This window comes from Ascaphus truei, chromosome 3 (assembly GCF_040206685.1).
Source record: "Ascaphus truei isolate aAscTru1 chromosome 3, aAscTru1.hap1, whole genome shotgun sequence".
In the NCBI taxonomy this organism is placed as follows: Eukaryota; Metazoa; Chordata; class Amphibia; order Anura; family Ascaphidae; genus Ascaphus; species Ascaphus truei.
Genome location: NC_134485.1, coordinates 428,093,300 through 428,237,478, shown reverse-complemented (window position 1 = coordinate 428,237,478; position 144,179 = coordinate 428,093,300). Strand labels below are relative to the sequence as shown.

General features: G+C 48.1%; 2 protein-coding genes across 4 annotated transcripts in view; both read right to left on the bottom strand.

Annotated features, from left to right (window-relative positions):
* CFAP44 (cilia and flagella associated protein 44) overlaps window positions 1–69,300 on the bottom strand; it is a 131,836-nt gene extending 62,536 nt beyond the window's left edge. The window contains exons 1-23 of one of the 2 annotated variants that reach the window (XM_075592860.1): window positions 69,197–69,300; window positions 61,012–61,110; window positions 59,300–59,446; window positions 58,988–59,165; window positions 56,004–56,166; window positions 53,352–53,454; window positions 47,909–48,125; window positions 46,960–47,074; window positions 33,580–33,744; window positions 30,976–31,131; window positions 30,591–30,638; window positions 26,002–26,101; window positions 23,323–23,417; window positions 21,549–21,758; window positions 19,690–19,800; window positions 17,596–17,748; window positions 14,981–15,211; window positions 13,253–13,401; window positions 9,806–10,079; window positions 6,941–6,996; window positions 4,294–4,456; window positions 3,032–3,162; window positions 35–228 (exon numbers count right to left, since the gene is read on the bottom strand). In XM_075592860.1, coding sequence (XP_075448975.1) covers window positions 35–228; window positions 3,032–3,162; window positions 4,294–4,456; window positions 6,941–6,996; window positions 9,806–10,079; window positions 13,253–13,401; window positions 14,981–15,211; window positions 17,596–17,748; window positions 19,690–19,800; window positions 21,549–21,758; window positions 23,323–23,417; window positions 26,002–26,101; window positions 30,591–30,638; window positions 30,976–31,131; window positions 33,580–33,744; window positions 46,960–47,074; window positions 47,909–48,125; window positions 53,352–53,454; window positions 56,004–56,166; window positions 58,988–59,165; window positions 59,300–59,446; window positions 61,012–61,110; window positions 69,197–69,251 — 3,313 coding nt within the window. In that variant the 5' untranslated portion in view covers window positions 69,252–69,300. Of the gene's footprint in view, window positions 1–34; window positions 229–3,031; window positions 3,163–4,293; window positions 4,457–6,940; window positions 6,997–9,805; window positions 10,080–13,252; window positions 13,402–14,980; window positions 15,212–17,595; window positions 17,749–19,689; window positions 19,801–21,548; window positions 21,759–23,322; window positions 23,418–26,001; window positions 26,102–30,590; window positions 30,639–30,975; window positions 31,132–33,579; window positions 33,745–46,959; window positions 47,075–47,908; window positions 48,126–53,351; window positions 53,455–56,003; window positions 56,167–58,987; window positions 59,166–59,299; window positions 59,447–61,011; window positions 61,111–61,472; window positions 61,681–69,196 lie in introns of those variants that run through there. The other variant, XM_075592859.1, reaches the window with a different exon arrangement.
* Window positions 69,301–80,988: 11,688 nt separating this feature from the next.
* SPICE1 (spindle and centriole associated protein 1) lies at window positions 80,989–137,645 on the bottom strand. 2 transcript variants are annotated; one of them, XM_075592857.1, is made up of 18 exons: window positions 137,517–137,645; window positions 135,826–135,924; window positions 129,884–129,931; window positions 127,217–127,363; window positions 115,743–115,845; window positions 114,900–115,021; window positions 112,630–112,727; window positions 110,214–110,344; window positions 107,596–107,736; window positions 105,006–105,271; window positions 103,369–103,500; window positions 102,340–102,481; window positions 99,641–99,838; window positions 96,817–97,322; window positions 96,027–96,195; window positions 94,374–94,476; window positions 85,881–85,965; window positions 80,989–81,173 (listed from the first exon to the last, which is right to left on the bottom strand). In XM_075592857.1, the coding sequence occupies exons 2-18, from the start codon at window positions 135,922–135,924 to the stop codon at window positions 81,120–81,122; spliced, it is 2,544 nt and encodes an 847-aa protein (XP_075448972.1). In that variant the 5' UTR covers window positions 137,517–137,645; the 3' UTR covers window positions 80,989–81,119. The 2 variants fall into 2 exon arrangements, with proteins under 2 accessions (XP_075448972.1, XP_075448973.1); XM_075592858.1 differs by lacking the exon at window positions 137,517–137,645 and adding an exon at window positions 137,424–137,448.
* Between the last annotated feature and the right edge of the window lie 6,534 nt (window positions 137,646–144,179).

Here is a 144,179-nt window from a genome sequence, read left to right as displayed (position 1 = left end):
ACCAGCATTAGCTGCTGGGCATTGTTCTGCTCACCTGTATCACGGTTCTCTTTGACTGCCTCCATATCTTTCAGGCGCAGTTCATGGCGGGTGAGCCGCCTCTTCCCAAACGCCGCTTTCACCTTGAAGTACTTCTCAGAGAAAGCCAACAGCCGGAATGTCGACACCTGGTGGTCACTGTTGATGGCGTGAATTGTGACGGTGTCAAATTCAACCCTGTCCCGAAACCTGGTGTATGACAGAGAGGAAGGACATTGTCACAAACAGCACCGTATGCAGAGAAGCTCCCCGGATCCCGGGTATTCCTCTTTGGTTAACCCCCTCACCGTCAGAGAGGCCAGCAACACATTATATGCATCTTAAATCCAAGGGTATAAAATGGCTAAGAAATAATTAAAAGAAAAAAATATAAGAAAAACATAAAAGAGAAAGAATAAAATCAAAGATAGTTAGTATACCCAAGGGAAATGTTAGTAATTAGTTGCGCACACAAGGGTCGTTAGTAGCAGTCCTACATGTATCCTCCTCTTCAGAGATCCTTTGTATCGTTCAGTGTCTCCCAAAAACCCAAACCATAGTTCAATACCAGAGTGTATTTGTATAAAAATGTCACTCTCAATTTCTCTTAAACACTACAGCCAAAGTAGTGATTTTGCCAGAGCTGCCCTGAAAGATTTCCCCGTCGGTGCTTGCCGGCATCTCCCTGCGACCCCAACTACTTCTAGTCCAGCCACAGCAATGGAAACTTCCAGTCATCTCCGCCGGCAACATTCTCCTACCGTGAACACTTCAATTCCATCCAACGCGTTTCGTGGATCTATTATCCACTCTACAACAATATTACTAAACACCCGTAATTAAAATAGAATCTGAACAGCAAAAGGTGTTAAGTTTTCTCCTTTAAACCATAATTAGGACAATTATTATAATTCCTACTTTGATTGTATGAAATTTTATTCCTGAAAATACCAATCCATAATAATGTAATATATTCACTAGGAATTATAAATGAAAGGGAGTAAACCCAGTGTATACAGAAGGAAGGAAGGGATATAGATATATACAAAAAGAACTTTAATTTAAAAAAAATGCAAATGTATATAATAATTTTAAATATATGGGGGGGGGGGCGGAGGTGTGAACAGGAGGGGGGGGGCAGCTGTGAACGGGGGGGAACAGAGCTGTAAACAGGGGGGAATGGAGCTGTGAATGGGGGGGGGACGGAGTTGTGAACATGGGGGGGGGGGGACCGGAGCTGTGAAGGGAGAGGGGGCCGCATTCATGTGCAGGGGGGGACCGGATTGCTGTGAACGGGGGAGAAAGAGAGAGGGGGGCAGAGAGGGGAAGTGGGAGAGAGAGGTGAATGGGGAGAGAGAGGGGGAGCGGGAAAATTACATACCGGGCAACGCCGGGTATATCAGCTAGTAGTTTATAAAAGAATGTTTTCAAATAAAGACTTCATATAGAATAAGTCTTCAGATAAATAGTGTTACATATACACTGTACCTCCTATTTGTATACAGGTATATATAATACATGATATAACATTCGAAATGCATACCAATAATAAGAAAATGTGAATATAAAATATTATTAGAATAACTGGAGATGGACATTTAAGGGTTATTATTTGAACAGCACTAGTAAGCCTATAAAAGGAAAGACTCTATAAAGTGAATGGCAACCCATGGTAAAGTGGACAGCAGACCCAGGAAACGCGTTGGGTGGTCCTGGGTTTTGCACTATGGTTTGTTTTCTTCTTTTATTGATCGATCAAAGGGAGACGGACTGAATGGTACGAAGGATCTCGGAAGACCTGTGACCTTATTGTTTTATCATTTTTTTTATCTACAGATGTAGCAAGACTCATCTGTCCCGGGCGCTGCGGTCAAGGAAGCAAGAGTGCGCGGCGCCCGCAGACCGCGTCTCCCGCGACCGAGCTGCTTCCTAATGTTTCTGCACCAAAGTTTCTCCAGAATATAAACTAAACAAAAACGATTCGATGATTTTGATATATGACACATAACTTGGAGAAAAAAAACCCTTTCTTTTTTTTTGTAACCGGCTTCCTGCGACCTTTTCAGGAATATTGTATGTTACAACATAGACAGAGCAGAAAATGGTAACCTGAGTTACAGTAAATGTAGCCGTGCTTCCTATTTTATTTAACAAGCTTGGGTTATAGGGAGTTTTGGGGCATAGGTAGGCAAGCACCAGTTTTTCCTCTACAAGTCCCATGGTCATGGAGATGTCATTATTATTCCAATTGTGATTCGTCAAATTGGCCACATGTTACTTGCTTCCCGGGAAACTACGCCATTAGAGGAAGACACTGTATGTATCAGCTGTGATTGTAAAAAAAGACTTTGGGCCTCATGCAGAGAGCAGCGCTATTTAGAATTGGAGAGGGGGAAAAAATTTAGCTTTTTTTGGAGAGTTTTTTTCTCCATATGCAGAAAGGGCATAAAACTGCATTTACAATCCTTTCTGCATATGGAGAGTTTCAACCAGCGCTATGAGCGCTATGAGCGCTGTTGAAACTACTGGGGAAAAAATTGCGTTTTTTTTTTTTCCCCCTCCACCGGCCGCGGAGCGCCAGCTGCTTGGTGGAGAGGAAAAATGTTGAAAATCGCGCCATTTTTTTGGCGCGAACAGCCACTAGATGGCGATCGCGGCTCTCTGCATATGGCAGGAAAAAAAACTGGAGAGATTAGAAACTCTCCAGCCGCGCGGCGAATTTCAAGCAACAAAAAAAAAAATGGCGCTTTTTTTTAAACTTGCCTTTTACGGCGGTTTAAAGCTCCATTTTCGCCGGCAAATGGCGAGATTCCTTTTTGCGCTGCTCTCTGCATGAGGCCCTTAATCTCTTAGCCTTTGTCAATGCCACTCAGTTGCTGCACATACTTTATTTATGCTAATAACAGGATCAGTACGTTTGGTAAGAAAGACTCCAATGAAGCCAATGATGCAGTAAATGAGTGATGCGGCTTCAGTTCCAGTGGAGATACGTTGACATCGTCTTATCACTTACCGGTCCTCAAGTTTCTGCAGTCCAATCTTGTGTTTCTCCTGCTCCCAAGCCAGCTCTTTCAGAACAGTGCGGATCCTCTCTGATGTCTGCCTCTCCATCTCCTCCCGGATTCTGCGATCCATCTCAAACTCCTACAATGGGAAGGACCACATGGATATAGGACATTTGAAATCCCGCCCTGACACGGACATGATTTCATTCATTCCACCAGGAGTAAACAAAACGACTGCCCTTAAACTGGACACCAGTGCGGCCGCTGTCTAGCGGTGTCATTTAATTTTAGCTACAGTAGTTACTTAATGGCCCTGCTCTTCTTCCATGTGATATTGTTACAATGTGCTGGAAAAACCGTACAATTGTAAGCAGGATGTTACTTGCACGGGGTATTGAAGAAGATGTTTGCCGTTTGGGTATCATTTTATATCCTAAGAACATCTCTCCCTTGAATGTAGAGATATGTAAAATGTTTGCTGAAATTTGGGAACCAGGCGAAATTTGCCCTTTTTCCCCCACAAAAATGAAGCCGTAAAAGTCAATATGCCGCTGACCTGATCCTAAATTCCGCCATATTCCCTAAAAGCGGCACATTTCTGGCTAAGTGGGCAGACATTTTGAGTACTCTCACCCTTTTTGAAAATGTGAAATACAAAAGAAACATGGCACAAAGCGCATTGTAAAACATTCGTACATCTCTACATCGAAAGGCCAAGAAATAAAACAGAGGTTCAACAAGTCCATTGTGCTGAAGTAAGAAGGTGTGAAGAGTATATCACCAGGACCTTCCACACTTCAGACACCAACGCCCCAATCCCTTATGCTGTGAAGTCACCTTCCCCATGCTCAGAAAGATTTAAGCTCCATTCTAATGAAAGGAGCTGCCATCTTCCGGAGCAAGGGGAAGTCAGCTTCACAGCGTATGGAATTGGGGCTCAAGTTGGCTTTAGGAGAGGGGTGCTCAATTCCAGACCTCAAGCCCCCCCCTCTCCCCCAACAGGTCAGGTTTTCAAGATATCCCTGCTTCAACAAAGGTGGCTCAATCAGTCCCTGCTTCAAGACAGGTTGTTCAATCAATCCCAGCTTCAGCACAGGTGGTTTAATCAGTCACTGCTTCAACACAGGTGGCTCAATCAGTCACTGCTTCAACACAGGTGGCTCAATCCATCCCAGCTTCATCACCTGTTCAGAAGCTGGGATATCCTGAAAACCTGACCTGTTGGGGGCTTGAGGACTGGAGTTGAGCCCCGCTGGTGTAGGACACTCACTGCTCTCCCCAGCTGCATGTGAGATGGCAGCTCCGTATTCTTGATCAGCAGCAGCCGGAACTGGTTCCTCAGCAGCGCCAGCTCCTTCCTCTTGCTGGCCTTCTTTTCCTCCGCTTGCCTGAGCATCAGGTCGTATTGCAGTTTCTGCTTGGCATTCTCAATGCTGCCGAGCAAAATGCAAAGAGTCAATCAAAAGAAGAAGAAGCATTTCATGGAATGTCCCAGGATCTGTTACCGGAGGTGACACATTATTGGATCCCCATAAGAATGCTTGTTACAGGTTACTAAATGATACCAGCTTGGAAGATCACAAACGTCTCTTCTGTGACGCCAGTCCACGGCTCACGAGGAGCTCTCTTGGTGAATTTCACAGCATCATTTTCAATAGCCGAGAGCCTGGACATATTGCCGTATCTTGCCATTCATGATAGTCATCCAAGCTGTCGCTTACATTTATATCCTTTTATTATTAAAGTCATTCTAAAGGCATCATACTGCATGTAGAGCAATAGTTTTACTAGGTTCCTCCCCTGTTTCTTGTCAGTTCATCAGTGGTCCATCCCCTCAACGGAGGTGACAATCAGGGCCGCCGACATGGGGTCCAGAAGGTACAGGTGTCCCGGGCCCGCTAGCTGGGGGGGCCCAGCGGCTGGCGGCGCAAGTTGGCCCCGATCTCTGTCCAAGCCCGGCTGCCGGTCCTCTCGCACCCGGCTCTCTCTCAGATGCCTGCAGGTCTCTATCACTGTCCCACGCCGACGGGCCTCTGTGATGTCAGCGCGCCGGAAGTAGGCTTGGCCCAGCATCCGGCGCGCGACGTCATGGAGGAAGGTCCGGCGGAGGAAGCCTGCTGTGAGTGAGAGCCGGGGCCCGGCCGCGAGAGACCCAGAGGTCGGGCCTGGCCAGAAGTCGGGCCCAACTTGCAGTGCCGGCTGGATGGGCCCCTGCAGACCATCCACAAGGTAAGTCTCTTTTTTTTTAAATATGTATTGGGCATCTTGTTTATATGTATTAGAGGGTGATTCTTTTTTTAAATATTTATTGGGGGTGTAGGGGTCTTTTTAAAATGTATTGGGTGGGGGTCTTTTGAAGTGAAACTTCTTTAGCGGCACCTATTACATGAGAAAAATTCTATAGCAGTAAATGGACTGCATGGTGACGGAAGTGGTGTCACTGCTGGCAGAAGAGACCATCAGCGACATCAGCTTCCAACACCAGCAGTCACCGGAGAGGAGGAAGGCAGCGCGCGGGGGGAGAGGAGAGGAGGAAGGCAGCGCGCGGGGGGAGAGGAGAGGAGGAAGGCAGCGCGCAGGGGGAGAGGAGAGGAGGAAGGCAGCGCTCGGGGGAGAGGAGAGGAGAGGAGGAAGGCAGCGCGGGGGGAGAGGAGAGGAGGAAGGCAGCGCTCGGGGGAGAGGAGAGGAGAGGAGGAAGGCAGCGAGCGGGGGGAGAGGAGAGGAGGAAGGCAGCGCTCGGGGGAGAGGAGAGGAGGAAGGCAGCGAGCGGGGGGAGAGGAGAGGAGGAAGGCAGCGCACGGGGGGAGAGGAGGAAGGCAGCGCGGGGGGGGAGAGGAGAGGAGGAAGGCAGCGCGCGGGGGGAGAGGAGAGGAGGAAGGCAGCGCGCAGGGGGAGAGGAGAGGAGGAAGGCAGCGAGCGGGGGGAGAGGAGGAAGGCAGCGCGCGGGGGGAGAGGAGAGGAGGAAGGCAGCGCGCGGGGGGAGAGGAGGAAGGCAGCGCTCGGGGGAGAGGAGGAAGGCAGCGCGCGGGGGGAGAGGAGAGGAGGAAGGCAGCGCGCGGGGGGAGAGGAGAGGAGGAAGGCAGCGCGCGGGGGGAGAGGAGAGGAGGAAGGCAGCGCGCGGGGGGAGAGGAGAGGAGGAAGGCAGCGCGCGGGGGAGAGGAGAGGAGGAAGGCAGCGCGCGGGGGGAGAGGAGAGGAGGAAGGCAGCACGCGGGGGGAGAGGAGGAAGGCAGCACGCGGGGGGAGAGGAGGAAGGCAGCACGCGGGGGGAGAGGAGAGGAGGAAGGCAGCGCACGGGGGGAGAGGAGGAAGGCAGCGCGCGGGGGGAGAGGAGGAAGGCAGCGCGCGGGGGGAGAGGAGGAAGGCAGCGCGCGGGGGGAGAGGAGAGGAGGAAGGCAGCGCGCGGGGGGAGAGGAAAGGAGGAAGGCAGCGCGCAGGGGGAGAGGAGAGGAGGAAGGCAGCGCGCAGGGGGAGAGGAGAGGAGGAAGGCAGCGCGCGGGGGGAGAGGAGAGGAGAGGAGGAAGGCAGCGCACGGGGGGAGAGGAGGAAGGCAGCGCGCGGGGGGAGAGGAGAGGAGGAAGGCAGCGCGCGGGGGGAGAGGAGGAAGGCAGCGCGCGGGGGGAGAGGAGGAAGGCAGCGCGCGGGGGGAGAGGAGAGAAAAACACACACACCGACTCACAAAACAACTCACACAAAATCCGTCTGCCGTGTCCGCATTTCCGCTAAGGGGGAGGGAGAGAGTGGTGGCTGCTCCGGGCCGGGGGACTCAGACAGCGACAGCTCAGACATACCCCCGTGTCTGAGGACCTAGTCATCTAGAGCTTTTCAAACAGCATTTTAACCCCTTCACTGCCAAAGGGGCCAATAAATGCATTGAAAGTGGTCATCTCAATCGCCCCTCCTGTAGGGAGACGTTACCTGTAAGCATTTGGATCCTCAATATCTTCTGCTGGCTTTTCTAGTTCCAGCGCCACCTGTGATAACATGGAAAGAAGAACGGGTTACACATTCTGATTACAACCAGGTCACAGTCTCGGTCCGGTTGGGGTAAACGATCGTATTTAAGTCTCATGTTGGGAGACTAATCATGTCATAACGATGTCATTCATTCCTAGACTGCCTCAATATATGTATACAAGGATTCAGCAGTGTTCACATTGCAAGCTGTTTTACAGGTGGGCGAGCGTGTGAATGCTGGGTGACGCCCCCTCTGACTGGCCCGGAGACAGCGCAGGTCTGCGTAACCTCTTTACTTCCAGAAGGTATTCCTCAATGTGCCAGATATGCATTGCATGCTTTCCCGTGAAACACAAAGAGCGTCAGTTTAATTTTGTGCCTCGTCGAGTCAATGTATCAAGGTCTTTGCTCAGTTTTAATGCCCATGGGAGTCAGCTTACGATTTCGGGAGTGTAACACGAAGGAGTTAGGGAGAAGTCGCATGGTGCGCAGAGAATAACAAGATGCATGAAACGCGGCACCTCTGTGCGTCACTGTCTCTCCCCTCAATCTGCAGCAACTTGCCAGGTCTGAGATGCTGCAAACCTTACTGCTTGGGAACGTGTGCCAGATGCAAGAGGCGCTGGGGCAGCAAACGTGTTACATAAGCTGCATGCGCATTGATATATGGACCCCATAGGGTTAACATAGGTTAAAGATGCGCTGGTACCAAACAGATGCACAACAGGGGCAACAACAGCGATTGATATATATCCAAGACACAAAATGTTCTTGTTTTCTCTAGGTTTTGTTTTAGCGATCTGGGTGGTTATGTATAAGAGTCTCCCGGCTGCTAAACCAGAGCAAAACGCTGCACCAGATATCAAACTGTCCCGTAGGATACAATGGGGATCTTCGCATTGAGAAAGCTGGTGCACTTTTTTGTCCCAGTTTTGCAGACGGGAACGTTTTATACATAGCACTCTGGGGGATTTTGGGCCCCAGGTTTACAGGTTTTACAACAGTTAAAGCTTTGTTATAATGCTGTTTATATTGTGATATCGTTACCATTAGAGCACATAAAAAGTACACCCCTTATGAGTCATGAGATATTGCAATGAGCCTTCTATGTTGGACACATTAAATATATCACAATTTATAAAGTGTTGTGTGGGACAACTGTGGCTAATAGAAATAATACTCGAGTCTAAACCGGGGTTCTCAAACTCAGTCTTCAAGGGCCACAAACAGGTCGGCTTTTATGGGTATCCCTGCTTCAGCTGGGACTGATAGAGCCACCTGTGCTTCAGCTGGGACTGTTTGAGCCACCTGTGCTGAAGCAGGGATATCCTGAAAACCTGGCCTGTTGGTGGCCCTTGAGGACTGAGTTTGAGACCCCTATATATTGCCACAGCACTCCAGGATTAGAAAAATATAAAGATACATTTATTCAACACATCACAAGATACAAATAATAAAATCTAAGCGACGTTGCAAGCCAAAAACCAACCCTTTCTCAAGGAGCTTGAGAAAGGTCTGTTTTTTGGCTCAAAACGTCGCTCAGATTTTATTGTTTGTGTCTCGTTATGTGTTAAATAAATGTATCTTTATATTTATCTAATCCTGGAGTGCTGTGGACATTTTCTATTTTTAAATTGTTTTGATTCGGAGAGGTGAACACCGATCGTCCAGCGAGCACCTAATCCTACCGCCAAATTTCTATTCACTTTCTATGTATCTTCTGCAGTGCTTCACCAAATTGTGTGTATATATACTGTGTTATATACAGTGTTCGACAAACCTATACATTTGCTCGCCCCGGGCGAGTGGATTTAACCCCCGGGCGAGTAAATATTGGCCCAAGCAGCACACGTTTGGTACTAGGTGGCGAGTAGATTTTTTTGTGTGGCGAGTAGATTTTTTGGTGATTTGTCAACCACTGGTTTTATATATATATATATATATATATATATATATATATATATATATATATATATATATACATACATAACATAAGAAGTATTTTTTAGGACTTTACTTAATTAGTAATGATACCTACGGTACTAATAGCCCAGCATGGTTCAGCACGTAGTTTATACAGGGTGTCCACACTAAAAAGAGGCCCGAACCATGGTAAACATTAAAAGTGGCACGGCGTATTTACTTGTAGGCAACTTCAATAAAGAAAATACAATAATTGAATTAATAACTGATTATATTTAAACGTTTGAATTCTTTTATGAATCTATGATAAGTGCTGGAAATATCCTCCATTTCCTTCTACACACTTCTCAGCCCTACCCATCATGCTTTGTACGACTTGTTGCCTGTCACAGACTGAACCCCTTCCTCGCCATTTGGCAACACATTTCGGTAGGACCCCGGTTGCCGGTGGTCTTTCTTGATATTGTTCGGCAAAATATTCAAGCTACTGTTGAAACGATTTTCTTTCACTCTAAATTCCCACAATAAACACACTTTGCGCTAATGAAAACACTATTTGGAAGGACACTGTTCTAGCAATTGAATAGAAAATAACCGATAATACTAGCAACTGGGTAATCAAAATATTACCAACTCATAATGGGGCCTCTTGTAGTGTAAAGCAACCTGTATAACGAGAGACTTGTTTTAATGTTTACAATGGTCTGTGCCTCTTCGTGTGGACACCCTGTATATGAGCTTTGAAGACCTCTTTAGATGACATCTGAAGACTAGAGTGATTAAACTAGAGAAATACTGGAAACCCATTTCATATAACGGGGTCTATACTTTTAGCCATGTGAGCAAATATAAATATTCTGAGATTCGATGACCTCTAGAGAGTTTTGGGGGCAGAAGACATACCCTTGGAGAAGGCACTCTGGCCACTTTCAGGTTGCGCTCAATGTCCTCCATGGACAGGATGCTGAAGGTAAAGATGTTACTATCTGCGCCACATGTCACCAAATACTGATCGTCGTAGCTGGAAGAGATGGCCTGGATTCTCCCGTACTCGTTATCATGGACGCCCTGGGACCAGAAGCCGTGCATTGAAGTCAGTATGGGATCGTTTGCCTGCAGTGGGTAGACCCGCACAGCTCCGTCCTTCATCCCACAAAATAGCAACTGCTTGTTGGAGCTGTGAATCAAATAAACGCTTTTTATGTTCGATACAAACAATTCATTTCATTTGCCGTTCTTAGTAGGGTAGAGAAAAACAACAAAAAACCTGTTTAATTTTTCTACGAGCTAAGAATTGTGACTAAGAAAGCACCAGACACGACGATAAATCTCTATTGATTTAATAACGATTTTTGAAAAACTGGCTATTCTTGCCCCAGGTAAAACTTGGTATAAAACCGTTTCATGATAAGGTACAGAAAATATTAAGTATTTTAATCATCTGGCACACAGATCGGGTGATCCCTGCGAGTGTCTGGGGGCCCTCGGGTGGTTCCTGTGGGTGTGTAGGGGCCCTGGGGTGGTCCCTGCGGGTGTCTGGGAACCCTCTGGTGGTCCCCGCGGGTGTCCGGGGGTTCTCAGGTAGTCACTGCGGATACCAATCCCGTGGCAAAAAGAATATGTGCAATACATTGACATAAATACACCCCCTCTACATATACAGTACAGTAATGGGCAAAATAAATAAGTAAATACACCTTTCTACATACCCCACCATCATGAAGGGCATCCTCGTCAGCATACTGCAGGTCCATGTCCTTCAATGCCAGCAACAATACATAAAAAAATACAATCCAACGGCCCCTAACCCCTTAATCACCTTAGCGGTTAGTTAGTAATTAAGGGGTTAACCCACCCTCCCCCTCTACCCACCCGGGAGGCCTAACCACCCACCCCGGGACCACTATACCCACCCTATACCCATTGATTGGAATAGTGGTACATCATACCCATATAATATGGGCATGATAAGCCACTATAGCAGTCAATGGTCACCCTAATAAAAAAGCATGAAGGCCAAAAATACACAATAATAAAACATATACACAAGCACCTAAACACCCCAATTGAAGAAATAAAAGCACTAGCCAACCAATTAAATAAATAAATGCACTCACCAACTAATCAATTAATTAATTAATTTTAAACACTAGCCAACCAAACAATTAATGAATGTAAACCAGTAGCCAACTAAACAAATAATTCATTTATTACGCTTACCAATCCTAAAATGTACTAAAAACAAGCCATCCAAATTCCTAACAATCGAATCCAAACAATAAAAACAAATAGAAAAATTACAATCAATTCAAAACAAGCATTTGCCAAAAAATGCATTGGCTGTCACTGTATTTATTTGTACCCTAAAGGAGCACAGATTAATACATTATCAGTCAATGGGCAATCACAAACATAAAAATAAATAAATACAATGAAAAAACTTGAAAAAAAGACATTTACATACATTCAATATTTCTCTTACCTTTATTTATTTATTTGGTTGGCTAGTGCATTTATTTATTTAATTGGTTGGCTAGTGCTTTTATTTCTTGAATTGGGGTGTTTAGGTGCTTGTGTATATCTTTTATTGCTGTTTATTTTTGGCCTTCATGCTTTTTTATTAGGGTGACTATTGACTGCTATAGTGGCTTATCATGCCCATATTATATGGGTATGATGTACCACTATACCAATCAATGGCTATAGGGTGCGTATAGTGGTCCAGGGGTGGGTGGTTAGGCGTCCCGAGTGGGTAGCGGGGGAGGGTGGGTTAACCCCTTAATTACTATAGTGGTTATTAATCGCTAAGGTGATTAAGGAGTTAGGGGCCATTAGATTGTATTTTATCATGTATTTTTGCTAGAATCGGAGGACATGGACCTGCAGTATGCTGCCAAGGACTCTCTTCATGATGGCAGAGGTAAGTAGAAAGGTTTATTTACTTTATTTATGCTGGCTGGCTAATGTTTTAATTTATAATGGGCAAATGCACTATTATCCATATCTGGATAATAGTTATTTTGCCCATTACTGTACTGTATGTGTTGGGGGGGTGTATTTATTTCAATGTATTGCACTTTTTTTTTGACACAGGATTGGTACCGCAGGCCAGAAGAGACCTGCGGGGACCATCCAAGGGCCCCCAGACACCTGCGGCGACCACTTGAGGACTCCTGGACACCCACAGGGACCACCTGAGGGCCCCCAGACACCCGCAGAGACGACCCGAGGGCCCCCAGACACCCGCAGAGACAACCCGAGGGCCCCCAAACACCCGCAGAGACGACCCGAGGGCCCCCAGACACTCGCGGAGACCATCCGAGGGCCCCCAGACGCCCACGGGGACCACCTGAGGGCCCACAGACACCCGCGGAGACCCCCTGTGTACGCCCGGACACCCGCGGGGACCACCTGAGGACACCCGCGGCCTCTGGTATCAATCATGTGAGGGTAGAGGAGGTGGGTATTTATGTTTATTGTGGGTAGCGGGGGTGGGTGAAGGGGGTATTTGGTCCTTGGTGGGTAGCGGGAGGGGTTAACCCCTTCATTGCCTTAGCGGTTAGCCGCTAAGGTAATGAAGTTGCCTGTAAATGCATTTTTATTGCATGGGATTCATGCCTGGGGTCTCTGGTGCTGATATTAATGGATATCAGCTCCGGAGACTCCCGGCATCAATCCCATGCAGAAAAAAAAAGCATTTTTTTTCATAAGTTCTGTCTCGCCGCCTCTCAGCAGCTCCTCCCCAGCCTCACACCAACTTTTCTGGCGTGAGGATTTTGGGAGAAACTTGCCACTCTAGAGCTGCGATTAGCCTCTAACCTAATCGCGGCTACTAGAATTGTACGAGTTTCAGAATCTGTCTATAAGTGGCTTATCGCCGCTCACCTGGCGATTTTTTTATGACAGCTGAAATTTTTGGCGATTTATGCCTTATCGCCCACTTATCGAGGCTTACTGAATTTTGGCCGATAAGTGCTCGATAAGTGGCTAATCAACGCTTATAGCATAGGCTCCTTAATGTCTTCATAGTAACCAAATGTTTTGGGAGGTATTTATTATCTTTGTTGAACTCTTTTTGCGATAAGACTCTGTGAACTTCTGTTTATCCATTTGTTGCCTTGTTTATATAATGATAACAGGATAACGAGAAAAGGAGACAACAATAATTACCCGATAACATTACTATATGTACACAGGAAGCAAGCAAGAGACACTTTTACTTTAGGGGGGGGTGGGGGAGGATTGCATTATTCCAAGGAAACCAATTATATTCCAAGGAAACCAATAATCAGTGTTGTCTAAAGAAACACATTTGCCAGGGTCCACTTCCCTGCCTGTAAGTTTCTGTACCTGAAATGCATTTTACAGATGGGATTGTCACTTGCGTTTTCAACAGGTATCGCACTTAAAGGTTCATCCTTCCTCGTAGAAGGGTCGCCGGTGTGATCCTCGCTCTCTGAAAACTCGCAGTGGTAAAGAAATCCTGAGTCGTACCCATCCTACAGCAGAGAAAGTGATGGAATTCTAATGTGAATATCACAGGTCGTGGCAGCCTCTTAAGAAGGTATTGTAATACCATATGTCCTCTAAGAGAACCTTAAGGATGAGGCCAAGCTCATTCTGGGCTTAAGGTGGGAGACAAAAGAGTATGGCGATGTTCAGTCCCAGAATGATGTTAATGGAACTGAAGGTGAGGTTCGGAAGAACATGGGAAACTCGGATTACATTTGATGGATCTTACATTTGGACCTTTTCTAATATTGACCAGAAGGCTAAAACCCAGATCTACAAGGTCTGCCGTTCCTGTCCATGACAAAAACCAAAGACTTCAAAATAGAAACACATTCATTGCAAAGCTTCTCCTGGGAGCTAGGGATACGTCTCTGTATCAAGAGAGATTCTCAGCACAGCGCACATATTCTGGAGACCCTGCCAAGGTGTTTCGACTTTGTGATTGTATCAAGATTTTAGGACCCAGAAACATCAACACTGACATCCAGAAAGAAGTATCTGATGTATGCGGATAATTCTCCAATACATATATGTAATAGGAGGTTTTTTGGTGCATTGCATAGCTCCACATCTCCGTAATTATTGCTACTGTACTTTTATGGGCTACCTTTTGGCATTATCATATGCCAGCGCGACTTCTAAACCAACCAATGATTATGCATTGAAATAAATAGCTGTGCACACATTACTACCCTAACGTCAAAACATTCGACACCCCCCCCCTCCCGTCCTATTTTGGTCTTGCTGTCTTTGACTTGATTTTGTTTATAGCGCTATCTGTCTGTGTTGTCTCTGAAATGTAAGAAGATGTTGGACTCTCCACAAGTTTCATTAACCAAGAAATATATATATATTTTTTATAAATGCTGCAAGCTCAGTAATAAAATGTAATAGATATTGTATTACAACCAATTGAAAAAGTTCTCATTCTAGTAGTCAAATATTGTAATTATTTTATTATAATCAATACATGTTACAAAAGCACGCTATTTTCTAAATAACATCTCAAAGTGTATGTATATTTCCGGGTTAATGGAATTTGTACAGTGCCAAGTAGCTTTAAGGGCATGTCCGATGGGAATCACAGCCACTGCAATTACTGGAGAGCGACCATGTTTCCCATCCCTTGGGGGGCCCAGAACTTACAGGAGGGTCTCGGCATGAAAGGAGGAATATACACACAGATACAGAAAGTGGCAAAGAAAGAGAGAGGACGTAAAGTGACAAATAGAGAGTGAGGGTGGAGAATAGGTGACAGAAGGAAAGAATGGCAAATGTTCCGGGGGGTGGAATCATTATATGTTGAGGGACCCAAACCTTGATCTTCTTCCTTTGCGCAGCAAATACAGAAGAGGATTCCCAAAGGCAAAAGTAAAGCTTTTTTTTCGTGGGGGAGGGGGGGTAGTTACAAATATTGGGAACCTCTAGACTAGGAACATGATTAAGGAATAGCGTTATTCTACTGTCTCCGTATGTAACACAGGACATAATATCCACCAGGGTCAGTAAAGTTTAATTGCAGAAAGGTTGTTAGGACTCCGATTAGCTGTGTATCAAAAGACTTACCAAGGAAAGCCAGAATTTTCCTGGTGTGGAGTAAAAACCACAGAGGATGGGGCAAGGTTTTTCAGGAAAAAACAGTGGTGGTAGCTCTTCCTCCTCCTCTTCATCTGGCTTCTTCTGAAGGTCTTCTTCCGAAAGTTCCACCCCCTGCTCCTGCTGCTGCTTTATCCAGGCTTCCCACTCCTTCTGCTTCTGCTCTGCCAACTTCTGTCTGCGGATCATCTCCTCATTTCTCTGTTGGCGGTAAGGATACACTGCAGATGAATTCATGTTAATAAGCAATTCAATCTAATGACTTTTAATAATCGTGTTCCCTGGTCTTCTTCATGTTTTCGCAAAGTGAGTTTGACCAGATATTCACATATGATTTCTGGTTTCGGCTTCTACTTGTGATGCGCACAATTAGTAATTCGGGCATAATACATAGTAATAAACTTTGCAAGCATTGCCATGCAAACCTGCTTATTGAGGCACCCTCACACTAAAATTAACATGGCACGGTCACCAACTCCTAATCAAAGGGGAGGGCGGGGGGGAACAACTCCAGTCCTCAAGGGCCACACACAGGCCAGGTTTTAAGGCTATCCCTGCTTCAGCACAGGTGGCTCAGTTATTTTAATTGAGCCACCTGTGCTGAAACAGGGATATTCTTAAAACCTGGCCTGTGTGTGGCATTTGAGGACTGGAGTTGTGCACCCCTGCCCTAATCGATCCGTCTAATGCAGGAGTGGGCAACTCCGGTCCTCAAGGGCCACCAACAAGTCAGGTCTTCAGGTTATCCCAGCTTCAGCACAGGGGATGCAGTCATTTTGACTGAGCAACTGTGATTGAGCCACCTGTGCTGAAGCAGGGATAGCCTGAAAACCTGACCCGCTTGTAGGACTGGAGTTGGGCACCCCTGGTCTAATGAATAGCTCGAGTTTCCGATTACCAAACAAATCCATCTAACCAAGTGCCAGTTCTAGTAATATGAAATCATTAATAGGCAGTATAGTACTGTGTTTTTGTCTTTACATTACTTGAACAAGCTCATCTCCCATTTCAGAGCCGTATTGATCCTACACCACCGTCCAGGAGATATTGATCCCAAACTTAGTCTATACCAGGATGGTAACAATAGATACCAGCAAGCCAATCCTTTTGAGCATACAATGACACTGCCCATACTGGGAGATCGTGGGGAGGAAGCCCACCAAAGCAAAGCTGGCCACCATCTAATAGCATCATGTAGGTAACACATATATAGGTTTTGTTGGCTCATAACAGTGTGGTTAGTCATGGGCAGTTCAATCCATTATTGTAGATTAACAGAGTTTATGACCACCACTTGAGGTCATCAATGGCACAAAATGTCAATAACATACATCATACATCAAATGTGTGTAGCATGTTAGTGCCCAGACTATGATCAAATAATCACCATGCGATTACTAAACCGGCTGCTCTCCCAACATTACATAATGGTGACATTCAGGAAGAAGAACCAAGATAACAGCTGGAACTATGTTTCTCCGCAATGTTGCGAGGACAATATGATCTTTGCTAAGCTACAACTTTATACGGGGGACATACTGTAATATTTTGGATTGAAGACTGCCTTCCGTATATGCCGAGATCATCCGTCATAGAGCCAAGGGCATTACAAGTTACACAGGAGCAACCAGCAAGATTAACCCATTGATTGCCAGAATATCACAGAATAGTAGCACCGTTATAATATACATTGTAAAAGGTATACACTTCCCATTTCAACATTTTACCTGCGTCTAACCTGGCACAAACTAATATAACGTGTGATATTGGTTCACATGCATAATTTAATAGAAGACCACGATAATGTTTCTATGAGTCTACAAACCGGCCAAGTATCTAAAACGTGCAAAGTGCATAGTACAATGTCAGGGGGGAATAGATGTAGTTTCCATAGTAACCCGGCTGTCTGTGAGTAGGGTCACTGGCTCGGCACTTCTGTAACCCAGGCTGTGCTGAAAAGCTGTGTAATACAGCAGGCGTACGCTTATAGGGGTCTCATGTTAAAGTGGACAAGAAGCAAAAAGTGACACTGTGTGCTCATTTGCATGTCATTACCCAGAATCCCTTGCTGCAGTGGAAGCACCGTATGGTGGGTGATAATGTGGAAGGGCAGGGGTGCCGACCTGTCTGAGACATGTGAATGTGCTCACACGCGGGATTTGTATTTGATGTAGAGAGTAACTAATTAATTATGAAATAAACCATTTACTAACTTCCAAGGATATCCACCAGAGGCCTGCTACCTATATACAATTATTATTTAAGGCTGGCCTCTCTGTATTGTATTATATAGAGAATAACATTGGTTGAGGATGCACAATGGGATTGTCAGGGAAGCTTCCTATTGCGCAGTCCCAAGTACTGCAGACCATGATACATCTTGAAGTAAAACAGTGGGCACTCAAAAATCCGAACATAGAAAATGTATTGAAGTTACGTAGTTATACCCTACGCGTTTCACTCCCAGTTGGGATCGTTGTCAGGGATCAGTATTGTATCTGTATTGTATCACATACTTGAAAACAAGTCCCTATCGCAGTCCTGCGGATCATCCCTGCCTCTGCCTGTAATAACTAGTTGTGTACCTCAATCTTGGATCTGATGCTGCTGAACCTGAAGTACTGTAGGGGTAAGTCAGGGATCTCATAGGTGGAGACCGGGTCTTGCGTCTCAGCCGTGGGAGCAGGGACCTGAACAGCATATCCATTTTCACAGAGCACAAGCAGCATGTTCTCCTCCTGCGAGATGGGTGAAGCAAAGAGAATTCCCCTGGTTAGCACAACATAATGATAAATAAACAAGGAGAATAGGGTTATGAAGAAGCAGTTTACTATGACTCACTAAAGTCTCAAACGTTTGCATAAGGAAACGTTATAAGATTGATATGTGCGTCCATTAAACGATATCACATATTACAAAGTCTCTTGCATTGTCTTTATCATGTCTTGCTTGTAGCTGCATTAAATGTAGAACCCGGTTAAACGTGCTCAATACACCTGTTGCACATCTTTAGCCAGGAGGTCAAATAAAAAATCACACCAGGCATGCAAAACGTTATACCTTCGGGGTTATAGTTACTGAGCAGTCTTCTGCCAGAATACAAAAGGATATCGGAGCCAAGAAGTCACTCCAGAGGTGGAGAGTAGGCAAAGAAAAGCCCCCAATAAACATGCACTCCCTAATCTGGTGGGGTAGCAGTGGCTAAGGTCCATGTAGGGAATAAGGAGGTACCTGGTTTAGAGATGCAATTGTACCCTAGTGTTACTGAGGTGAATGTCCCAGACTCAAAGGTAATTAATTACCAGTGCTGCTTGTGAGTGGTTAAAACTATTTAATAAGGTCCTATGGTAAAATAATAGGGACACACAAACATAAATACACATAGAAAGCACAGTGTACAAGTACCGACGCTGCCTGATACACCTATTGGCAATGGAAGGCCGCTTACAGATGCTTGACTTGAATTGGCTGCACAGTCTCTCTCGGGGCTGGTAGGTGTATTATGGCAGAAATCCCCAAAGTGAAAGGAATGCGCTTACTCAATGGACAAAGTTGCAGTGCTGAACAGGAGAAAATACACTCTCCGACGAACAATGAGAATGGATACGTGAGAGAGAGAGAGAGAGAGAGAGAGAGAGAGAGAGACATCTCAAGGACATTTGCTGAACAGGAGCTTATCTGGAAACAGCCAGAAGGGAAAAGCCACTTCCTCAGGTCCTGTAGATTCATAAGCTGGACTACTCACTCCTAATGCTGATATGTAAATCTATGAGAATGATATGTCTATATTTTTATTCATCGCTAATTGAGTTTTATAAAATCCTTTAATATTACATTTCATTTGCAGATTATATTTGTTTATATATATATATATATATATATATATATATATATATATATATATATATATATATATATATATATATATATATATATATATATATATATATATATATATGTTGTTTTTCTCTTTTCTCCCTTGGATGTGTCCAGTGAGTAGCGCCTTCCTTTCACTGCAGCTATTTTTGAGAGTACATTGGAAGGTCATTAGTGGAAAGCCGCACCGAGGACTGATACATTTCAAACTTTATTTTTTTTTTTCTCCCTAGAGATATTGAATTGTTTTCGTTTATATACACAAACACTGTGATACACTTTTTTTCTTCACTTTTTAGATCTACGTATGTTTAGTGGGAATGTGTATATGTTTGCACATTTGTCAAATGTAAAATACACTTGTTGGTTATTTGTATAGGGGAGAAATGCACCCTTTCATATCACTGGTGAAATGAATTCTCACGAAATGAAACATATGTTTATGTATTATTCATAGAGTTGCGCTAGAGGAAATTATTGTATTTTTTGTGTGTGTGTATTATGGCAGAAGACTGTTTAGTAAACGTGTGTGTTGGTTAATTTTTCCATAAATTGATATTGCTCAAACTACACACTGATACTGCAGCTAGTTATGTCCATTGCAGCAACACTGGTCCTATGTCCCAACAAAGAACAAACCCTCATAACTTAGGACTGAGCCTCTGATTGAGCCACCTGTACTCAAGCTGGGATATCCTAAAAAGCTGACCTGTTGGGGGGGCTTGAGGACTAAAGTTGAGCGCCCCTGACCAGATAGTGAGCATTGTGATTCTGGGTCGAAATGAATAAGCTCTATAACTCACATGAGAAGGTGGAGACCAGTGCAACTCCCTCACTGCTCCGGGTACGCGAACAAATCCAATGGGTTTGTATTTATCTCCGACGGCAAAGAAGAAGACTGTTTTGTCTTTACTCTGTAGGATGAAGAAGAACATATCAGGAGTGCAAATCAACATAAGCAATGAACTGCTCTCCCGGGGCTGCAAAGTCCTGACATCTCAACAGAGTGGTAAAAGTAATCAATGTGCTAACTATGGATCATTTGACTATTACTTCATAAGGCAATAAGGTGATATAGAACTTCAACTTTGTAACTTAGACATTTCAGGTTTAAACATTGCCTTCTGGATATACAATGGACTGTTATATACGCAGGCTGTAAAAACAACGCAGGATCAACACACCGAGATGAAAGGAAAGAACAGACTGAATGGCCTTTTGGCTTAGCACTGCTTTATATACTTTATGTGGCTTTAAACAAGGTTTAACAATGGATTCATAGAAAGGGTTCATTGTAAACTCAATGGACACGTGTCTTATTTAACCCCAACTTCTGCGGTGCTCTGATTAATGCTGCATACAATCTAATGTCATACCTCGTCAAGGAGTATCTCAAATAATCCAGGGGGAGCATATAGGGAAAAGAAAACAGAAGGTACACAAATAAGTGCAGACGTATATGAATTCAATGAAACTTCAGATTGTGTCTTGGCTCATATGGTTGATCTACTCACTGGACGTCAGCAAATCAAAGGCAGCTGGCAAATAGGGTTGCCACCCATACAGATCGTTGCAGTCAGGACCCCTCTTTCAAACGCTCCGTCAGCAATGAATGTATTATATGTAAGATGAGAGAGAAGACTACATAGTGCGATCAAATTGATAATTAAATCTTTATAAAACATAGGTATAAAAATGCGCACTTACAATGTGTCAATAAAAATCAAGCATGTATCACACAAATGGTGAAATTGGACGTTTGCCGAACTGCTCACCGCCTCCCTTGGGTATTCGGGTGGCTCCCACTGCTCGGTGTCTGAAATCAGAACTCCCCTCTTTGCGCCCGTCAGGAAAGGTGACGTCACGGCTGCAGGGCTGGTGTGCTACGGATCGCCTGCAAGTCCAAAATTTTGGACCTATTTTGGACTTGGAGGCGATCCGTAGCACACCAGCCCTGCAGCCGTGACGTCACCTTTCCTGACGGGCGCAAAGAGGGGAGTTCTGATTTCAGAAACCGAGCAGTGGGAGCCAGCCGAATACCCAAGGGAGGCGGTGAGCAGTTCGGCAAACCTCCAATTTCACCATTTGTGTGATACATGCTTGATTTTTATTGACACATTGTAAGTGCGCATTTTTATACCTTTGTTTTATAAAGATTTATTTATCAATTTGATCGCACTATGTAGTCTTCTCTCTCATCTTACATATAATACATTCATTGCTGACAGAGCGTTTGAAAGAGAGGTCCTGACTGCAACGATCTGTATGGGTGGCAACCCTATTTGCCAGCTGCCTTTGATTTGCTGACGTCCAGTGAGTAGATCAACCATATGAGCCAAGACACAATCTGAAGTTTCATTGAATTCATATACGTCTGCACTTATTTGTGTACCTTCTGTTTTCTTTTCCCTATATGCTCCCCCTGGATTGTTTGAGATACTGCTTTAACCGTTGGAACCCGTGAAACAGGTCCCACCAGAGGGTTTGAGCTGGGTGTTTAACACATTATCTTTTTCACTACCTAAACACTTTTATTTATATTTAATCACAGTTTCTTTTAAGTTGTTTGCGCCTTATATCACTTTTTTCACAATATACCTCGTCAAGGAACCATTCGTAGTGTAAAACACAAATAGAACATTGTACTTGGTTCGAATCGTACCCCCATGGCGAGGATCTCCCCATTACGCTCATATGCCAGCGCTGTGACGGGCGCATTGTGCGGTTTGAAGGCCTGCATCAGTCGGATTTCTGCATCTTGTGTGCCCGTGCGCATCGCCACGAGCGTCAAGCCCGTGGGATTGTAAACTTCCAGCAGACGCACGACTCCGTCATCAAACCCCACAGCAAAGATGCCGCCTTTAGGATTGACCTGTTAAAAGGGAATGCAGGGCGTGTCGGGGGTTATGTAGAAAAGGAAAAAGGACAAGGATAGAAAACACAGACGCGCACCCGCGGAAATAAAGAGCGTCATCAAAGCACAAACAGCTCTGATGATGTGAAGTGAAGTAGATGGTTAAAGATCACATGGAAGGTTACAAAATGATAAGGTGGGGCTCCGTAATAGACACAGTGACATTGACATGACACATACACTTGAAGAAGGAACCTGCAGGTCTGAGGCTTTCGAAAGCTCTGTACACCATCATTTCATTTATAATAAAGGACTCTGATGTGGGTCCCCTAAAAAGGTTTTCACACCCTACAAACTTACCGTCCTCGGAGCCGCAGCATAAAAAGCAAAACACTGCAGCTGTCCGGGGAGGGTCTGTTCTTCCAAATGGGGACACCCCCCACAAAGAAGGGATGCCGCGGCTTCCCGACTACAACAAATCTACAGACACACAGAAACGTACAGCAGATACGGGCCACATGGGACACCTAGCCTGCTAATGTATATCTTTATTTGTATAGTGCCCCTCATGTGCAGTGTGAGTCACAGCAGTAATAGCTGCAACAAAAGAACGTGAAGCTCTAATACAAACAGGAATACGGCTACGGCCCCAGTGCGGGCGCCGCACGCGCAACGAAGCGCAACCCGGCGCTCTCCCCCTCCAGCTGAGCTATCTGATGGACTGCAGATCACTCGTGACTGGTGGGTGCGTGGCGGGGGCACAGCCATGACGTCACGCAGCTGGGGCGCCCTCATTAGCTGAACTGCCGCCCTGACGCAGCAATCGCTCGGCCCGCCGCGCCAAAATTCTTGTCTTTTGGCAAAGGCGGTCGCCCATTGCGCATTGTGCAGGTGCGCACAGGCAGCTACTCGGGCCGGCCCCATGGAGGGCCGTACCTTGTGTGCGACGCGCACGCCGTCGGGCACGAAGCCCAAGTGCTTCAAAAATGCGGCAGAAGTAAACATTGGGGAAAGGAGTCACTGCTGTGAAGAGCTTACAATCTAAAATACTACCTTCTACAGAACCTCAAAACACCCCAACTGACCTCTGTGCTCGCTCCGAGCAGTTAAAATAGGAAACTCGTCCTGAACACTTATATACAGTGTGTATGCTTATAATAATGTATGAGAGAGGGAGTCAAGGAGCAGTTTGTTGATCCTCCCGTTTCTTTCAAAGGTATTTAAGCTTCCACGTTTCCCCTCTTTCTCCTGAAAAAGATCCTGACAAAGGCAGTGACGTGGTTGGTGATGTACACTATTTCACACAAAGTCTACCTTCTGTACAAAAGCATGTGTTTTATTGTGAGTTATGTATATTTGTTTATGTATTTGTGTATCACTGTGATACTATTTTAAGGTGCAAAGTATGTTCTGTATTTATTTACTTGCCTTAAACCTCAATTAATTCTCTTTGGGTCCCATCCAACGATTTTTGGATTTTTTTACTTTTCTTGCCCCCACCCCCTCAGCTGGGAAGCTGCTCTGTCTTCTTTTGCCAAGGACTTTTTTCAACAATAAAAAGGTAAAGAAAGCTCCAACTTACCATGCGCGGTGCCCATGCCAAGGAGGTGCCTCCTTGTTTGAATTTCATCTCAGCCAGCGGGCACTTCCCGGCGAAGTCATAGATTCGGACTGACCCTGCAAAAAGGTCAAATCGGGGGCAGGTTATTTCATTTCATAGTTTGGGGTTTCCTACAACGCGTAATCACAATCCTCACGGAACTGACTTTCTATGCAAACATAAGAATAAAGTTTTGGGTAGAAGGGGGGACCTCGCTCGAACTTGTAAATATTATTGATATGTATAAATGATCTGTGTGCTACCTGGGAGGTAATGGATATAGGAAAAGTACGCAGGTGTACTTGAGGACAAAGAAATCCCATAGTGGTGCACGACAAGCGTGTAAAGATGCTGTATTTAAAAAATGACATATTCTTAAAATAATAGGCTGAAATATAATAATAATAGTAATAATAAACCACAATAGATCAATCAAAAATTGTGGTGGGCACACAATCTTGCTAGTGAAATTAGCAACACACCTGCATCACTCATCTTAAATGTTAGTAATACTTAAATGAAGCACCTTCTATCCTAAAGCCACTATATATGGATTTTGTCACTCAAAACGGCTATTTATCTTCAGACAGACTTTACCTCTACGGACTTAAAATACAGAAGGACAACAATTGGTTAATTTGTTACTCACCAATTTTGTTCTTAGAGGTCTGTTACATAGTTACATAGTAGATGAGGTTGAAAAAAGACATAGGTCCATCTAGTTCAACCTACGCTAAATTTAGACAACAGATAGTTTATCCTATATCTATACTTACTTATTGATCCAGAGGAAGGCAAACAAAAAACCCCATTAAGGGGAAAAATTAATTCCTTCCTGACTCCAAGAATTGGCAATCGGATTAATCCCTGGATCAACATCCTTCCCATGTATACTTATTTGGTATATCCCTGTATACCTTTCCCATCTAAAAAGATGTCCAACCTTTTTTTGAACCAATCTATTGTATCTACCATCACAGTCTCCATGGGTAATGAATTCCACATTTTATCTGCCCTTACTGTAAAGAACCCTTTCCTTTGTTGCTGGTGAAATCTCCTTTCCTCCAACCTTAAGGGATGGCCCCGAGTCCTTTGAACTGCCCGTGGGATGAATTGTGCTTTTGAAAGCTCCTTGTATTGTCCCCGAATATATTTGTATATAGTTATCATATCCCCTCTTAGACGCCTCTTTTCTAATGTAAATAAATCTAATTTAGCTAGCCTCTCCTCATAAGTTAGATTGTCCATCCCCTTTATTAATTTGGTGGCTCTTCTCTGCACTCTCTCTAGTTCCATAATGTCTTTTCTTAGGATTGGTGCCCAAAATTGTACTACATATTCAAGGTGTGATCTTACTAATGCTTTGTAAAGGGGCATAATTATGTTTACTTCCCTTCCATCCATTGCCCGTTTGATGCAAGATAAGATCTTGTTTGCCTTTGCAGCTACTGCATGACATTGGGCACTATTGCTAAGCCTGCTGTCTACAAGCACTCATAAATCCTTCTCCATCAAGGATTCCCCCAATATATCTCCATTTAATTTGTAAGTCGCCTTTTTATTCTTGCATCCCAAATGCATAACCTTACATTTATCTGTATTAAACCTAATCTGCCATTTACCTGCCCACGTTTCCAGTCTCTTCAAGTCCTTCTGAAGAGAAATTACATCCTGCTCTGATTCTATTACCTTACACAATTTAGTATCATCAGCAAAGATGGAGACTTTGCTCTCGATCCAAACCTCAAGGTCATTAATAAACAAGTTAAAAAGCAGGGGTCCCAGTACCGATCCCTGAGGTACTCCACTCCCGACTCTAGCCCAACCTGAAAAAGTTCCATTTATGACAACCCTCTGTTGTCTGTCCTTTAACCAGTTTTCAATCCAGGTGCATATATTATTACTGAGTCCAATTTTCTTTATTTTGTACACCAACCTCTTGTGTGAAACCGTATCAAAAGCCTTTGCAAAATCTAAGTAGATAACATCAACTGCATTACCCTGGTCTAAATTCCTACTTACCTCCTCAAAGAAACAAATAAGGATAGTTTGGCAAGATCTATCCTTCATAAATCCATGCTGACTATTACTAATAATTTTGTTTTCCATTAGGTATTCCTGAATATTATCCCGTATTAAACCTTCAAGTAGTTTCCCTACTATTGAAGTCAGGCTTACAGGTCTGTAATTTCCCCTTATCGATCTCAGATACAGGGATCCCAAAGTATCGAGAACGACACACCTTATTGTGTCCTAGTGAAAATTTCACTAGCAAGACTGTGTACTCACCACAACATTTTTGATTTATCCACAGTGGTCTATTATTATTATTTTTTTTATCATCTTTCAGCCTATTATTTTAAGAATATGTCTTAAAATTATATTTTTAAATACAGCCTCTTTACACGCCTATATTGCACCACTAAGGGATTTCTTTGTCCTCAAGAACACCTGTGTACAGTACTTTTCCATAAGAAGAATAAAGTATATGAATGAAAATGATATGTTTCTCATCCAACAGCCTGCAGGGATGCGATGAGAGAATCCTTGTTAAGGAGAGTAATGGATAACCACTGTGTGTTATGGATTTCCGTTGCTGGCCTCTCTGGAAATGGTTACTGCTGTGTCCCAATTACAACAACACACTGCATCTGTACTTACGGTCCAGCGAAGTAGTGGCCATGAGGTATGTAGAAGAAGAAGCATCCAAAGCTTTGATCTTTCCCGAGTGGAAAGAGAACAGGCACTCGGGTTCCTGTGTCTAGAGAAAGCAGTGGCCACATACAGGTAAATAACTTCAATGTGCGGTATAATAACTTTATTTCATGTAGCGCTTTTCTCCCAATGGGACTCAAAGCGCTTCACAATCACAGTAAAGCACACGGTACTGACCACATAGGAAGACACAATGCCTGCCCCATAAAGCTTACACTCTATGTTTTTGGTGCCTGAGGCCCAGGGAGATAAAGTGACTTTACGAAGGTCACAAGAAGCAGACACCGTGATTGTAACCAGGTACCCCTGCATCAAACTGAGTCTCGTTGTTATCAGTCAGTGTCTTTACTCACTGAGCCGCTCCTTCAGCCCCACTGTTTGCTGTATGGTCCGTTAAATTGAGCATGTGTTTAGTTTACTGGCTAATGTACAGCCTGTATTGGTTTCCTTGCTTGCACATCTATTAACTTATACTTTTGTGTATGGTCTGATATACTGTATGCACCATTTGTTTTTAAATATTATATATATAAAGCAGAAAATAGCCATGTTAGTCCAGTTGCGATAGTGCAGAATAAATGAGTTCTTCAGTATTAGGTGATACCTTTTTTATTGGACTAACAATTTATGTCATAGGACAAGCTTTCGAGAGTTATCCTCTCTTCTTCAGGTCAAGCAATACTGATATACAAAGGATTCAATGGCTAATACAGTGTAGAGAGAGGGGGGAAAAAAACCAAAAAACAGATTTTTACTGTAGATAAGGTAGGGTGTTAAATGTGTTTGAAGCCAGGGGACAGTGTCAAAAAAAGGTGGGGAGGGGGAGGGATACTGGGGGCAAGAGAGAAAGTGTGGTTAAGAATAGAGGCTAGCAGGATAATTACAAGCAATTTTGATAGGGTGTGAGAAAATCCATGTCCACATTAAGTCCTTTGGTTTTGGCGTCAAAGAGTCTTATCATTCTGAGTTCAAATGTTTTCCGTTCTTGGGTGCTTTTAAACATTCCATTGAGGATTTTGATTTTTAGATCATTTATGGAATGATCTGGTTGTGAGAAGTGATGTCCCACAGATGAGCAGTATCTTCCTTCTTCGTGATGGAGTATAGAGTGTCTGTGCATATTCATTCTTCCTTGTAGGTTTTAGCTGGTTTCCCCAATGTAGCAACCTTGGTCACATTTGTTGCACTGAATCATATACACTATATTCCTGGATGTGCAGCTGTATGATCCTTTAACATTGAATGTTCTATGGTTGTGACTGGCTGTGGGATCTTGGCAAATATGTTTGCAGAGTTTGCAGCGTTTGTTGCTGCACGGTTTTGTGCCATTATCCATGTCTTTAAAATCGTTGTGAAGTTTTCTGCTGACTAATTTCTGTTTGAGGTTTGGTGGTTGCCAGAATGCAAGAATGGGAGGTTTGGGAAAAATTTCTTTTAATGTCGCGTCCTCTGTCAGTATGGGTTGCAGATCTTTGATTATTTTACGTATACCCTCTAGGGTAGGGTTGTATGTGGTCACTAGTGGTATGCGTTTGGTAGGTTCTTTCTGTCTGTATTGTAGCAGGTGTTCTCGTGGGGCTTTTATTGCAGATGTAATACTTTTGGCAATGGTCTTTGGTTTGTATCCCTTCTGTCTGAACGATTCGGTCAGGGTTGTGAGATGCCTGTTTCTGTCTTCAGTGTCAGAGCATATGCGGTTGTATCTTATAGCCTGGTTGTGTATGATACCTTGTTTTGTATGAGTGGGATGGAAGCTGGAGTTGTGGATGTAACTGCATCTGTCAGTTGGTTTCTTGTATACAGATGTTTGTAGTTTGCCATCTTTCAGTGTTACTGTAGTATCTAGAAAGTTTACTAGGTTTGCCTAATAATCCATTTTGAGTTTAATAGATGGATGGAATGAGTTCAGGGACTCGTGGAATTGTTTTAGGTTTTCTTCACCCTCTGTCCATATTATAAACAGGTCATCAATGTATCTGTAGTATTTGTAGGGTTTGTGGAGGCATGTAGTTAGGAAAGTAGTTTCAAATCTTGAACAAAGATTCATAACTACATGCCAGTCAGCAGAAAACTTCACAATGATTTTAAAGACACTGATAATGGTACAAAACCGTGCAACAACAAACGTTGCAAACTCTGCAAACATATATGCCAAGATCCCACAGCCAGTCACAACCATAGAACATTCAATGTTAAAGGATCATACAGCTGCACATCCAGGAATATAGTGTATATGATTCAGTGCAACAAATGTGACCACGGTTGCTACATTGGGGAAACCAGCCAAAAACTACAAGGAAGAATGAATATGCACAGACACTCTATACTCCATCACGAAGAAGGAAGATACTGCTCACCTGTGGGACATCACTTCTCACAACCAGATCATTCCATAAATGATCTAAAAATCAAAATCCTCAATGGAATGTTTAAAAGCACCCAAGAACGGAAAACATTTGAACTCAGAATGATAAGACTCTTTGACACCAAAACCAAAGGACTTAATGCGGACATGGGTTTTCTCACACCCTATCAAAATTGCTTGTAATTATCCTGCTTGCCTCTATACTTATCCACACTTTCTCTCTCCCCCCCAGTATCCCTCCCCCTCCCCACCTTTCTTTGACACTGTCCCCTGTCTTCAAACACATTTAACACCCTACCTTATCTACAGTAAATATCTCTTTTTTTCCCCTCTCTCTACACTGTTCTAGCCATGGAATCCTTTGTATATCAGTATTGCTTGACCTGAAGAAGAGAGGATAACTCTCGAAAGCTTGTCCTATGACATAAATTGTTAGTCCAATAAAAAAGGTATCACCTAATACTGAAGAACTCATTTATTGTATTGTATTGTATGTCTTTATTTATATAGCGCCATTAATGTACATAGCGCTTCACAGCAGTAATACATGTGGTAATCGAATAAATAACAGATAATATAAATAACAGATCATGGGAATAAGTGCTTTAGACATAAACATAACATTAAGGAAGAGGAGTCCCTGCCCCGAGGAGCTTACAATCTAATTGGTAGGTAGGGAGAACGTACAGAGACAGTAGGAGGGAGTTCTGGTAAGTGCATCTGCAGGGGGCCAAGCTTTATGTATCATGTGTTCAGAATGTTCACAGTGCTATTCGTATGCTTCTTTAAGCAAGTGTGTCTTAAGGTGGGTCTTAAAGGTGGATAGAGAGGGTGCTAGTCGGGTACTGAGGGGAAGGGCATTCCAGAGGTGTGGGGCAGTCAGTGAAAAAGGTTTAAGGCGGGAGAGGGCTTTAGATAAAAAGGGGGTAGAAAGAAGACATCCTTGAGCAGAACGCAAGAGTTGGGATGGTGCATAGCGAGAAATTAGGGCTGAGATGTAAGGAGGGGCAGAAGAGTGTAAAGCTTTAAAAGTGAGGAGAAGAATGGAGTGTGAGATGCGGGATTTGATTGGAAGCCAGGAGAGGGATTTCAGGAGGGGAGATGCTGAGACAGATCTAGGAAAGAGTAGAGTGATTCTGGCAGCAGCATTTAGGATAGATTGTAGGGGAGACAGGTGAGAGGCAGGAAGGCCGGACAGCAGGAGGTTACAGTAATCAAGACGGGAGAGAATGAGGGCCTGAGTCAGAGTTTTAGCAGTCGAGCAACAGAGGAAAGGGCGTATCTTTGTAATATTGCGGAGGAAAAAGCGACAAGTTTTAGAAATGTTTTGAATGTGAGGGGCGAATGTGAGAGAGGAGTTGAGTGTGACCCCTAGGCAGCGTGCTTGGGCTACTGGGTGTATGATCGTAGTTCCAACAGTAATGTGGAAGGAGGTAGTAGGGCCAGGTTTGGGAGGAAGTATGAGGAGCTCTGTTTTAGCCATGTTGAGTTTAAGGCGACGGAGGGCCATCCAGGATGATATAGCAGAGAGGCATTCAGAAACTTTGGTCTGTATAGCAGGTGTAAGGTCGGGTGTTGAAAAGTATATTTGTGTGTCATCAGCATAGAGGTGATATTTAAACCCAAAAGATGTTATTAGGTCACCTAGAGAGTGTGTACAGAGAAAAGAGAAGAGGTCCCAGGACAGAGCCCTGGGGTACCCCCACAGAAAGATCAATAGAGGAGGAGGAGGTGTTAGCAGAAGAGACACTGAAAGTACGATGGGAGAGGTAGGATGAGATCCAGGATAGAGCTTTGTTCCGAATACCAAGAGTATGGAGAATGTGAAGGAGAAGAGGGTGATCCACAGTATCAAATGCTGCAGAGAGGTCAAGTAATATGAGCAGAGTGTAATGACCTCTGCACTATATACATATATATATACACATATACATATACATATACATATATGTGTGTGTGTGTGTGTATATAAAATGTGGCACTGTGTGCTCATTTGCATGTCATTTCCCAGAATCCCTTGCTGCAGTGGAAGCACTGTATGCTTGGTGATAATAGTGAAACGCAGGGTTGCAGACCTGTCTAAGACATTGTGCTCACAAGTGATCATTTTATTTGCTATATATATATATATATATTTCCTCAGTGCCAATAGTAATAGAGTAAAACTTACAATATTAGAAAAGGAGAGGTCCAGCTTCCATATAGCTCCATTAGCGTCCTATGGATAAAAACCAGAGTTCAAAATGGCAGATTTACATTGGTACATTGGCCAATGACTGTATACAGTAGGTCAAGGGTTCTCGACTCCAGTCCTCCAGTCCCTCTAACAAGTCAGGTTCCAAAGATATCCCAGCTTCAGCACAGGTGGCTAAATCATGGACTGAGCTACTGATTGAGCCACCTGTGCTCTAAGGCAAAGTGACATTGGTCTTGACACCCCCGGATAAAAGGCAGCAGACACCTATAAGATACATTGAACCCTTTAAAAATATATATAATGACGCCTCAAAACCAAGCACATTGCTTGTATCGTGTGATGGAGATACTATCCTTACCTGAGCAAACCACATGGGGGAGTCTGATTCCATCATCTTCACCATGAAGCGAAGGTTCACATTCTTCCCAACTAAGAGTTCGTTCATGGGCTCCATCTCCAGAAGTCCTGTATCATCAATAGTGTCAGCTGTGTCCACGGTCTCAAAGTCCCACACCTGGTGGGAAGGGTAATGGAGCTTGAACTGTCCAAACTTATTAGTACCATGTTTTGATAAATAAATGAGGGTTATCAATAGTTGATGCCTATATAGAGTACCCCTTGTATGCATCACATTACAATACAGGTACATTATCATTCTGGGAAATGAGGAAACACCACAAGGATCCCATTTTCGTTCAACAGAGATCATTTAAGTCATCCGTCATCTCTTTGCTGTCAATGTTACCTGTACTGCTAGCAGAAACGGGTTAAAGCTCAACTTTTCCCATCACTTGATACCATAAACAAGCCATTAAATTAACCCCTTTCCTGCTGGAGGAGTCAGGAACACTGTTTTGCATGTTCATTTGACATGGAAGAGGTTGAGGGTCATATTTACTAATCCATGCTACTTCACATGACACCTTCCCGTGGCAGATGGGCTCAAAGGTGTCTAGTGGAATAGGACTGCTTAGTAAATAAGGACCTGAATCTGCTAAACAAACACAATGAGGTTCCTGCGCTTTTGTTTTACGAGCCATTCCTCGGCCATAAGACATCTTATTCAAGTAAGTGGGCTGTGAGGTTCTTCCAGAACTGGGAGGGGTTTTATGGCAAAAGGCTGCTTAGTAAACTTGGGTACAATATGTAACAATGTGATAAACCCTTCCACGGTTACACAGCTCCAGTGCGGTCTGACGCTGTGATCAACCAGAGCACTTTGTAGCAGAGAGGTGCCCCATGTGACCAGGGCCGATACAAGGGTAATCGGCACCCTAGGCGAACCTTCAGCCCTGTGCACCCACCCTCCCACACCCCCAACACACTCTCACCACCCATCACCTCTCACTTCCTCTCCTCAACCTCTTCACACCCTCCCTCCTCCTCCTCTTTTTCACCCGTCCCATCTTCTCGTCTTTTTCATACACCCCGTCCTCCTCCTCTTCTCCCCCCCCTCCTCTCACTCCCTCTCCTACTCTTCTCTCAACCCCCCTCCTCTTCCTCATCTCACCCTCCACCTCCTCTCCCTCTTCACACCTCCCCATCTCCTCCTTTTCACATACCCTCCTCCTCCCTCATGCCACCTCCACTTCCCTTACCCCCTATCCTCTTCTCTCACCTCTTCTCTCATCACCCCTCCTCCTCCTCTCTCATTCCCCTCCTCTTCCACTTCGCTTTCCCCCTCCTCCACTTCCCTCGCCCCCACCTCCTCTCTCACCCCTCCTCCTCTACTCTCACCTCCTCCTCTTCTCTCACCTCTTCTCTCATTCCCCTCCTCTTCCTCTTCGCTTTCCCCCTCCTCCACTTCCTTCGCCCCACCTCCTCTCTCACCCCCTCTCCTTCTCCCACCCCCTCCTCCTCCTCCCACCCCCTCCTCCTCCTCCTCCCACCCCCTCCTCCCACCCCCTCCTCCTCCTCCTCTTCTCCCACCCCCTTCTCGTTTTACCCAAGTAATGCCTACCAGTGGCTTGCGGAGGACACAGGCCAACAGGAGCGGAGCAACGGCAGAGTCTGCCAGTGGGCACGGAGCAGGGCGGCAGCTGAGACAGGCGGCGGCAGGAGAGGAAGCCGGAGGACCGCGGCAGAGGAACAGGGCAGCAGAGGAGGTGGACGGCTGGGAGCACCGGTGCTGTACCAGCGGCAGACACCAGAAGTCAGTGAAGACTTCCGAGTCGGACGGCTGGGGCATGCTCCTTTGCCGCCCTGCTCCGCTCCCACAGTCCTCAGACTTCTTCCACTGCCCGTCTCAAATCGCCGACCGCCTCTTCCGCCACATTGCACACCACCCGTCATTCGTCTTCCTCCTCCACTCCCGCCGCACCCCAAAATGTGGCGCCTTAGGTGACTGCCTAAGTCGTTAGTCAGTCGTTGCACTGGCCCAGCATGTGACCAGGGCACTCCGTAGGAGAGAAGTGCCCCACGTGATGGGCTTTACTTAACGCACTACATTTGTGAGTGCATAAATGATATATACGGTATAGATATATATGTTTAGTAAAAGGGTTGTACACCAGTCACTGTGTTTTTGTGTGCTCTTCTGCTTATTAGTACTCACTTACTAGTGCTCACTTTCCACCTGCATTTTAGTTTATTCTATTCTTTGTATTTTATACTATGTTTTCCCGGTTGGTATAATAATCTAAGTGACTTTAACCCTTCCAAGGACAGAGAGGCCTTTCATTCTTATTCTAGTACACAAAAATGTTCAATAAAACACTAACACGGTGTCGTCTTTATGTACACATTGACCAAGTGGCGGATTTCCCATTAGGCCCGAGTCCAGGGTGGCAAAATTTGGGGGCAGCAAAAATGTCTGGCTCCACATACTTTTGCTGCGCTCTCGGGCCTATAGGGCCAGGTGGCAACAAGAAGGCGTTCGCAAGAGCCAAGAGCCTATGGAGCCAGGACATGGATCACAAACATCAGAGAGCCAGGCTATTCTGTGATCTCAGTAGAAACTCACCCTGACAAATCCATCCGTTCCAATTGTGATCAGCTCTCCTTCATCAAGTACAAAATGGTTAATGGGTCCGTGGTGGCAGGGTCTGCGTCCTCTTCGGCATAACTCTACCTTGATGAGACCTCCTTCCCAAAGCAACATGTTGCCCCATTCAGATCCAGAGATCACCTGGTGATAAAGCAGAAGAGAAACACAGGAGCATTACCAATGGAAAGCATCACTATTGTGTTCTGCGGTCACCCACCTAGATCTGGCAATCAAGTGCCCACAACAGTACTATATATAGAAACACAGCAATTGTTACCGGACAAGAACCATTTGATTCACTCAGTCTGCTTTTGATTCACTCAGTCTGCTTCTTTCTCATACTTACTTAGAAACTAACTTGGCTTCTTCTCCATATTCAAATATTACCATTAGGTTCCTCCATGAATATCCTAAGCATCTATAAGTCCTAATTCTGTATTTGCCCTCAGTTATTATGTGTTTGCCTCGAGCGCCAAAATGGTGAGTAATGAGTAATGGTGAGTAACACATTGTTACCATGGTTTGTAATTAAGGACTGCCATGGACAGATTAGGACTGCCCAGCCACTGAGTACTTGAATGTTCATTTATTATATACTTTCAAACCTTAGCCCCTCCTTCCTAATGCTTTCTTTATGCGTCATATTATTCACTGCACTATACTACTTTCCCGACCTTTTCCATTATGTAGCCGCTCTATTAATTTCCCTTAGAGTAACTTCTATAGGTCAAGGTGGGAGCCCAAGTCCTTCTCCCCGTTATAACAGTGTTATCCCACGTACTGGGCACGCGGCCCAAAGGTCAGACAAATCGGACATGACACCAGGCCTTGAATAACAAACAATGCAGACATAACCGTGATCCTCAATCGGAGGATCATGTACATAATATTACTGTGTTTATAAATGCTACACAGTCATGTACCAATGTCTCGCCCAAGTCCCCACGACATTGTGGTACGATATTGGTGCCAGCACTATGTTGGAGCTCTTGTTAACTGTGAGTGTAATCGTGGCAGGCCTCTTCTTTGCAAAGCCTTCACTACCCTCGTCTGTAATGAGGATCTCCTCCTGCGTTACTCACAAACCTTGGAACCCGATTGGTTTCTGCTCATCCAAACCTCCAATCAACTGTCTCAGCTCTCTCTCTCTCTGGGACTGTTACCCCATTGAGTCTCTGTAGTCCTTTCTGCTTTCAAACGCTCTGCTGGGCCTTCTTGCAGGGAAATGACATTTTTATTCCATGATGAAGTAGTGCTATACTACAAAACGCGTAGGATCTAATTTATACCTATGTGTAGTAGGTTTTTGCTGCTATATCCTATTGCATTTTGGCATTTTCGAGACTATTTTCATCCCTGTGCCTTGGTTGATTTAAATCGCGATTGTGACGTCATCATACGGCGCACTACGACGGAGCGACGGCATCTCTAACCAGAGCAACTGTTGTGTGAGTGATCGGTCCCGGCTGTTGCTGTGCCGGTTTCTGAGCACACTCTGTATGGTTGGAGTCCCCCTCACTGCTCAATCTGGGGACCGCTGCCGTGCTAATATCATTTAAAGAACTTTGGACACTCCTTATACCACCCGACCAGAGGGAGGGTTTCTACAGAGGCTGCAATATCATTCCCGGTTATTCATGTAAAGGAGGAATCCTACAGCTGCAACCCGAGATGCCTGCCAGAGAGACCAGTTCCTGACTCCTGAACCCCTACCTGCCGATTGGTAACTTGTGTGCTGTGCACACTCAATGCTTATGTTCTAGCTTTTTGATGTACGCAGAATATTTATCCCTACTTTATATGCAATAATATTTTCATTTACTTCACTATTTGCGTTTTGCGCTGTTGTTTGTTTCCATCTCCCCAGGACTGCCCCCACGTGTTGTTGCAGCCCCTTTTAAAGATTCCTGTCCTCTTACACAGCCTTTCCTATTGGCTGCTTCTCTGTCTAACCTGGGTCACATCATCCTGCCCCACAAGTGGCTGCCTGCTGCAGCACAGCATGCTGGGAGTTGTAGTTGTCCTATTGCAGCCAGGGAGCAGTGTACTGTACGTATGTCAGCTGCATGCACTTACAAGGGTGTTACAATTAGAAAATACTTTCCCTCTTGGCCTTATCCGCTCCCTGGGGTTTATACAGTGACCCCTTGCTCTAGATCTGTTTCTGGGTTAGCATTGTTCAAAATAAAAGAAGAACCGGACAAGGGTCATAATCTAAAAACAGACTGTTCCACATTTCTGACTTGCAATAGATAACCACACTATCATTCCCAGGGCCGCCGACAGGGAGGGGGAGAGCCGGGACAAGTGTCCCAGGCCCGGTGGCTGTGGGGAGCCCAGCTGGCGCTGGAAGTTGGGACCGGCTTCTGCGTCCAGCTGTCGGCCCGGCTATCCTCAGCTGCTTCCGCCTCTCTACGCACCTTTGTATCTGGGGGAGTAGTGGTGTTTGTATCTGGGTGGGGTAATAGTGGTAATTGTATCTGGGGGGGTAGTGGTGTTTGTATCTGGGGGGGTAGTAGTGGTTTTTGTATATGGGAGGGGGTGTTTGTATCTGGGGGGGTGTAATGGTTTTTGTATATGGGAGGGGGTGTTTGTATCTGGGTTGTGTGTACTGTGTCTGTATCTGGGGGGGTGTAGTGGTGTCCGTATTTTGGGAGGTCATTTTGTATTGGAGGGGGTATATTGTCTGTATTGGGTGGGTGGTGCGGACAGTGTCGTGGGAGAATTGTATGGGGATTGGGGGGAATTGTGTGTGGCCAGGAGAGGAAGGGAAAATGAGTGTGAGGAGAGGGGGATTGAGTTGGAGGGATTTAGAGGGAGGGGGTAATTGAGTGGTAGTGGAGGGTGGGGGAGAGAGAGGAGAGGGGGTGTGTGAGAGAGAGGGGGGAGAGTGAGGAAGAGAGGGGGGTAGAGTGAGAGCCAGAGAGGGGAGAGAAATACAGGTGTGAAAGGGGAGGGCTTGCAAGACCGCTGACACGGGGGGGGCGGGGCTCTGACACAGGGGTGGCGCCGACATGGCAAAGCTCTAGTCCTGGGCCCCAGGAAATCTGTCTGTGATAATCCTGATACCCTAAGCTAGATGCCTAGGTGTCATTCTTGATTCCTCCCTCTTCTTCATCCTGTACATTTGTTACCTCTCCAAATCCAATCCTTCCTCCCGGAACAATCCACCAATTATATCCCTCTTCACTACTGCAACCTGTTTCTAGTTGGTCTTCCCCTATGCCATCTCGTCTGTCTCCTCTGTTGACTATTCACCTTACTAACCAACCCTCCTCTTCTGCACCATTATGCAAATCACTACATTGGCTACCCATACCCTAGAGTCAAATGTAAGACACTTAAGTAAAAATAACACTGCTCCTCTGAACATCTCTTACCTCATTTCCAGGTACTTTCCCTACACACAATCTACGTTCTGCTCTTTGATCTACATCTCTCCACCTCCCTTATTACTTCCCCTCCCTCCCGCCTCCCAGGCTTTACCCATGCTGCACCCAAGTTCTGGAGATCTCTATCACGCACAGACTCTCCCCTACCAGGCACAATCAGACTCTCCCGTACCACACACAATCAGACTCTCCCGTACCACACACAATCAGACTCTCCCGTACCACACACAATCAGACTCTCCCGTACCACGCACAATCAGACTCTCCCTACCACGCACAATCAGACTCTCCCTACCAGGCACAATCAGACACTCCCCTACCAGGCACAATCAGACTCTCCCTACCACGCACAATCAGACTCTCCCTACCAGGCACAATCAGACTCTCCCTACCACACACAATCAGACTCTCCCGTACCACGCACAATCAGACTCTCCCCTACCAGGCACAATCAGACTCTACCTACCACGCACAATCAGACTCTCCCTACCAGGCACAATCAGACTCTCCCCTACCACGCACAATCAGACTCTACCTTACCACGCACAATCAGACTCTCCCTTACCACGCACAGACTCTCCCCTACCACGCACAGACTCTCCCCTACCACGCACAATCAGACTCTCCCCTACCACGCACTATCAGACTCTCCCCTACCACACACAATCAGACTCTCCCCTACCACACACAATCAGACTCTCCCCTACCAGGCACAATCAGACTCTCCCCTACCAGGCACAATCAGCCTCTCCCCTACCACGCAAAATCAGACTCTCCCCTACCAGGCACAATCAGCCTCTCCCCTACCAGGCACAATCAGCATCTCCCCTACAACGCACAATCAGCCTCTCCCCTACCACGCACAATCAGCCTCTCCCCTACCACGCACAATCAGCCTCTCCCCTACCACGCACAATCAAACTCTCCCCTACCAGGCACAATCAGACTCTCCCCTACCACGCAAAATCAGACTCTCCCCTACCAGGCACAATCAGCCTCTCCCCTACCAGGCACAATCAGCCTCTCCCCTACCACGCACAATCAGACTCTCCCCTACCAGGCACAATCAGCCTCTCCCCTACCACGCACAATCAGCCTCTCCCCTACCAGGCACAATCAGCCTCTCCCCTACCAGGCACAATCAGCCTCTCCCCTACCAGGCACAATCAGCCTCTCCCCTACCACGCACAATCAGCCTCTCCCCTACCAGGCACAATCAGCCTCTCCCCTACCAGGCACAATCAGCCTCTCCCCTACCACGCACAATCAGCCTCTCCCCTACCACGCACAATCAGCCTCTCCCCTACCATACATACATTTAGAAGTTCCGTACAGACACTATTTCAAGGAGACCAATCCCCCGCTCTCCTGGCTCCTTTCTATCACTTTCATCCGACCACCGCACAGTCCTGATGTTAAGAGCCAATCGCTTGCTAAGAACCTCACACTATTCCTGTGTCTCACTCCCCTCTGTCTAGATTGTAAGCTTCTTGGAACAGGCATCTCCTTACCACTGTCCTAACATATATGTACTCTGTCATACAATGTTACTGCCCTAACATATATGTACTCTGTCATACAATGTTACTGCCCTAACATATATGTACTCTGTCATACAATGTTACTGCCCTAACATATATGTACTCTGTCATACAATGTTACTGCCCTAACATATATGTACTCTGTCATACAATGTTACTGCCCTAACATATATGTACTCTGTCATACAATGTTACTGTCCTAACATATATGTACTCTGTCATACAATGTTACTGTCCTAACATATATGTACTCTGTCATACAATGTTACTGTCCTAACATATATGTACTCTGTCATACAATGTTACTGTCCTAACATATATGTACTGTCATACAATGTTACTGCCCTAACATATATGTACTCTGTCATACAATGTTACTGCCCTAACATATATGTACTGTCATACAATGTTACTGCCCTAACATATATGTACTCTGTCATACAATGTTACTGCGCTAACATATATGTACTCTGTCATACAATGTTACTGTCCTAACATATATGTACTCTGTCATACAATGTTACTGCCCTAACATATATGTACTCTGTCATACAATGTTACTGTCCTAACATATATGTACTCTGTCATACAATGTTACTGTCCTAACATATATGTACTGTCATACAATGTTACTGCCCTAACATATATGTACTCTGTCATACAATGTTACTGCCCTAACATATATGTACTGTCATACAATGTTACTGCCCTAACATATATGTACTCTGTCATACAATGTTACTGCGCTAACATATATGTACTCTGTCATACAATGTTACTGTCCTAACATATATGTACTGTCATACAATGTTACTGTCCTCCCTCCCACATTATACTGCGCTGGGAAATATGTTAGTGTCACACAAATAAAAGATAACAATAATAATTCAGTGCAAGGTTACTGAATGCAAGGAACAGACTCCCAGCAGAGGTGATAAAGACAGAGCAAGAGAGACTAGAGTCCTACGTGCTATATATTGCCCCTAAAACCCACCTTCAAACAACACATGGAGAGACACCTGTCTCTCTTCTCCCTCCGCCCCCCCCCCCCCCTCGTATTTAATGACATCCACAAACAAATTGAATTTTTATCTGTGCAAACCATCTACAAATTTCCATCTGCGGATCTTATTTTGTTAAAATAAAATCCGCGGATGATTTGCGGCTTGAATCTTTTATAATTCACCCATCTCTAGATACAACGTCTTCCGACTGACCATGTTCTTGCACCGAAAGTAATTTTCTCACTCTGGTGCAGACAGATTTAGTGGACTAGATTATGTGCCTGTTATATCTGACTAAATATGAAATGTATTTATGGTCATCATACACAAATCTTCATCACCTTACAAGCTGGCACACCCACCGGAACATCCGTCCTGGGTTCCGCAATACCTTCAGTCGGGTGCTACTTGTACCAAAATCTTGCTCCACACCACACGCTCCAGTGCGGAGAAAGGTTTCTCTTGTATAAACACATCAATCTTTACAAATTGGAATTAAAATGCAACAGTTCATACTACACGACTTACAAAAACTCCCAACGCACATTTTGCTGGTTGCTTCTTCAGGGGGTTACTTCATATTATGTTACTGTTTTTTGAATAGGACTATATAGGTATTTGAATAGTATTAATTTGAATGCATTCGCTCATTGTTAAATACATATCGGTGGGGTATATAATTACCCTGCTAGATACCTCTTGGAAGTATTTTGTCCGATGAAGGGAACTGTGAAACGCACGTTGGGAGTTTTTGTAAATCTAACTCCCAGTCTGATATAAACGGTCAGATTGTAATACTTGTTATTAAAGAGTCAAACAGAGTAGGGGGAGCGAGGGATTAGTAGATAAACGTATAAACAATTGTGGACGATGGGATTTGCATACAGTAAACCCAGTATAGTGGGGGTAGGATAGGGAATAATAAATTAAGATACAATGTATTTGCCTTTTAACTAAGTCCAGATGACCACATGACTAATCACAGGGGGTCCGGGGTGTATCCGGATGTGTTCATGGGCGGAGCGTTCCGAGAGGTTCTCAAGGGGCACTATGCCCTACACCCCCTCATCCTTAGAGTGATGGGGGTACCTATGACGAGGCGTACATATCGCCCACTCATTCTCTTTTTCTTTTTCTTCCTTTCTATCACCCCCCCATTATTCCCTACCTACCTCCCCCAGCCCACACTAAACAGAGACAAAACCCAGCTGAGCCGAAAGGAAAGACAAGACATTGAGATTACACAAAGCAACTACGCTGATCACAAGAGGAGCTCTGAAGGCAAGTCTCCCCTCCATCGTGGGAAAATGGAGGGAAAGGTAAGACGCAATACACATGCCAAAACCATAAATGGCTCTTAAAACGACACTTAAATTAATATCCTTAAATGTTAGAGGGTTAAATTCAAACATCAAAAGAAAACTTGCCCTCCAAGAGTTCAAAAAAACAAAAGGCGACATACTGTTTTTACAGGAAACGCATTTCAATACTACGACCCCCCCAAACACTTTCCAGAGGGTTTACCCACAGGCGTACTATGCGTCATGCCCCACAAAAAAAAGAGGGGTAGCAGTCTTATTTAAGCATACGGTCAAATTCTTGTTAAAACAAGAGAATGCTGACCCAGAAGGGAGATACATTATTCTCCAAGGTACACTGTCGGGAGTGGATGTCACTCTTGTTAACATTTATGCCCCAAACGAAGGCCAACCCAAATTCTTAAGAGATCTATGTGACCTTATCAACCCCCAAACTCGAACTACATTGTTATTAGCAGGAGATTTAAATATGATAGCAATGCCGGAACTAGATAGAACAAACCCCTCAGGGACTCCACATCCCCGTGTCACGGAAAAGAATGCCAGAGAATTTAGACAGATAATGAAGGAGTTCTCCCTGACAGACATTTGGAGGGCACAGCACCAGGGGCAGAGGGACTACTCCTATTTCTCCCCCCCACACCAAACCTACTCAAGGATTGATTATTTTCTGGGTACTAAAGACATCTTCCAGGCAACCTCCCAGTCAGACATAGGATCAATATCTTGGTCGGATCACGCCCCGGTCTCGCTGACACTCTCCCTCCCCTTCTATAGAACTAACCAATATAATTGGAAACTGAATGATTCTCTGTTAAATCAAGTAGATGTAGAAATAGAGATTAAACAAAAACTCAGAGAATACTTCACGCTGAATAAGGGCTCTGTAGAGTCACCAGCAATGTTATGGGAAGCCCATAAGGCGACAATCAGAGGGAATATCATCTCCATAGCATCACATAAGAAAAAAATAAAGCAAAAACTCTATAATGAGCTAGTGGAGAAAGTCCAACTTTTGGAGCAGAAACATAAAACTAATCCCTCGAAAAATCTATTCAAATTGCTAGATAAAACTAGATCTGAACTTAAGCAGACCCAAATGGATGAAGTGGAGAGGGCGTTACGGTGGACCAAACAAAAATATTATGATAAAGGTAATAAAGCCGACCGATTACTCGCTTCCAAATTGCGCGGTATGAGAGCTAAATCCCAAATAACAGCTATTTTGACAAAATCAGGTACGAAGACACATTGTGAGACGCAAATAGCGAACGAATTTTCGGACTATTATAATAAACTATATAACCTAAATTTTCCCAAAAATAAATCATCAGATGCAGAGGCTATTTATACATACTTGGAGGCGTGTAAACTTCCGACACTTTCGGAAAATAACCTCTCAGACCTAAATAAGGAAATCTCTCTAGAAGAATTGATAGATGCAATTGCCCAATTAAAACCCAACAAAACGCCAGGCCCAGATGGATTCTCCAATCAATACTACAAAAAATTTAAGGCGGTCCTGGCCCCGTATCTACTCGATATGTTTAATGCGTTTCTGGAAGGAACAGTCATCCCACCATCTATGTCTAAAGCTAATTTAGCAATCATACCAAAGGAGGGGAGAGACCCACTACAGTGTGGTAACTATCGTCCCATAGCCCTCCTTAATTCGGATCTAAAACTGTTCAGCAAAATTCTGGCAAATAGATTGACCCCCATACTCCCAAGCCTGATACATATAGATCAAGTCGGGTTTATTTCCGGCAGACAGGCCTCAGACAATACTAGAAAAATTATAGATATAATCGACCATGTACATCTCTCATCCACAAAGGCCATCCTGTTGAGCTTGGATGCGGAAAAAGCATTCGACAGGATTAGGTGGGATTTCCTAGACCAAACCCTACTTAAATATGGATTTCAGGGCCCATATCTAGAAGGTGTAAGAGCCCTATACAGATCTCCCACGGCTATAGTGAAACTTCCAGGAGGAGACTCAAACCCTATAAACATAAAGAATGGTACTCGACAGGGATGTCCTTTGTCTCCGCTTCTGTTTGCTCTCTCTATTGAACCCTTGGCAGCAACAATTAGAGACGAAAAAAACATAAATGGAATTGTAATAGGAGAGACAAACTACAAAATATCCCTATTTGCCGACGACATTATCCTAACTCTCGCCAACCCCTTGATTTCACTCCCGAATTTACATTCACAACTAGATAAATTTAGCAAAATATCGGGATATAAAATCAACATGGATAAGTCGGAAGCATTGAACCTAACCCTATCGGATTCTGAAATCAAATTATTACACGCAAATTTTAAATATAAGTGGAACTCCACAAAGATCAAATACTTAGGAATCCAAATAACAAGGGAGTATAATACACTATACAAACATAACTATCCACCATTATTTGAGAGGCTAAAAAATGACCTCCAGAGCTGGAACGAATACCAGATATCTTGGTTAGGAAGAATAGCCACAATCAAAATGAATATCCTACCAAGACTCCTGTATTATTTCCAGACTCTTCCTATAGATATTCCAATGCCGGAGCTTAAAAACATACAAAACAGAATTTTCCAATTTATCTGGCAAAATAAAAGACCCAGGGTAGCTAGATCTATTATGCTAGCCCCAAAAGATTGCGGAGGCTTGGCAGTCCCGGATATCATTAAATACTATTTGGCGGCCCAACTCAAACAAGCAATAATTTGGAACAATGATCCAGCCACCAGTTGCTGGGTGGGACTTGAGTCTACTTATACAAGACCTCTCTCTCTCCCGGCTGCTATGTGGACCGAGAGGGGAGGAGAGACCTTCTTGGAAACATTAAAACTGGGAGCAATGAAATGTACATGGCGGATATGGTCTAGAAATAAAAATAAATATGGTCTGACAGCCAGTCCAACACTACTAACCCCTATATTCTATAACCCTGAATTCTCCCCAGGCTGGCTTCCACAGAGACTCAATAAATTTAAGACGTTAAAGTTGATGGTAGCTGACGACTTTGTAGATAACGGTATAATTCTACCACTCCAAGCGCTGGAGAAGAAACACAAAATCATAAATATACCAGTGTTTGGTTACCTCCAAATTAAGCATTACCTGCAATCAGTCTCTAAAGATTCGGCATTCAAAGATTTAACAAATTTTGAAAGACTGTGTAGGAAAGGATATTACTGTAAAGGACTGATTTCGGAGATATATCTGGGTCTGGCGCGATTAACGGGTTGTTCCCAACATAGCTATATGATCAAATGGGCAGAAGATTTGAATACAGAGATCGATAGAGAAGACTGGGAGGACATTTGGGAGGTAGCTGCAAAAACGTCAATCTGTACCACTATCAAAGAGAATATTTATAAAATTCTATTTCATTGGTACCTAACTCCGAGTAGGCTGGCTAAGATCTTCCCCGGGTTCCCGGATTTGTGCTGGAGGGGATGCGGGCAAAAAGGAGATATGGTTCATATTTGGTGGAGTTGCCCAAAAATTCAGGTATTCTGGGTCATGATACAAAGATTGATCAGAGAGTACTTGGGGGTGGAGGTTGAGGTGGAACCGCTGACCATGGTGCTGGCCAAACCAATAGATGAATTAGGAACGGCAGAAAGTAAGATGATCACTCATGTACTGACAGCTGCCCGCTGTGCTATTGCGGCTGCCTGGAAAAAGGTGAATGCGCCTTCTAGGCAGACTGTCTTACGGAGACTAAGGGAAATAAAGATGATGGAGCTCCTCACAGCACAGTTGAACCAGAAAACTGACAAATTTCACAAAATTTGGGAAATATGGCCAGGAAACTAGGGAAATATATATAAATATATATCATTTATATAAATAAATACAGAAATACCAGACAAATGGGCTCGTCCTACCCCCCCCCCCTTCCACCCCTCCCACCCTTCTTTTTCTTCTTTTCTACGTTCTTCTCTATCCTTTGTTAAGCTCATGAGAGACGCGTGTTATATCAATTATTTTATTTCAGATGACAAACTGTTAATGCTCTTTGTTGTATGGACAATATATTTGTTATGTCTCTCTAAAACAATAAAAAATAAATTGAAAAAAAAAAAAAGATACAGTATATAATAGATACTTACACGGCCGTGTGTAAGCACAATCCAAAGATGGTATCTTTGTGATAAATGATGACCCTTCCACAAGTGGGTGCAGGGGGGTCACAGTAGATAGAATATGTATATAAATAAATACTCACACGGCCCAGTGTGAGTAGAGGTGTGGGGCAGATGTCTTTAAGGTTGAATTAGCCCGTCCAGGATAGTTGCGGGCCGGTCACATCAGATTAAGCCCAAAAAAGGCTAAGGCCGGTCTGCCCTCCTCTAGTGCTTGTTATCAAGCAGGTTAACTCCCCCATTCAGCGGTATATAGGGATAAGTGAGGCACAGGTTCAGTGATATGTATATAACGGGGATTTATTAAGATAAAAAACAAATATCACACTCACATAACATAAAATAATGTCCCCTGGCTTCTCCGTAAGGTCCAACTCAGCAGTAAACTGCTCCGGCCCCGCGTCCGAGGTGCAGAGTGCTGGAACTGGTCTGCCCGGCTGCAGATGCTGCTGGAAAGGATGTCTACGGAAGCCTCCGTGGGACAAAACAGGAACAGGATTTTGAGCAACGCGTTTCGCCGATTGGACGGCTTCCTCAGGCTGAGGCTCAGAATGAGCCTGAGGAAGACAGCCCTTCCAGCAGCATCTGCAGCCGGGCAGACCAGTTCCAGCTCTCTGCACCTCGGACGCGGGGCCGGAGCAGTTTACTGCTGAGTTGGACCTTACGGAGAAGCCAGGGGACATTATTTTATGTTATGTGAGTGTGATATTTGTTTTTTATCTTAATAAATACCCGTTATATACATATCACTGAACCTGTGCCTCGCTTATCCCTATATACCGCTGAATGGGGGAGTTAACCTGCTTGATAACAAGCACTAGAGGAGGGCAGACCGGCCTTAGCCTTTTTTGGGCTTAATCTGATGTGACCGGCCCGCAACTATCCTGGACGGGCTAATTCAACCTTAAAGATATCTGCCCCACACCTCTACTCACACTGGGCCGTGTGAGTATTTATCTATAGTCATATTCTAATTACTGTGACCCCCCTGCACCCACTTGTGGAAGGGTCATCATTTATCACAAAGATACCATCTTTGGATTGTGCTTACACACGGCCGTGTAAGTATCTATTATATACTGTATCTTAATTTATTATTCCCTATCCTACCCCCACTATACTGGGTTTACTGTATGCAAATCCCATCGTCCACAATTGTTTATACGTTTATCTACTAATCCCTCGCTCCCCCTACTCTGTTTGTCTCTACGTTTCCATAAGGGCTTTGGATTATCCCTTAATAGGGGGGGAAGCAGAAGGGATCACAAGACCATCTCTACCTTAATAGAGAGAAACCACATTTATTGGTTTCACTACTCTTCCTTAAATCTGACACTAAAGGTAAGCGCCTGGTTTTCCCTAACTTGTTATTAAAGAGTGACAGAAATAAGACAATTTTTGTTCAAGTGGTTGGTGTGCACTGGAGTGTGTGTTGTGTATTCATGGTCAGGTTTATCAATATCTTCAGGAAAATCACTAGGACCCTGTTTCAGTGCGTCTACATTAAATGCATTTAGGGATTCTCAAACCTCTTCCGGGAGGACATTGGCCAGGTTTTAGGAAATAAATCAATGCAAATGCACACAGGTGAATTCAGATCATTTGTAAATAGGCTACTGGTTGGTCGCCCTAAAAATCTGTCCTGGGTCAGGGCCCTAAGTGACAACCAATTATCTCTCTATTACAGTTACGAGTTACAGTTACTATATAGGGCAACCAGCTGACTAATAATTAGTCTTTTAAGGACAAATTAAGTCCGTAGCTTTCAATTCTATGAAACAAAAACAAAGATGAGTAAATACGGTTAGCACAATTTCAACATGAACAAAATAAATATGGGTCATAGGGGAACACCTACCCATGGTATCAATTATATAACAGCTTCCAAGTAATTCAGGCCACCCTCAGTATTATTCTCTGTACAAAAACACAGCTGCACGGTGCTCACCTTCCCATCAGGTAACTCCACGTAACCTTCAATGTCCGTTACTGCTGTTTTCCCGAACCTTCCCAGTGCTCCTTGTAGCTTTAGACCGGTGAATGTACGAGCCATTTTCCAAAACCTGGACAGTAAAGGTACATACAACTGGTAAGTAAGATGCAGCTTCATTCATTTGTATACAATATATGGATTGGGGGGTTTGTGGATTAGAAGTGTGTACAGATGTAACCATACGATGGCATTTCAAGGACCAGTGAAGATTAATTAAACAAATTCAATGGGGTATTTTGTTTGCCTTCCTCTGGATTAATATACTGTAAGTACGGATATAGGATAAAGTATGTGTCGTCTAAATTTAGCATAGGTTGAACTTGATGGACGTATGTCTTTTTTTCAACCTCATCTACTGTGTAAATATGTATAGTAAATGGCGGGTAATAATCTCCATCCAAATCAGAGGGTCCAATAATGTTATATTGGCAGTGAAGGAGTTAAAGATATTTCAAAGATAAAACAATTGTAGTGATACTGTAGATAGCCCTACAAAACAGAATGGCCAATCTTGGAGGCAAAATGAACGTTTCTTCATACCCCCAGGAGTAAGAGTTATGCCATACATGGGACCTGGAGATCAGTATTAAAGCCATGCCCTTCTTAATGACTTGTGCTTAATCCTGACAAGATTAAACGTGTGTGTGTTTTGTAACCGAGGCCCTGATTCCATGTGATGTGAAGCCATCTTCTAGAATAGACAACATTGAAGCCTATTTAATAAGGGCCATAGTCTATAGCATATTCAGTCAAGCAATAAAAACATAATGAAAGACAAAAGGAAGATTATTTTCCCATTTTAAAGCAGACGTTTGACATTCATCAGAGAAAAAGTTAGTATGGATAATTGTAAATTCACTGTTAGCTTATGCTCGTTGTTACAGGTATGTGATGGAGAACTCACTTAATGTGCCCTGTCCCACAGGTGGTGAGCTGCTCCTCATTTTCCGGAGAGAAGGTGACTTGAAAGACATCCTGGGAGAACGCTTTTGACCGCAGCACAATCTTCTCCTGCTTCCAGTCCCAGATGGTCAGCATGTAATCGGGGCTGCTGCCCACGCTGGCCAAAAGTGTCCCCGACGCATTAAAGTATGTAAAGGTGTAGGCTTCCTCTGTGCCTCCTGAAGAAGGACAGTCCCATTGAGTATCATACATTTTGGTGGTCAGGCTACAGTACTTTAAAAAAAAGAGACTCGTAAAACGACATAAATGGAGAACACTCATGATGGTCCCTTAAAGACACATAAAGACGATCCAGGGCACTCCATCCTGCAAATGATTTATTAACACTTTCGCTGCCTGAGGGGCCCGTGCATTGCAGAGAATGTTATGCAGACATCCTGCAAGAGACCTTTACCAAGGTCATAGGACAAACATCTCTGCATGTTACGTTATAAAAATTATGTTATGTTCCCTTTTCTTTTGTATTAAAACATTGAAGGAAGTTTGTATCAGCATAAGCAAAATGTCTTCGATCTTTCTAAAAAGTTACAAAAAAAAATAATATATAGATTCTCCCATGAAGCCCCCTCTTTGGACACATCTTGTATTTAGTCTTTTTGTACACAGAGGGCGCCACAGGTCTAGGGCAACAAGCAGGGCTTTGCAATGCACTCCACTATTACCCGGCAATAACATGTTAATTTTTTACTCTCTTCCCCAATTTCTCCTTAATATCATTCTACACTCCATTAACAGTTAACTACAAGTACCCTGACAGTGTGTGAGCCAATATATGCCAATGTAGCAGTGTTTGTTCGCGTGTGCCCATCTGCCTCTGCGAACATGCCAATGTATGCCATTTGGGTGCCAGTGAGAGCTTGTATTCCCATGCCTGGATGGGCATAGAAATATAGAATTTGACAGCAGACAAGAACCACTTGGCCAACCCAGTCTGTCAATTGCTATCTGCTGTAAGACCTCAGAGCCGATTTGATCTTCCTTTCGTACAGCAGCGGCAGCTCTTATTCGAGCAAAAGCCGCTGGCTGTATGTGGCTGGGAAGCGGGTAACCGCGGCGCGTGGCGGCGCACTGTGACGTCACAGTCACATGCGCGCCCGGCTTCCCCGTCTTCCCCGGCTTCCCCAGGCTTCCCCGACACCCCTGGAGATGACATTAAGGTAAGCGGGGGTTCGGGGAAGCAGAGTGGCAGAGCAGAAGGGGTACAGGGGTCCGGAAGCGTGTGTAAATTGCGCGCGATGGAGGAGGGGGGGTGAGTGGGGGAACGCGGCGGCGCGCGTGCATTACTGGCGGCAGCTGGGGCAGATCCCGGCATGCCGCCGGTATTTAGTTCAATAAGATATGTCGCTACTGTATTTAGGATAGCTTTATGTTGATCTGGATAGAGTTCAGTACACCAAAGTAAGATTTTACCTACACTAATAAATAGACCTCGAGCCCCTGAGTGCACAACCCGGGCCCCTGAGTGCACAACCCGGGCCCCTGAGTGAACAACCCGGGCCCCTGAGTGCACAACCCGAGCCCCTGAGTGCACAACCCGAGCCCCTGAGTGCACAACCCGGGCCCCTGAGTGCACAACCTACTCTAATACTTTTGTGTCCATTCAAAAGAATCAGAATCTGCATCAGACCTGGTTGTTATACATCGGACTTTTGCTCCAGGTACAAAATAAGCACCACATTTATTGAAGGGACGCACCCCTATTAATTAATGAGATTTCTTTTATTGATAAGCCTACTGAGGCTTAGGTATTACAGTCTTTGGGCTACAAAATCAGCAAAACTGGAGCAAACAAACAATCTACCACGTAATCAACAATTACGTTTATTCTGCATTCTTACTGAACCTCTTTTTAAAAGGAGGATATGTGGAGATATATATGAGAGCATTTCTGATCATGCCAAATTGAATGAGAGCTGAGCAGGGTAATTTGGAGCTACAGAGATGCATCTACTTGGCTCAATGCCCAACAGGAAGTGGGCGCCCCCCTGCTATTGGAAATCAGGCCTTACATGCTGTGCCCTGGTATATGCAATCTGTTTGGCCACTCATTCAGTGTGGTTGAGTAGGCGGCACAGAGTGGTTTTTTTGTGATTTACACCTCAATGAACTTGGATCCCCGAAACATTATACTGCTGTATAATGTAGTCTAATAAATATTTTATATAAATTAATACATGAATGTACATTAATATTACTGGGTTAAAAAGTTTACATTTGATTAACTCAATTATTTAGGAGATTAGGAATTATAGACGTGCTTGTGATTATTTTCAGAACTTTATGCTGATACAAACTTCTTTCAATGTTTTAATACAAAGGGCAAAATGTATTTATTGCTTTCCGTAATTCTCCTTTCCCGGAGTCCGTGTATTTATTTATAAAATGTTTTACCAGGAAGTAATACATTGAGAGTTACCGCTTGTATTTAAGAATGTCCTGGGCATAGAGTTATGTTGACAATACACGGTTGCGGTAAATGAACAGAGGTTAAAAGTTGCGTTTACAGACATTTCAGGAACAGTTAGAGCAGTGGGCGGTATTGAGTCGGACAACATAATTTTGCGCGGGTTGCCTCCTCGCACAAAAAGCCTGCAAACAATGTTAGCTAAGATATATAGAAGTAATGAATGCACATAAGACTCCGGAAGGGAATATATGCCGCGCTGCCATGGCTGGGCACCAAGAAAATAAAAATATGGTCCTAAAAACAGTAAATACATTTTCCCTTTTTCTGGTCATCCTTCATGGCAGTAGGCACTATTGGACCTTAAAGTAGTATATATAACGTGGGAGGAACACAATGAATCACACATAGATATTCGGCTTAACCTTTTCTTATATCGCCACTTCTTGAACAACTTCAGACCAAGGCTTGCATCAGCTGAGCCCTGGTGATCTGCTTTGTAATGTTTTATGGAGTTAGTAAATAATGACCAGACTGCCTCCCCACACAATTTGGAGAGAGACGCTTGTGCCTTCAATTCCCAGGATGTTGCTATCGCTCTTGTTGTGTGCACTCTTAGGCCTCGGGCATGGTCAGCGCCGTGCTGAGGCGCACTCTCGCTTACCAGTGAGCCCCTGCAGCCGCAATGAGAACGACTTTAGCAGGGGCTCGCGCACGCTTCCGCAAGCATTCGGAAGCGTAGGTCTTAGGAACATGTTAGATTCAAGCGCTCACGGGAGCGCAGGGCTGGTCAAGTGAGCGGTTCGCCCAATGAGGGCGAACCAGCTCCGTGACGTCACTGCCCCCCCCCCAACACGCCCCCGGACGGCGCGCTAACCAAGGCCAGGGAAAGCACCCGCTTTCCCTCAGCCTCAGCGCGCCTCCGCACGGCTGCTGCAACCCTGGAAGCAGCCATAGATTTCCAGGAACTTCTTCTCTCTGTTGCTCACAAGCGTTTTAATACATGATGTAATCTAGGGTGCTATTGTCACTTTTGACACTACTTGGCTCTTCTAAGACGATGAAAAGTATTTATGACTTTGCATAAATGTTGGGAGGCTATTCCACGACGCCACCGCCCTTTCCGTGAAGAAGTGTAATGCCCTGGATGAGGCAAGGACTCTGCAAGAGCCGGGCTGCTGTTCATGGATCCTTTAAGAGGACCCACCAGCGCCAGGTTCTAAGGAGGACAGTCGGGATTTGAATGGGGAAGTGCGAGTTGAAGGGGGAGTTCGACACATGACACATGACTCAGATAGAGAGAGATGTATAAATTGACATCAATGTAAGGCGATGTAAATAAATTGTTGAAAAGTGCCAGGTTTTCCTCCTGCCCCCCTTTAGGAATTATGGTGAAAATGTCCTGCCTGTTACTTGTTGAAATTTGATAGATTTTTGGAACCGTGGAAGGGGGACCCTACAGAAATACAGGCATACCCCGCCTTAACGTACGCAATGGGACCGGAGCATGTATGTAAAGTGAAAATGTACTTAAAGTGAAGCACTACCTTTTCCCCACTTATCGATGCATGTACTGTACTGCAATCATCATATACGTGCATAACTGATGTAAATAACGCATTTGTAACAGGCTCTATAGTCTCCCCGCTTGCGCACAGCTTCGGTACAGGTAGGGAGCCGGTATTTCTGTTCAGGACGTGCTGACAGGCGCATGCGTGAGCTGCCGGTTTCCTGTTGAGCGACACTTAAAGTGAGTGTCCTTAAACCGGGGTATGCCTGTATTTCCTTGTGTTTCCCATGTATCCTTCCAACCTGCAGCTTCAGCGCAGGACCTCTTGTTCTAGCACTTCTCTTTCTCTGAAATCGGCTTCCCTCCTGCACCTTGCTGAAACCCTTCATCACCTGAACGTACGAAATGCTGCGTTTCTGACTCTGCGGAGGAAGAATCTCTTCTTCTATTTAGACTTTGTTCTTGATCTTGAGTTGTCCTTTTCTGTGACTGTTTATTAAGCTGAAAAACGAAGCTTCTGCGAAACTGTATTGTTCACCCAAGACAGAGAATTCGTCATTTCATCATTTAGTTCTAGTGCTACCGATTTAAAACATACAAAGCTTTTTTGCTTCCACCCCAGGTTTATTGCACGTAGAATGGGTTTTAAACTTTTTAGGGCATCTCTTCTTTTGAGATAAGAATTCTACAGCAGCATTGAAAATTAATTTCTCTGGATGCCCTTCTGAGGTTACTAAATCAACTATGTATAAGTATACAAATATATATAAAAATGATATCCTCACACGTGTACATGAGCAACAAATAAAGGATCCCTACACATCCTAATAAATGTGCCACAGGCAGCGATGTGGTTGGAACTGTTTCGTTCGCAGTTTAAATAGCAGCGCTCCCAAAAGAGCTTGTTTGTTGTTGGGCCCCCACATTTTCTACCCCTGTGCCTATCGTGCATCTCTGTGGGAAGCCCTGGGTAACGGGAGGACCGCCTAAGTAGCTGCCACCCGGGGGCACAACATCGAGGGCTGTATGTGGAGAGAGAGAGAGAGGCAAAAATTCAACCTGGAATCAACTGAAAGAAACACTGAGGTAAGGAAAGAATAAATAACCCACTAGGTACCTACAGTCAGTAGACTACCTACAGGTAGTGCTAGGGCAGGGGTGGCAAACTCCAGTCCTCAAGGCCGCCAACCGGTCAGGTTTTCAGGATATCCCTGCTTCAGCACAGGTGGCCCAATCAGTCCCAGCTTCAGCAGAGGTGATTCAATCAGTCCCAGCACAGGTGGCTAACTCAGTCTTTGACCGAGCCACTGATTAAGTCACCTGTGCTGAAGCAGGGATATCCTTAAAAGCGGCCGCAGGGCAGTGCTACTCAATAGTGCCCACTGCCATGAAACATGACCAGGAAATAATGATAAAGAACATTGCCTGTAAGTTACAAGCTCAATAAAGGAAACACAGTGACGGCCTTACCCCTCAGTATCCTGTAGGGCTGTAATGAGGGGTACTCATAGATTATGATGTTTGGCCTATTTCCCTTTTCCGCCACTGCAAAATATTTTTGGCTGGGATGCACCTGCAAAAAGCAAAACGCACAGGTAAGTGATGCACCGGTTACATGTCACTGGGGAACAGGACAAAATGACCTTGGGATATGCAACGGAAATTGAAAAACAGATCTAAAATGTACTCACTATAACCGATGACTACATATATATCAATCCCTTTATTGGTAGAGGGGCCCGCAACGTACGGCATACTGTATGTGTTACCAGCCCCTGTGCCAGTACAGAGATGAAGCATTCTGCTACACACTGCCCAGCATTCCAACTTATAAAGCAATGCAGAGAGTGGGCAGCAGCCATCATTTTACATATAACTACTAGTGAAAGAGTTATACAGGAGCAAACGTGATCCACTCTAACCTTAAGGGAAGAAATAAAGAACAGCATTGCGTCCCCCTAACACGTGGTAGGATCACTTTGTCACTTGCCCTCTGTGGGGAGCAATGACAATTCCAGTGCCAGCCTTAGTAGAAGTCCCCATGTTCACAGAAATTAAAATGGTTGTAGATAACGACATCTTACTCTCTCCAGATTCCTTAACTGCTGCAACACGTACACCTGCTTTGATCGCTAACTTTTTACCAAGGAGGAGATTTTTTTGTTCTGTCCTTGTCTGTTTTGTGTTTTTTTAGTATGTAAACAATAAACATTTTTTATTTTTTCACTATCCCGGTGAGTTTTTAACATTTTCATGGGTCCGCTGCCCCACAAATCACTTGTGCCTTTGCTGTATTCCCTTCCGGATTGGAGCGACACGCTGAGGCTCCACGGATTCGTTGTATCCACTCCTGTTCCAAGACGGAACGCTGCAGGACAGCCAGTTGAACCGGAGACGCTGCTACACATGGGGTAAGAGAAACCCCTCACCGCTAAATTTGGAGGCATGCGTAAGACTGTCAGAAGCTGAACTCTGAGTAAAGGTCATTTATTTACCCTCTATGCTTTACCCTTTATGGGTTAGCCGTATCTGTCATTCATACAGTATACATGCCCATCTTGTCCCTCCGATATTCAACTTAATTGGCAATTGTTATCTCTATACCGAATCAAAAGTGACTTTATCCTTTAAGTTGATACCTGTCATGGAACAGGTATACCCCTGTCTACATTTCTGTTTCACCCCCCCCTTTTTCCTCGCAGCCCTGCTTGTCAGCTTATTAGTGCCAGCTGTATGTGTTTGGTTCTGCACTCAAAACACAGTGCCATTTCCCCTCTCCCAGCAGCTTGCTGTGTTAAAGATGCAACATTATTGCTACATGTTGTAGCTTCCCCAGACACTCCTGTGAGTTGCCATGGCAGCCCCAGCCTCTCTCAAATGGGCTAGTCTGCCTTCTCCCCCTCTGCTCTGCCCACAGATGGTCTGTCCCCAGACTATCTTACCACCCAGCATTCATTGCCATTTCCTTTCCACCATTTTCCCTGGATTCATGAGTACCTCACTGTAACCCCTGTAATGGTGCTGCAGGATTATCTTTTCACCTCCCTTTACTACTGAGCACACACAGAGATTTAGACCTACACCTCTACACAAGCAACTGTATTTACCTGCTTTCTCCAAAATAAAGTAAGAAAAGAAACAGACCTTGTCGTGCTTGGAAAAGAGGGCCGAGTTGACACTATCTGAGCTAAGTCATCACCACGTGACCCTCTGGCTTCCAGAATAATACCCGACCATAAATTCAAAACTAAATTGTTACTGCTTTGTTGTAACACTCAGTGCCTGCCCTTGAGCTTAAACCGGCTTCTTTTTTCAACTTTTCCCCATACCCTGGTGTCCAGTCCAAGAGCTCTGAGCTCCCATTACTGCACTAACTTCCATCATCTCTGCTGGCATCTGGTGAAGAAGAACCTCCTCCTGTTTCCCCCCCGAGTCTACTACCCTCCAGGTATATTCTTATCCCCACGTACATTGGCCATTGAAGGTGCAATAACAACTATACAGGACTTAAAATAATAATAATAATAATAATATCCTTTTTTGTAGCATGTGCAATGTACACACTACAATGAGGTCATTGTCTCATAGAGCTTACAGTATAATCTTTGGTGCCTGAGACCCAGGCAGATAAAGTAAATGTCCCAAGGTCACATATAGCTGGCACTAGGATTCGAACTGGGTTCACAAGCATCAAAAATGTGATTGCATTGCCACTAGGCTCCTCCGTCAGCCCATAGTTAATCTTTCTGCCAGCAGAAACATGATGGAGCGCCACCCAGTGGAAGGCTTCTCCCAGCTCTGTCCCTAATCATGTCCTAATCCCTCGATGGAGTTCCTTGTTGATCTCTAAAACAAAGTGCACAAAAGGAATTCTGTTCCAGTGAATTACTCCATAAAAATAGCGCTGTCTGTAAGATCATAGAGAGAATTCACTTGTGCCGCTGTGTATTTATATTGCCAAGGGAGTCACTCATTACATATATTCCATGACATTTCTTGCCAAAGTAAGGTAGCAGAATTTAAACCAATTTGATCCCCTTCACTTCCAAACGGGGCCCAATGCATTGCGACCCCTCTGGTAGTAAAGGGGTTAAAGGTCAAAGCCAGAAAAGAAACACTCACCGCGATGGCTCCGATTCCTCCCCCGCTGCTGCTCCTCAGGTATCTCTGCTCTTGAACCTTCAGCTTAAGGATAACGGTTGTGGTGCCAGCAACATACAGCATGGTTTGGTCGTCCAGTAACTGGAGATTTGCCCGTTTGTTGGAATCGTAGCCAAAAGAGTGTCTACGGTGTATTAAGGAAACTGCAAATGGTATTGTTTGTAAAGCGATTTCAGTGCGGCGTTGCACAGGTTTCATGAACCAGTGATAGTTTTGCTTAATGCTGTTTTTAAGGTTCAATACTTGGGGGGCGTTGGTGGCGCTGTCAATGTACCTTAAATTTTTTTAGATTAGCTCCTGTGGAATCTAGTCATGATTTTTCTTTTTTTATTAAAAGCAATGGTTCCCGCGTCACGCAGTGAATCCATCGTTTCAAATGAGATGTTATTTAGCACCAAATGCAGATGTAAAATGCATGTAATTTACTGGGAAATAGGTAGAGTTATTTTAAACGCTTCAGGCCCAGGAATAGCGCATTTGACGGTTGTGTTATATTTGATTAGCCTGGCATGAAATTACACAAAGATTTTATTGCCAATGATCCATTGAAACTACAAAGGCCCCAAGGTCCATGTGAAACATATCGGGGAATCATTTAATCCTGGCAAATATACACGTCAAATTCGTCATCTTCTCTCTAAACCCTTCGCTCTTACCAACTCTAACTGGGTTGGGACGTCTACTAAAATTAATTATTTAATTTGCCACCTAAGATTAGTGATAAGGTTTTTATTACATTGCCGTCATTAGCTGCATATTTTGAAAGTGTTTTGAAACTTCAGCACTTGCACGTAAAAGTATTGTGGTTACAGCAAGCTGCCTTAGGCTGCGCTTATAGTGCCGGTGACAGCGACGCGACAAAACAAATGCATTGCCGCCATCGCGTGCGCTTATAGTAAGCGCGACGGAGCAACGGATTGGTCGCAATCGCTGGAAGTCATCTCTGTTTGATTTTTCCAGCGACCGCAGCCTGACCGTCGCGTCGCCGGCGCTATAAGCGCAGCCTTATAATTACACATCTGTAATAGCACTTCAAGTAACATGAGGGAGGGCTAGGGCAGGGGTGCACAAACTTTTGAAGCTGCGCCCCCCTGCCTGCTCCCTTCACTGCTCGCACCCCCCTTACCTCTTTGGTTGGTGTCAAATGACGCCGCAGGGTCATGCGACGTCACGTGACCCCGTGGCGTCATTTGGCGCCACGTTGTCATGGAGACGGCATGTGACGTCACATGTCCCCACAACGTCATGACACCGCGTTGCCATAGCGACGCGTCACACCAGCCACCTGAATCACGGTAAGTAGAGTTGTAGAGGCCACACGCGATCCCCATGCATTTAAATTAAATGACGTGGGGAAGAGCGCGCGGGGCCTCCGCAACTGCCACGCCCCTCCTGAAAAATCCCACGCCCCCCAGTTTGCGCACACCTGGCCTGTGCGTGTCAATCTTGAATTCTTAAAAACAATAGCATCAATTGCCTCCATTACTGCAATAATATAGTGAAATACTTGAACACCCTCCAAGAGGAGGTGAATGTATAAGGCTGACAGAAGTATGTGTAAGTTTTATTATATTCACACCAGGGAATTTGTGCACTCGCAGTTTGCCTCTATAGTAAGGTAACTATGATACTGGCTTTAGCTAGCTTTTAATTGCACTACTCCAAAAAGCATATGCTTTATTTAACCCCTTCAGGGCTTTCTCACATTTTTCACTAGTCCATGGGACAATAATTACATATATTCAGTTTAGGTACCTGCATATTCGGTTATGCCTTGGCGTGGCTACAGGCTCATAATGCTATGGCCAAAGGGTTTAACTAAATAACCCTTATTCATGAGAGCGCTATTTTATTTTAGTCTAATTGGTAGGAGTGCAGGAATCGTTCTTTTTGTTTTTCTATATGTAAGGCCAATCCTTTTACCAGCAGCAAATTTCTATAGGTAGGAGCACGGTAATATGTACATTCTTTACAGTAAGGGCAGTTACAATGTGGAATTCATTATCCATGGAGACTTTGATGGCAGATACAATAGATATCTTCCAAAAAGGAGATTGTTTTAGAAAGGAAATGGATATATCAAAAAAGGCTTTATAAAGGGGCATCATTATGTTTACTTCCCTTCCATCCATTGCCCGTTTGATGCACGATAAGATCTTGTTTGCCTTTGCAGCTACTGCATGACTTTGGGCACTATTGATACGATGTCTCCGTCCCTTCTAACTTAAGGAATCTAAATGCCTTCCTCGTCTTTTCCATTTCCTCCCCTACCTGTTTATTTAACCACGTTGGTTTTGACTTATTTCTTTTATACTTATTACCCAAGGGTATACAATGATAAGGGTGCTTTTCTAACAATGTTTTAACGACTGCCCATTTAGATAAAGACATCTCCCTCTTCTTCCTCACATCGCAGTGTGTTGCCTAATATGCTAAAACCTCCACTACAAACCCATAGCAAAGTACGGGCTTTGTTCCTTAGCTTGTTCTATGCCACAACAAAAAACAGACAAAGATGTCCAAAGCTACTTCCAATGTGATCATTCTTCCTGTAATTATACAGGTTAGTAAGAATTTTAACCCAGGGAGTGTTAGGACCTGCTACAGTCATGCCTTGTAAGTGGCAGCAGGCTTAAGACGCTTTGGCCAAAGGGTTAAACTAAATGACCCTTTTTCAAGAGAATATATAGGTATTGCACTGTGTATTTTTGTCACATTGGAAGTAGCTTTGGGCATCTTTGTCTGTTTTTTGTTGTATACATTTAGCCACGCCCACTAGCACTCCTTTTGACACTTATATACATATATATATATATATACATATATATATGTATATATGTATATATATATATATATATATATATATATATATATTATGTGGTAATGGTAGGGGTTTCTCAGAGCTTGTTGGGTATCTGCTTGTTCTATGCCAGCCAGAAGGATACAGAAGATGGAGGACATTGTTTGGGATTCCTGAGTCATGGGTTACGAATGGTTGGGAGCAGATGCTTTCGTATTCATAGAAGAAGTTTTCTGGGATTTTCTGTTCTGGCTCCTTATATTCCTCTTCTTCTTCCTGTTTGGGCCTCTCTGCAGCTGATGATTCTGGCTGCTGACCTGTTCCTGGGAGAACAAAGAATCCATATAGATAATAAAAGGCATTTAAACAGACTATTTAGTTGCTAAACTTTGAATAGAACGATCCAGTTCAATCTGCAGTTTTCTGGGTCAGGTTATATTATCAGGAAAAAACTCACCATCATCTAGCTGCTCGGTGTCGGTAGGAAGTGTGTCGGCAGGAAGAGTGTCGGCAGAAAGTGTGTCGGCCTGAAGAGTGTCGGCAGAAAGTGTGTCGGCAACCTCTTCCACTTCTCCAGGAGTTGTACTTCTCATTTTTTTCATGGCTGAAATGTGAAATGTTGTCAATGACCGGAGATCAGAAATAATAGGTATCGCTCAGGGGTCAGCATCTTTTGGTGGCAGACGTACTGTAGGTGCCACTGCTTTCCTGGACTGTAACCATGAAAGTGGAATGACTCTAAGAATGGTCGATGATGACAGCGCCATTGTGATGTTTAGAATCCTTTATCAGCCTCTCATAGCGACTTATTGTACATGGCAGAATATGAATGGGAGTTGTAGTAAACACTGACTGTTCATGAAATGAGATGTTACGCAAGTGTATCTACTGCAACAAAATGACTCCACAGAACAGGCGGTTGGATATCAGATGGTAAGCTAACTTCTTCAGTGCCCTGTGATTACAATTCTCAGAGATTGGGGTTTAAAATACTATAAAGGCTGTGTATCAAGGATTGCAAACAGCTGCTTTGTATTAACATTGATGCCAAGATCATACATTTGGTGCTATGTTTCTTAAGCAATTTAGGGAACGGTTATACGAGGAGTTTTGGGGAGCAACATCATAATGAAATGCATCAACATTTGCACCTCTAAACAACACTAGTTTCATTTTTCTCTGCATCAAATAAATCAGGGGTGCTCAACTCCAGTCTTCAAGTCTCTCCCCCCCCCCCCACCCCAGTCAGGTTTTCAGGATATCCCAGCTTCAGCACAGGTAGCTCAATCAGAGCCTCAGTCACAGACTATGCTGAAGCAGGGACTGATTGAGCCACCTGTGCTGAAGCATGCACTAATTGAGCCACCTGTGCTGAAGCAGGGACTGAGCCACCTGTGCGGAAGCTGGGACTGATTGAGCCACCTGTGCTGAAGAAGGGATATCCTGAAAACTTGACATGTTGGGGGGGCTTGACGACTGGAGTTGAGCCCCCCTGAAATAAATGAAGCCGGTTTGAGGTAGTGTTACATAGTCTCATAGGCCTTATACATGACTTTAAATGTCAGGAACTGGATAAGCCCTGGCACAATAAAGGAAGGGACATTTGTGCACCTCAGAAAGGCATATCTATTGACTACTTGGTACATAGTTTTGTGAATAGCTGATTAAACGTAATTTTCTATAGCTGCGTAATGATTAAGGCACTAATAACGTCATGGTAGTCATTTTACGAATAGCAGTAGTAGCATGTTCTTTATTTACCCTTCCACCTCCAAAGGAGTCTAAAAAACAGGCCTTACCATCCAAGCTTCCTCCATACTGATTTGCTGCATTACCCAGCAGCAGCCAATCAGGAAGAGGTGTCAGGAGCTTGAGGGTGGGGCCAAGGAGAGGAGGTAACAGCATGGAGCGGAGGGAGAGGTGTCTTTCTCTCGAGCGTGTGTGTGTGTCTCGAGCACGGCGCACCTTTCATCATTGTGTCCAGTATTTTTAGTAGAAACCACCTGGCAACCCTGTTCTCTTGACTTGCAATAACAATACTTAAGGGGGCAACTGTTTCTTGAGAACATACCTGGGTGGGTGTGTTTTGGGGTTTTACATATTACCTCAATCCATCTGACTTAACGTATGTAGATTAGAGACAAGCGGGACCTGATAAAGTTCACTCACCCTCATGAGGCGACCTGTCCTCTGACACAGAACTTTCTTCTCCTGCATCAGCTCCCTTTAAGTCACCAGGGGTCTCTTCTTTCTCCTCTCCTTGTGCGCCTGTGAAACGTCAATCAAAATAGGTCAATGAAAATACATGTCAATTACAATTACTCAGCAGGACATCTGGAAGTACAGCGGCATTTGCGTAAGAAGCAGTGTGCGCACTGAAAGACACTGCAGGGCTTGATAAATAGGCCCAAGAATGTCTAACTTTGTTCTATGCACAATCATATTTAGCAAATAGGAAAACAGAATAATGGCCTGACATCAAAATGCATATTATTCTGCATGCCATTTGTACGGTTTATAAACTCTTAGATCTCTCAAATCGCTTCACCTCTTTATAAACTGCATCAGATCTGAAAAATAGTCTTTTTTCTTACAGGTAGAGAAATACAACAGAGCAGCAGTTTACTCACTTGCCACCCCTTCTGGGGAGGTTTGTTCAAGGTCACCATGCAAGGTCACTTTGGTGGTATCTTCTTCATCTCCTCCAGATTCTCCTCCAACAAAAGGTTCATTGGTGTCATCTGATTCCTCTTCTCCGCCAACAGATGTTTTGTTCCTGATCTCATGAGTTCCATCCAAGGGTTGTTCATCCATGGTCTTCATCTTCACCTACAATCTTCACCTACAATCTTCACCTACAGATTTTCATCTTCACCTACAGAAGGCTCCTGCACCATGCTGGTTTCACCCTCTTCAAGTACCATTTTAGCACCTGGTGCACTGTCTTCCTTTAAAATAGGTTCCTTGATGATACCTGGCTTCTTTTCATCTTGCACTGATGTTTCCTTAGTAATATCCTGTTCAATTAACACACTTTGCCCTTCTCCCTCTTGTACTGTGTAACCCTCTGCAGTGGAAATAGTAATAGCGTCACAAATTATATTACATTGCACAATAAAGCAATGACATCCATAATTTTCAATCCGGAGGATGTGCTTTGCATGGTTGCAAGCAATGCCTTATTTTCCATTGTGACGGCAGGGGTAGCCAGTCTTCATAATAAAGGTGAAGCCCGACTGGTTACCCCTGAAAACCGTGGGTCCCTGGTAACTTAGAAGCATCATAAGCAAGGGACACTGTGTATGAGATATAAAATATTTCCTGTTATTTATATAATAAACGTGGGATTTCGGGAGTGGGAGTTTCAAGGGGGATATTTGGGTGAAAATGTATTCAGTACCTGGGTAGGGGGTCGGGGAACAAAGTTACCGGTAGTCCCATAATTCTACCCGATGAGCAGGAAGGCTCTGCGGGTACGCAAAGTGAATTATACCGGGGCTACATAGTTCTTCCCAAAACCATTGTTTTCAGTCCCAAGTATCCCAGTCCCATTTCCCCCACATGTTTTATGTTCCCATACGTTTATTATGTGTATAAAGTGTATATCCATCTCTATACAGGCAGTCTTGGTAATTTAAATAGGAGCCGGGATGTCTGCATAGAGATCGGGGATCAAAGAGAAGGGAAGTTGAGAGGTGTTGAACAGTTAAGTGAGCGGGGAAGTGTGGAGTACTAGGTCCGGAGAACAAGGGCTCCCTGCGGGGCAGATACTTGATCTGTCAGATCTGGTGGAGACTGCCCAGCGGGAGGCAATGGGCTGGCTGGGGGTAGCTGTTGCTCGTAGGTACAATTCCCACTGGTCAATTCATATTTCCGGCTCGCCCGGCTTTCTCAATTTGCAGATTGATTTTATTGCGATGCCTCGCCGCCTGCATTACCAATACAGTATGTTCTTGTTGTTATTTGTATGTTTTCAGGTTGGGTTGAAGCATACACTTGTCAGCACGCGGACGCGCGGTCAGTGGCTAAGAAGCGGCTACATGATTTCATAACTAGATATGGAATTCCACAATATATTTTTTTCAGACCAGGGAACACATTTTACGGCCGTTATAGTCAGGAACTGGCCAAGGTTTTAGGCATCATAAAAATAAAATCAGTAACATTTGTGCAGATACCAAATTACAGTGGCCAGATGCACTCCACTTGGCGCTTATGTCTATAAGAAATACTCAAGGTAAAACCAAGTTAACCCTCCATGAAATCCTAATGGGCAGACCCATGCTTACTGTAGGAGGATTAAAATTACTGTTGCATGATCATGCTATGACTGATGATTTGATCAGCGTTTCTTGTGTGAAATTAATGAAATTGCTTAAGTCTCTCCACTCTCAGGTGAAAGCTGTCCAGAATACCAAAGACAACGTAAAGCAGCAGCATCTCAATGAAGGCGACTTGGTGATGGTCAAGCACTTTCTACGCAAGAACACCCTCCAACCACGGTGAAGAGGTCCATTCCAGATTCTACTCACCACCACTACAGCAATTAAAGTGGCAGAGGTTTCTTCCTGGATCCACATAACACACGTAAAGCTTGTCCCACCACCACCTACAGCCGCATCAAGATAGTGTTTTGACGGGAGGGGAAAAAAAACCTCTCTGACCACTAACCATCGAGGGAGAAAGGTCAAAGGCAAAAGTCCAGGCCTCAACACACGAACTTTTTGAACTTTTTTTTTTTTTTTTTTTTTTACTAATCTTTCTTTGCAGGTTTTATTATTATTTTAGTTATAATGTATGCTCCATTAGATTTGTATAATTGGCGTCCCCATAAAGATGACAAAGTAGTAGTAGCTATTGTTTGCTTAGCCATGTTCTTTTTGTTTGGATTTATCTTTGTTCTATATATTGTAGATATTCACACTCTCTCATCAAGTAATCGTACCTTGCTAAACAAAACCCGTGATACTAAACCACACAACCTCTGCAATTAATACACTAAATCAGGAACAAATACAGATTCGTATGATGGTTTTGCAGAATCATATGGCCTTAGATTGTATTCTAGCATCCAAGGGTGGTATCTGTGCATTAATCAAGGAACAGTGTTGTGTTTTTATCAACGTCCATAGTGGGCAGGTGCAGCATGATTTAGACTCTATAAGTGAACTACAGGAGAAACTCAGAAAACAGGGAGGAGAACAGTGGGATCCGCTGGGAATTAGCGGTTGGGTCGGTTCCCTGGGAGCCAAGATAACGAATGGTCTTGTTTGTGTGCTTGCAGTTTTGGTTGTGTTGTATGTTTGTGTCACATGCAGTAAAGCCTTGCTGCAAAGGTGTATCACACCCTCAACCCAAGCTATGTCACTCCTCACATCATCAGATGAATCCGATGACCAGTTTGCCTCTGCAAGTGAAATCAGCCCCCCTCTATGGAACTCGGAAGATGAAGATGGTGGAGACGAGCTTTGCCTGTCTGATATCATAGGCAGCAGCACCATGTACAATCAAAGGTATGCTAACTCGGGCCCGGATGTTTTTAGAATGATATATTGCTAAATGTCTTTTGAAATAAAAATCGGTTCTCTGTTCCCAAGCTTGTTGACAACAAGGCCAGAAGAAGTTTTGCTAGTGTTTTTGATGATGTTTGTTGTCTACTCAGGAAACCACATTTCCCAAATAGAGACAAAAATATATAGAGGACAGGACAGCATGTATAAGATAAATCTTTTAGTTGCACAAGTGTTTTTAGGCTAATTATTAGGAAGTTGACTGGAGGGAGCGGGGAGAAGCTCATACCCAGAGCTGCAATGCCCCTTCTTCCTGTGCACTATAAGTATGTGTGTATGGTTGTGTGTGTGATATTTTTTAAATATTATTTTAATGTTTTCACACATTTAGGGAAATAAAAATGGCCGCCAATTGCCACAGGTCCTGCAGGCCAATAGGAAGCTGCAACGTAATCGGGAGGATGATGTTGTGCTTCCTATTGGGCAACTGTTTCAATGGAATTATTAAACACTGGCAATTAAACCGGGTAATATCTCTGGATCCAAGCGGTCCATACACCTATATATAGTGCAGTTCAGAACCAGAAGACCCCACAGTACACATTATGTACACAAATAAGTAGCCCAAATGGGCGAGATTGGCACTTTAAACCCCTTCGCTGCTAGAGGCCCCGTCAGCACACGGTAGATATATATATATCTGTCTCTCTCACTAGGAATGTGTAATAATATCAAAAATATCTGCAATAAAATAAATATAAAAAAAATAACCCAAACACCCCCAAAAATCAGACTAACCAGCAGGGGGGGGGGGTGCGGTGTGAGGGTGCTTGCGGGTGGTGGCGGAGGTACTGGGGGTGGGGGAACAATGCTGCGGGCGGGGGCGGCGGTATGGGGGTTTCCCGCGGCTGCGTGATTTGTCTAGCGTGGCGGTCCAGCGGGGGTCCGGCGGCTGGTCACAGCAGTTGCCGCCAGCCCCGCTGCAGGCATCACGCCACTGCTCACGCGTGCACCAGTGTGCTGCGGGGGTGGGGCTGATGCTGGACCGTTGGGGGGTGGAGGGGTCAGAGCAGTTGACACCAGCCATGAAGCACCTGTCTCGCGATGCAGGTCCCACGCGAAACGGGGCTCCCTCTGATGCCGGCTTAACCCAGACTACTTCCGGCGCTACCACAGGGAGACACCGCGATTTTTTTTTGCAGCGATTTCTTATTTTTTTAATTAACAAGCGCCCGGCCGCGCGGGGGGCCCGGGCGGCCGGGTCCCCCTGACCCACGGGGCCAGAAACGCTAGTACCCTTTCTCCCCCGCTGTTGGCGGCCCTGATTAAGATCAATGGTGTACAGCACATATATCGTAACCCAGTTTATAATTGGTATACATCATTATGCATAAGGCCGCATTCATGTTTAGTGCTTGCGGGTGGAGACGCGGCACTGAGCCCCTACAGCCGCAATGAGGGCGGCTTTAGTAGGGGCTCGCATACGCTTCCGCGCGCTTGCGGAAGCGCAGGTCTTAGGGAAATTTTACATTTCCCCGCTTGCCGGCACGCAGGGCCGGTCATGTGAGCGGTTCGCCGAATGAGGGCAAACCAGCTCCGTGACTTCACTTGCCCGCCCGCCGACACGCCCCCAACGAACCCCTGGACGGAGCGCTGTCTAAGGCCAGGGAAAGCACCCGCTTTCCCTGAGCCTCAGCGCACCTCCGCACGCCAGCAGGAACCCTGGCCGAGGCCTTATGTGTCTGGCCAGGGTGAGCATCGGGGCTTGAGATGCTTGCAGAGCAAGCAAAATTGAATTTGCCGCCTCCAAGCGCGTCACGTAAGCGGTTCACCTAATGAGGGCGAACCAGCTCAGTGCCGTTGTGGCCGCGCCCCAGATGAGCGTGCACCTAGCCACAAATTGCACGGCCGAGCAGGGTGCAGCGCTCGTGTGCCAGCACGCCACGCTCCCTCCCAGGCCGCAGCCTAAGGCTTAGTCCATAGAGACTGAAGCCGTGCGGAGGCGCGCTGAGGCTGAGGGAAAGCGGTGCTTTCCCTGGCCTTAGAACGCACGCCATCCGTGGGCGTGTCTGGGGGCGGGCCAGTGACGTCACGGAGCTGGCTCGCACTCATTGGGCGAACCGCTCACATGACCGGTCCTGCGCTCCGGCAAACTAAGAACCTAAAGATTTCTTAAGATACGCTTCCGCAGGCATGCGGAAGCGTGCGCGAGCCCCTGCTAAAGCCGGTCTCATTGCGGCTGCAGGGGCTCAGTGCCGAGCAGCAGCGCGCCTCAGCACGGGTCAGCGCCTAAGCGATGACCATGCCTGAGGACTCTGGCATGGTGCCTCGGGCCGCGCTCCTGCTCTGCCTCGCCTGCAGAAGCTGGTGCTTTTTTGTGGCCTGACAGGTGAGGCAGTGAGCGCGCTTTGAGGGCGGGGCAAAGGTGTGGCGGAGGTGGGGCGGGAGGCGGGTCTAGTTCCTCATCCCCATTGGATGTTTGCTGTCACGTGACCGCTCCTCCGCTCCCCTCAGCGCATATATTTAAACTTGCCTGTCGCCTGCATTTCCACACGCCTCCACACGCCTCCACACGCATGCGTTAGCGGCTCCTAAGGCTGCGGTCCCACTAACTACGACAGCGCACGTCTGTGCGATCAAGCCCCGCCCACCCAGTACCTCCGGTCTCAGTCCCTACCTTGTCGCGCACCTTTCCCCAGCGGTGCGCGACAGGTTTTCAGGCAGGCAGGGGAGTTTGAGATTGGCATTTGCGGTAGGAGGCGTGGCCACGCCCCCGCCGGCGGTTCAGCCAATGAGGGCGAACCAGCCGCGGGACGTCATGGCCACGCCCCCGCAAACCTACCGCCACACCCCCTCCTGTCGCAAACGTTCTCTCTCCCCTCAGACCGCAGATCGCGGTGTAGCGCTGTGCATGCGCCGCCCCCCCTGCCGGGCGCGTGTCACAGTGCTGACTGGGGACTCAGCCTAAAGCCGCGCTGATTACAGATGCAGGGGGTATAGAATGTCAATAGGGGAGTGATCTGTCTTTTTTCCCCATTTTATTTCCTACTGAGTGCGAATAGCCGAGCTGTTCTGAACACTGTAATGTCAATAGGTTTCTATGCCTGTATTCACTAGAAAGCATCAGAAAGTCTTATAGCTCAATGGTTATGCTCCAGGCAATTAGCAGAGTGGACCAGGGTTCGATTCCTGGCTGGGATGTTTATTTTTTTCCATTTTATTTTCTACTGAGTGCGAATAGCCGTGCGGCTATTTGCACTCACTGTGAATATCCACTGCCTTCTGTGAGGAAGCCTCAGGCTGTCCCGGACGTTGTTCTACAGAACTTCAGCCTTATATTGGTGGCTTCGTGGTTCATGTTTCATCTGTTGTGGCTACCTGACAGTTCTTGGTGGGCTCTCTTTATATCTGTGCTTACAGTGCAGTATATACAGCTGCAGGGTTCAGCTGTTTTTGGGGAATGAACCCTTAACATTATTGCTTTTTCTATTTACAGCCGTGTTACCCCTCTCTGCCTGCTGTGTGTATATATAGCTGTGTTACCCCTCTGTCTGCTGTATATACAGCCGTGTTACCCCTCTCTGCCTGCTGTGTATATATAGCTGTGTTACCCCTCTGTCTGCTGTATATACAGCCATGTTACCCCTCTCTGCCTGCTGTATATACAGCCGTGTTACTCCTCTGTCTGCTGTATATACAGCCGTGTTACCCCTCTGTCTGCTGTATATACAGCCGTGTTACCCCTCTGTCTGCTGTATATACAGCCGTGTTACCCCTCTGTCTGCTGTATATACAGCCGTGTTACCCCTCTGTCTGCTGTATATACCGCCGTGTTACCCCTCTCTGCCTGCTGTATATACAGCCTTGTTACCCCTCTGTCTGCTGTATATACAGCCGTGTTACCCCTCTCTGGCTGCTGTATATACAGCCGTGTTACCCCTCTCTGACTGCTGTATATACAGCCGTGTTACCCCACTCTGCCTGCTGTATATACAGCCGTGTTACCCCTCTCTGGCTGCTGTATATACAGCCGTGTTACCCCTCTCTGCCTGCTGTATATACAGCCGTGTTACCCCACTCTGCCTGCTGTATATACAGCCGTGTTACCCCTCTCTGCCTGCTGTATATACAGCCGTGTTACCCCTCTCTGCCTGCTGTATATACAGCCGTGTTACCCCTCTCTGCCTGCTGTATATATATATAGCCGTGTTACCCCTCTCTGGCTGCTGTATATACAGCCGTGTTACCCCACTCTGCCTGCTGTATATACAGCCGTGTTACCCCTCTCTGCCGGCTGTATATACAGCCGTGTTACCCCTCTCTGCCTGCTGTATATACAGCCGTGTTACCCCTCTCTGGCTGCTGTATATACAACCGTGTTACCCCTCTCTACCTGCTGTATGTATGTGTATATATATGTGTGTGTGTGTGTGTGTGTGTGTGTGTGTGTGTGTGTGTGTGTGTGTGTATGTATGTGTATATATATATATATATATATATATATATATATATATATATATATATATATATATATATATATAGCCGTGTTACCCCTCTCTGCCTGCTGTATATACAGCCGTGTTACCCCTCCCTGCCTGCTGTATATACAGCCGTGTTACCCGTCTCTGCCTGGGGTGTGTGTGTGTGTGTGTGTCAGTGAGCAGAGTCTCATAGTAACACTCTACAGGCCCCTCTGGTTACGGGATTACCCCTCTCATTACGCCATTGCCCCTGTGTTTACGGTATTGCCCCTCTGGTAATGCCCCTCTGCTTCGGGTGCTGCCCCCTTGGTTATGGTATTACCCCTCTGCCTGCAGTCCCCGGCCCCGCGGCGGGTAGCATACCTGCCCCCTCCTCCGCTGCTGCCTCCATGGCCTCGCCTGGATCCGCGGCCTCCATCTTTTCTTGTTGACATCGTTGCTAAGAGACCAAGCGAGAGCCGGCTTCAAGGCGTCACCATGGCAACAGCCGGGCGTGGGAACTGAAGCATGCTGGGAGTTGTAGTTCCCAAAAGCCATAGGAGTACTAACCACGTGACCAGGAGGAAAGTGTTGCCATATTTAAAGGGCCTGCAACATCTGAATACATCAGAAATGAAATGCAGTTACTGTCTGTTCCCTGCCCTTGTAATAAAGAATTAATATTTCTTTAAATGAGTTATTAGTGCAGCGGAAACATAAATTAACCATTTACTTTGCTGTGTTATTTGCTACAGGTGATGCCCAAAAAAGGATTTAGGGGGATTTTCAACATAATAGGCTCATATTTTTATAGGGTCTCACAGATAAAAACTGGTTTATCTACGTACTGTCCCACTGTACCTACAGTATATAGCAGACACTGTACAGTACCTGTTTTTTTAATGTCCTGTACCAAATTCAGCTGTACTTACTGTACCTATTCTTAGGCTGCGCGCTTGCGATCAAAACCATTCAAGTAAATTGTTGGGTTCTTGCTGTGCGCGCACACGTGAGCGTGCAGAGGCGTCATGCTTGCCGAGACAAATATTTTTGTATTTGTCGCGCTTGCCCTGGTCACGTGCGCGGTTCAGTCAATGACGGCGAATCGCTCATGTGACGTCATGGACACATGCCACCTGCAGTTGTGCGTGCGTGACTGGCAAGCTCCAATCGCGCATGCGCATGAGCAACTGGCAAAACGCAGTTCGGGCATGCGTACAAGCAGCCGGGAAGTGCCAATCGCGCATGTGCAGTTGGTGATCACCGACTGCGCATGCGTGACATTTGGCCCGGTTTTTGCCAGGAGAAATCTGGTCATCCTACCTATTCTGCCAGTTGATATTCAGAACCGTCTGCTTATTAGAGCATGAGGGAGGTTTTACTTCTCTAATAATGACCAGCTGGTTACAGAGAGAGAACGAAAAAAACACATTATATTGGTAATATGATCTTTGCATAAAGTAAATTGCATGTGTTACAGAGGCTCCTGGGGAGGTGTCACTTGCTTGGAAGCGCCTTGATCACGCAACGACGCGCCAAAGTCTACCTATTATCATGTTTCAAATGTTGGAGGGTCTGTATTTATTTCTATACAGTATCTTACTGGTTGGGGTGTGAGTGAAAGTTGAACTGAAAATCAAGGCCAGCACCGTGTGACTTTAACCCTTTGAGTGCCACGGCCACTCTCGCACTCGGGATCACGACAGCTCTGATCAAGAAAGGGGGGGCGTCATCCCCCTTTCCGTCCCACCATCATTGCAGATCGCATCCTGAGCTCCTTAGAAGCACAGGATGGGATCTCCCCAAAGAGAACAAGCATTTCATTGGTGCTGGAATGTGTAGAGGTCCTGCAGGTCTTGCAATAAACTGGTGGTACTCCATACCCCGCAGGATTATTACACTTTGACCACTGTGCGTGTGGAAATGTAGGTAAAAATAAGGTTTCAGCCGCTGAGTGTGAGAATAAAGCACACAGTAGACTGTGTAAGATCCTACGTGCAACGGTTCCCTGATGAAGTGAGCGCAGTCTCACGAAACATGTTGGGTGGTGGTGTTTTGTACACTGCATGTTGATATTTTGCCCAAGCTGATTTTATTAGCTGCTCCGTTGAAGAGACTGAGTGGGTGAATACGCAAGGAGTCATACTTTTCATCAGTTGTTTCACTCAACGATAAGGACACTTGCAGACTCCAGTCGCAGTCTTGTGACATCACCAGGAGGCGCCGGAACAGCTGGACTGGTTTTCGGTTCCTGAGGTGTGTATCCATGAGGCATAAGGCGGCTGCTTGTCAGTATTGATCCAGAGTTGGTGCGATTGTTTCCTCCACGTGTCGGGACGCTTGTACGACTTTTCCCTGTCGTGAGTAGGATTCCAATTGTAACCCTCGAAGTGAATCACCGTGTCAGTATTTCCCTTTGTGAAGGCATTTGTCTGTTTTATTTATATTAAATGTATTAGTCTTTCTAGCTATTCACTAGCCACGTGTGTTTGTTTATATATTGGTATTAATTGTGGTTTATTATTCATTGGTTATTTTTTAGTATTACTATTCATTCATATTTATTTTATATCTATTTTCTGTTATTATTGGTGTATTTATGTTTTTCTTGTTGTATGGTGTTGCACTATGATATTCTTTATTTTTAATTTTCATGTGCTGTGAGACCACTTTCAAGGGACCCATTGGAGGTTTGATACATCTTGCCATTGGACTATTTATGGTTGGAGTTCCTTTTATTTATTTTCTGGACACTTAGTTCACATAGTTTTTCTATGATCACTTAGTATTATTAGGCGCCAAATTTTCTCTTTTTTATATATCAGGGAGGTTTTACTTCTCGCATAGTGACCAGCTGGTTAGAGATAGAGAACGAAAAATACACATTATATTGGTAATATGATCTTTGCATAAAGTAAATTGCATGTGTTACAGAATCTCCCTCTCACCACACCCCCCCCCCCCCCCCTCCAATTCTTTCCACCGCTCTCCTTCTCCTCACATGGCAAATGACTTCCTCTTTCTGTATAAACTTTAGCCATATGATTCTCCTGATCTGCCACCAGGCTAAGTGCATTGACATCACGTGCCAGATACATAGCCTACCAGGTACAACACCCAGTGGCTGACTTGCTTGTCAGAGAAATTGTAATAACTCATAGAACTAAAAAATAGAATGTATCCAATCAGACAAATACCTGCTCCCGCATCTCAGGAGCTATCGTGCAAAATGTGCTTACAATATCTTAAGAGGTGTCCAAATGCACAGATGAGATTTGTTCAGAAATTTGTAAATATTAATCTTGTTTGTGATAATAAAAAAACAATATCATACAGTAACTCAAATATTGTGTTTAAAGCTGCAGACCAAGCAATATCCTACATGTGTGTTTTCTTTTCATAAATTAGTTCTGTAATATGAGTAAATAATTTTAGGAGTTTTTTTTTTTTTTTTATCAACTCAATGACATTTAAATTACTGTTTTATAATGTAACAAGCATTTTTTGTTTCGATAGCAACCATTTACAAAGTCACATCCCCTTCCTCTTCTGAAACAGGCTCTGGCACACCCCTTTTTGAGCCCTGCCCTCTCTCTAGCAGTGCACCAATTGTATCTAGTGACTGCCTGGTCACATGATCTTCCCCAGGGAACTTTGCATCTTTGGTCCTCTTCTGCTGCACTGACAGATATTTAGTGAACCCCCGAGCCAAATCTTCGCCGATCGATCACAGGAGAACGGATCGATCTGCAACTTAGCTAATTACTTATCATTGTGTGTATTGTATTAATGCGCATATTAAAGGGGAAAATAAATAAATGGCAGCTTGGACGGCTGCTTTAAGCTGACAAAAATAAAGACTGGCAAAGCATTCTGGGGGGGCGGGAGAGGCGTTGGACGGCTGCTTTAAGCTGACAAAAATAAAGACTGGCAAAGCATTCTGGGGGGGCGGGAGAGGCGTTAAATGTATCATATCCTACAGCAGCGATGCACAAACTGGGGGGGGGGGGGGTTACATGCATCATATCCTGCAGCAGCGATGCCCAAACTGGGGGGGGGGGGGGGTTACATGCAGCTTATCCTACAGCAGCAATGCACAAACTGGGGGCGGGGGGGGGGCGGGGGTTTACATGCATCATATCCTGCAGCAGCGGTGCACAAACTGGGGGCGGGGGGGGGGGTTACATGCATCATATCCTACAGCAGCGGTGACACAAACTGAGGGCGGGGGGGTTACATGCATCATATCCTACAGCAGCGATGCACAAATTGGGGGGGGTTACATGCATCATATCCTACAGCAGCGATGCACAAACTGGGGGGGGGTTACATGCATCATATCCTACAGCAGCGATGCACAAACTGGGGGGCGGGGGGGGGGGGTTACATGCATCATATCCTACAGCAGCGGTGCACAAACTGGGGGGCGGGGGGGGGGATACATGCATCATATCCTACAGCAGCGATGCACAAACTGGGGGGCGGGGGGGTTACATGCAGCATATCCTACAGCAGCGGTGCCCAAACTGGGGGGGGGGGGGGGGTTACATGCATCATATCCTACAGCAGCGATGCACAAACTGGGGGGGGGGGGTTACATGCATCATATCCTACTGCAGCGATGCACAAACAGGGGGGGGGGTACATGTATCATATCCTTCAGCAGCGATGCACAAACTGGGGGGCGGGGGGGGGTTACATGCAGCATATCCTACAGCAGCGGTGCCCAAACTGGGGGGGGTTACATGCATCACATCCTACAGCAGCGATGCACAAACTGGGGGGGGGGGGTACATGCATCATATCCTACAGCAGCGATGCACAAACTGGGGGGGGGGGGGGGGTTACAGGCATCATATCCTACAGCAGCGATGCACAAACTGGGGAGCGGGGGGGGGGGGTTACATGCATCATATCCTACAGCAGCGATGCACAAACTGGGGGGGGGGGTTACATGCATCATATCCTACAGCAGCGATGCACAAACTGGGGGGGGGGGGTTACATGCATCATATCCTACAGCAGCGATGCACAAACTGGGGGGGGGGGGGGGTTACATGCATCATATCCTACTGCAGCGATGCACAAACAGGGGGGGGGGTACATGTATCATATCCTTCAGCAGCGATGCACAAACTGGGGGGCGGGGGGGGGTTACATGCAGCATATCCTACAGCAGCGGTGCCCAAACTGGGGGGGGTTACATGCATCACATCCTACAGCAGCGATGCACAAACTGGGGGGGGGGGGGTACATGCATCATATCCTACAGCAGCGATGCACAAACTGGGGGGGGGGGGGGGGGTTACAGGCATCATATCCTACAGCAGCGATGCACAAACTGGGGGGGGGGGGGGGTTACAGGCATCATATCCTACAGCAGCGATGCACAAACTGGGGAGCGGGGGGGGGGGGGGTTACATGCATCATATCCTACAGCAGCGATGCACAAACTGGGGGGGGTTACATGCATCACATCCTACAGCAGCGATGCACAAACTGGGGGGGGGGGGGTACATGCATCATATCCTACAGCAGCGATGCACAAACTGGGGAGCGGGGGGGGGGGTTACATGCATCATATCCTACAGCAGCGGTGCCCAAACTGGGGGGGGTTACATGCATCACATCCTACAGCAGCGATGCACAAACTGGGGGGGGGGGTACATGCATCATATCCTACAGCAGCGATGCACAAACTGGGGGGGGGGGGGGGTTACAGGCATCATATCCTACAGCAGCGATGCACAAACTGGGGAGCGGGGGGGGGGGGGGGTTACATGCATCATATCCTACAGCAGCGATGCACAAACTGGGGGGGGGGGGGGTTACATGCATCATATCCTACAGCAGCGATGCACAAACTGGGGGGGGGGGGGGTTACATGCATCATATCCTACAGCAGCGATGCACAAACTGGGGGGCGGGGGGGTTACATGCATCATATCCTACAGCAGCGATGCACAAACTGGGGGCGGGGGGGGGGGGGGTTACATGCATCATATCCTACAGCAGCGATGCACAAACTGGGGGGTGGGGGGTGGGGGGTTACATGCATCATATCCTACAGCAGCGGTGCACAAACTGGGGGGCGGGGGGGGGGGTGTTACATGCATCATATCCTACAGCAGCGATGCACAAACTGGGGGGGGGGGGGGGTTACATGCATCATATCCTACAGCAGCGATGCACACACTGGGGGGGGGGGGGTTACATGCAGCATATCCTACAGCAGCGGTGCACAAACTGGGGGGGGGGTTACATGCATCATATCCTACAGCAGCGGTGCACAAACTGGGGGGGGGGGGGGTTACATGCATCATATCCTACAGCAGCGATGCACAAACTGGGGGGGGGGGTTACATGCATCATATCCTACAGCAGCGATGCACAAACTGGGGGGGTTACATGCATCATATCCTACAGCAGCGGTGCACAAACTGGGGGGGGGGGGTTACATGCATCATATCCTACAGCAGCGATGCACAAACTGGGGGGGGGGGGTTACATGCATCATATCCTACAGCAGCGATGCACAAACTGGGGGGGGGGGGGTTACATGCATCATATCCTACAGCAGCGATGCATAAACTGGGGGGGGGGGGTTACATGCATCATATTATACAGCAGCGATGCACAAACTGGGGGGGGGGGTTACATGCATCATATCCTACAGCAGCGATGCACAAACTGGGGGCGGTTACATGCATCATATCCTACAGCAGCGATGCACAAACTGGGGGGGGGGGGTTACATGCATCATATCCTACAGCAGCGATACACAAACTGGGGGGGGGGTTACATGCATCATATCCTACAGCAGTGATGCACAAACTGGGGGGGGGGGGGTTACATGCATCATATCCTACAGCAGCGATGCACAAACTGGGGGGGGGGGGGTTACATGCATCATATCCTACAGCAGCGGTGCACAAACTGGGGGGCGGGGGGGAGGGGTTACATGCATCATATCCTACAGCAGCGATGCACAAACTGGGGGGGGGGGGGGTTACATGCATCATATCCTACAGCAGCGATGCCCAAACTGGGGGGGGGGGGGTTACATGCATCATATCCTACAGCAGCGATGCACAAACTGGGGGGCGGGGGGGGGGGTTACATGCATCATATCCTACAGCAGCGATGCCCAAACTGTGGGGGGGGGGGGGGGTTACATGCATCATATCCTACAGCAGCGATGCACAAACTGGGGGGGGGGGTTACATGCATCATATCCTACAGCAGTGGTGCACAAACTGGGGGGGGTTACATGCATCATATCCTACAGCAGCGATGCACAAACTGGGGGGGGTTACATGCATCATATCCTACAGCAGCGATGCACAAACTGGGGGGGGGGGGGGTTACATGCATCATATCCTACAGCAGCGATGCACAAACTGGGGGGCGGGGGGGTTACATGCATCCTATCCTACAGCAGCGATGCACAAACTGGGGGGGGGGGGGGTTACATGCATCATATCCTACAGCAGCGGTGCACAAACTGGGGGGCGGGGGGGAGGGGTTACATGCATCATATCCTACAGCAGCGATGCACAAACTGGGGGGGGGGGGGTTACATGCATCATATCCTACAGCAGCGGCTCCCAAACTGGGGGGGGGGGGGGGTTACATGCATCATATCCTACAGCAGCGATGCACAAACTGGGGGGCGGGGGGGGGGGGGTTACATGCATCATATCCTACAGCAGCGATGCCCAAACTGGGGGGGGGGGGTTACATGCATCATATCCTACTGCAGCGATGCACAAACTGGGGGGGGGGGGTTACATGCATCATATCCTACAGCAGCGGTGCACAAACTGGGGGGGGGTTACATGCATCATATCCTACAGCAGCGATGCACAAACTGGGGGGGGGGGGGGTTACATGCATCATATCCTACAGCAGCGATGCACAAACTGGGGGGGGGGGGGTTTACATGCATCATATCCTACAGCAGCGGTGCACAAACTGGGGGGCGGGGGGGGGGTTACATGCATCATATCCTACAGCAGCGATGCACAAAGTGGGGGGGGGGGGGGGTTACATGCATCATATCCTACAGCAGCGGTGCACAAACTGGGGGGCGGGGGGGGGGGGTTACATGCATCATATCCTACAGCAGCGATGCACAAACTGGGGGGGGGGGTTATATGCATCATATCCTACAGCAGCGGTGCACAAACTGGGGGGCGGGGGGGGGGTGTTACATGCATCATATCCTACAGCAGCGATGCACAAACTGGGGGGCGGGGGGGGGTTACATGCATCATATCCTACAGCAGCGATGCACAAACTGGGGGGGGGGGGGTTACATGCATCATATCCTACAGCAGCGATGAACAAACTGGGGGGCGGGGGGGTTACATGCATCATATCCTACAGCAGCGATGCACAAACTGGGGGGGGGGGTTACATGCATCATATCTTACAGCAGCGATGAACAAACTGGGGGGGGGGGGTTACATGCATAATATCCTACAGCAGCGGTGCACAAACTGGGGGGCGGGGGGTTACATGCATCATATCCTACAGCAGCGATGCACAAACTGGGGGGGGGGGGGGTTACATGCATCATATCCTACAGCAGCCATGCACAAACTGGGGGGGGGGGGGGGTTATATGCATCATATCCTACAGCAGCGGTGCACAAACTGGGGGGCGGGGGGGGGGGTTACATGCATCATATCCTACAGCAGCGATGCACAAACTGGGGGGCGGGGGGGGGGGATTACATGCATCATATCCTACAGCAGCGATGTACAAACTGGGGGGGGGGGGGGGGGTTACATGCATCATATCCTACAGCAGCGATGAACAAACTGGGGGGGGGGGGGGGGTTACATGCATCATATCCTACAGCAGCGGTGCACAAACTGGGGGGCGGGGTTACATGCATCATATCCTACAGCAGCGATGCACAAACTGGGGGGGGGGGGGGGTTACATGCATCATATCCTACAGCAGCCATGCACAAACTGGGGGGGGGGTTACATGCATCATATCCTACAGCAGCGATGCACAAACTGGGGGGCAGGGGGGGGGGGTTACATGCATCATATCCTACAGCAGCGATGCCCAAACTGGGGGGCGGGGGGGAGGGGTTACATGCATCATATCCTACAGCAGCGATGCACAAACTGGGGGGGGTTGGTTACATGCATCATATCCTGCAGCAGCGATGCACAAACTGGGGGGGGGGGGTTACATGCATCATATCCTACAGCAGCGATGCACAAACTGGGGGGCGGGGGGGGGTTACATGCATCATATCCTGCAGCAGCGATGCCTAAACTGGGGGGCGGGGGGGGGGGTTACATGCATCATATCCTACAGCACAAATACCATTCCGCAGTTTTGCCAGAATGGAGAACACGCGTGTGTGCAGAGAAGGTTTTTTCTCAGTTTGTGCACATCTGACACCGGCTGGGGGATGTAGCAGCGCACAAACGGTGTAAGAAAGTACATAATATAAGGGAGAGGGAGGAAGCTGCTCTTGCTACAGTCCCAGGTGGAAAGCGGTGCCAGGAGCGTAGGAAATACATAGATCTGAACTTGCAGATGCAAGAAAGAAAACGCCTTTAAACTAGCGCTCAAACCCTAATGAAGTGACCTGGGTATCATGGGCGGGGGGGGCACATATGGTACACTTTGCAATCAAAGGAAAGCCAGGGGATCTGCTTTTGTTTGAATGGGGGTGATTGGGGGTGGGTTAACTGAGTGCGAGCTATCCATCTCTAGTATCTATCCTATAGCTAGTCGATAATCGAGTCTATCAGATCTCTAGCTGAGTCCATCTCTATATCTATCTATCCGATCTATCTAGCTCTCTCTTATCTATCTATCGCTATAGTATCTATCTATCTAGCTAGTCGAGCTCGTATCTATCTAGTATCGAGAGCTATCTAGAGAGTCTAGAGTCGAGCATCTAGTTATCTCTCTATATCTATCTATCTATCTCTCTATATCTATCTATCTCTCTCTATCTCTTCTATCTATCTATCTATCTAGAGAGAGTGAGTCTAGAGTGATATCTATCTCTATATCTATATCTATCTCTAGAGTGTGAGTGCTGAGTGAGAGCTGACGTGAGTGAATGAGAGTCGTGTGCAGTGAGTAAATGAGAGTGTGTGAGTGAGTGACTGGAGAGTGAGCTGAGCTAGTCATCTGAGAGTCTCTATATATATATATATCTATATATATATCTCTATATCTATATCTAGCTATCATCTAGTATAGCTATCTAGTATCTATCTATCTCTATATATTCTATATGAGTGACATCGCGTAGTTCTAGCCATCTCTATATATCTATCTATCCATCTATATATCTATCTATCCATCTCTATATATCTATCTATCCATCTCTATATATCTATCTATCTCTATATATATATATATATATATATATATATATATATATATATATATATATATATATATATCTCTATATCTATCTATCTCTATCTATCTCTATCTATCTATCTATCCATCTCTATCTATCTATCTATCTCTATCTCTCTATCTATCCATCTCTATCTCTCTATCTATCTCTCTCTCTCTATCTATCTATCTATCCATCTCTATCTATCTATCCATCTCTCTATCTATCTATCCATCTCTCTATCTATCTATCTATCTCTCTATCTATCCATCTATCTATCTATCCATCTATCATCTATCCATCTATCCATCTATCCATCTATCATCTATCCATCTCTATCTATCTATCTATCCATCTCTATTTATCTATCTATCTATCCATCCATATCTATCCATCTCTAACTATCCATCCATCTCTATCCATCCATCTCTATCCATCCATATCTATCCATCCATATCTATCTATCCATATCTCTCTCTCTCTCTCTCTCTCTGCTCTCTCTATATATATATATCTATCTCTCTCTCTATCTCTATATATCTATCTATCTCTCTCTCTATCTCTCTCTCTCTATATATCTATCTATCTCTCTCTCTATCTATCTCTATATATCTATCTATCTCTCTCTATCTGACATTTGAGTATGTGTTTGTTGCTGTGATGATCATACAGTATAGTACAGAAACATTGATCACACTGGCTTTCTATAAGAACAAAAGATACGTTTTAAATCGGACCATCGTACCACGTCACTTCATTAGCTTTTGAGCGCTAGTTCAGTTCGTGAGGCTGCGATTATCTCTATCTATCCATCTATCCATCTATCCATCTATCCATCTATCCATCTATCCATCTCTATCTATCTATCTATCCATCTCTATTTATCTATCTATCTATCCATCCATATCTATCCATCTCTAACTATCCATCCATCTCTATCCATCCATCTCTATCCATCCATATCTATCCATCCATATCTATCTATCCATATCTCTCTCTCTCTCTCTCTCTCTCTCTCTCTCTCTCTCTCTCTCTCTCTCTCTCTCTCTCTCTCTCTCTCTATATATATATCTATCTCTCTCTCTATCTATCTCTATATATCTATCTATCTCTCTCTCTATCTCTCTCTCTCTATATATCTATCTATCTCTCTCTCTATCTATCTCTATATATCTATCTATCTCTCTCTCTATCTATCTCTCTCTATATATCTATCTATCTCTCTCTCTATCTATCTCTATATATCTATCTATCTCTCTCTATCTGACATTTGAGTATGTGTTTGTTGCTGTGATGATCATACAGTATAGTACAGAAACATTGATCACACTGGCTTTCTATAAGAACAAAAGATACGTTTTAAATCGGACCCATCGTACCACGTCACTTCATTAGCTTTTGAGCGCTAGTTCAGTTCGTGAGGCTGCGATTATACAAGAGCTGCTCGGCGGCGGCGGCAGCGCCATCCTGCGACGTCCTCCTGCGCTGCCGCCGGCCAGCATCCTGATTGTACCGGAGAGACAGGGCAGAGGCGGCGTGGCCGTGAGCGGTTGGCCCTCATTGGCTGAACCGCTCACGTGACACGGCCGTCGCCAGAGAAACCCCATTTTGAAGTCTCTTCCCCAGCTGTTCGCTTTGCAGCACGGCGCCCCGGCCGTCGCAATCGGGATGAGCGCTTCAATAGGATTTACGAGCGCACGTTTTTAGGTATCATCACGGCCTAAGAAAGTATATTGAAACTACTCGTGTTATTACACGAGCTAAAAACAAACAAAGAAAACCTTGTAAAATTCAGATTTTTATTGACATGTATTAATAATGTAAATAGCAGGTAACATATGTGCGGATCTTTAACTGGAGCTAAGAAGTTGGCGTCTTCCCAGCGGTCTGAACACTGATCAGGAAATGCACAAACCACCACTAGGAAACATGAGCAGAGAGAGCGAACCAGCCCTCCTCTCTCTCTTTTCCAACCTGGGAGAGAGGGAGAGAGAAATGGGGGGGGGGAGAGAAGAGGGGGAGGGGGGTTGGGCAGAGAAATGGGGGGGGGGGAGAGAAAGGGGAAGGGGGTGGGGAGAGGAAGGGGGTGAGGGGTGGGGGGGTGAGGGGTGAGAGGGGGAGGGGGTGAGAGGTGGTATGGGGTGGCAGGAAAGAGGGGGTAGGAGGGAAAGAGGGGGTAGGAGGGAGAGGGGGTAGGAGGGAGAGGGGGTGAGGGGAGGGAGAGGGGGTGGGAGGGTGAGGGGTGGGAGGGTGAGAAGGGGTGAGGGGTGGAAGGGGGTGATGGGTGGGAGGGTGGAGAGAGGGGGTGAGGGTGGGAGGAGAGAGAGAGGGGAAGAGAGTGTGCAAAGTGAGTCACTGGTATTAAGGTTTTCTATTTGTAAAACTAAGTTTGCAATCCAAAAAAATGAATCCAACTCTTCTTCTGTAAACATTTTATAACCTTTGGGTAACTCCATAACACAGCCACCATGTCACGAGTCTGGCACTCCGGGGGCCCATGACACAGCCCACCATGTCACGAGTCTGGCACTCCGGGGGCCCATGACACAGCCACCATGTCACGAGTCTGGCACTCCGGGGGACCATGACACAGCCACCATGTCACGAGTCTGGCACTCCGGGGGCCCATGACACAGCCACCATGTCACGAGTCTGGCACTCCGGGGGACCATGACACAGCCACCATGTCACGAGTCTGGCACTCCGGGGACCATGACACAGCCACCATGTCACGAGTCTGGCACTCCGGGGGACCATGACACAGCCACCATGTCACGAGTCTGGCACTTCGGGGGCCCATGACACAGCCACCATGTCACGAGTCTGGCACTCCGGGGGCCCATGACACAGCCACCATGTCACGAGTCTGTCATTCCGGGGGACCATGACACAGCCACCATGTCACGAGTCTGGCACTTCGGGGGCCCATGACACAGCCACCATGTCACGAGTCTGGCACTCCGGGGGCCCATGACACAGCCACCATGTCACGAGTCTGGCACTCCGGGGGCCCATGACACAGCCACCATGTCACGAGTCTGGCACTCCGGGGGACCATGACACAGCCACCATGTCACGAGTCTGGCACTCCGGGGGCCCATGACACAGCCACCATGTCACGAGTCTGGCACTCCGGGGGACCATGACACAGCCACCATGTCACGAGTCTGGCACTCCGGGGCCCATGACACAGCCACCATGTCACGAGTCTGGCACTCCGGGGGCCCATGACACAGCCACCATGTCACGAGTCTGGCACTTCGGGGGCCCATGACACAGCCACCATGTCACGAGTATGGCACTCCGGGGGCCCATGACACAGCCACCATGTCACGAGTCTGGCACTCCAGGGGCCCCATCGCCACCATGTCACGAGTCTGGCCCTCCAGGGGCCCCATGAGAGCCACCATGTTACGAGTCCGGCACTCCGGGGGCTCATGACAAAGCCACCATGTCACGAGTCTGTCACTCCGGGGGCCCATGACACAGCCACCATGTCACGAGTCTGGCACTCCGGGGGCCCATGACACAGCCACCATGTCATGAGTCTGTCATTCCGGGGGCCCATGACACAGCCACCATGTCACGAGTCTGGCACTCCGGGGGCCCATGACACAGCCACCATGTCACGAGTCTGGCACTCCGGGGGCCCATGACACAGCCACCATGTCACGAGTCTGGCACTCCGGGGGCCCATGACACAGCCACCACGTCACGAGTCTGGCACTCCGGGGGCCCGATGACACAGCCATCATGTCACGAGTCTGGCACTCCAGGGGCCCCATCACCACCATGTCACGAGTCTGGCACTCCAGGGGCCCCATGAGAGCCACCATGTTACGAGTCTGGCACTCTGGGGGCCCATGACACAGCCACCATGTCACGAGTATGGCACTCCGGGGGCCCATGACACAGCCACCATGTCACGAGTCTGGCACTCCGGGGGACCATGACACAGCCACCATGTCACGAGTCTGGCACTCCGGGGGCCCATGACACAGCCACCATGTCACGAGTCTGGCACTCCGGGGGCCCATGACACAGCCACCACGTCACGAGTCTGGCACTCCGGGGGCCCATGACACAGCCACCATGTCACGAGTCTGGCACTCCGGGGGCCCATGACACAGCCACCATGTCACGAGTCTGGCACTCCGGGGGCCCATGACACAGCCACCATGTCACGAGTCTGGCACTCCGGGGGACCATGACACAGCCACCATGTCACGAGTCTGGCACTCCGGGGGCCCATGACACAGCCACCACGTCACGAGTCTGGCACTCCGGGGGCCCATGACACAGCCACCACGTCACGAGTCTGGCACTCCGGGGGCCCATGACACAGCCACCATGTCACGAGTCTGGCACTCCGGGGGCCCATGACACAGCCACCATGTCACGAGTCTGGCACTCCGGGGGCCCATGACACAGCCACCATGTCACGAGTCTGGCACTCTGGGGGCCCATGACACAGCCACCATGTCACGAGTCTGGCACTCCGGGGGCCCATGACACAGCCACCATGTCACGAGTCTGGCACTCTGGGGGCCCATGACACAGCCACCACGTCATGGGCTTTCTGCTCGTTCTCTAGGGTAGATGTGACCGGCAGGACGCAGGAGGAGGACTTCTCTTCGCCTCCGTGACATGGCGAGGAGCGGTCACATGATCGCGATGTGCTGGAGGAGCTGAGACACCCGTGTTCCTGCAGCCCATCCCGCACATCAAGGGTTAAAGCAAACACTTGTTCATTTTTGTTTCTTTGGAAATTAAAGGCTCTTTTTCCATCTGGGTCCCTGAATTGAAGGGTGCTTGTTAGTGGCCCAATAGAAGTTAGGGGAAAGGAGAGAGGAGGGGGGCAGGAGAGAGGAGGGAGGGGGGTAAGGACAGAGGATGAGGGGGAATGAGAGAGGATGGGGGGAGGAAAGAAAAGTGACGATGGGGGAGGGGGGAAGGTGAGACGATGGGGGGGGGAAGGTGAGACGATGGGGGGGGAAGGTGAGACGATGGGGGGGGAAGGTGAGACGATGGGGGGGAAGGTGAGACGATGGGGGGGGGAAGGTGAGACGATGGGGGGGAAGGTGAGACGATGGGGGGGAAGGTGAGACGATGGGGGGGAAGGTGAGACGATGGGGGGGGGGGGGAAGGTGAGACGATGGGGGGGAAGGTGAGACGATGGGGGGGGGGGGAAGGTGAGACGATGGGGGGGGAAGGTGAGACGATGGGGGGGGAAGGTGAGACGATGGGGGGGGAAGGTGAGACGATGGGGGGGGAAGGTGAGACGATGGGGGGGGAAGGTGAGACGATGGGGGGGGAAGGTGAGACGATGGGGGGGAAGGTGAGACGATGGGGGGGAAGGTGAGACGATGGGGGGGGAAGGTGAGACGATGGGGGGGAAGGTGAGACGATGGGGGGGAAGGTGAGACGATGGGGGGGAAGGTGAGACGATGGGGGGGAAGGTGAGACGATGGGGGGGAAGGTGAGACGATGGGGGGGGGGGAGGTGAGACGATGGGGGGGAAGGTGAGACGATGGGGGGGAAGGTGAGACGATGGGGGGGAAGGAGAGAGGAGGGCGGGAAGGATAGGGGACGGGGAATTTCCCTGTCCGAAGACCTATCAGCACAGCGATATTTCTCAAAAGTAGCTAGGAAGATAAATCCCTCCTTTTTTTGTTTAAATGTATGTATCACCTAGATTTAAATCCTTATCCGTTTGAGTGCCGAAAAAACTGCAGCCCCAGAGTGTCACCAATCCCCCCCCCCCCCCCCCCCCATCCCCAACGTGATTGCGGCATCACCGATGACAGGAACAAGAGTCCTCTTCTGTTCTCTCTGCCGGCTAGATCGCATTTAGTGCAAGGAGAGCAGAACGCAATCTCCCCTAGAAAGAGCCCATGGTGTAGTCCCATCACGTTGCTGCAGGAGTGCCAGACCTCACCACATGGTGGCGGGGAGCCATGAAGTGCCAGACCCAATACCGTGGTGGTGGGGACCCCTGGGGTGCCAGACCTCATGCCGGAGACACCAATGGAGTGCCAGATCTCATGCCATGGTGGTGAGGACCCCTGCGGTGCCAAAACGCCATGCCATGGTGGTGGGTAACTCTGGGGTGCTGGACCCCATGCGTTGGTGGTGGGAACCCCCGGGGTGCCAGACCCAATGGAGACACCAATGGAGTGCCAGATCTCATGCCATGGTGGTGAGGACCCCTGCGGTGCCAAACGCCATGCCATGGTGGTGGGTAACTCTGGGGTGCTGGACCCCATGCGTTGGTGGTGGGGACCCCCGGAGTGCAAGGCTTCATGCCGTGGAGACCAATGGAGTGCCTAATCTCATGTCTTAGTGGTGGGAACCCCCGGGGTGCCAGACCTCATGTCGGAGACACCAATGGAGTGCCAGATCTCATGCCGTGGTGGTGAGGGCCCCTGCGGTGCCAAACTCCATGCGTTGGTGGTGGGGACCCCCGGAGTGCCTAATCTCATGTCTTAGTGGTGGGAACCCCCGGGTACCAGACCCCATGCCGTGGTGGTGGAGAGATATAGATATCTATATATAAATAGAGATATATAGATATTTAAATTTAGAGAAGGGGTTAAATTGGTTTGCAAAGCATTTCTCTGCAGTGAAAACTGAAAACGTACAAGTGAAAATCCCAACATTACATGCAGTTATCAGCCGTACCTTTGGGCAATGTCCGAAAGCTGCCCGTCTCCCACCTCCGGAGGAGTTCACAGAGGAACCAGTCCTGTTAGAGACACCTGAAGATCTACAGACCATGGGAAATAAGGAGGGGGAGGGGGAATTAGCACCGCAGCATATAACAAGCCTACCTCGCAGCGGGCAAAAGTACAACCGCTCCCAAGATAAATAACAGAACCCGATTTCCTATGGATGTGTGATTATTTGCTGTTGTAAGGACAGCAACACCTAGACCAGGAGTGGCCAACTCCAGGCCTCAAGGGCCACCAACAGGTCAGGTTTTAAGGATATCCCTGCTTCAGCACAGGTGGCTCAGTGATTGAACACACATCACTGCGAAATGCTCAAAGAACTAGATTGGTCATCACTCGAGTCTAGGCGCAAAGTTCACCTTTCCTGTCTTGCTTCAAATTCTTTATGGGCAAGCTACCCATCTATCTGAACAAGCTCCTCGCCCCTACCACATGCAGCACTTATCATCTGAGATCAGACTCCAAAAGACTGTTCATGATCCCAAGGCTCAACAAAGTATCCGGCCGCTCCTCCTCCTCTTACCGTGCACCCCAAAACTGGAACAACCTACCAGAGACTCTACCATCCACCACCAGTTTAAGTTCTTTCAAAACTAAGGCTGTCTCACATTTTAATCTGGTCTGTAACTGTTACATACGCCCATAACATATATTTTCTTTAACTGTGCATGCAATGTATTGTATATAATGTATAACCTGCTCATTTACTGTATGTAACTGTATTTGTAACCTTGTATTATTTTGTTTTACTCTGTGCCCAGGACATACTTGAAAACGAGAGGTAACTCTCAATGTATTACTTCCTGGTAAAATATTTTATAAATAAATGTGACCGTTAAAACGTTTACCGGCTGCCATTAAGCGAGCTGAACTTTAACCTTCCCCTGGATGGAAGGGACAGCTGTAAAGTAGCAGCTACAGATAACATGTGAGCCCAGAAAGCAGTGTGTGATTTATGGAACGCTCAACCAGTTATCCCTGTCCCACTACCCCTTAACCTGCATGAGTCCCTCTGCTATCCTGTCCCACTACCCCTTAACCTGCATGAGTCCCTCTGCTATCCTGTCCCACTACCCCTTAACCTGCATGAGTCCTTCTGCTATCCTGTCCCACTACCCCTTAACCTGCATGAGTCCTTCTGCTATCCTGTCCCACTACCCCTTAACCTGCATGAGTCCCTCCGCTATCCTGTCCCACTATCCCTTAACCTGCATGAGTCCTTCTGCTATCCTGTCCCACTACCCCTTAACCTGCATGAGTCCCTCCACTATCCTGTCCCACTACCCCTTAAACTGCATGAGTCCCTCTGCTATACTGTCCCACTACCCCTTAACCTGCATGACTCCCTCTGCTATCCTGTCCCACTATCCCTTAACCTGCATGAGTCCTTCTGCTATCCTGTCCCACTACCCCTTAACCTGCATGAGTCCCTCCGCTATCCTGTCCCACTACCCCTTAACCTGCATGAGTCCCTCTGCTATCCTGTCCCACTAACCCTTAAACTGCATGAGTCCCTCTGCTATACTGTCCCACTACCCCTTAACCTGCATGAGTCCCTCTGCTATCCTGTCCCACTACCCCTTAACCTCCATGAGTCCCTCCGCTATCCTGTTCCACTACCCCTTAACCTGCATGAGTCCCTCTGCTATCCTGTCCCACTACCCCTTAAACTGCATGAGTCTCTCTGCTATACTGTCCCACTACCCCTTAACCTCCATGAGTCCCTCTGCTATCCTGTCCCACTACCCCTTAACCTGCATGAGTCCCTCCGCTATCCTGTCCCACTACCCCTTAACCTGCATGAGTCCCTCTGCTATACTGTCCCACTACCACTTAACCTGCATGAGTCCCTCTGCTATACTGTCCCACTACCCCTTAACCTCCATGAGTCCCTCTGCTATACTGTCCCACTACCCCTTAACCTGCATGAGTCCCTCTGCTATACTGTCCCACTACCCCTTAACCTGCATGAGTCCCTCTGCTATACTGTCCCACTACCCCTTAACCTGCATGAGTCCCTCTGCTATCCTGTCCCACTACCCCTTAACCTCCATGAGTCCCTCCGCTATCCTGTCCCACTACCCCTTAACCTCCATGAGTCCCTCCGCTATACTGTCCCACTACCCCTTAACCTCCATGAGTCCCTCTGCTATACTGTCCCACTACCCCTTAACCTGCATGAGTCCCTCTGCTATCCTGTCCCACTACCCCTTAACCTGCATGAGTCCCTCTGCTATACTGTCCCACTACCCCTTAACCTCCATGAGTCCCTCCGCTATCCTATCCCACTACCCCTTAATCTCCATGAGTCCCTCTGCTATACTGTCCCACTACCCCTTAACCTCCATGAGTCCCTCCGCTATCCTGTCCCACTACCCCTTAACCTGCATGAGTCCCTCTGCTATCCTGTCCCACTACCCCTTAACCTCCATGAGTCCCTCTGCTATCCTGTCCCACTACCCCTTAACCTCCATGAGTCCCTCTGCTATCCTGTCCCACTACCCCTTAACCTGCATGAGTCCCTCTGCTATCCTGTCCCACTACCCCTTAACCTCCATGAGTCCCTCTGCTATACTGTCCCACTACCCCTTAACCTCCATGAGTCCCTCCGCTATCCTGTCCCACTACCCCTTAACCTGCATGAGTCCCTCTGCTATCCTGTCCCACTACCCCTTAACCTCCATGAGTACCTCTGCTATCCTGTCCCACTACCCCTTAAACTGCATGACTCCCTCTGCTATCCTGTCCCACTACTCCTTAACCTCCATGAGTCCCTCCGCTATCCTGTCCCACTACCCCTTAACCTCCATGAGTCCCTCTGCTATCCTGTCCCACTACCCCTTAAACTGCATGAGTCCCTCTGCTATCCTGTCCCACTACCCCTTAACCTGCATGAGTCCCTCCGCTATACTGTCCCACTACCCCTTAACCTGCATGAGTTCCCCTACTATACTGTCCCACTACCCCTTAACCTGCCTGAGTCTCTCTGCTATACTGTCCCACTACCCCTTAACCTGCATGAGTCCCTCTGCTATCCTGTCCCACTACCCCTTAACCTCCATGAGTCCCTCTGCTATCCTGTCCCACTACCCCTTAACCTGCATGAGTCCCTCTGCTATCCTGTCCCACTACCCCTTAACCTGCCTGAGTCTCTCTGCTATACTGTCCCACTACCCCTTAACCTGCATGAGTCCCTCTGCTATCCTGTCCCACTACCCCTTAACCTCCATGAGTCCCTCTGCTATCCTGTCCCACTACCCCTTAACCTGCATGAGTCCCTCTGCTATCCTGTCCCACTACCCCTTAATCTCCATGAGTACCTCTGCTATCCTGTCCCACTACCCCTTAACCTGCATGAGTCCCTCTGCTATACTGTCCCACTACCCCTTAACCTCCATGAGTCCCTCCGCTATCCTGTCCCACTACCCCTTAACCTGCATGAGTCCCTCTGCTATCCTGTCCCACTACCCCTTAACCTCCATGAGTCCCTCTGCTATCCTGTCCCACTACCCCTTAACCTGCATGAGTCCCTCTGCTATACTGTCCCACTACCCCTTAACCTGCATGAGTCCCTCTGCTATACTGTCCCACTACCCCTTAACCTGCATGAGTCTGTCTGCTATACTGTCCCACTACCCCTTAACCTGCATGAGTCCCTCTGCTATACTGTCCCACTACCCCTTAACCTGCATGAGTCCCTCTGCTATCCTGTCCCACTACCCCTTAACCTCCATGAGTCCCTCTGCTATACTGTCCCACTACCCCTTAACCTGCATGAGTCCCTCTGCTATCCTGTCCCACTACCCCTTAACCTGCATGAGTCCCTCTGCTATACTGTCCCACTACCCCTTAACCTGCATGAGTCCCTCTGCTATACTGTCCCACTACCCCTTAACCTGCATGAGTCCCTCTGCTATCCTGTCCCACTACCCCTTAACCTGCATGAGTCCCTCTGCTATCCTGTCCCACTACCCCTTAACCTCCATGAGTCCCTCCGCTATCCTGTCCCACTACCCCTTAACCTGCATGAGTCCCTCTGCTATCCTGTCCCACTACCCCTTAACCTCCATGAGTCCCTCTGCTATCCTGTCCCACTACCCCTTAACCTGCATGAGTCCCTCTGCTATACTGTCCCACTACCCCTTAACCTGCATGAGTCCCTCTGCTATACTGTCCCACTACCCCTTAACCTGCATGAGTCCCTCTGCTATCCTGTCCCACTACCCCTTAACCTCCATGAGTCCCTCTGCTATACTGTCCCACTACCCCTTAACCTGCATGAGTCCCTCTGCTATCCTGTCCCACTACCCCTTAACCTCCATGAGTCCCTCTGCTATCCTGTCCCACTACCCCTTAACCTGCATGAGTCCCTCTGCTATCCTGTCCCACTACCCCTTAACCTGCATGAGTCCCTCTGCTATACTGTCCCACTACCCCTTAACCTGCATGAGTTCTCTGCTATACTGTCCCACTACCCCTTAACCTGCATGAGTCCCTCTGCTATACTGTCCCACTACCCCTTAACCTGCATGAGTCCCTCTGCTATACTGTCCCACTACCCCTTAACCTGCATGAGTCCCTCTGCTATCCTGTCCCACTACCCCTTAACCTGCATGAGTCCCTCTGCTATACTGTCCCACTACCCCTTAACCTCCATGAGTCCCTCCGCTATCCTGTCCCACTACCCCTTAACCTGCATGAGTCCCTCTGCTATCCTGTCCCACTATCCCTTAACCTCCATGAGTCCCTCCGCTATCCTGTCCCACTACCCCTTAACCTGCATGAGTCCCTCTGCTATCCTGTCCCACTACCCCTTAACCTGCATGAGTCCCTCTGCTATACTGTCCCACTACCCCTTAACCTCCATGAGTCCCTCCGCTATCCTGTCCCACTACCCCTTAACCTCCATGAGTCCCTCCGCTATCCTGTCCCACTACCCCTTAACCTGCATGAGTCCCTCTGCTATACTGTCCCATTACCCCTTAACCTCCATGAGTCCCTCCGCTATCCTGTCCCACTACCCCTTAACCTCCATGAGTCCCTCTGCTATACTGTCCCACTACCCCTTAACCTCCATGAGTCCCTCTGCTATCCTGTCCCACTACCCCTTAAACTGCATGAGTCCCTCTGCTATCCTGTCCCACTACCCCTTAACCTCCATGAGTCCCTCCGCTATCCTGTCCCACTACCCCTTAACCTCCATGAGTCCCTCTGCTATCCTGTCCCACTACCCCTTAAACTGCATGAGTCCCTCTGCTATCCTGTCCCACTACCCCTTAACCTGCATGAGTCCCTCCGCTATACTGTCCCACTACCCCTTAACCTGCATGAGTCCCCCTGCTATACTGTCCCACTACCCCTTAACCTGCATGAGTCCCCCTGCTATACTGTCCCACTACCCCTTAACCTGCATGAGTCCTTCTGCTATACTGTCCCACTACCCCTTAACCTGCATGAGTCCCTCTGCTATCCTGTCCCACTACCCCTTAACCTCCATGAGTCCCTCTGCTATCCTGTCCCACTACCCCTTAACCTCCATGAGTCCCTCTGCTATCCTGTCCCACTACCCCTTAACCTGCATGAGTCCCTCTGCTATCCTGTCCCACTACCCCTTAATCTCCATGAGTTCCTCTGCTATCCTGTCCCACTACCCCTTAACCTGCATGAGTCCCTCTGCTATACTGTCCCACTACCCCTTAACCTCCATGAGTCCCTCCGCTATCCTGTCCCACTACCCCTTAACCTGCATGAGTCCCTCTGCTATCCTGTCCCACTACCCCTTAACCTCCATGAGTCCCTCTGCTATCCTGTCCCACTACCCCTTAACCTGCATGATTACCTCTGCTATCCTGTCCCACTACCCCTTAACCTCCATGAGTCCCTCCGCTATCCTGTCCCACTACCCCTTAACCTCCATGAGTCCCTCTGCTATCCTGTCCCACTACCCCTTAAACTGCATGAGGCCCTCTGCTATCCTGTCCCACTACCCCTTAACCTCCATGAGTCCCTCTGCTATCCTGTCCCACTACCCCTTAACCTGCATGAGTCCCTCTGCTATACTGTCCCACTACCCCTTAACCTGCATGAGTCCCTCTGCTATACTGTCCCACTACCCCTTAACCTCCATGAGTCCCTCCGCTATCCTGTCCCACTACCCCTTAACCTGCATGAGGCCCTCTGCTATCCTGTCCCACTACCCCTTAACCTGCATGAGTCCCTCTGCTATCCTGTCCCACTACCCCTTAACCTGCATGAGGCCCTCTGCTATCCTGTCCCACTACCCCTTAAACTGCATGAGTCCCTCCGCTATCCTGTCCCACTACCCCTTAACCTGCATGAGTCCCTCTGCTATACTGTCCCACTACCCCTTAACCTCCATGAGTCCCTCTGCTATTTCCTGACCCCTCGTATTTCTTACTAAATGCCTCTACATCTGCCCACTTGCATGCTTCGTATTCATTGGACCGAGCAGACGGAAAGACAAGCTCATGCCTGGTTTCACCGTGTTTGTAGTTTGACCACAACGGCCCACGCTTGGCTCAATTTTTATCTGCATTGCGGCTTGAAGGGTCGGAAATGTGTTGCAGAGATATGTACTTCCCACTAATGCCACAGGTGGGATTTAATAACCCACAAAGTCTAACCAACATCATGTAAAGCACCTTTTCTTACAGCGAGGGGAGAAATCAGTGAAGTTATCAAGTTACGTTTACTTTCTGTATACATCCGGCTGAAACACCATACGCCAGCCTGCCCTCTGCGGCACAGTGCAGGGCCGCGCCAGCCTGGCCTCTGCGGCACAGTGCAGGGCCGCGCCAGCCTGGCCTCTGCGGCACAGTGCAGGGGTGCGCCAGCCTGCCCTCTGCGGCACAGTGCAGGGCCGCGCCAGCCTGGCCTCTGCGGCACAGTGCAGGGCCGCGCCAGCCTGGCCTCTGCGGCACAGTGCAGGGGTGCGCCAGCCTGCCCTCTGCGGCACAGTGCAGGGCCGCGCCAGCCTGGCCTCTGCGGCACAGTGCAGGGGTGCCCCAGCCTGGCCTCTGCGGCACAGTGCAGGGGTGCGCCAGCCTGGCCTCTGCGGCACAGTGCAGGGGTGCGCCAGCCTGGCCTCTGCGGCACAGTGCAGAGGTGCCCCAGCCTGGCCTCTGCGGCATAGTGCAGGGGTGCGCCAGCCTGGCCTCTGCGGCACAGTGCAGGGGTGCGCCAGCCTGGCCTCTGCGGCACAGTGCAGGGGTGCGCCAGCCTGGCCTCTGCGGCACAGTGCAGGGGTGCCCCAGCCTGGCCTCTGCGGCACAGTGCAGGGGTGCGCCAGCCTGGCCTCTGCGGCACAGTGCAGGGCCGCGCCAGCCTGGCCTCTGCGGCACAGTGCAGGGGTGCCCCAGCCTGGCCTCTGGGGCACAGTGCAGGGGTGCCCCAGCCTGGCCTCTGCGGCACAGTGCAGGGGTGCCCCAGCCTGGCCTCTGCGGCACAGTGCAGGGGTGCCCCAGCCTGGCCTCTGTGGCACAGTGCAGGGGTGCCCCAGCCTGGCCTCTGCGGCACAGTGCAGGGGTGCGCCAGCCTGGCCTCTGCGGCACAGTGCAGGGGTGCCCCAGCCTGGCCTCTGCGGCACAGTGCAGGGGTGCCCCAGCCTGGCCTCTGCGGCACAGTGCAGGGGTGCCCCAGCCTGGCCTCTGCGGCACAGTGCAGGGGTGCCCCAGCCTGGCCTCTGCGGCACAGTGCAGGGGTGCCCCAGCCTGGCCTCTGCGGTACAGTGCAGGGGTGCCCCAGCCTGGCCTCTGCGGCACAGTGCAGGGGTGCCCCAGCCTGGCCTCTGCGGCACAGTGCAGGGCCGCGCCAGCCTGGCCTCTGCGGCACAGTGCAGGGGAGGCTCAACTCCAGTCCTCAAGCTCCCCCCCAATAGGTCAAGATTTCAGGATATCCCTGCTTCAGCACAGGTGGCTCAATCAGTCCCTGCTTCAGCACAGGTGACTCAGAGGCTCCGTCAGCCACCTGTGCTGAAGCTGGGATATCCTGAAACCCCGACCCGTTGGAGGGGCTTGAGGACTGCAGTTGAGCGCTCCCCCTCCCCCCTCCTGGATTAATGGACAAGTCTTTTGGGAGCGTCTCCCTTCATTGGAGATCGACCACTAGAGGGAGCTATTTGAACGTTACAGCGCAGTGTGACGCCCAGAGAAGAGAATCCATCCCACAGGATTGGGACTCGTGGCTTTGTATTTCCTTGTTTAAAGGTAAGTTAACCACATGCCAATGACCTCAGTATAATATGGCGTTGTGTGATAGTGATGGCTGTCCAGTGCTGAAAGAATGTCACAGCCAATCAGACCACCTGGTTTGACCTTTTATTGTTTGACGCGGTGCGTGCTCAGCCGCTTTCTGCTTCTCCCACCCCTTTTTACATTAAAGTCGGACACTTTGCAAGTCTTCGTGACGTATATTCTGTTTCTACCTTCTTCCGCCAGTCCTGCTGGCTGGAGACGGGCTCTCCTCCAGGGAGGAGTCTGTAAGACGCGGCATCGATAGGGACACTTCTATTAACCTTCCACCGGTTCCTGGAAAACACAGGTGCAACCAGAGGCAAAGGTCAGTACCAACTACTTTGGGCCACGTGTCTCTTCTTGTTTAACGTACCAGAAGGGGTGGTGCAAAGGAACCATTTAGGATCAACTAAAAACAAGCATTGTGGCGAGAAAAGCAATGTTATTTTGTAATGTACTCTCAGAAGGATGCGGGCAGCCATTAATAAAGCTTGGCTTTTATTAGGAGCCAGAAAAACAATCAGCGTTGCACTTGGCCACAATAAGAAGTTGAAACTTTGGTTCTACTCAAATCGGCGGCTTTATTTTGACCTCCCGGGTGTCCGAGCAGACAGAAAAACCATAAGCCTTCAAGCGTGACTCACTGACTCACTGACTCACTGACTCACTGACTCACTGACTCACACACACACACAGACACACACACACACAGACACACACACACACACACACACAAAGACACACACACTGACACTGACAGACACACACACACGCACTCTGACACACACACAGACACACACACACACGCACTCTGACACACACACAGACACACAGACACAGACACACTGACACACACACTCTGACACACACACACTTTGACACACACACACACACACACACACACACATCTTTTATTAGGAACCAAATAAAATAAAAAAGTACCAAATGAGAAAATGAAAAATAAAGTGATTACAAGTTGGGGTTTAGTCCCAACCTATCTATTAGCATTGATGTTCAGCTACAGTCAGCCGGTATAACTCAATATAGTGTTCTATTGACCACTGCTGCATTGCAATAATGAAGCGCCTCTCCAGTGATCAATCTCCATGAGACTTTCCTCCCTCAAGAAAAATATTTCTTAGGGAGCCATAACATCTCTGAATATCTATTTCCCTCCCTTAGCCCTTGCTCCCCAAATATCTCCACTCTCTCCACCACTTGGCACCGAAGAGATTAGGATAAGAGAACATTTTTTGGGGGGGAGGCACAGTGCATGGAGATTGAACCCATGGGAGAGACGCGTCAGTATTGGCGCTATACAGGCTGGCGTCAGCACAAAACCAATGCTAATTGATAGCCGATTGGGCCTAGACCCCAACTACTAATTATAAACTTTCTCATTTGGTACTGTTGGTCTTGGTTCCCAATAAAAGTTGAGCTTTATTAATGGGCGCAGACTGCCATGGAGGGTGGCATCAGCATTTGCAGTTATTGGAGGCCAACGGTCACACTTCCACCAAGGTCCAGCTAGAAGAAGCATTGCAGAGACATTGCCCGCAATATTGCTTTATTTATTGAAGCCAATGCGGATGCAGAACATTAAAACGTTTAAGGAAACGATAGATTGCATGGGTTCTAGTGGTCATATTGATCCTGTTGGGACCAACAAGAGAGTTCTTCATACTGTATATCAAAGTGTCTGTCCCTTATGTTTACAGCACTTCTACAGAACCCTCTCGTTGGCCCATAACGAGAATCACAGCCTAAGCAGAATCAAGGCAATGGTACCTTAGTATATCATTATATACAGGTTGACAATTTGACGCAGGATCTTGAGCCCGTACCTGTGCGCTCGTTCTGGGGTGTGATGGGAGATATTGCCGGTGAGATCACGGTGCTCTGTTTCTGGTGTTCGATGAGGTTTAGGAGCTTATTACGAGCCTCAGAACTCTGCCGGTTCAGCTCTGCAATCCGGTGCTCCAGGCTCATTTGGGCTATACCGCCGGCGCTGTTCTGGAAGAGAGATTTCTCATTGCATATCGGCATATTCTGCATTAGCCGTTTCAAAGCCTCTCTGGTGTGGGGGCTGGTTAGCTGTACATATATTACAGTAAGGACCTTTGCCAGTCATAAGCTTGAAGTCTCCGCCACAAACCACGTACAAAACTCCTTTAGACACAAAAGTAATTAAAAGCTGCAGACTCCCGAGTCTAAACATTGAGGCTCAAGGACTCTTATTAACATGCAACATGTATTCTTTTTAATCCTCTGTGGGAATACTTTGAATTCAGTGGAAAACAAAAAATAAGCTTTTTATTTGCCCTCATTGGTATTACCTGTGAGGAAACCATTGACATAAAAAACCAACAAATATAAAAACCGAAAGCACGGCAGGGTCCCTGTAGAAAAGTAGAGCGCCAGCACCAGGAAATGGACACATTTAGAAATATTAGTTTAGTGAATTTGGTGAGAATATTGTTCTTTTGCTGGTTTTAGCAGCTTATCACCAATTTATCTGCGTTTAGTGAGAAGAAGCGTTTGTCTGAAGTATAAGAGGTTTGGGCAGAGTCAATAAAATCGACCAACACGATTGGCTGACACGCCTTGCGCTTTTCTAAATACTATTCATATTACCTGTCTTTCACTCCATGTTTCTGTACTCTTTGCATTCTCGGCACACTTGGTTGAAGATGTACCTCCTTCAAGAGTTTCTAAAGATCGAGTGGAACAGCCAATTTTTCTGAGCGGAGTCTTCGAAGCCGCGTTGTCTCGGGTCAGCTCAGTCATACGGGCCATTAGGTCAATATTCTGCGTGTAAGCCCCTTGACCTTCTTCCATTGCCAGTCTACGTTCCTGGATGTTCTGTTCTACAGGTTCAGGGAGATGTTGAGTCACTTGAGCATCCCCCTGGGAAGGATAATAAGACTGTGGACAACTGATGAAAGTTGAGGCTTTGCTTGAACCTTCAAGACCTTGTGGCATTCTCCACCGTTGTGCATGGTTACACGAGTCTTCGGGGGAGCTCTGGCTTTTAACAGACACATTAGAGAACTTGGTTTCCGGGTAGACTTTTTTTTCAACGGTGTTTGATGGCATATTAGTGGGGTATGAAGAGATGGTTGCAATGGTCCTCTTCAACACTGTGATAAGAGATGGGGGAAATGAGCAGCTATTAAATGCAAGGCTCTGACGCATCTCCCTATTGTGACCTACAAGAGATTGGCAGATACATTTCAGAAGAAGCACAGTGCCTGAACCCGGTATAAATGATATCTTCACGAGAGGCCTCTGTGTTACTTACAACTTGCCCCATCACAGCAAACAGCTGTATCCATACCAGGCAATGTAAACCAAAGAGGCAAACCGCTGCTCTTCCAGCCTAACTCCAGGATTAAGTTTCACGTGGCAATAATGTGGATTATACTCGAAGGACTTGCACATCTACTGACCATAGACACTGCTTCTGAGAAGAAGTATTGTGTTGTGTATCCCTGCCACCTATACCGCCCTCTGCCAACTTTCTCAGTAACTACAGTACACAATCTATACTTGGAAACCTAAGCCAAGAATGCCTCTTTATAATATATTTCATTTATATAGTTGGGTGCTACTCAGTGGATGTTCAGGGAGGCAGTTTCAAGAACTTGGGTTCCTTTATATGAAGATACACATGGTCATTTCTCATCCAACAAGAGAATATACTGTACTACGCAGCACTTAATGCAATAACATCTCCTGGGTTTAATTATCACCTCTATGCTGACGACACAAATTTACCTTTCAACACCCGGCCTTACACCTGCTGTACAAACCAAAGTTTCTGAATGTCTCTCTGCGATATCATCCTGGATGGCCCTCCACCGCCTTAAACTCAACATGGCAAAAACAGAGCTCCTCACACTTCCTCCCAAACCTGGCCCTACTACCTCCTTCCACATTACTGTTGGAACTACCATCATTCACCCAGTAGCCCAAGCACGCTGCCTTGGGGTCACACTCGACTCCTCTCTCACATTTGCCCCTCACATTCAAAACGTTTCTAAAACCTGTCGCTTTTTCCTCTGTAATATCACAAAGATACGCCCTTTCCTCTGTTGCCCGACTGCTAAAACTCTGACTCAGGCCCTCATTCCCTCATTCTCTCCCGTCTCGATTACTGTAACCTCCTGCTGTCCGGCCTTCCTGCCTCTCACCTGTCTCCCCTACAATCTATCCTAAACGCTGCTGCCAGAATCACTCTACTCTTTCCTAGATCTGTCTCCGCGTCTCCCCTCATGAAATCCCTCTCCTGGCTTCCGATCAAATCCCGCATCTCACACCCAATTCTCCTCCTCACTTTTAAAGCTTTACACTCTTCTGCCCCTCCTTACATCTCAGCCCTAATTTCTCGCTATGCACCATCCCGACTCTTGTGTTCTGCTCAAGGATGTCTTCTTTCTACCCCCTTTGTATCTAAAGCCCTCTCCCGCCTTAAAGCTGCAGTTCAGTCAATATCCTGCATGTGTGTTTTTTTTAATAAATCAGTTCTGTAGTAAGAAAAAATACTTTAAGCATTTTCTGTTTTTAAAAAAACAACTTTGAAAGACCAATTTTCTTGTATTCTATTTTAACAACCATTTGCTAAGGCACTGCCCCTTCATGTCCTGTCACAAGCCCTTGCACACCCCTTTGTCAGCACTGCCCTCCCTCTAGCACATGTCAGTGCAGGAGTGCTCATGAATATTCATGAGCTTCCACTAAGTGACAGAAGCAAAACAGATCCCTTCACTAATTATGTCACCAAATTTCACAGATCAATACATGGAGAACGAATTGACCTGCAGCTATACAGTTCTTTAGGTAATTAGAGATTGCACACATGAAACTATTGAAGTAAAAAAATAAAAAAAGACTGAACTGCAGCTTTAAACCTTTCCCACTGACTGCCCCACACCTCTGGAATGCCCTTCCCCTCAATACCCGACTAGCACCCTCTCTATCCACCTTTAAGACCCACCTTAAGACACACTTGCTTAAGAAGCATACAAATAGCACTGTGGATATTCTGGACACTTGATACATAAAGCTTGGCCCCCTGCAGACGCACTTACCAGAACTCCCTCCTACTGTCTCTGTACGTTCTCCCTACCTACCAATTAGATTGTAAGCTCCTCGGAGCAGGGACTCCTCTTCCTTAATGTTACTTTTATGTCTGAAGCACTTATTCCCATGACCTGTTATTTATATTATCTGTTATTTATTTGTCTACCCCGTGTATTACTGCTGTGAAGCGCTATGTACATTAAATGGCGCTATATAAATAAAGACAAACCATACAATACCCTTCCCTCCCCAGTGGAGGACCTTTTAGTGCTCAACAATGTAATGAGCAGCAGATCATTTCAGCAGCAAAAAATAATAATACGGTCAAACTATTTTAGATTGTATACAACAGGGACTCTACTTCATGGGATCTTACCCTCCGACTGGTTACAGAACTCCTTCCGAGTCTTCTGCCTGGGAGGAGATAACATCACAGCTGGCTGGAAGACATGGGAGGGCAGACGGCTCCTCACTTGGGCTTCTTCCGTAGTCCTGCGGTATGTCGGAGTACGAAGCTTTTCCGGAGACGCTTCAAAACATTCTTGCTCTCCCTCCAAATCTTCGATTTGCAGATCTGTAAAGGAGCACAGGACAAGGACGTTTGTCGGTCAGCACGCGCGGAGAGCAGATTCCGCGGTCAGACCATACGATGCACCAAAATCAGCCCCACGGTTCTAAACAGCAGCCATCACTGGAAGCCGAGGACAGCACCAGAGGACACCTAAGGCACATAGCAGTCTACTTCTGGCGCTAGGAGGCACTTAATGTGCCGGCTCAAATCACAGAGGAGTCATGTTTGTACGTTACTAACCTCAGCTGACAGACCCTGTACGAAGAAGCAACACTGAAGGAGCGACTCAGTGAGTAAAGACGCTATAAACAACGCCACAGAGTTTGACTCATGGGATCCTGGTTCTATTCCCGGTGTCGGCTCCTTGTGTCCTTGGGCAAGTCACTATCTCCCTGTGCCTCAGGCACCAAAATAATAGAGTGTAAGCTCTACGGGGCAGGGGCTGTGTGTGTAACATCCCTTTGTGCTGCGGACCACCGCTCGGTATAGTGTAATTGTGACACGCTTTGAATTCAATTGTGAGAAAAGCGTTTATCGGACATAGTTATTATTAAAGTTATTTAACATTTAGCATTAATGATTTGCAAAGGTTAACTGTGGGGCCCTAAATGTATTATTATTATTATTTTTTTTAAACCACGCCTTTCGGCTAGCCGTTTATATTCATAACCTGCAACTTATACTAGGTGAATCCCTAACACCTGTATTATGTAAGTTAGTGACCAACAGTTCCAAACTTTAACCATACCAATAGCATGCACCTGTAGGTATCATCCATAAGTGTAACACACTAGAGAGAGATCTCACTTCTATGGATATAAAAGCAGGCAGGTCCAATTCCTGTAAAAGCTACCACCTGCATTGTCTGACTGGGTAATTAGTTTGTTAATTTATAATGAGGTATTCGGTATTCTCTAGCAGCTGGAGCGGCCATGCAGATGTGGTGCCAAAAATGCACTAGGGAATAGGTAGAGAGAGGGGACAGGGATCCTCACTGTTGGTGCACATGCTAAAAAGTAAGGAAGGTGCCATACCAGCATCCAATTAGAAGAAAGCCATGCTATAGGGGCAGATAGTCTGTGTGTCTACAGTTAGTCTAACCAGTAGCAAGATTAGGCTAATAAGGGCTAATACTAAATTGTGAGATCTGATAATGGATTGGTAGCAGGCACGTGGAATTATAGAGTTCTGCTAATAAACAGCTATAAAAACAAGTTTAATGACCCATTGGGTAAAACTATCAACGTGAACTAAAGAATAAAAACAGTGAGCAGACGTGGTTAAAACAATGTGAGGGCATATCAGTGTATAAACTGCCCACGTGAGGGCATATCAGTGAATAAACTGCCACGTGAGGGCATATCAGTGCATAAACTGCCCATGTGAGGGCATATCAGTGTATAAACTGCCCCTGTGAGGGCATATCAGTGTATAAACTGCCCACGGTGAGGGTATATCAGTGCATAAACTGCCCACGGTGAGGGCATATCCATGTATAAACTGCCCACGGTGGGCATTTAGGCAATCCGAGTTCATTTCTTGTAGAAACCTAGTAGGTGCCATTGGAAATGATTGTTAATAGGTAACCGCGAGTGTGTAAAGAAGTGCAAACATGGCCTGTATTCAGCCCACACTGCGTGTGTAAACGATTCCAGCACTGTCTCATTGTGTCCGTGGCTTAATAAGAGGGCGTCTGTCCAACGTGATGAATGGCAACACAGTAACTTAAATAAGACTCAACTTTTAGATACTTATAGCATTGTAAAAGTGGTATTGCTAGTCTGCAAAAAGCCTGTTTGTAACAGATCCGTGTAATAATACCTTGACACAAAAGTGTCCACTGATGTCAGTGGTGAGATGGTTAACCAAAAAATGCTCAGGAAGCCAATAGAGTAACTTGGTCAGAACACCTCCTGATCATAATATTTGAATACTCAAAACCACATCAATGTTATCGATACAGCCCGATTAGTCACTTGGTGAAATATGCCACTCAACCAAAGCAGAAATAAATACATCCCCCCCTTCGCGCCCCCCCCCCCCCCCATGGGGAAGTACAGGGAGCCTGATAACATTTCACCGGTACCTAGAACAAGATCGCGACATCAGCTGTTTCCCAAGGAGTTCCGGGAGAGACTGCTGCCCCGCACCCAGACTGCCCCGCACCCAGACTGCCCCGCACCCAGACTGCCCCGCACCCAGACTGCCCCGCACCCAGACTGCCCCGCACCCACACCGCCCCGCGTGACTAACCCTGCCACAAATGTGCTACCAAGACTATTGCCCCCTTGGAGCAGAGCTGGGACGCTCTCTGACATGGATAGGTGTTCTGTATAGTGTGTAAGTTCTCACAAGCAGGGCCCGCGTTACCTCGTGTCTGTTTGTGCACGATTGTTCCTTGAGTAACTGTTTGTTTTGTTAATATACATAACTCTGCGCCCCATTGCCTCGCTGCACAAATAAAATAATAATAATAATACAGTATATGAAAGGGATTCTTCTACCAGGGTTCTGCAGAACTCCTTCATTGCCTGACCGTGCTGGAGTTAAAAGTCTTTCTGGGTCTGCTTCAGGGAGGCTCCTCCGTGCTTCTGGGAGTGACGCCAGCTGCTTGCCTGTCGCGGCCGCACGCGGCTGGAGGTCGCACTGAGAGAGAGGGCGGAAGAGAGAAGTTTGGCCAGCGAGGCCGAAAAAAAATCACCCCCAATCCCATCTGCACCTACCCAGGGAAAAATATCCCACCCTATACAAGAACTGGATCACATGTTCAGCATTGTTACCAGCAGCGAACGGCAGTGTATTAAAGAGCCCTCAACTATATTCTGCTCTTATTTATTTCGGGTTCATTATATTTAAGATTAACGTCACAAAGAAAATGCAGGTTTCCCCCAAGCGCCTGTCTAGCTGCTGAGACATTGCAGAGGAACACTCAATATACAAGGAACGGCCAACGCCGGTCCTCAAGGACCACCAACAGGTCAGGTTTTCAGGCTATCCCTGCTTCAGCACAGGTGGTGCACTCGTTGACCGAGTCACTGAGCCACCTGTGTTGAAGCAGGGATAGCCTGAAAACCTGACCTGTTGGCGGCCCCTGATGACTGGCGTTGGCCACCTCTGCAATATACATTTGACTGCTACGTAGTGTACAGATGTAGCCAGACGTCCTGTTCCCGGAGCCGCGAGGAGAAAAGCAAAACGCTGCAGCTCCGGAGACTGCAAGTGTCACGGCTGCCTGTGGGGGGGTCCCATCCCCCCCCCCCCCCCCCCCCCCCACCGGCGAGACTTCTCTCGCTGCCTGGGATGCCCAGGTTTCCCCCGCTAGCACAAACAGCCTGGCTGCATCTGTATGAGCACCACAGGAGTACCAGAGAGTGTTACCAAAATCCAGGTCTGGCAAACAGCGCCGCCAACCTCACTACATGTTGTGCTGAACCCCCGACAGAAGCCTGTAACACAGGCTGCACTCATCACAGATACGGTGGGGTAAAGCAATTCATTGGCAGAGGATGGAAACAGAAGCGTGTCTGTGGTACCCGAGGGATGGCGTTCCTGTCTTTGAACGAAAGAATGTCGGCTGTCAAGGCGTCGATCAGCACCCGCTGCTCACTCAGCTCGGCTTGCAAACGCTGCCTCTGCAACGTCTCCTCCCGAAGCTGCATATCGCTCTGCGAAGGAGGAGGGTGGGAAATGGTCCTGCATCAATTATCTACATTCATATCCTGAAACATGGTTTGTAAAATGCAACGCATTAAGCGTTCTTCTCGTTACAGTATCCGCAAAATGAATGTGAACAGCAAGTGCCTGAGATGGGCAATTTTTCTAGATTTCACGTGTGCCAGCGCCTCAAAATGATCTTTTTGTCTTCACCTGTAAGAGGCTTCACATCTGTTCAACACAGCAACTAACCGGGTCATTCCTGCGAATTGGAGGTAACATACACTTGCGGTATAGATCAGGGGAGATATATATATATATATAGATATATATATCTATATCTATATATAGATGTGTGGTAACCAGAGGAATCCTGATGACCAAAGAAGACAGCACACCGCAAAGTTGATGAAAAAAAGTGTATTATGAAACACAGGGCCAGTCGGCCCTGTGTTTCATAATACACTTTTTTTCATCAACTTTGCGGTGAGCTGTCTTCTTTGGTCATCAGGATTCCCCTGGTTACCACACGTCTATTACCTGTATTTACATATGGGACAAGCATCTGCCTACCAACTGAAACGTGAGTGCAAATCTCCATACCATGACTATATCTATATCTATATATAAAAAGTAGATTTTACCAGATTTGGAGTCCGGAAAAAACGTTCATTGGAACTACTGGACTGTGTGCTGTCTCGTTTTTTCCGGACTCCAAATCTGGTAAAATCTACTTTTTACATGTGCATATGGGGCTAGCATCAGCATCTTACTTATGTTTACAGTGTGCCAACTGAGATGATTTTTTCATATATCTATATATATATATATAACATTTCTGCAAGGAACGTTGCCATTTTCTCACTAAATAATCTACATGTTTGCATCACAATGCTACCTTCACTGTTCATTTAGCAATTTGTTTTGTTAACTAAATAATATAGGTCTTGGTATCCCAGATCTATGCAACTCGTGTTTTGGGCTCTCGTGAGAATGATTTGACACCCCAAACTAGCTCTGCTTTCAGCTGTATGCACAGTGATTTTGCATTGGTTGTTTTAACGTTCTATGTAGATCTGGCAATACTCAGCCAGGCCGGCATAAAAATCTACAGCACAAAGCCACCATATACCCTTAAAAACCACGAGTAATTAGGAAATGTCATTTTCAATTGAAACAAAATAAAAGAACCTGCCATATGTCCACATAAATCTGAAATTCAGAAGCATGGTGTAAAAGGGAATATTGCATGTATTTTTAAAGTCTACCTTGGCTGTCCCCATGCAAGGACGGTGGAGCACCCACAGTTTATTGGGGTGCCGGACTCGTCAACGAGCTTTCCGAACTCATTCTAGAAGGAATCCGTGTACTGTGAGTAACCATAAGAACCAACTGCATGTACTCTATGTAATATTCTGGCCGTGCCCCATGATTACGGAAAACGGTATTCGCATAAACCACTCCATTGACCAGAACTGGACACTCCCGTTAGGGAAGCCACGCCCGACTATTTTACCTCTTTTATGTAGCGCACTAGTCGTTTTAAGGAGCTCAGCAGTGATAAAGTGAATCCGGACACGCCTTGACCCTGCGGTGCGACCGTCACCTGGCGCCCGCTCTGCCTCTCGTACGCCTCCATCTCTCGCTCCACATCCTGAATCATTTGGTTTAGGACATCCAGACTGGACTGGTTGCCGCTGGGGAGATCATAAGCCGAGGCCTTGGAGAGAGAGAGCTCCTCCGTCCGACATGAGCCAATGTCGGAAGCACTGGTTTTCTTTCCTTCGTTGGGGCGAAAGGATGCATGTTAGAGACATCCAGGGGCTTTTAAGGAAGCGAATGAAATTGGTGCCACCAACAAATGTAGCCAGTGTTGTCACCTCTTCGGGTTTGACCCGGAGACTCCGGGTTTTAGGTACTTCCCTCCGGGCTACGGGTTTAGCCCGTCAATCTCCGGGTGGCGGCGGTCGCGTCTCTGGCATTCTTCTGCAATTCCCCCTCCAACTGCACTGAAAATGGCTGCGTGGCGTCACATGACGCCGCATTGCCATGGCAAAGGAACGCTACGCCACCACGGCAACGTGATGCTGCGTAGCGTCATGATGTCACGTAGCGCTACGTTGCCATGGCAAAGCAGCATCATATAATGCTGTGCAGCCATGTTCACTGCAGTTGGAGGGGAAGTTGCAGCAGGATGTCGGGAGACGCCGCCAAGGGAATTTCCCCCCCCCCCCCCCTCCGGGTTGGCCATCAGTTGAAGGTGGCAACCCTGGATGTAGCGCAAGGTGTTTCCTTGTAGAAAACAGGTCTTTGTACACGGAAATGGCTGAACACCACCATCCAACATAAGGAAAAGCAGCACTCAATTCCGCCACCGCTCCTCCCACGGGCGCACAGCCAGCGAGAACCAGATTCAGAGGCAGAAAAAGGGAGACGTCACTCAAGTGGACGTGTGCATGTAGATGTGTAGGTTTATTGAGGGATCGACATGTCGGTCCCACGTTGAAACCTTTGGCGGGACAGATCTTACAAAAAGGTCCAAAGCAGAACCGAAACGTCGATCCCTCAGTGAACCTACACATCTATGTGCACAAGTCCACTTGACTGCCGCCTCCCTTTACTGCCTCTGAAGAAAAATTACCGGGGGATCTCTCTGGGTTTCACGCATGCACATTAAACTGGAAGCAGGAAACCACTGGGTCAGTAAGCTTCTATGGGGCCTACCTATCAAAGTCTAGCATGCTAATGAAATGAGGCAATATTAGTGCAAAACAGCAGCAAAGACAAAAAATATCCATTGCTCACTATGGTTAATCGTGAGAAATCTTGTGATGTTTGTTTTCACCAGTATTGTCTCCGTTTCGCTGTTGGGAGACGGACACACAACCCCCGAGGTTCACCAACTAAAATCTTAGCCAATAAAGTACGTTTTTATACTTTCTGTTAATAAGAAGTATGCCGTGTTCCCACCAGCAGCAAAAAAAACAAAAAAAAACAGATACCCGCTCCCTGCTTCGTGTGCCTTAGTCGGGTAAATCCGCCGTTCAGAAAAAAAACAAAAAAAAACATTTTAAAATCAGGAAAAAAAAGTGAAATTAGTGTGCTCTTTTAAAAATAAAAATAAATATTCACTTGACTCTCGCCCTTAATGAATGAGAATCACGTTCTCAAACCGCATCGCGTTTTCTGCTAATAATGTATCATTCATTCCCTCTTCTGCATTATGTACATCCTTGTTTTCTTGAAAATCTACTATAGATCATACGAGACATCATTGAATAATGTGTCACTAGGGTTGTGTGTTTGCCTTCCTCTGGATCAAAATACTGTAAATACAAATATAGGATAAAGAATCTGTCGTCTAAATGTAACATAGGTTGAGCTCGATGGACAACGGTCTTTTTTTTCAAACTCATCAACTACATAACAAGTCCCAACCCCCCCCCCCCCACACACACACACACACTTTATTCTAGTATGTACATGCGGAGGTTGGTAAATCGGTCTTCAGACATCTTTTCAATAGCTCTCATGTACCACCACCCCCCCTCCCTGTGTTCAGAAGGAGGCTTGGCCCACAGAACTGGATGCAGAACTGTAGGTCAGCAGTTCTCAAACCTTGTTCAGGGTCGACAAACCAATTACATGGTTACCTCTGCTCTAAGGCCTCGGACATGGTCAAAAAGGCGCGCTTAGGGGAAACATTATCCCTATCGGTGCGGCTTTAGACGGCGCTTCCGCACGCTTCTGCAGGCGTGTGGAAATGCAGGAGACAGGCAAGTTTAAATTTTGCCGCTCATGCAAGCGCAGGGCCGGTCACGTGACTGCCAGAAGCCAATGGCAGTCCGTGACGCCGGCGCCGTGACGCGCAAGCCCCGCCTCCAGGCCGCCTCCCACCCGGCACACAAGCGCGCTCGCTGACGCTCATACAGGGACAGAAAAAATCTCCTGCTTGAGCAGGAGAGCATGAGCGTCAGCGCTGCCCAGCGCCGCTCCCTTCACCATGTCCCAGGCCTAAGTGAAAGCGTAGCGCCCCGTTGGGTTATTATCCGTTTATCTCGTACTGTAACATTGTTCTGAGAGGCTTTGCTTGGAATAGCCCAAACCTTTGGAAATGGCTCTTCTGTGGTTCTTGAGTTGAGGGTTGAGTACTTGGCCAATCATGCAACTTGATTCCGCCGGCTCTTCCGTTTCTTCCAACTGGAGGCGAGCTTTCACCCTCTTGACAGCGGTGGTCGCGTTTAACACTGGTTTAAAACAAAAGTCTATCGTAAGATGCAAAGTCTTGCAAGAAAGAGAACAAGTCAAGCACGTGGACGTATAACAGGGGTTATATGGGGTTCTCCTTTCACTGCAATGTGTTCCAGGCGCCTCTGATACCAAACGGATTAAACTCGTTAGCACAGCTGTAATAGCCACTGATAATTAGACTTCTAAATCTATATTCAATAAACTGTAGTAACAAATGAGGGAGTATGTGAGATGATAGCTTTTATTGGACCAACAAGTAGTTGATCTGTTACAAGCTTTCCAACCTCTCAGGGTCCTTCATTGGGTAGGGCAGAGCCCTACCCAATGAAGGACCCTGAGAGGTTGGAAAGCTTGTAACAGATCAACTACTTGTTGGTCCCATAAAAGGTATCATACAACCTCCTCCGTCTCCCTCCTCCGTTACTTCACGGAAGAAAGGACTAACACAGTCCCTCGCCCTTCTTTGCCTACAGACTGTGGAACCTTTATTGTGCCTACAGTGAAATGCTGGGCCCCATTCCCACAAGGTATATGTTTAACCGTTCCCTGCCACACGCACAATCACATGTTCACACTCAAAACACGATCCTGATTACACGTGCATCAGCTTCCCAGCAAAGAAAAAACTAGGAAACTTAAGACCTTTTAACCAATTGGAAAATCCTAAAGAAAACCCAAAGATGCAGAAGTTCATTATTAAACATTGTTTCTAAAAGGTAATGCATGAAGCATTCTCCTCGTTAAAGCCTCCCAAAGTGAATGTGACTAGCAAGTGGCTGAGATTGGCAATCTTTCTATATTTCAAGTGTATACAACAAAAGACAGAACTGCCCAATGCTACATCCAAAGTGACAAAATACATAGTGCGATACTTCAACGTTAGCATTCTCATGAATAAGGGTCATTTAGTTAAACCCTTTGGCCAAAGCGTTATAAGCCTGCGGCCACGTCACAGCCTGACCAATTTGCAGGTCCTAACACTACCTGGTAAATTCCTCATTTACCTCTGCTGGAGGGAGAATGAGCATTTTACCAGCAGTGTCCAGCAGAGGTAAATGAGGACTTTACCAGGTAGTGTTAGGATCTGCACATACTGGTCATGCCGTGACGTGGCTGCATACTGGTCATGCCGTGACGTGGCTGCATACTGGTCATGCCGTGACGTGGCTGCATACTGGTCATGCCGTGACGTGGCTGCATACTGGTCATGCCGTGACGTGGCTGCATACTGGTCATGCCGTGACGTGGCTGCATACTGGTCATGCCGTGACGTGGCTGCATACTGGTCATGCCGTGACGTGGCTGCATACTGGTCATGCCGTGACGTGGCTGCAGGCTTATAACGGTTTGGCCAAAGGGTTTAACTACATTTCCCTTACTCATGAGAAGATTATCACTGAAGTATCGCACTATGTATTTTGTCACTTTGGATGTAGCACTGGTCAGTTGTGTCTTTTGTTGTATACACTTGGCCACGCTCAGTAGCACTCCATTTTGACACAAATATATATGCTGTATGTATGATGTGGTGGGTTTTGGGGTTGTTGAGCTTGCTGGGATTGTGTGTTTATTTATATTTCACGTGTGCCAGTGCCTCAGAATGATCTTTTTGTCTTCACCTGTTAAACACCGCAACTAACCGGGTCCTCCCTGCGAATTGGTAAATCACGAAGTGGAGGTAACATATTGTACTCGTGCAGTCTTAGGCTGCGTCCCCGCTAGCGCTGAGCTCGCTGAGCGGGTGGCGCTTGGCGAGGTGACTTGCATATATATATATGCAAGTCTCTGCTCACGCGATGCGCGCGCCGGTAAGCGCGTGCACACACGCTCACCGGCGCTCAGGTAAATAAGTTTTTTATACTTACCAGCGCGCTCAGCTTACCCCCCGCGAGCGCTTGCAAAAATTTAAAGTCCACCCGGGCGCTTATGCTTGGAGAGCTCTCCAAGCATGAGCGCGCTCAGCGCCAGCAGGGACAAAGCCTTAGACTGAGCCTCCGATTGAGCCACCTGTGCTGAAGCAGGGATATCCTTAAAACCTGACCTGTGTCTGTGTGTGCAATGTAACTGCTTTTTGCAAGTTTGAAGTTTTCCCTCTTCCTGGTTTGGAAAATATGTCCTCCCATTGCCTATCACGAGCTGGCTTGCCATTGGTTGATGGGAGCCAGTCTGCGATTGGCTCCCTCGCGCACCATGTGACGCGTCGCCGCACGGGAACACGATCCTCGTGTATCCCCTGCTGGCTGACGCGTCACGGCAAGTAGTCAGCTGTGCAGTGAGGAGGGACTGGGACCGGCTCGGGAGGCTACAAGGAAATAGTGAGTAGCGCTCACGCGGCCGCCGGACGCAGCGGGACCCAGCCCTTAACCCTTTTGCTGCCGGAGTGGCTGGCAACGCATTGTTGGGATATCGTGTGATCCACTGCATTCCCACCCAGGACACAAGACCCACAGTAAGCTCTTACCCCTGGACATACCTGTTTGCCCGTGCGATGGAGCTGCCGGCTTGCACGGGGTTACAAAAGCGTGTTTCACTGCCTTCGGTTTATTTTCAGACCAAAGCGGAGACAAGAGACGAGAATCCTCTTCTTTCAAAAGACGATGTACCCTATATGTCGTTTAAAACAAAAACAGGTCTATCAAAGAGAGACTCCCTGCAGTATTATCTTGACTCCATTATTGCGGAGGCAACGGCAATGTATTGCAATGAGCACTGGTACCATGAAGCAGTATAAAGCACAACGCATTCATCGCGCTGGCTGTGCAAGGGTCTGCGCTCCATACTAACGGGCAGGAACCCGTGCAGAGCTCGTTCAATCTAAGGTTGCGGTCCCAGTAACAGCCTGTGCGCACGGCGCGGCGTGCAAGCCCCGCCCATCAATGGGGCTGGGCCCAGTACGCACCGTCACGCTAAAGGTGCAGCCGCGCCGTGCTGCAAGGTTTTATCCAACGCAATCAAATTGAGTTCAAACCTTGCGGCGGAGGCGTGGCCACGCCCCCACCGGCGGTTCACCCAATGAGGGCGAACCAGCCGCGTGACGTGATGGCCACGCCAAATCCCCGACCACGCCCCCTCCCGTCGCAAGATCCCTCTCTCCCTCACAGACAGCGCTGTGCACGCGCCGCCCCCCCACCCCGCCGGGCGCGCGTGTCACAGACATTACTGGGACCGCAGCCTAAGCTTGGATGTTCGAGATCGGATGCTACGGATCTACTGCCAGCCCATGCCTTTCGCTCAGAAAAAAACTGTGTCATACATTGATCAGTAGATTTGTTTGTATGGCAAGCATTAGACTGTAAGCTCCTCGGGGCAGGGACTCCTCTTCCTTAATGTTACTTTTATGTCTAAAGCGCTTATTCCCATGATCTGTTATTTATATTATCTGTTATTTATTTGATTACCACGTGTATTACTGCTGTGAAGCGCTATGTACATTAATGGCGCTATATAAATAAAGACATACAATACAATACAATTAAATAGCAACATTTAAAAAAATATATATATATAGAGATATATAGAGATATATATATATATAAATAAATGAGTTTATTTATTTTCATTAGAAAATGACTGTAATACATGCTTTTATAAGGACGCCAATAAAGCAAACATTTTCGTTTGTGTAAGAGGTAAAAAAATAAATAAAAAAAAATTCAAAACGATGTACATTCCTTCTGCAGAAATATGATCTGCAAAAATTAGTCCTTGTTACACTCGCTTCCCTACAAAAAGCAAAATAAACACACTAACCTAATCCATTCGGGCAACAACATTCCGTAGTATGAGAAGTATTCAGCACTGGCTGCGCCCGATATACATGCTAGGAAGAGACTGCAACCGCCGAAGCTGCTATAGGTACCGGTGCCAAGCTCAGCGACTTTAGCGGACAGTGTCTTAAGTACCAAGTCACTTCTTAGAACAGTATGAAGCTTTTATCCAGCTACAGAATGTCAACACGAGATGCAAATGGTACACAAATAACACACGTGTGGGCTCAAGCTCCTACATCTTTTGGCCAGTAGCAAAACATATTTTAGGCAGCTGTCATTACTGTATTTGTTTACTTCACAAGGCCTCAGTTACCTAGCAACACAGCTCCCCCCTCCCCCCCCACTAGCTGCGTATGGCTGGTTAGTCAGGGCTAGTTAGGTTTGTCCCGGTATTTCAATGAGGCTTTCCGTTTGGGACAAGAAAGCATAGATCTGGAATTATCACAGATTGCAGGTGGGAATTTTGTTTTATATAGGTTCCATATGCTCTGTGTGAGGGTCCAACCCTTGCCGGATGAAAGTTCTCTTTTGTCGGCGTTTCAAAGGACGACCCAAGTAACTTGCTTCGGGAATTTTCCAAGCCTCTGCCCCTAAACGAATCTTACTATACCTAAAGCTTGGTGAGGATGGTGATCCCCAAGGAGAGGTTTGAGAACCATTATAGCACAGCAAAGCAGAGCCCATCATTCTACACAGCCTCATTATTCCATCCATCCATCATACAGCCCAGCCTCCCCCATCTACCTGTGATTAATCCATTCTTTACGTGCAGGCTCTCATCCCTGTATCCACATGGCTGATGCAAGGAGTTTCCTTCACCCACCACCACTAGGCTCTTTAGCAATTCACCAAGTGTCCCAAGCTTTCACTTATATGATGGGATCTCGGTTCCAGCTCTCATTTACTCATCCATGCACTTGGTTCTAGGTCCCTCAATCGCTCATACAAACCAAAGCACTCTCTGTACTTAAACGCTGTATAATCATAATCTCTCCAAAGCAAATTGTTCTTAACCTTGGTCAGTGTCATGGTAATGACCCAGATGTGCTTTGAAGACGAAGTTTCTACAAAGTATTTTTCAGCTGTTCCTCACTACAGCACACACAGATGTTTACTCACCTCTCCGTGTGGAAGTCGGATTGGAAGCCGATAGAGACATCTCGTTCATCTTCACTGTGCTCTAAATGACTGAACGATCTTTCTACTTCATTAAGAGCCTGATCCAAAAAGAAGTGCGAAACACTATAATATGTCATTGCAATACATTTGAAAGAGAATGTATACATTTCTAATGTAGACAAGCGTGTATTTTTAATGACCAATTTTGAAACCAAAGTGCAAGCAACAAAGGTATGTCTCAATCACTGGTTAGACTCTCGAGAGCCCCTATAGTCTTAGGCCTCGTCCATGGTGATGGAGCGCTCTCATGCTGCGCGATGAGTTACATTAGTGCAGTGGTGCGCGAACTGGGGGCGCAAGACTTTTTGTGGGGGGGGGCGCGCTCACTTACCTGGCTTCCGTGTCCACTCGTCTCCATGTCAACGCGGCGTGACATCACATGACCGCGCGGCGTCAGTTGACGCCAGTTGCCATGGAGACGTGGCGTCAAATGACACTGTGGGTCACGTGACTTCACATGACCCCGAAGACGCCATTGGGGGGGGAGGGGGCGCGACACAGTGGTAGAGCCGGCTGGGGAAGGAAGTTTGCGCACCCCTGCCCTAGAGTAATGAGTATGTCTATGCTGTGCGTGCGCATTGGCAGGAGTTACGCTTGGAGAGACAAAAAAATATATATGTGTCTTGGAAGCGCGACTGCAGGGTCACGTGACCGGTTCACCCAATGAGTGCGAACCAGCTCCTTGACATCACTGCCACGCTAAACGCCACCCTGTCGCATCTGCCTGCAGGACAAAAAATCTCTCCTGCTACAGGCTAGGGGGACGCCGAGCTAACGCTCCCACCCTCGCAAGCATACGCCATGGACCCCGCCTTAAATTAACTATAATTATGCTTGAAAAACCACCAGCGAATTGTACATGGAGACCCCATGTAATATGCAGCATGTTACGTTTGCTTTGTAACATTTGTTCAGTTGGCGTCACTAGTCCCACTGAAAACTAATTGGAGTCGTTGCAGGCTATGGTCATTTTGTGATTTAATGGTAAAGCCCCATGGAGCCATAACATTCCTTTACATACCTTTGTTTTTCCTTCTTAATCCTATGAAATAACTGAGCTGCCTCACATACAGACACTGCACATAAAGCCCTACAGTGTATACTAAATGCTTATGATACAACATTGAGAAATAACCCTAGGCTGCCATATAAAACAAAGTAGGCGAGAAAGGTCACCGCTTGGTTCTGACAAACGAAGATCTATAACAAAATTACCACTGTTTATATAAAAGTTTCCATCCTGTAATATATATTCATAATATATGTAAACCCCCTCAATGTGGTTACCAGATTGCTGTGACAAGTTAATAGCGGGAGTGTGTGTGTTGGGCCCCACCCTGATGTCAGAAGGGATATAAGGGGAGGATCTTGAGGTCAGGTTCCCGGAAGACAAGAGGAGGGGAGCCTCAGGGAGAGTAGATGGGGATGTTCATAAAGTAATTGTACAGACCAGGCCCCATCACCCTTATGTTGTAGATAGGGACAGTGCCCCTCTAAGTTAGGATCCCAGAAGGAGGCTAATGAAGATACAAGATAGGAAAACGGCACGCCCAGAAGCCCTCAGGAAAGAGGGATTCTGGGTGTCGGCGGATCAGCTCTAACAGCAGATCCACATTAATAATCCTCTTAGTCTCTACGGAAGTGTCAGTACTCAAACAGGCCAAAGGTATTGTGGTCACTTGCGAAGATGCCACCAGGATACCCGTAGGGGCCTTATGTAATTGGGGTAATACGGATAATCCCAAACCAACAAAGGGGGGCCGGGTCCCACACAAGTAAAGCAACTTTGTCAACTCTCCTCCATTTGAGTGTTAAGTCTGCTATAAAAACAGTACAACGTTGTCATGTGCGTGAGAGCGGTCCCCGTGCCTGGGGACACAAATAAAAGTTCCTGGCACCCATTATTTTCCATCCTTGCTACCTCATCGCCCAGCCGCCTGAATCCAGCACTCAGAGTCAAGGTAACCCATACTGAGCCGCCACCACACAGTACCCCGACGTAATCTCCCTAGAATCTAAGCAGGGCGGGCTACATATAGATATTTATACTTTATTTAATGTGCAACGGTAATTTATTCATACCTACAGTATACCAAATGTTGTCTCCGGTCAATGTCACGACTCTTGACTCCGCATTCACAGAGTGAGTGGTTTAATATTTGGCTCGAACAGATTTGTGCAATTTGTCCTATGAAGGGGAGATCTCTTACCTGTGGGTCCATGATGGACTCACTAAGGACTGAGAGCTGTGTGGGGGGATCCTTTTTCTGAGCCAAGGGTCCACGAGAGGTCTCTAGATCACAGTAAGGGGCCACGGTTACATTAGGAAACCCTGGAAAGGGGAGTTAAAGTGGAGAGCACAGATTTCAGAACAGAATGACGACCTGCAAAATAAGTTTCAGAATAATTCATGGGAACACACGCACACGCACACGCAAGGCTAGGTAGTGAGACTGCTACACGTCCGAGATATGTTATCCCTATCCGTGTTCTGAAATTGATTGATAGCTCCTCTACCGATACTGAAGTACTTTAGAAATGTTACATGTTTCAACAATTTCATTTGGACAGAAAAAGATAAGAGGGGAAACAAAATCGGGCTGAAATCTCTGTTTCTGCAGAGGGACAGTAGTATATTAAATTCTTTGGACATAACCAGCAGACACACTTACCAGAACTCCTGCCTACAGTCTCTGTACGTTCTTCCTATTTACCACTTACATTGTAAGCTCTCCGGGGCAGGGACTCCTCTTCCTAATCTTACTTTGATGTCAACCTCAATTAGTGGTTGGTTTTTAATTATTATCCTGAATTTAGTGTGTGCACAAATGTAAATGAATTCAATGGAAACAAGTATCCCAAATAATATCCTAACCCCCTTTTTTAGAGGGAAGACGGTGAAGTGGTTAAGGGATATTAGACCGGCCCGGCTTCTGATTCTCACACTTTTACTGATCATTTATTTCTCCCTTTATATAATGTAGACAAGTTCTTCAGTAGGTGGGTAGCCTAGATAATGTCAGAGAATAGCAGCGGTCAGACTGAAGTCCTACCCGTGTGTCTGCGAGGAGCATCTCCAAACAGGTCCTTCACAACAGCCATCGCTCGGTCAGACCTCTCCAGCACATCGTTCATCTGATACTGATCAAAGAGGATCTGACGGAGAAACACAGCACAAAATGACACCTTGTTACTATAAACCTATTATGTCTTTGTGAATACCACCCGTGTATACTCATCCCACACCCACATTAGACTACTCATACCTGGCCAACCCCACCAAATCAAGCCCAATTCCAAATTCAAGTATGCAACTGGCTCGCCCCACTCATAAATGATAATATAAATGATAACTGGAACTCAACTAAAACCCCCATCATGGAAACACTCAAGGAAACATGCCCCATAAAGAGAAGAAAAATCAAACCATGGATTTCAGACAACACTTTAAACTTATAGAAAAAAGAAGCGGTTTAAGCTCAAGGGCAAGCACTAAATGTTACAACAGGGCAGTAACAATTTCAATTTATAATCGGGTTCAATTTAGAGGATCCCCGCAGAAGCTCTAAAAGTGGGTGAAGAAGTTGTCGTGAATCAATTAAAAGGCCTATACAACATCTTATGGAGCAAAACTGATGTGCCACAAGATTTCAGAGACGCAATAATCGTGCCTATACATAAAAAAGGCGACCCGGCTAATTGCAAAATTTATAGGGGCACAAGCTTGCTATCAACATCTGCAAAGCTTTTGACTTCTATTATCCGGACCAAACTACTTAAATGCAGAGAATTGAACTGCAGGGAAGAACCGGCTGGGTTTAGACCAGGAAGAGGGTGTACAGACCAAATCTTCACACTCCGACAACTAGCAGAAATACGACTCCGCTGCAAAAAAGTTACCTTTATGGTATTTAAGTAAACCAAAGTGATTCGAAACGGCGCTAAAACACCACAAAAGTGAAATTAAGTGCATATATTGTGAATACAAGTGAATATACACACAGTGTGATATATTAGATAGTGAACCCGAAAAGATTCTCAACCTTCCAAGCAATTTGTACAGATTCCTTATAGCAGTATCTTGTATCTATTGTAACTATCTGTTGTAAGTAGGCACTTCTACAGAGCCAAGACCTCACCTGACCATTTATTGTGTTGATATACTACCCTATTATTGCCTTTCTATTCTTTTATGGTGTGTTCCTGAGAATATCGCCCCCTTCCCACCCTGGACCTTTATGGTATTTGTTGACTTCTCGTGCGCTTTTGACAGTGTGGATCACCCATCGCTATGATGCGCCCTCAAGGCTGATACGGTACCACATGCCACTCTCAATGTGCTAAGGGCTTTTTATGAAGGAGGTACAAGCAGAGTGACACACATGGGCAACATATCCGGCCATTCTCCATATCCGCGGGAGTCACACACATGGGCAACGTATCCGCGCCATTCTCCATATCCCGGGAGTCACACACATGGGCAACGTATCCGCGCCATTCTCCATATCCCGGGAGTCACACACATGGGCAACATATCCGGCCCTTCTCCATATCCGCGGGAGTCACACACATGGGCAACATATCCACGCCATTCTCCATATCCGCGGGAGTCACACACATGGGCAACATATCCGCGCCACTCTCCATATCCCCGGGAGTCACACACATGTGCAACATATCCGCGCCACTCTCCATATCCACGGGAGTCACACACATGGGCAACATATCGGCGCCATTCTCCATATCCCCGGGAGTCACACACATGGGCAACATATCTGCGCCATTCTCCATATCCCCGGGAGTCACACACATGGGCAACATATCCGCGCCATTCTCCATATCCACGGGAGTCCCACACATGGGCAACATATCCGCGCCATTCTCCATATCCCCGTGAGTCACACACATGGGCAACATATCCGCGCCATTCTCCATATCCCCGGGAGTCACACACATGGGCAACATATCCGCGCCATTCTCCATATCCCGGGAGTCACACACATGTGCAACATATCCGCGCCATTCTCCATATCCCGGGAGTCACACACATGGGCAACATATCCGCGCCACTCTCCATATCCCGGGAGTCACACACATGGGCAACATATCGGCACCATTCTCCATATCCCGGGAGTCACACACACGGGCAACATATCCGCGCCATTCTCCATATCCACAGGCGTCACACACATGGGCAACATATCCGGCCATTCTCCATATCCCGGGAGTCACACACATGGGCAACATATCCGCGCCATTCTCCATATCCCCGGGAGTCACACACATGGGCAACATATCCGCGCCATTCTCCATATCCCCGGGAGTCACACACATGGGCAACATATCCGCGCCATTCTCCATATCCACGGGAGTCACACACATGGGCAACATATCCGCGCCATTCTCCATATCCCCGGGAGTCATACACATGGGCAACATATCCGCGCCATTCTCCATATCCCCGGGAGTCACACACATGGGCAACATATCCGCGCCATTCTCCATATCCCGGGAGTCACACACATGTGCAACATATCTGCGCCATTCTCCATATCCCGGGAGTCACACACATGGGCAACATATCCGCGCCACTCTCCATATCCCGGGAGTCACACACATGGGCAACATATCGGCGCCATTCTCCATATCCCGGGAGTCACACACACGGGCAACATATCCGCGCCATTCTCCATATCCACAGGCGTCACACACATGGGCAACATATCCGGCCATTCTCCATATCCCGGGAGTCACACAAATGGGCAACATATCCGCGCCATTCTCCATATCCCCGGGAGTCACACACATGGGCAACATATCCGCGCCATTCTCCATATCCCGGGAGTCACACACATGGGCAACATATCCGCGCCATTCTCCATATCCACGGGAGTCACACACATGGGCAACATATCCGCGCCATTCTCCATATCCACGGGAGTCACAAACATGGACAACATATCCGCGCCATTCTCCATATCCCGGGAGTCACACACATGGGCAACATATCCGGCCATTCTCCATATCCCCGGGAGTCAGACACATGGGCAACATATCCGGCCATTCTCCATATCCACGGGAGTCAAACACATGGGCAACATATCTGCGCCATTCTCCATATCCCCGGGAGTCACACACATGGGCAACATATCCGCGCCATTCTCCATATCCCGGGAGTCACACACGGGCAACATATCCGCGCCATTCTCCATATCCACAGGAGTCACACACACATGGGCAACATATCCGTGCCATTCTCCATATCCCCGGGAGTCACACACATGGGCAACATATCCGCGCCATTCTCCATATCCCCGGGAGTCACACACATGGGCAACATATCCGCGCCATTCTCCATATCCACGGGAGTCACACACATGGGCAACATATCCGTGCCATTCTCCATATCCCGGGAGTCACACACATGGGCAACATATCCGCGCCATTCTCCATATCCACGGGAGTCACACACATGGGCAACATATCCGCGCCACTCTCCATATCCGCAGGAGTCACACACACGGGCAAAATATCCGCGCCATTCTCCATATCCACGGGAGTCAAACACATGGGCAACATATCCGCGCCATTCTCCGTATCCACGGGAGTCACACACATGTGCAACATATCCGCGCCCTTCTCCATATCCACTGGAGTCACACACATGGGCAACATATCCGCGCCATTCTCCATATCCGCGGGAGTCACACATGGGCAACATATCCACGCCATTCTCCATATCCGCGGGAGTCACACATGGGCAACATATCCGCGCCATTCTCCATATCCCGGGAGTCACACACATGGGCAACATATCCGGCCATTCTCCATATCCCCGGGAGTCACACACATGGGCAACATATCCGCGCCATTCTCCATATCCACGGGAGTCACACACATGGGCAACATATCCGCGCCATTCTCCATATCCGCGCCATTCTCCATATCCCGGGAGTCACACACATGGGCAACATATCCGGCCATTCTCCATATCCACGGGAGTCAAACACATGGGCAACATATCCGCGCCATTCTCCATATCCCCGAGAGTCACACACATGGGCAACATATCCGCGCCATTCTCCATATCCACGGGAGTCACACACATGGGCAACATATCCGCGCCATTCTCCATATCCACAGAGTCACACACATGTACAACATATCCGCGCCATTCTCCATATCCACGGGAGTCACACAAGGTTGCATAATATCGCCTGTTATTCAATATTACCATGGACTTGATTCTCAGACGAGCTAGTGGACTCATTCAAATACCTAGGGTCTATTATTGATAGCCAAAGCATAGCAGCTACAAACGACATCAAAAGCCGCATCAGTAGCGCCACTGCAACATTCGCCTCAAGGAAATGCTTGTGGAACCAACAGGACGTGACAAATGTAACAAAAATGCGAATTTTTAACGCCTCAATACACACCATTTTACTGTATGGCTCAGAAACATGGACACTATTCAAAAGCGATATGAACCTACTCGAACGATTTCAACTAAGATGTCTACGTAACATACTCCATATTACGCTACGAGACCGATGGGAAAATGAAGATGTACGGTTAGCCTGTCAAAACCAATCCACAAATCGACCAGTACATTAAGCGACAAAGATTTAGGTGGTTTGGCCACGTCTGCCGTATGGACATCACCAGATTACCATACCAGCGCCTCAACACCACACGACCCGTAGGCTGGAAAGTGGACCGAACTGCTCCAAAGAAAACATGGTTGAAACAGGTGGTCCAAGATCTCAAACTGCTCCACTTCAAAGTAGCCGAAGCCTCAAAATCCGCCCTAAATCGAGATCAATGGCGCGGAATCACTAGAGACGTATTGAACATCCTGCCGCTGGCCCCCACAACGCATCGCTCCGAACCTTATAAAAGATGGAGCAATGTCGTTTACGGATTGCATCCATCCACCCGTGTATGAAAAGCGTTGTGTACATTGTGAGTACAACACACACACACACACACACACACGATAGTGTCTAAAAACAAACAAGCTCCATCCATCCAGGTATACAAACAGTTTATTACTGAAGAATAAATGGTTTGCCAAGTCTGACAACACTTAACCTGAACAAGTTACATTATCATTTGGTCTGCCATTTTCGGAAAGTGTCCTAACCCCTTTGGCCGACACACTTACGGTGCCACATTACATAGGCGTTAAAAAAAAAAATATATTTTGGTGGTATTGCTGGTTTTTCTATGAACCAGGGGGACATTTGGATCTGAAGAGCAACGCACAAAACTCGGGGACTCCACAATTGCTGAGATATTTAATCATTTTCCAGTAAGGCAAAACATAGACGGCTGCAAGGTCATCGGAAGCCGCAATGTCGCGGCTTTCTAGTGGTCGGGAAACCGCAATGTCGCGGCTTTCTAGTGGTCGGGAAACCGCAATGTCGCGGCTTTCTAGTGGTCGGGAAACCGCAATGTCACGGCTTTCTAGTTGTCGGGAAACCGCAATGTCACGGCTTTCTAGTGGTCGGGAAACCGCAATGTCACGGCTTTCTAGTGGTCGCCAGTGTGAAGCTGGGGTCCAGTGGCCATATTGTTTCTCCTGGCCAACAATTCTTGCAAGTTAATTTTGAATGAAATATCTCTACATATGTATAAAAAAAAAAACCCGACCCGTTGATTTCTGAAAGATTCCGCTTGAATTTGTGCCAGTGTGCAGGGAAAATGTTAACCATGGCCAAGCTTCCCCAGCAGAAAGTCACTTCCTACCCTCTTCCAGGCGAGGCTGATCTCGGCGGCCATATTGTTATACCGGCCAAATATTCTTGACTCGGGAGCTTTCAAAAAGTGTAATATTTCCGGAACCGGGGTATCCCCGGAGGGTTGGGGGGGATAATGGGGGTCTCAGAGCGCCCTCCTCACATAAAAGGTATGAGGGGAGAAGTGTGTAGTGGGTATTGCTGCTTTAATGGAAGATTTTTACATTACATAGTGTGTTACAGATCATGCTACAGAGAAAAAAAAAGTATATAATCTTCCTAATTAACAGAGGCGACCCCCCCACTAATTATCCCATTACATGAGAAGTGATTGTGCATACTGCAAGCCTGAAGCGCACCTCCTGCCCCACGCGGGTCCCCCCACACAACGAGACCCGTACAAACATATGATACTTCCCAGAACCTGCCTGAAGTATACACCCCTTCCAATCACCTATTAATTAGCAAAAAGAGATTACGGCCCATATTTCCTACGCCGTGTAATTCCATTAGACACCTTCCGGTGCCAGAAGACATTCCATCGGGCCGACTGTGTGTGCGACCGATCACTACGGTTTGGGCCTAAATTCTCCAATGTAAGTAATCGGGGAATTTCACCTGGAAATGGCACAATCGGCTGCTTCGGCACATATAGAATAGGCCCTTTGGCTCCTTCTAGTGAACAGTACCAGAGAGGTGCCGGATAAAATAGCACCCCTTCGGAAAAATGGCCTTGAATTTGTAAGTGAACAGACAAGCGGTTATAAAAAGGAACGTGGCAAGAATGTCCCCACATACAGATAATGGGCCGCTTTAACCCAACAGTTATTTTTGCACAGTACTGTACTTCTTTGTTAAATTAATCATGCTTTAAAAGGCAATTACTGTGCTTGGTGTTTAGGTTGACAACGTGGAATACGAAATGTATGCGATTGTATTGCATTGTTTGGGGATAGGGTAACCCCAACAAAACTACCAGCGCACCGAAGAAAGCGCGATTCTTTTCATGGGAGAACACACGGACACGCGGCTGCAGCTGAAATGGGCAGTCGCCAGAGATACGACATCACATATCACTAGTGCATGTTAGTGATGTGTCCCGTCAGTTACATGTACATTAGCGGCTCGTTTAAGAAAAAAACAGTTACAAGTATTTATTTATTTTGTTATTAATGTCTCATTAGCAACTAAAGGAAGTTTGGGGTTTGGATCAGATCTCTTGTAATGATGGTTTATGGGTCCTGGAATGAACACAAATGTTCAATCCCCACTTCTCCGATTTCTCATTTTTTTTCCTGACAAAACCAATGACATTCAACATTTTGTAAAATAGTTTTTGCCTACTTTGTGAGAATGACGCCTTAGTAATGTCAGATATGTGTACTGTGTTAAGCTGAGTAATATGTTCTTTAAGTTATGTGGAACGTACCCGAACACACACGCACAGTCAGTCACGCGCAGTCAGTCACGCGCAGTCAGTCACGCGCAGTCAGTCACGCGCAGCCAGTCACGCGCAGCCAGTCACGCGCAGCCAGTCACGCGCAGCCAGTCACGCGCAGCCAGTCACGCGCAGCCAGTCACGCGCAGCCAGTCACGCACAGCCAGTCACGCACAGCCAGTCACGCACAGCCAGTCACGCACAGCCAGTCACGCACAGCCAGTCACGCACAGCCAGTCACGCACAGCCAGTCACGCACAGCCAGTCACGCACAGCCAGTCACGCACAGCCAGTCACGCACAGCCAGTCACGCACAGCCAGTCACGCACAGCCAGTCACACACACAGCGAGTTTTCTGGTGTTACTGAAAATGCATCATGAATGTTATACGGTCAGACGATTATTCACATATCCCGCCCTCTCTTGCAGCAGATCCCAATATTTCCCCTCTCTCCTGAAGCAGATCCCAATATTCCCCCCGGTCTTGCAGCAGATCCCATTATTTCCCTCCCTCCCGACTGCAGACCCCATTATTTTCCTCCCTCCTGACAGCAGATCCCATTATTTCCCTCCCTCCTGACAGCAGATCCCATTATTTTCCTCCCTCCTGACAGCAGATCCCATTATTTCCCCCCCTCCCGACAGCAGATCCCATTATTTCCCCCCCCTCCCGACAGCAGATCCCATTATTTCCCCCCCTCCCGACAGCAGATCCCATTAGTTCCCTCCCTCCCGACAGCAGATCCCATTATTTTCCTCCCTCCTGACAGCAGATCCCATTAGTTCCCTCCCTCCCGACAGGAGATCCCATTATTTCCCTCCCTCCTGAAAGCAGATCCCATTATTTCCCCCCTCCCGACAGCAGATCCCATTATTTCCCCCCCTCCTGAAAGCAGATCCCATTATTTCCCCCCCTCTCGACAGCAGATCCCATTATTTCCCTCCCTCCCGACAGCAGATCCCATTATTTCCCTCCCTCCTGACAGCAGATCCCATTATTTCCCTCCCTCCTGACAGCAGATCCCATTATTTCCCTCCCTCCTGAAAGCAGATCCCATTAGTTCCCCCCCTCCCGACAGCAGATCCCATTATTTCCCCTCTCCCGACAGCAGACCCCATTATTTCCCTCCCTCCTACCAGCAGACCCCATTATTTCCCCCCTCCCGACAGCAGATCCCATTATTTCCCTCCCTCCTACCAGCAGATCCCATTGTTTCCCTCCCTCCTGACAGCAGATCCCATTATTTCCCTCCCTCCTGACAGCAGATCCCATTATTTCCCTCCCTCCCGACAGGAGATCCCATTATTTCCCCCGCTCCCGACAGCAGATCCCATTATTTCCCTGCCATTCGACAGCAGATCCCATTATTTCCCTCCCTCCTGAAAGCAGATCCCCTTATTTCCCCCCCTCCCGACAGCAGATCCCATTATTTCCCTCCCTCCTACCAACAGAACCCATTATTTCCCTCCCTCCTGACAGCAGATCCCATTATTTCCCTCCCTCCTGACAGCAGATCCCATTATTTCCCTCCCTCCTGAAAGCAGATCCCATTAGTTCCCCCCCTCCCGACAGCAGATCCCATTATTTCCCCTCTCCCGACAGCAGATTCCATTATTTCCCTCCCTCCTGAAAGCAGACCCCATTATTTCCCTCCCTCCTACCAGCAGACCCCATTATTTCCCCCCTCCCGACAGCAGATCCCATTATTTCCCTCCCTCCTACCAGCAGATCCCATTATTTCCCTCCCTCCTGACAGCAGATCCCATTATTTCCCTCCCTCCTGACAGCAGATCCCATTAGTTCCCTCCCTCCTACCAGCAGATCCCATTAGTTCCCTCCCTCCCGACAGCAGACCCCATTATTTCCCTCCCTCCTGAAAGCAGATCCCATTATTTCCCTCCCTCCTACCAGCAGATCCCATTATTTCCCTCCCTCCCGACAGCAGACCCCATTATTTCCCGCCCTCCTACCAGCAGATCCCATTATTTCCCTCCCTCCTGACAGCAGACCCCATTATTTCCCTCCCTCCTGACAGCAGATCCCATTATTTCCCTCCCTCCCAACAGCAGATCCCATTATTTCCCTCCCTTCTGACAGCAGACCCCATTATTTCCCTCCCTCCTACCAGCAGATCCCATTATTTCCCTCCCTTCTGACAGCAGACCCCATTATTTCCCTCCCTCCTACCAGCAGATCCCATTATTTCCCTCCCTCCTACCAGCAGATCCCATTATTTCCCTCCCTCCCGACAGCAGACCCCATTATTTCCCGCCCTCCTACCAGCAGATCCCATTATTTCCCTCCCTCCTGACAGCAGACCCCATTATTTCCCTCCCTCCTGACAGCAGATCCCATTATTTCCCTCCCTCCCAACAGCAGATCCCATTATTTCCCTCCCTTCTGACAGCAGACCCCATTATTTCCCTCCCTCCTACCAGCAGATCCCATTATTTCCCTCCCTTCTGACAGCAGACCCCATTATTTCCCTCCCTCCTACCAGCAGATCCCATTATTTCCCTCCCTCCTGACAGCAGATCCCATTATTTCCCTCCCTCCTACCAGCAGACACCATTATTTCCCTCCCTCCTACCAGCAGATCCCATTATTTCCCTCCCTCCTGACAGCAGATCCCATTAGTTCCCTCCCTCCCGACAGCAGATCCCATTATTTCCCTCCCTCCTGACAGCAGATCCAATTAGTTCCCTCCCCCCCGACAGCAGATCCCATTATTTCCCTCCCTCCTACCAGCAGATCCCATTATTTCCCTCCCTCCTGACAGCAGATCCCATTATTTCCCTCCCTCCTGACAGCAGAAAACAGCAGATCCCATTAGTTCCCTCCCGACAGCAGACCCCATTATTTCCCTCCCTCCTGAAAGCAGATCCCATTATTTCCCTCCCTCCCAACAGCAGATCCCATTATTTCCCTCCCTCCTGACAGCAGACCCCATTATTTCCCTCCCTTCTGACAGCAGATCCCATTAGTTCCCTCCCTCCCGACAGCAGATCCCATTATTTCCCTCCCTCCTGACAGCAGATCCCATTAGTTCCCTCCCTCCCGACAGCAGATCCCATTATCCCCCCCCTCCCGACAGCAGATCTCATTAGTTCCCTCCCTTCCGAAAGCAGATCCCATTATTTCCCTCCCTTCTGACAGCAGACCCCATTATTTCCCTCCCCCCTGACAGCAGATCCCATTATTTCCCTCCCTCCTGACAGCAGACCCCATTATTTCCCTCCCTCCTGACAGCAGATCCCATTATTTCCCTCCCTCCCGACAGCAGATCCCATTATTTCCCTCCCTCCCGACAGCAGATCCCATTATTTCCCTCCCTCCTGACAGCAGATCCCATTATTTCCCTCCCGACAGCAGATCCCATTATTTCCCTCACTCCTGACAGCAGATCCCATTATTTCCCTCCCTCCTGAAAGCAGATCCCATTAGTTTCCCCCCCTCCCGACAGCAGATCCCATTATTTCCCTCCCTCCTGACAGATCCCATTATTTCCCTCCCTCCTGACAGCAGATCCCATTATTTCCCTCCCTCCTGAAAGCAGATCCCATTATTTCCCTCCCTCCTGACAGCAGATCCCATTATTTCCCCCACACCCGACAGCAGATCCCATTATTTCCCTCCCTTCTGACAGCAGACCCCATTATTTCCCTCCCGACAGCAGATCCCATTATTTCCCTCCCTCCTGATAGCAGATCCCATTATTTCCCTCCCTCCCAACAGCAGATCCCATTATTTCCCTCCCTCCTGACAGCAGATCCCATTATTTCCCTCCCTCCTGACAGCAGATCCCATTATTTCCCTCCCTCCTGAAAGCAGATCCCATTAGTTCCCCCCCTCCCGACAGCAGATCCCATTATTTCCCTCCCTCCTGACAGATCCCATTATTTCCCTCCCTCCCTCCTGCAGATCCCATTATTTCCCTCCCTCCTGAAAGCAGATCCCATTATTTCCCTCCCTCCTGACAGCAGATCCCATTATTTCCCCCCCTCCCGACAGCAGATCCCATTATTTCCCTCCTGACAGCAGATCCCATTATTTCCCTCCCTTCTGACAGCAGATCCCATTATTTCCCTCCCTTCTGAAAGCAGATCCCATTATTTCCCTCCCTCCTGACAGCAGACCCCATTATTTCCCTCCCTCCTGACAGCAGACCCCATTATTTCCCTCCCTTCTGACAGCAGCACTTTTCTAACACCCACATGGAGATTTCCATCTTTGGGTATTATGTCGCCGTTATGATCGCACAGCTGGTCAGATCTCATTACTGAATGCAGACCGGACAGCACTTACTCCCTACCTTAAAGATCCCCCCCCCCCCCTTGTGTTCCTTACCTCCCGCATGATTGCCAGTCGCCTCTTCTCCAGGGGGTCGGGCGCTCCCCGATTTTCCTTCTTCCATTTTTTCTTCAGCGCTTGTTTCTGGAGTTCCCACTGGGCCATCTCCTGGTTTTTCGACCGGTGAATCTCGTGCCGGCGCACCTACGGAAACACGACACTGACTCTTTACCGAGGAGGGCGCAGGATAGCGTGGTGTAGCCGAATTACAAGGAAACGGCCCGGCGCACCCATCTGCGACACCGTTACAAGGAAAGAACGGACACGCTTTTGAGAGATACATGACCCTCCTTCCTTCAGCTGTCTGGATATAACTATAGCCTGGCCTCTGGCTGAGAGAGAAATCTCCATGTGACATTGTTGATCCAATAAAAAGGGACCACAGGTAACACGTTTTGAAACGTTCTCTTCTAAATATGGTGTAAATAGTCTTGTAAGTGGCAGCAGGCTTAAGACGCTTTGGCCAAAGGGTTAAACTAAATGACCCTTTTTACAAGAGATATATAGGTATTGCACTGTGTATTTTTGACACGATGGAAGTAGCTTTGGGCATTTTTGTTGTATACATTTAGCCACGCCCACTAGCACTCCTTTTGACACTTATATGCATATATATATTATGTGGTAATGGTTGGGGTTTCTCAGAGCTTGTTGGGAATCTGTGTATATGGTCTAAATAGTACATAGTCAATGTTGAAAAAAAGACATTCGGCCATCAAGTTCAACCTATGCTAAATTTAGACGACTTATATCCGTACTTACATTGTATTGATCCAGAGGAAGGCAAACAAAAACCCCAGTGACATATTATCCAATGATATCTCATAAGGGGAAAATAAATTCCTTCCTGACTACAAGAATTGGCAATCAGATTACTCACTTTCCATGTTTACTTTATTTTTGTTTTAAACAAATCTATTGTATCTGCCATCACAGTCTCCATGGGTAATGACTTCCACGTTTTGATCAGTGTCCATTTAAAGGAGCAATCCTTCCTAGGATCACATTAATTTAATTCATGAACCACAAGCTGCCCGGCATTTAAAAGCCAGAGCACCGTCCCATCCTGTACTGTATCTTTCCTTGTGTGAGACCTGAATGGTGAAGTGGCCATGAATTAACGGGGAAGACGCCACAGCGATGGCCCGCCGAACAGGCACGGAGACGTATAGGGCGTCGGGACATCTGAACAAGCTCTCCGGTGTTCCTTTCTGCTCTCTAAATGGCTCTCTATAGCCGAGGGGGGGGTCTCCAACCGCCAGGATTTCCGAGCCAAATCTCCTGTGCGATGGAGACCCGGTGAGGTCATCGCGCACGAACGGAGAGACGCTGTGCTGAATGCGTGGAGTACACGGAGATCCATTGAGCAGCAAGACGTTTGTACCAGCGGCTCCGCTTTCCTTGTGCTTTCATGAAGGGACCATTCTTTCTGGGCATGCTACCCAGCTACCTGAACAAGCTCCTCACCCCTACCACATGCGGCACCTATCACCTGAGATCAGACTCCAAAAGACTGTTCATGGTCCCAAGGCTCAACAAAGTATCCGGCCACTCCTCCTTCTCTTACTGTGCCCCCAAAACTGGAACAATCTACCAGAGACTCTCACAGCCACCACCAGTTTAAGTTCTTTCAAATCTAAGGCTGTCACACATTTTAATCTGGTCTGTAACTGTTACATACGCCTATAATATATATTATCTCTAACTGCGCATGCAATGTCTTGTATATAATGTATACCCTGTTCATTTATGTAACTGTATTTGTAACCATGTATTATTTGTCTTAACTCTGTGCCCAGGACATACTTGAAAACGAGAGGTAACTCTCAGTGTATTACTTCCTGGTAACACATTTTATAAATAAATAAATTAACAGCGGGGGGTATTTCACCTGCTGGGAAAGTCCGCTATTGAGTAGTTAAAACTCTGGAAGGATCCGCCCTTCACACTGTGCACCCCCTGGATAAAATCGTCTTATGTTTGGAAACCTGTTGCTTTGATACAATCATTGCGAGTTACTATAATTTTATACATTTTTTTGTCTTATAAAGTGAGAAATTTGTTATTAATGGATTAAAACCAACCATTATTATTGTCTTTACCATGGAGGGTGCGCTACTGATTTTTTCTTTTTAATCTACAATTCTATATTTAGATTTTCAAGCCGCCGCCGCCGCCTCGCCGGATTAACAATGGGTTTCTTTCCTTCTTATTACAGGAGGGGAGTCGGGGGATTTAAATGGCCGTTCCAATAGCAAGCTGCAACGGATGGCTTGCCGGACAAGCGAGATTTGAACGGCCATTTCGTGCCCCCCTGGAGCGGCAGAGACTCTGGCAACTTCACCGGTTAGTATCTTGGAAACGAAGAGCGCAGCCGGAACCAAGAAAATAAAAGCGGGTTAGCACCGGTGGACCCCCTAATCCTGTTAATAAGAAAGGTTCTGCCACACGCAAATAGCTATAAACATGGACAGACAAATAAACGCTGAACACCAGCTGGTGGCAGCATTGCTGGCTTTTTGGAGACGGCCGCATGAGCGGGATTTGGGGCGGCATGAGCGGGATTTGGGGCGGCATGAGCGGGATTTGGGGGGGCGGCAGCTTGTCACCACTTTACACTTTGCCCCAGCAAGCTGGGTTACTTCTTTAAATCGTGCCACTTACCAGATCTTCGGCGCTCGCCCGATGAACGGCGAGATCATGTACTGAATTCTGTAAAATAAACAAGCGGTTATTCTCACGAGACATGGCTGACGTGCATCTAACTGAACATATTCACCGCAAGTTTCATCATTCTGTTAACATACAGTACTGTACAGAAGGCGCGTGTGGGGTGCGTGATGTACAGAAGGCGCGCGTGGTGTGCGTGTACTGTACAGAAGGCGCGTGTGGGGTGCGTGTGATGTACAGAAGGCGCGTGTGGGGTGCGTGTAATGTACAGAAGGCGCGTGTGGGGTGCGTGTGATGTACAGAAGGCGCGTGTGGGGTGCGTGTGATGTACAGAAGGCGCGTGTGGGGTGCGTGTAATGTACAGAAGGCGCGTGTGGGGTGCGTGTGATGTACAGAAGGCGCGTGTGGGGTGCGTGTAATGTACAGAAGGCGCGTGTGGGGTGCGTGTGATGTACAGAAGGCGCGTGTGGGGTGCGTGTAATGTACAGAAGGCGCGTGTGGGGTGCGTGTGATGTACAGAAGGCGCGTGTGGGGTGCGTGTGATGTACAGAAGGCGCGTGTGGGGTGCGTGTAATGTACAGAAGGCGCGTGTGGGGTGCGTGTAATGTACAGAAGGCGCGTGTGGGGTGCGTGTAATGTACAGAAGGCACGTGTGGGGTGCGTGTAATGTACAGAAGGCGCGTGTGGGGTGTGTGTAATGTACAGAAGGCGCGTGTGGGGTGTGTGTAATGTACAGAAGGCGCGTGTGGGGTGTGTGATGTACAGAAGGCGCGTGTGGGGTGTGTGTAATGTACAGAAGGCACGTGTGGGGTGTGTAATGTACAGAAGGCGCGTGTGGGGTGCGTGATGTACAGAAGGCGCGTGTGGGGTGCGTGTGATGTACAGAAGGCGCGTGTGGGGTGTGTGTAATGTACAGAAGGCGCGTGTGGGGTGTGTGATGTACAGAAGGCGCGTGTGGGGTGCGTGATGTACAGAAGGCGCGTGTGGGGTGCGTGATGTACAGAAGGCGCGTGTGGGGTGCGTGTGATGTACAGAAGGCGCGTGTGGGGTGCGTGATGTACAGAAGGCGCGTGTGGGGTGCGTGTGATGTACAGAAGGCGCGTGTGGGGTGCGTGTAATGTACAGAAGGCGCGTGTGGGGTGCGTGATGTACAGAAGGCGCGTGTGGGGTGTGTGTGATGTACAGAAGGCGCGTGTGGGGTGTGTAATGTACAGAAGGCGCGTGTGGGGTGCGTGATGTACAGAAGGCGCGTGTGGGGTGCGTGTGATGTACAGAAGGCGCGTGTGGGGTGAGTGATGTACAGAAGGCGCGTGTGGGGTGCGTGTGATGTACAGAAGGCGCGTGTGGGGTGCGTGTAATGTACAGAAGGCGCGTGTGGGGTGCGTGCTGTACAGAAGGCGCGTGTGGGGTGTGTGTGATGTACAGAAGGCGCGTGTGGGGTGTGTAATGTACAGAAGGCGCGTGTGGGGTGTGTAATGTACAGAAGGCGCGTGTGGGGTGCGTGTAATGTACAGAAGGCGCGTGTGGGGTGCGTGATGTACAGAAGGCGCGTGTGGGGTGCGTGTAATGTACAGAAGGCGCGTGTGGGGTGTGTGATGTACAGAAGGTGCGTGTGGGGTGCGTGATGTACAGAAGGCGCGTGTGGGGTGTGTGATGTACAGAAGGCGCGTGTGGGGTGTGTGTAATGTACAGAAGGCGCGTGTGGGGTGTGTGATGTACAGAAGGCGCGTGTGGGGTGTGTGATGTACAGAAGGCACGTGTGGGGTGTGTAATGTACAGAAGGCGCGTGTGGGGTGTGTGATGTACAGAAGGCGCGTGTGGGGTGTGTGTAATGTACAGAAGGCGCGTGTGGGGTGTGTGATGTACAGAAGGCGCGTGTGGGGTGTGTGATGTACAGAAGGCGCGTGTGGGGTGCGTGTAATGTACAGAAGGCGCGTGTGGGGTGCGTGTAATGTACAGAAGGCGCGTGTGGGGTGTGTGATGTACAGAAGGTGCGTGTGGGGTGCGTGATGTACAGAAGGCGCGTGTGGGGTGTGTAATGTACAGAAGGCGCGTGTGGGGTGTGTGATGTACAGAAGGCGCGTGTGGGGTGTGTAATGTACAGAAGGCGCGTGTGGGGTGCGTGTAATGTACAGAAGGCGCGTGTGGGGTGCGTGTAATGTACAGAAGGCGCGTGTGGGGTGCGTGATGTACAGAAGGTGCGTGTGGGGTGCGTGATGTACAGAAGGCGCGTGTGGGGTGTGTGTGATGTACAGAAGGCGCGTGTGGGGTGCGTGATGTACAGAAGGCGCGTGTGGGGTGCGTGATGTACAGAAGGCGCGTGTGGGGTGCGTGATGTACAGAAGGCGCGTGTAGGGTGCGTGATGTACAGAAGGTGCGTGTGGGGTGTGTGTAATGTACAGAAGGTGCGTGTGGGGTGCGTGTAATGTACAGAAGGCGCGTGTGGGGTGCGTGTAATGTACAGAAGGCGCGTGTGGGGTGCGTGTAATGTACAGAAGGCGCGTGTGGGGTGCGTGATGTACAGAAGGTGCGTGTGGGGTGTGTGTAATGTATAGAAGGCGCGTGTGGGGTGTGTGATGTACAGAAGGCGCGTGTGGGGTGTGTGTGTAATGTACAGAAGGCGTGTGTGGGGTGTGTGATGTACAGAAGGCGCGTGTGGGGTGTGTGATGTACAGAAGTTGCGTGTGGGGTGTCAAATACCTCCGTGGGGTCATGTGAAGTCACATGATGCCGGCACAAAGGTAAAAGGGGGGCGTGAGCACTGGGGGAGAGCAGGCAGGGGGGCGCAGCACAAAAAGTGTGTGCACCCCCTGCGTCTACGCCATGCTTAAAATTCTTCTGATATTTGATGCGCAAGATCAAACTTTGACCTGGTTTTATGTGAAGATATTAAAGAGCTACAATAAAAAAAGCGAGCGCGATCCACAGCCAGCCCCAATATTCATTACGGACCAGATTTACTAAGCGCTGCCATTTCCTTTGAATGGGTTGCAAGGTCCCTTCCAGCGCTGGAAATACACCGGCCGAAATATTCTAAAGACACAGAAAAAGCCGCACTGCGAGAGCGTCTCTCCGGCACGGTATTAACGCCGCACTGCGAGAGCGTCTCTCCGGCACGGTATTAACGCCGCACTGCGAGAGCGTCTCTCCGGCACGGTATTAACGCCGCACTGCGAGAGCGTCTCTCCGGCACGGTATTAACGCCGCACAGCGAGAGCGTCTCTCCGGCACGGTATTAACGCCGCACTGCGAGAGCGTCTCTCCGGCACGGTATTAACGCCGCACTGCGAGAGCGTCTCTCCGGCACGGTATTAACGCCGCACTGCGAGAGCGTCTCTCCGGCACGGTATTAACGCCGCACTGCGAGAGCGTCTCTCCGGCACGGTATTAACGCCGCACTCCGAGAGCGTCTCTCCGGCACGGTATTAACGCCGCACTGCGAGAGCGTCTCTCCGGCACGGTATTAACGCCGCACTGCGAGAGCGTCTCTCCGGCACGGTATTAACGCCGCACAGCGAGAGCGTCTCTCCCGCACGGTATTAACGCCGCACTGCGAGAGCGTCTCTACCGCACGGTATTAAAGCCGCACTGCGAGAGCGTCTCTCCCGCACGGTATTAACGCCGCACTGCGAGAGCGTCTCTCCCGCACGGTATTACAGCCGCACTGCGAGAGCGTCTCTCCCGCACGGTATTAAAGCCACACTGCGAGAGCGTCTCTCCCGCACGGTATTAACGTGGCACTGCGAGAGCGTCTCTCCCGCACGGTATTACAGCCGCACTGCGAGAGCGTCTCTCCCACACGGTATTAAAGTGGCACAGCGAGAGCGTCTCTCCCGCACGGTATTACAGCCACACAGCGAGAGCGTCTCTCCCGCACGGTATTAAAGTGGCACAGCGAGAGCGTCTCTCCCGCACAGTATTACAGCCACACAGCGAGAGCGTCTCTCCCGCACGGTATTAAAGTGGCACAGTGAGAGCGTCTCTCCCGCACGGTATTACAGCCACACAGCGAGAGCGTCTCTCCCGCACGGTATTAAAGTGGCGCTGCGAGAGCGTCTCTCCCGCACGGTATTAAAGTGGCGCTGCGAGAGCGTCTCTCCCGCACGGTATTAAAGTGGCGCTGCGAAAGCATCTCTCCCGCACGGTATTACAGCCACACAGCGAGAGCGTCTCTCCCGCACGGTATTAAAGTGGCGCTGCGAGAGCGTCTCTCCCGCACGGTATTAAAGTGGCGCTGCGAGAGCGTCTCTCCCGCACAGTATTACAGCCACACAGCGAGAGCGTCTCTCCCGCACGGTATTACAGCCACACAGCGAGAGCGTCTCTCCCGCACGGTATTACAGCCACACAGCGAGAGCGTCTCTCCCGCACGGTATTAAAGTGGCACAGCGAGAGCGTCTCTCCCGCACGGTATTACAGCCGCACAGCGAGAGCGTCTCTCCCGCACGGTATTACAGCCACACAGCGAGAGCGTCTCTCCCGCACGGTATTAAAGTGGCGCTGCGAGAGCGTCTCTCCCGCACGGTATTAAAGTGGCGCTGCGAGAGCGTCTCTCCCGCACGGTATTAAAGTGGCGCTGCGAGAGCGTCTCTCCCGCACAGTATTACAGCCACACAGCGAGAGCGTCTCTCCCGCACGGTATTAAAGTGGCGCTGCGAGAGCGTCTCTCCCGCACGGTATTAAAGTGGCGCTGCGAGAGCGTCTCTCCCGCACGGTATTAAAGTGGCGCTGCGAGAGCGTCTCTCCCGCACGGTATTAAAGTGGCGCTGCGAGAGCGTCTCTCCCGCACGGTATTAAAGTGGCGCTGCGAGAGCGTCTCTCCCGCACGGTATTAAAGTGGCACAGCGAGAGCGTCTCTCCCGCACGGTATTAAAGTGGCACAGCGAGAGCGTCTCTCCCGCACGGTATTAAAGTGGCGCTGCGAGAGCGTCTCTCCCGCACGGTATTAAAGTGGCGCTGCGAGAGCGTCTCTCCCGCACGGTATTAAAGTGGCACAGCGAGAGCGTCTCTCCCGCACGGTATTAAAGTGGCACTGCGAGAGCGTCTCTCCCGCACGGTATTAAAGTGGCAATCCAAGCGCGTTTTTTTTTTAAACATTTATTTTACACAGGATTGAAATCGGGGGTCTTCTGAGTTGAGCCCCATTAATTTCAGCCCCCCGCTTCCGGAGATAGTTACCGCCGTAGGGGGGTAGGGGTGCCGGTAGCCGCTCCTATCTGGCATTGGGGGATCAAGTAATGGCTTCTTTTCAAAGCTCCCGCGCCCTGCGGCCCAATAGGAAGCCGTGACGTGGGAGCTTTACACTATAAAGCCCAGCTAACCCAGTCGGAGCCGCTACCAGCACCCCCTACGTAGCTAAGCATTTCCGAATGGGGTTCAGCTCCGGAGACCACATGCTTCAGCTCCGGAGACCCCCTGCTTCAGCTCCGGAGACCCCCTGCTTCAGCTCCGGAGACCCCCTGCTTCAGCTCCGGAGACCCCCTGCTTCAGCTCCGGAGACCCCCTGCTTCAATCCTGGGTAAATAAAAATAAATGTTATACAAAAAAACCTCTTGGAATGCTCTTTAATGTGATCTGTCAGCCAAGAGTCTGCGCTGCAAGTCTGCGCTGCAAGTCTGCAAGTCATGTCGTGGGGGCTCACAGCGAGTTCTATTGTCACTGTGCGGGTGAATCTCCGGGGGGCGGGGTGGGTGAATCTCCGGGGGGCGGGGTGACGTCACCGCACTCCAAGCATGTGCGCCGTCAGCGCCAGCGTGGCCGCAGCTAAGGGGTCTTCTAACAGCAGAAGAGGTGTTAATGGCAGAAAACTGCTTGCTTAGTAAACACCCCATATTATTTGGGGAAGAAATTGCCCATCCATCCACACACCAAAAAAATGAAATAAAGCCAAAAGAAACATAAGGGACAGCGAGTGAAATAATGAAAACCAGACTCACATCCCATTCCTGTTTGCCTGGTGCCTTCTTTTTAACCTTTGGCTGTCTCTTCGCCAGGGAATGAGAGCTACGAGCGCGCGTGACTCTTACAAACGACATCTGAAAAACAACGTTATACCAATGTCAGCAGTGCGGGTTAACGTGGAGACCTGGGGCGGCCAACGCCAGTCCCCAAGGGCCACCAGCACATCAGGATATCCCTGCTTCAGCACAGGTGGCTCAATCAGAGGCCCAATCGAAGATTGAGCCACCTGTGCTGAAGCAGGGATATCCTGAAAACCTAGCCTGTTGGTGGATCTCGGGGACTGATATAGAGGGACAGACTAATAGGCCAGATTGTGTCTATGTAGGATTTGATATTGCAGATATTTCCCCCCTGGTGTTTCCGCTGGAAATATCTCTCGGCAGCCTGTCCATGTGCACGTTTCTTTGTCCCCTGATCTTTTAGTTGCAGCATTGAAGGACAGGACAGGTTTGAAGGACAGGACAGGTTAAGTTGTTCCTGCACGAACTTGAGTGGACATGAATAGTAATCGCAATGCGCTGCTGGCTTCCAGTGCCAAAAACTGTGACTTTACATATTTTACTTGGCAAAGCCGTTATAGACCCAGACTCGCTAAACCGTGCTAAGCTTTAGCAAGTCTCAACTCCCGTTCATTTCAATGGGGGACTAAAACGTTAGTGTGTGGGGTTCGCAGCCTTTATAGTACAGGGGTACTAACACTGAAGGATTTTCCTACATTTCGGGTCACACCTGCTCATCAGACCTCCCTTATATCACACAGGATAGACGTCCCACATGAAACCCCTAAATCTCAGTGATTGCAATCCCTTAAGCCTCCAAGGGGATATAGATAGATAGATAGATAGATAGATAGATAGATAGATAGATAGATAGATAGATAGATATCAGTGGATCAGGCAGCATATCTCCGCTCTGACAGTGATGGTTTTTTTCAGTAAATAAATCTCCCTAACCTGGTTACTTGTGTCACTTACAATGACAGAAAAAAAACTGTTCCTTCATGATTTATCTCAATAAAGATCCCACCCGTGACAGACCCTTATATCCCGAGATAGATCCCACCCGTGGCAGCCCCTTATATCCCGAGATAGATCCCACCCGTGGCAGCCCCTTATATCCCGAGATAGATCCCACTCGTGACAGCCCCTTATATCCCGAGATAGATCCCACTCGTGACATCCCCTTATATCCCGAGATAGATCCCACTCGTGACAGCCCCTTATATCCCGAGATAGATCCCACTCGTGACATCCCCTTATATCCCGAGATAGATCCCACCCGTGCCAGCCCCTTATATCCCGAGATAGATCCCACCCGTGCCAGCCCCTTATATCCCGAGATAGATCCCACTCGTGACAGCCCCTTATATCCCGAGATAGATCCCACCCGTGGCAGCCCCTTATATCCCGAGATAGATCCCACTCGTGACAGCCCCTTATATCCCGAGATAGATCCCACTCGTGACATCCCCTTATATCCCGAGATAGATCCCATTCGTGACAGTCCCCCGGTTACAGCGGCTCGCTCTCTCCCCCCCCCCTGTTAGTTACCCCCGGCTCCTCTCCCCCGTTACCCCGGCTCTCCTCCTCTCCCCCGTTACCCCGGCTCTCCTCCTCCCCCCCCCCCCCGGTTACCCCGGCTCTCCTCCTCTCCCCCCCCCGGTTACCCCGGCTCTCCTCCTCTCCGCAGATCAGAATTTGCCGCCGCTCACATCTCCAATCCCCGCCGGGGGAGGGGGCGGTCCGGCCTGTGTCACTTCCGCCCACTTCCTGTGACCGTCACCATGACAACGGAGAAGCAATGACCCGCTCTATCCAACCGTCTGACAGGAGGAGGGGGGAGAGTGACTGACAGGAGGAGGAGAGTGACTGACAGGAGGAGGAGGAGGGGGGAGAGTGACTGACAGGAGGGGGAGGAGGGGGGAGAGTGACTGACAGGAGGAGGAGAGTGACTGACAGGAGGAGGAGGGGGGAGAGTGACTGACAGGAGGGGGAGGAGGGGGGAGAGTGACTGACAGGAGGGGGAGGAGGGGGGAGAGTGACTGACAGGAGGAGGAGAGTGACTGACAGGAGGAGGAGGAGGGGGGAGAGTGACTGACAGGAGGAGGAGGAGGAGGAGGGGGGAGAGTGACTGACAGGAGGGGGAGAGTGACTGACAGGAGGAGGGGGAGAGTGACTGACAGGAGGAGGAGGAGGGGGAGAGTGACTGACAGGAGGAGGAGGAGGAGGGGGAGAGTGACTGACAGGAGGAGGAGGAGGGGAGAGTGACTGACAGGAGGAGGAGGAGGAGGGGGGAGAGTGACTGACAGGAGGAGGAGGGGGGAGAGTGACTGAGAGAGGGGGGAGTGTGGCTGACAGGAGGGGGGAGAGTTACTGACAGGAGGGGGGAGAGTGACTGACAGGAGGGGGGAGTGTGACTGAGAGAGGGGGGAGTGAGACTGACAGGAGGGGGGAGAGTGACTGAGAGAGGAGGTAGTGTGACTGACAGGAGGGGGGAGAGTGACTGACAGGAGGGGGAGTGTGACTGAGAGAGGGGGGAGTGAGACAGAGAGAGAGGAGTGTGACTGAGAGAGGGGAGTGTGACTGAGAGAGGGGGGAGAGTGACTGAGAGAGGGGGGAGTGTGACTGAGAGAGGGGGGAGAGTGACTGAGAGAGGGGGGAGTGTGACTGACAGAAGGGGGGAGTGTGACTGGCAGGAGGGGGGCAGTGTGACTGAGAGAGGGGGAGTGTGACTGAGAGAGGGGGAGTGTGACTGAGCGAGGGGGAGTGTGACTGACAGGAGGGGGAGTGTGACTGACAGGAGGGGGAGTGTGACTGACAGGAGGGGGGAGTGTGACTGAGAGGGGGAGAGTGTGACAGTGGGGGGAGTGTGACTGACAGAGGGAGGAGTGTGACTGAGAGGGGAAGTGTGACTGACAGGGGGAGTGTGACTGACAGGGGGAGTGTGACTGACAGGTGAGTGTATGTATAGTAAACTGCCCTGTAGTGGAGCTGGGACATGTCACACTGCTGATTCTGCACGAGTATCCTGCACCCCACCCTCACTCCATGTGTGGCACATCTCCCTCCCACCCACAGCCACTCACACTACATTCTGATGGAGAGAGGGGGGAGTGTGACTGGGAGAGGGGGGGAGTGTGACTGACAGGAGGGAGGAATGTGACTGACAGGCGGGGGCAGTGTGACTGAGAGAAGGGGGAGTGTGACTGAGAGAGGGGGGAGTGTGACTGACAGGAGAGGGGAGTGTGACTGAAAGAGGGGGAGTGTGACTGACAGGGTGACTGAAAGAGGGGGAGTGTGACTGACAGGCGGGGGGTGTGACTGAGAGAGGGGGGAGTGTGACTGACAGAAGGGGGGAGTGTGACTGGGAGAGGGGGGGAGTGTGACAGAGAGGGGGGGAGTGTGACAGAGAGGGGGGAGTGTGACAGGGAGAGGGGGGAGTGTGACTGGGAGGGGTGTGTGACTGGGAGAGGGGTGTGACTGAGAGAGGGGGGTGTGACTGAGAGTGGAGGGGAGTGTGACAGAGAGGGGGAAGTGTGACAGAGAGGGGTGGAGTATAACTGAGAAGGGGAGTGTGACGGAGAGGTGGCAGTGTGATGGAGAGAGGGGGGAGTGTGACGGAGAGAGGGGGGAGTGTGACGGAGAGAGGGGGGAGTGTGACGGAGAGAGGGGGGAGTGTGACGGAGAGAGGGGGGAGTGTGACGGAGAGAGAGGGAGTGTGACTGACAGGAGGGGGGGAGTGTGACTGACAGGAGGGGGGGAGTGTGACTAACAGGAGGGGGGAGTGTGACTGACAGGAGGGGGGGGTGTTACTGACAGGAGGGGGGGAGTGTGACTGACAGGAGGGGGAGTGTGACTGAGAGAAAGGGGAGTGTGACTGAGAAGGGGGGAGTGTGACAGAGAGGGGTGTGTGACAGAGAGGGGGTGTGTGACAGAGAGGGGGGGGTGACGGAGAGGGGGGGAGTATAATTGAGAGGGGGTGTGTATGACGGAGAGGGGGGGAGTGTGACGGAGAGGGGGGGAGTGTGACGGAGAGGGGGGGAGTGTGACGGAGAGGGGGGGAGTGTGACGGAGAAGGGGGGAGTGTGACGGAGAGGGGGGGAGTGTGACGGAGAGGGGGGGAGTGTGACGGAGAAGGGGGGAGTGTGACAGAGAGGGGGGAGTGTGACGGAGAGGGGGGAGTGTGACGGAGAGGGGGGAGTGTGACGGAGAGGGGGGAGTGTGACGGAGAGGGGGGAGTGTGACGGAGAGGGGGGGAGTGTGACGGAGAGAGGGGGAGTGTGACGGAGAGAGGGGAGTGTGACGGAGAGGGGGGAGTGTGACTGGGAGGGGGGGTAGTGTGACTGGGAGAGGGGGGAGTGTGACAGAGAGGGGGGAGTGTGACTGACAGGAGGGGGGCAGTGTGACTGAGAGAAGGGGGGAGTGTGACTGAGAGAGGGGATGAGTGTGAAGGAGAGAGAGGGGGAAATGTGACTGAGAGAGGGGGGAGTGTGATTGAGAGAAGGGGGTGTGTGACTGAGAGCGGGGGGAGTGTGACTCAGAGGGGGGAGTGTGACTGAGAGGGGGGAGTGTGACTGACAGGAGAGGGAAGTGTGACTGACAGGAGGGGGGCGTTTGACTGAGAGAGGGTGTCACGGTAACTTATGACAAAATATAATGAACACCAAATATCTGGGTTGAACTGAACGAGGCTTAGATATAATAAAATATATTTATTCCTTAAATATGGTGAACACAGCAATATAGTACAATTAACAGACAAGAAGGTAACACTTTCTTAGGGTTGGGGGATGGAGAAGTATCAGCTAGCAATTCTCCAGCAATCCGGTGACATTCAAGATGGTATCTGAAGAAGAACTAAAAACTGTAGGGTTGACACAGTTTATATACCTGTGTAACCCTATTCTTAACATTGAATACAGACTATTGGTGAACAATTATCTGTATCCAATCCCTAACGTGGAGACACAGATTAACCCATGCCCCCCAGCAAATTAGCCCATGTGTACTGGGACTTTGAGGGTCTTATTTCTGTAGCCCCATAATTAAATCAGGGGCGACGACCAGTCTACAAAATGAAGTAGCTGGCAGGAGCTTCATTGTTTGTAGGTGTAGACATAACACTTACAAACCACTCCAGTTTGATGTTCCTCCGCCCTCAGGTAACAATTAGAGTGGCAGAGTCGTTTGACCAATACTTGGTTCCTAGACTTTGGGTAAACAATCAGGGCAGTTAACTTTTTGATCACAGTGCTTAGGCTCAATCAGCCGGCTGCCCTTCATGACCTATTAGCATAGCAGATGGCATCTGCATTTTCAGAACAGATCCAAAATACCATACAGATACACTTTAATATCTACACATATTAATAAGTTTCATTCTGTTGGGCTCAATGGGTCGAAATTTGCCAGTTTTTAATGCCTACAGTGACTCCACATATTGGCCAAATATCAACGCTCTGCGAACTCCAGAACTGGAGATACAGAAATGCACTTTAAAACATCTTTAAAATACCGGATTATAATGAAACATGGGAACAGGGGAACATACATTTTCATGACATGACAAGGTGTAAACCACATTCCTGGACCGCAGTCCAGTTAACCCCTTGCCTCCCTGGTGAGGTCTGGGGGTGGCCATATGGGGTGCAACCCCTTTAATACCAGGCCAACCCCCTCTCCCTCTACACCTCCCCTTTTTAATTGGTGACGTGGGGCCCACTGTCCCCAACGGGGAGTGGGGCACTGCTGGCACCATTAATGAACTCAGTCTCAGAGGGATAGTCCTGACGTGAAAGTCCATCAGCATTGCTGTTTTCACTACCCTTTTTGTGCTGAATGGTAAATTCAAACTCTTGCAAGGCCAAGCTCCACCTTAGCAACTTGGCATTCTCCCCTGATGCCCTCTGCAGCCAACTCGGGGTTGTGGTCTGTGAGGACTGTGAAAGCCCTTCCATACACATAGGGCTGAAGGTTTTTGAGTGCCCACACAATGGCCAAGCACTCTTTCTCAATGGTGGCATAGGCCACTTCTCTGGGGAGTAGTTTTCATCTGAGGTACACCACAGGGTGCTCTCTACCGTCATCCCCCACTTGGCTCAACACAGCCCCAATGCCATAGTCCGAGGCATCAGTCTGTATGAGGAAATGTTTGGTATAGTCTGGGGCAGCCAGTATGGGGGCCCCAGCAAGCGCAGTTTTCAGTGCCTGGAAAGGCAGGAGTCCAGGTGATAAGCACAGGCAGTTGCTTCTTAGTCAAATCAGTCGGGTTTGGCCACGGCGCTGTACTGTGGGACAAACTTCCTATAGTACCCTGCGGTGCCCAAAAATGCCATGACCTGTTTCTTGGTTTTTGGAACAGGCCACTGAACTATGGCTTCTACCTTGGCTGGCTCTGGTTTGAGGTGCCCTCCACCCACCCTGTGGCCTAAGTACAGGACCTCTGCCATCCCTACCATACACTTAGTGGGTTTCAAGGTAAGCCCAGCCTCCCTGATCCTATCCAGCACCGCAGCTACATGTCCTAAATGGGAGTCCCAGGAATTACTAAAGACAGCAATGTCATCTAAGTAAGCCCTGGCATAGCTCTGCATCCCTTCCAGTAACCTATTGACCAGGCGTTGGAAGGTAGCCGGGGTATTCTTCATCCCAAATGGCATCACTAAAAACTCATAGAGGCCACTTGGAGTGATGAATGCTGACTTCTCCCTAGCCTCCAGGGTCAGTGGGATTTACCAATTGCCTTTGCTCAAATCCATGGTGGTCAGATACCTTGCCGCCGCGAGTTCATCCAGTAACTCATCCATGCGGGGCATGGGGTAGGCATCTGACACCGTCCCAACGTTGAGCAAGCAGTAGTCCACACAAAACCGGGTGGTCTTGTCCTTCTTAGGGACTAGAATTACCGGGCTTGCTCAAGGACTCTGGGAGTAATTACCCCTAGGGTCAGCATCTCTATCTCCCTCTCCATACTGGTCTTGACCTCTGCTGACACTCTATAAGCGTGCTTATGCAGAGGCTGCAGGTCCCCTGTGTGTACTGGGTGTTTGGTGAGATGTGTGGTCCCTGGCATGTCAGTGAAGAGGGCCCTATACTTAGCTAGCATGTCCCTGGCTTCTACCTGCTGCCTAGCACTCAACTGTGCCCCTATCTCTACCTGCTCCACAGTGTTTCCCTGACTAGCCTCCCCTAGGAGATCAGGCAAAGCATTGCTCGCCGGATCCTCCAGCAGTGGGCTACAAATGGCCATTACTGCTCCCATACTCGGTGCTCTGTATTCTTTCAGCATATTGACGTGAAATGTCTTATGCCTCTCAGGCTCTACCTGTGCAACGTAGTTGTACTCATTCACCTTTCGGATGACCGGGTATGGTCCCGACCAGGCAGCCATCAACTTGTTCTCCCGAGTGGGTTTGAGAACAAGCACCTGCTGTCCTGGGATGAATTCCCTGCTACGGGCATTCCGGTCATACCATTGCTTTTGCTTGGTCTGAGCGGCCCTGAGGTGGTCCTGGGCCACCCCCACGAGCATCTCTAACCGGTCTCGGAGATCTACTACATACTGGATCACTGAAGCATCAGTAGCAGTAGCCTCCCCTTCCCATCCCTCACGGAATAGGTCCAGAGGTCCACGTACCCTGCGGCCATATAGTAGCTCGAAGGGGGAGAAGCCTGTAGATTCCTGCGGTACCTCTCGGTAGGCAAACAGCAAGTGCTGTAAATGAATCTCCCAGTCTTTCCTCTCCGCCTCTATAAAGGTCCGAAGCATCTGCTTCAGGGTACCGTTAAACCTCTCACATAATCCGTTTGTCTGGGGATGGTAAGGGGTAGTGTGCCGGTGTTGTACACCGCATGCATCCCAGAGACAATGTAACAGTTCACTCATGAACTGCGACCCCTGATCGGTTAGGATCTCACTAGGGAAATCTACCCTAGAAAAAATGTTCAGCAAAGCTGCTGCCACTTTCTTGGCATCTATGGTGCCAAGCGCTACCGCCTCAGGGTACCGGGTGGCAAAATCCACCACCGTGAGGATGTAGCGCTTCCCTGACCTGCTAGGAATCATAAGGGGCCCATCGCTACTTTCTGGAAGGGTTCCCCTATTATCGGTAGGGGTTTCAGGGTTGCCTTCACACGGTTGCCCGCCTTACCCACTCGCTGGCAGGCATCACAAGAGCGGCAGAAATTGCCCACATCTCGAGATGCCCCCGGCCAGTAGTAACGCTGTAATAACCGTGCTCGCGATCTGTTGACCCCCTGATGTCCCGCTAACGGAATAGATTGAACTACCCGTAACAGTTGCTGTCGGTACCCCTGGGACACTACTAGCT

What these genes read in the sequence shown, in the direction of transcription:
- SPICE1 (XM_075592857.1), bottom strand. Translation starts at nt 135,924, where the DNA reads ATGTCGTTTGTAAGAGTCACGCGCGCTCGTAGCTCTCATTCCCTGGCG. An exon ending in TAGTGCGCTACATAAAAGAG is followed by an intron (nt 103,501 to 105,005) that starts GTAAAATAGTCG and finishes CCTCCTTCGCAG; the next exon opens with AGCGATATGCAGCTTCGGGA. An exon ending in AGGAGTTCTGCAGAACCCTG is followed by an intron (nt 99,839 to 102,339) that starts GTAGAAGAATCC and finishes GCTCCTTTACAG; the next exon opens with ATCTGCAAATCGAAGATTTG.